General features: G+C 46.7%; 1 long non-coding RNA gene across 1 annotated transcript; it reads right to left on the bottom strand.

Moving 5' to 3' along the window:
- Positions 1 to 29,453: 29,453 nt before the first annotated feature.
- Positions 29,454 to 143,457, bottom strand: LOC142786300 (uncharacterized). The gene is made up of 3 exons (XR_012888993.1): positions 143,378 to 143,457; positions 71,049 to 71,124; positions 29,454 to 29,586 (listed from the first exon to the last, which is right to left on the bottom strand). It is a non-coding gene; the product is annotated as an uncharacterized LOC142786300 (long non-coding RNA).
- Positions 143,458 to 144,179: the final 722 nt, after the last annotated feature.

Below are 144,179 nucleotides of genomic sequence, written 5' to 3'. Positions count from 1 at the left end.
CTGATCTGTTTACCTCAGCTACCTTCTTCCTCAGTCTTCGGTTCAGGCGCTGACACTTTCAACGGTTCGGTAGAGCTTGCTTTGCCTCAAGAAGATGAACGAGCCGGCTATCTATTCTTTCAACCGGAAAATCTGTGGTGATGGTGGAGGGGATAGATTTGATGTCCTCTTTATTCTGTTCGACCCACTGCTCCAAGCCTGGTTTGTGGCCATCTTGTTCCCTTTCCATCCTTGACTTTCTGAATTATCCCAGCCTGTGAAATGAAAATCTCTCTGCTTTTTACGCTCCACGGAGAAAGTAGTGGAAAGAATTCAGTGGACACTCCCTAGGTTTACAGAAAGGTTCATCCACTGGGCCTTCTTGATGTTCCCTACAAGTGTAAGGTCCTGTGTGGAATGCCTGCAGCAAGATGTACCAAGCCTTGTTGGTAGGCTGGGGTCCGTGATTAGGGTGAGATCAAAAATCACTGGCACTTTGCCAAAGTCGATTTCCTTTTTCAATGTTGTACTTGTAACCTCATGTATGATGAGGGGCATTGAAATCACCTGCTATGACGAGTAGACATTCCCCGGCGATAGTAACAGCTTTCTTTAGAACCATCTTGATCCCTTGTTTTTGTTCCTTTGGACTGCTATATGTGTTTAGAATAAAAATGCTCTGACGGTTCCTGGTAGCTGGCATGATCTCTACCATGTCGTGTTCCATTCCGCCTGCTTCAATCTTGACGTTGTGGGTTACGTGCGTTAGTTTGTTGTATACGAAGCTGCGGACTCCCTTCCCTTCAGTATCCCCTAATACAGGCCCGAATCCAAGCAGCGTTGTTTGTGGTGAAAGGGTTTTTTGCCAAATTATAATGTGAGGCTTTTCTTGGTTGCTCCAGATATACTGCTGTAGGGTTGCCTTCTTTTTAAGGTGACCTCTACAGTTCCGTTTCCAGATACAGAATTCTTCACGTGGCGTTGCCATCATGGTTATTACATGGGTCACCAGAGTCTGATGCTGCACCTGTCGACAGGTTTGGTACCCCTAGTATTGGTGGCCGAAGAGGTGAGTTTGGTGCGTGAGGAGGCCTTGCTGTGTTGTGCAGATATGCTTCGACCTTTGTAATGCGCAAAGTCATATGCTCTTCCAATGCCGCCACGCTTGATTGTATCCTGCCCATCTGCTCCCTAAGATTGGCTACTACCTTGCTGAGTGTGTCAAAGACCTTTTTCATATCTGACATGGTCGTTTGGGGTCTTTGCACGTGTTCTGCCATGACTGCCCTCTTTTTCGTGGTTCTCGGGTTACCCACATTTTCAGCCACAGGGACATCAACTGACTGACGCGTTGGCTGTGAAGACTACGTGCTGGTTAGCTTAGTAAGGTTTTTTATTTCTTTTGATCACAGTCGTTTGGACAGGCCGGTTGAGCTCCCTGAATGTGTGCGCATGTGGTTTTTTCTAATTTATTTTATATCTGTCTATACCTGTCCTTTTTCCAACCATTTTTCCCACCCCCGTACAGGGTAGCAAACCAGTTCGTCTAGGTTAACCTCCCTGTCTCTTCCTTTTATTTATTTTTCTCTCTTTATTTCCTTCAACTTGGCTGATAGCATCTCATTCGATTTTGTAAGCCTGGCATTTTCTTGCTATAGCTGTGCAATTCTATCATGCTCTGGCAGCTTACCTGTCCTCACCTCTGCCGTGCTGCTGCGCACTTGCTCAGCCCAGCTGCCTTTCGGTGTAACTGCAGGCGTCCTCCTCGGGTCGGAAGCCATGATCTCGAACTGAACGCCAGGCAGCTGGTCATTCAGGTGCCATCCAGGCTGATCCCGACCTTGATAGTGACCTTGAGAACTCGAGTGCCCCCGTGATTGGGAGTTGGCCTTGGGTCTAGAACCTCTACTTGAACGCGACCGACCCCTGGAGTTGGGCTGCCATTCCCCTTGTTGTGTAGTCTGTATGCTCTGGCTCCCGTAGGCTGGAATAAGCTGCTTGTCGTTGGTGTCTGGACTCGATGTGATTGATGCGTCCCGGGCTTCTGCAGCTGCTCACGATAATTCCCAACGTCTGCGTCTGACGAGATATGGCACTAAGAACCTGTTCTTGCACTCCTTGTCTGCCGTGGGATGGTGAACGTCGCACAGCCTGCATCTTGGATTGCACTGGTGCAACTTATCTGGGTTCTTGATCTTGGAGCCTCTGCAAATGGTTTCAGCTGGGTTCGGACAGACGTCAGATCAATATCCCAGCTTTCCTCATACATAGCAAATGTCGATGTTTTTGCGGTAAAGGGAGCACTGCAAAAGTTAAGGTCCATATCTCACGAATCTCGGCACTTTGTGTTCTTCGATAGTTATGATGATTGTCCCAGTGTCCTCGATTCTCTTGGCCTGCAGCGTGAGCGGGTTGTTCGCGTTCACAATCTTTCCGGTCACAATGTCCTGAGTATCACTTACGGGTATCCCGCGAATCACTCCTTTACAAGTATCGTGGGGTGCCGTGGCGTACGCGGTAACCCCAAAAACTTTGCCTCCAATGTCAATTTGCTTGGCCTTGAGGTATCTTTAGGCTCTGTATTAGTACGAAGTGCTTGACACCATTATGTTTTGCTGCAAGTTGGAACAGATGATGTCCTGCATGGCCTCCGCCTCTTTGACACCGGCCGCCAGTACTCTCGCATCTGCCACGGCTCCAGCACCCATTCTCGAGATATCTAATCCTCCACGTGATCGTAGCACAATTTTGCTGAAGTCCTTAGGTAGTGGTGACATGCGTCCCGCTCGCACGATTTTAAGCTTGCTGTCATGCCTATTACGACTGGCTCGAGCGTCTCCCCCAATGCCAGCCTTGGTGAAGCCCTTGGCAGCGGAAACGCTAACCGCGGCTAGCTTATTTCTTGAGCGCCTCGTTTCGGCTTCCTCCAAACCCTTGTCTTCCTTGCAAACCTCTGGAGAGATGTCCTCTCCATCTACATGGTATTCCATTCTCATTTGCAGGTCCTGGAACACGCAGAGCGTTGAGTCAAGGTGGCACCGGGATGGCGCATCGGCGGCAATCGCCTCCTTGGTTAGGCTTAAATCCTCCAGTGACGTTGCCATGTAAAAGTGTTCCAAAAAGGGTTTAAAAGTCCACTCACCAGCACAAAGGTGGTATCTGCTGATATCTTGAGAACTTAGGCACACAATGTGACCAAAAACTCGGCGACGGATTTGTGGATACCACAGGAAAGCATTCTTGAAAGCAGGAGCCGAAGTTCGCGCGTCTGCACTGGTCGGCACTTATAGTGTCTCCCGACGGATCCTGATGAACGCCTGACATAGTCCGACTAGAGTGTACTAGAAGGGTTGAGTGGCGTGATCGCGCCTCGCCGCGTGATGCTTTCCGCGCTGCCTGCAGCTGCGGCGCTCCAGTCGAATAATACTGAAAGAGCCGCGCGCCACGCACAGGAACTGCTATGCGCTCCGACTTCTACAGTGCGCTTTTTTGATGCAGATATCTTTGTACCTGCCAATAATTCATGTCCCGTGCATGATGTAATATCCCTTAAAGTAGGACACGGAAGTCTACTGAATTTGAGCTCCATAAAAGTTCTTGTCAGAGATAGAAAATTGTTGAAAACGGGCGTATGTTATTCTGATTTTTCTGTCAACTCTTTCTTCTGTGGGCAGGTGCCTACAATATCAAAAAAATAACTGAGTCAATTTATTGGAAGTTAGCTGCGCTCAGAAACTGTGGGATGAAAAAAACATACCGTGTCAAACGCACGCAGAACTAGAAGGCAAAGGGTAGAGGGGCGAGGAAGAGAATCTGATATCCTACACCACGTGCAGTTTAACTTTTCAGGGTATACTAAAATATATACACGTACTCACAGCGACCACCAATTGCCAGAATGAGTCATTCTGATGCCCTTCTCTGCCCTCAAAAAAAAAAATCCTGGGTAGCCTTGCGCCAAACTTTTACAGATGGCCAAGCTGAATATAGTGTACCTCTGCACTAACGCACACCATAAATTCCCCTTTGCGTTAGTATGAGGTCTGAAAACTAGTTCAAGTCTAACGTAGTTGCACAAAAACTGCACGGCGTAAAATAGCGGCTGTTCTAAGGGGCGTTGCATGGATAGACTTGAATGCAGGTACTTACATATATATATATATATATATAGTGTTACCACATGTGTAATTTAGGTATGTGCACCTGTGTAGCAGGGAACATGGTGGTGGCAGAAGAAGAGGACGTTCAGTTGGTGGCAAGAGCTCGCTGCTTCGCGTTCACTGCGGTATACCGTCGAGTCGACCGTGACGTCTGCTTCGAATAAACCTCTCGTAGACGTAACAGAGTGGTGGAAGTGCGGGGTAAGACACGTCGACGTACCACGGAGTCACAGCTGTTCGGAGTTCGCCGGAGCCGTCGTCTTGCCGGTCTGCCGCCGACAACAGTCGTCATGGCCCAAAGCGAAGGTCAGGAATCAACCGCCTCGACTTCGCGCCAATCCACACTGGCTACACCTAAGCGTCACTACATAAAACCCTGCCCGTTTGCGGGAATGGCAGGAGAAGATGTGGACGCGTGGCTAACGCACTACAAAAGGGTGAGCCGGTACAACCACTGGAACTCTATCGATCAGCTAGAAAACTTCGCGCTGTTTCTCACGGACACTGCACTCATGTGGTAAGAAAACCACGAAGAGTCCTTGACTACATGGGCTCTTTTTGCTCAAGAACTCAAGAAGTGTTTTGGTGACTCCGGCTCAAAAAAGAAAAGCGCGGAGCGGACTCTTGCTGCAAGAGCCCAGACTTCTGATGAAATCTGCACTGCTTATAAAGAGGACGTCCTTAAGCTTTGCAAGATTATAAAGCCGCAGATGTCTGAAGAAGACAGGGTTTGAAACCCATTGAAAGGCATAGCGGAAGACGTTTACAATTTTCTGATAGGCAGGGATGACCTCACCTCTGCCTCCGACGTCCAACATCACTGCCGCACGTTTGAAAAATTGAAGACTCGTCGCATCGCCCCAAAATTTGGTAGGCTGGCAAATGTGACAACGGTTGCCAGCGTCGACGTGAGCCCGCCCACTGACCTTGCGGCTACTATTCGGGCAATATTGCGTGAAGTGCTGCAGCGACAAGGTGGTAGGGTTGACGAAACCATTCCTCATCCACCTACAAATCCACCCTACTACACGGCGGCACCATCAGCTCCTTTGCCCCCCGCAAGACGCCTGCGCAAGAAGGCGTTTGGTGTGTAGCGACACCACGGACCCGAGCTAACGGGGGAGTTTCTACTCCCTCCCACGCCTAGCCGTGCGTGGTTTTGCCGTGTCCGGAGAAAAGGGGATCCTGGGGGTTGAGCCGACGCTGGGTGATTGGACCTTTAAGGCCCCCCGGCAGAGGCAACACACCCCTTTGGCCCCGGCTTCACGTAGACGGCACCCCTGGGCGGACCCACGCAGGGGAAATCGGCAGTCGCCTTTTCCTATCTCTCTCTCCCTACATTTTCGTCTTTATCTCTCACTTTTTATCTGTCCTGTCTTCTCCTCTCTTCTGTTTACTTCCAAACTTCCTGGCGGCTAGGGTTAACCCTGTGCAAATAGCCTACCTTGGTCTAGACGCATTGGGTTATAGTAGCGTTGTACGGCTGGCGTCTGCAGGTTTTAGCACCCGCAAACTTGTAGCGTCCCCTTGTTGGGCTCCGTGGTGGGTGGCCGCCAACGCTTCTGAAGAAAATTAAACTGGCATGCATAGAGCATTTCCATTATTAGGTGATCGTACCGCCTTAAAGCGCGTACGCACCGAAGACTTAGGATTTTTCAACCGATCAAATGAGAACTTCCCCCATTTTCATGTTATACATAGTGAGATAAGCAGCAAGCAAGCCAGAACTGTATCCCCCTTTGTAGTAGCCAGATGTCTCACAGAAACTCTAGGAGCCGGGTACAAAGTTACCAAAATGGCCAGCGGAGACCTCCTCCTTGAATTTCGAGAAAACGAACAGTTTGAAAAGCTACAGAATCTTTCAACTTTTGGTGACACTCCCATCACTGTAACGCCACACTGATCCATGAACACAACCCGTGGAGTAGTATCTGATGCTGATTTGCTCGGCTTGACTGAAGACGAACTTCTCGAGGGGTGGAAGAGTCAGAATGTGACCAATGTACAAAGGATCACCATAGAAGAGACAACAAGGTAACACCAACAAAACACCTAATACTCACGTTCGCTTCCAGTAATCTGCCAGAAAGTATTCAAACAGGGTACACTAAGACGTCGATCAGACCATACATACCTAAGCCACGTCGTTGTTTCAAATGCCAGAAGTATGGCCACGGTTCACAAAGCTGTCGTGGTCACCAAACTTGTGCACAATGTGGAGTGTCAGGCCACAACTCTGACAATTGCGAAGAACCATCACACTGTGTGAACTGTGGCGGAAATCATGCCGCATACTCACGGTCTTGCTCATTTTGGAAAAAAGAAAAAGAAATTATCACATTGAAAATTAAAGAAAATATCACATTCAAGGAAGCAAGACGAAGAGTGTCGCCATTTTATGGCGCTACATATGCTGATGCGGCGCGTCAGGGGGCAACGCCTCACCAGCCCTCGTCACTCCTTCGGCCAGCGCAGAGCGAGCCGACGGCTGTGGCACCTGCCCCCAAGGCGGCAGTAGTTCAGTCTACTCCGCCGCCTAGCGAATTGAGGCCGGAGACTCCAGGGTCCTCTGGTCTCAAGGCCTCCCCTCACCAGGCGAGGCCTAAAATCCGAACCACCAGCTTGCATGTGCGGGCAACCAGTGCCTCTGGGGAGGCAATGGATACAAGGGTACCCTTGGTACCAAAAGAGCGGCGCGCCTCCTTGGAGCTTGTTAAGAAAAATAAGAAACCAATAACAGGGCCGGACGACCGTCCTGCCACCTGAATTGACGAGCTCACTCCAACACAGGATACTCTTTGTACACACAGCAGTATCTCTCTTGTTTAAATATGCAGACAGAAATATTACAGTGGAACATCCGAGGCCTTCTTCGAAACCTCGATGACTTACAAGAACTCCTCCATGAACAAAATCCAAGAGTGCTGTGTGTACAGGAGACACACTTAAAACGAACTAACACAAACTTTTTACGTAACTACATAATCTTCCGAAAGGATAGAGATGATGCCATGCTACCAACCGGTGGTGTAGCGGTTATAGTAAGTCAAGGTATAGCATGCACACAATTACTCCTTCAAACTTCCCTCGAGGCGGTGGCTGTCCGAGCAGTTATTCTAAACAAACTTGTCACTGTTTGCTCTTTGTGCATACCTCCGCACCACCGTCTCGAAAAACTTCAATTCCAGTTTTTAATCGACGAACTACCTCAACCTTATCTGGTCCTTGGGGACCTGAACGCACATAATGGTCTGTGGGGTGACTCTCGCTGTGATGCCCGAGGTCGTCTCAATGAACAATTCCTCATTTCATCGGGTGCTTGTCTGTTGAATAGGAAAGAGGCAACATACTATAACCTTGCCAACAAAACTTACTCTTTCATAGACCTCAGTATCGCATCTCCTTCACTTGTACCATTACTTCAGTGGAAAGTCATAAATAATCCATACGGAAGTGACCATTTCCCTTTAGTTTTGAGTACACCAATAATAAATGAATGTCCTCCACATGTTCTCAAATGGCTGGTAAACAAAGCCAACTGGGAACGATTTCAAAAGCTTACTCACCTAAATTGAACTGACATATGCGGGTTAGGCATAGATGAAGCTGTGCAGTACTTCACGGCTTTTCTTACTGACGCAGCAACCAAGTGCATTCCACAAACATCTGGACTGCCCAGTAAACGACACGTTCCGTGGTGGAACACTGAGTGCCAGAATGCGCGAAAGGAACAGAACAGAGCATGGAGGTTGCTGCGGAACTCGCCGACAGCGGAAAACCTTGAGAGCTTTAGGAAAATAAAATCTCGAGGCAGGAGAACGCGTCGGCAGGCCAGAAAAGAAAGCTGGAACAAGTTTTTATCAGGGATAAATTCATATACACAAGAGGCTAAAGTCTGGAACATGGTTCGTAGGGTAGCAGGAAGACAAGTACACTCACTCCCACTCGTAAACACACAGGGTGATAGCCTGGAAGATCAAGTGAACTTCCTCGGTGCACACTACGAGCAGGTGTCTAGCTCGTCACACTACACTGAAGCTTTCCAAAGACACAAAGCAAAGATAGAAAAGCAGAAACAAGAATCCAAGTGCACAAATTACGAGGAATACAACCAACATTTCAACTTAGCTGAGCTACAAACATCACTAAACTCTTTCAATAATTCCGCTCCAGGCTACGACCGTGTCACATATGAAATGTTGAAAAACTTGCCGCTCGAAACGCGAAAAACTTTACTCTCTCTATACAAAGCTATCTGGCTTTCAGGCACCATCCCTGCTTCCTGGAAAGAGGCTATTGTTATCCCTATTTTGAAACAGGGCAAGGACCCTTCCTCAGTTTCAAGTTATAGGCCCATTGCACTAACCAGCTGCGTTTGTAAACTTTTTGAAAAAATTATAAACTGCCGACTTTTACATTTCCTTGAAACACACAATCTGCTCGACCAATTTCAGTGTGGGTTTCGGGAGGGTAGATCCACCACCGACCATCTGGTGCGTATCGAGGCACAGATCCGAGACGCTTTTGTCCACAAACAATACTTCCTCTCAGTGCTTCTCGATATCGAGAAGGCTTACGACACAACATGGCGTTTTGGGATATTAAGAGACTTGTTTCACCTGCGTGTGCGCGGTAGAATGCTTTCCATAATCGAGAGTTACTTGTCCAATCGGAAATTCCGCGTCCGTGTGGGCAGCATTCTCTCCCAAATATTTGTGCAAGAAACGGGAGTACCGCAAGGTGGTGTACTTAGTTGTACACTTTTTATTATAAAAATGAATTCCTTGCACCTGTCCATCCCCCGCAACATGTTCTATTCCACATATGTCGATGACGTCCAGCTTGGCTTTAAGTCATGCAACCTAGCAATGTGTGAGCGACAGGTTCAGTTAGGTTTAAACAAGGTCTCCAAATGGGCAGAGGAAAACGGATTCCGGCTGAACCCAGGAAAAAGCACGTGTGTCTTGTTCTCCCGAAAGAGAGGCATGTACTCAGAACCCGACATTGAACTGAACGGCCAACGTCTGTCTGTGAATGCGGAGCATACATTCCTAGGCTTAATCTTGGACAACAAGTTGACCTTCGTACCACACATAAAGTATTTAAAAACAAAATGTTTAAAAGCCATGAATGTTATAAAAGTGTTGTCACGTACTACGTGGGGTAGTGATAGGCAATGCCTCATGAACCTCTATAGAAGCCTTATTCGTACCCGCTTAGATTATGGGGCCGTTGTCTATCAGTCTGCCACTCAAAGTGCCTTGAAAATGCTGGACCCCGTGCACCATTTGGGCATCCGCCTTTCTACGGGTGCTTTTCACACCAGCCCCGTAGAAAGCCTTTACGTTGAGTCAAATGAGTGGTCGCTTCATCTGCAAAGAACCTACATGTCCTTTGTATATTTCCTTAAGGTGAAAGCAGACAAGAGGCACCCCTCATACTCTACTATTAATGACCTGGCGAGCTCCATTCTTTTTCAAAACAGGCCTTCAATGAGGCAGCCCTTCTCAGTTCGCCTGAAGGGTCTGGCTGAGGACACTGGAGTGTCACTCGAACACAGTTTAATGGCTCCTGTAGCATACCCGCCACCGTGGCAGTGGCAGACTATAGACTGCGATGTGTGTTTCCTAGAGGTTACAAAACACGCATTTATTGCCCATATCCGAACACACTTTCTGGAACTTCAACACAAATACACACGTCCTGAGTTCTTCACAGATGCCTCCAAGACTAACTCCTCTGTGTCGTACGCTGCTGTCGGCCCATCCTTTTCGGATGCTGGCCCTCTGCATCCACGCACAAGTATCTTCACAGCGGTAGCTTACGCGATACTGGTGGCAGCTAAACACATCAAACAATTACAAATACAAAAAGCAGTAATTTATACAGACTCCCTCAGTGTGGTAACGGCTCTGCACAGTCTTAAAAAACAAAAAAACCCAGTCCTTGTCTCACTTTACTCCATTTTGTGCACACTCTACACACACAAACAACATGTTGAAGTGTGCTGGGTGCCAGGGCACCGTGAGATCCAAGACAACGTGAGGGCGGATCAGCTCGCTGCATCCGTCCATGAGAGCACCGCCATTACATCTATATCAATCCCGGCCCTTGATCTTAAGCCGTCTCTCAAACGAAACCTCAGGCACTACTGGCAGAGCAAGTGGGATACACACACACAAAACAAACTAGACGTTATCAAGCCACACCTTGGCCATTGGCCACCAGTATCAAAATCACGTCTAACAGAGGTAACACTAAGAAGACTCAGGATAGGACACACATACACGACACACACACATCTTTTATCCGGTGGTGATCCACCATTGTGTGATAAATGTGGTGAGACATTAACAGTTCTTCACGTTTTAATTCAATGTAAACATTTAGACACTCTAAGAAGACACCACTTCCCACTATCCTACCGACAACATATACCTTTACACACTGCAATGTTCGTCGGTAGGGAACCGCTTTTTAGTCACAAATCACTATTAGCGTTTTTTAAAGGAAATTCATAATTTTCATACGATATACCCGGGCATACCGTAGCACGACCTCTCTTGAGAGGTTTTTGCTGCGGTGGCTACACAGGAAAGCACTTGCCTCACGGCCCTTGGACGCAAGGGTATGAACGAGTGAGGCACTTGTGCTAATGCCATACATATCCACCATCGTCTTATTATCACCAACTTTTGTCATCATTCACACCACACACATCTTTCACGGCATGGTCATCATTTTATTACTTGTATGTTCTTACCCGCCTTATCGCGAGGAATTTTATGGCCCTTATACAGCCGCTTATCACAATCATTGTCCATATTTTTAGTAAGATGAAATGGCGATCTTTGGCCAGCAAATGGCCCTTGCGCCAAAAAACACTATATATCATCAGCTCCTTTGCCACCATCGGTATGTGTGGCAGACATCAGCGAAACTGGAAATCCAAGGCCACGTCGTGACTCATTCGCGGCCGACCAGCGATATGGCCAACGCCTTCGGCACGGCCCCGCCACACAGAGGTGGGCAGCTCCCACTCAGCAAGCTCGTCACCGACCCTTCACAGCTGAGCGGTCTCAGCATTGGTTCAGCGAGCGTCCTCTACCAGCCTGCTACAACTGTGGCTTCGAAGGACACATTGCCAGGTATTGCAACTACCGGCAGCCGCCAAGGTACGACCGATCACCGAGATTTAACCGTTCTGGCGTTACCCGAGCACCGACATTCCCATGAAGCGCGTCTTACGAGATCCCAGGACCGCTACGAAACCAATCTCCGGCCTCTGACCGCAGTCTGACACCACCACCTGCCCCTCGCGCCAACCGATCACCGTCTCCTCGGCACCGCCACTCCTCGCCTCCTACGGAAAACTAGCCGGCGCGGCCGTTGGAGGTGAGGTCGCCGGACAGTCTTCGATTTCAACAGATATACCTCCGTTAGCTTCCATGTTTAGAAATAAGGTTCGAGTGCTTATCGATGGTGTACCGACGATGGCGTTGGTGGACACAGGTGCAAGCGTGTCAGTGATGAGTTTAGTTTTCACCCGCCTTCTTGGACGAAAGGTTATGTTTCGTTGGGACCGTCCTGATACGTTTCGTGGAGTGAGCGGAGAGGTGTTACAACCTGTTGGTGTCTGCACTGTGACTGTTAGTTTGGCATGCCAGAACTTTGTCACAGAGTTTGCTGTTCTTCCTCATACTACGCATGACGTCATTCTGGGACTCGATTTCTCGAAGCTATGTGGTGCTACTGTTGATTGCCGCACAGGACAAATTACAGTAGATCCTGATATCCCAGTTTCGTTTATGGAAAACTCGCCCTCTCAAGAAAGTGCTCTTTGCGTGTCTGTGGACACAACTGTGCCGCCGTTGTCTGCAAAATGTGTCCCTGTTGCCTGTTCACCTGCAAGCGAGACAACATTTGACGCAACTGTGGAGCCCGTGCATCTCAGTTGCATAAAGAAGACAGTTTTAATAGCCTACTGTACATTATCGGTTGTGCAAGGACGTACTGGTTTATGGGCGATTAACTGCTCTAATGAACCTACAGTGCTGCTGAAGGGTTCGAAACTTGCAGAGATTCGTGAACACCAAGTCTTCTCGCTTGCCATTCTCGCAGAAAGCAATGATTCCCCGGATAAGACCCGTTGCGATAATCTGCACGCCAGGGACACCACCATTATGGCTATGATTGATAAGTCATTCAGCACCAAGGAACGTAATGAACTGGCGAGTATTCTGCGCAAACATGCCGGTATTTTTTATTTCGCTCAGCATGATTCACCGTCATTCCCTGCTTCTCGTATAAAGCACCGAATCGACACGACGTCTCACAGACCTCTTCGACAGAAACCATATCGTGTATCGCCTTCGGAACGCGCAGTGATCAACGAACAGGTTTGCGAGATGCTCAAGCAAAATGTAATTCAAGAATGAGGCGTCTCACAAGAAATTGCTTTTCGAGCTATAAACAAAAGCTCACTTGTTGCCCCATACTAACTCACTTCAATGAACACTGGTCCACCGAAGTGCACACTGATGCCAGCCAAGTCGGCCAAGAGCTGTGTTAGTGCAGCGTGATCCAGATGGCGTGGAACACGTGGTCGCTTATGCCAGCCGAAACTTTCAGACACCGAGCGCCACTATCACTTCAACGAGCTCGAATGTATTGCAGTCGTATTGAGCGTCGATGATAAGTTTCGACATTATTTTTTCGGGCGTGAATTCACTGTTGTGACTGATGATGCTGCTATAGAATGAATGTTCTCCAAGCAGAAACGTAAGCACAAATTCGCCCGGTGGATAATCACGCTGCAAGAATACGATTTTGACGTGCGCCACCGCGCCGGGGGGCTAAACAACGTCGCCGATGCACTCTCACGGAACCTCCTTGACTGCGCGCAACAAACCAGGCAAACCCACATTTTTTTCGCCCAGATGGATATATCCCGAGCCCAACAGGAGGATAAAGTTTTGGCATCCATTATTGCATCTCTCACTGAGAAGGAAAATCACAGTACTTTTGTGGTGCGCAATGCCGCATTGTACCGGCGTCACTGGCGAGCGGACCGATCCGAAGAACGTTACATCCTGGTGATTCCGAAATCCCACAGGTCAGAAATATTACGCGCCATTCATGACTCGCCAGAAGGTGGACACGCCGTCCAACAAGCATCGCTCCAGAAACTATAAGAACGTTTTTGGTGGCCGAAGATGCAAATTAGCGGCCGTTCTTATGTCGCCAGTTGCAAAATCTGCCAGCAGTTTAAGCGACTGCCTGGGTGTCAACCTGGATTACTAACACCAATCCAGATACCCGAAACAAATTTCCACACGATTGGCATTGATTTCATGGGACCTCTACCCACCACCACTGCGGGAAATCGTTACGTCATTGTAACAGTAGACTACCTGTCAAAATACGTGGAGGTGGAGGCCGTGCCATCTCTTTCATCCACTTACCTAACCGACTTCCTCAAGCACCGATTTGAATGGAGACATGGCTTACCGAAAAAGTTAATATCTGATCGGGCTACAATGTTTCGTAGCGGGGAACTGAACAAGTACCTTTGCACGGCAGGCGTGCAGCACCACTTCGCATCCGCGTTTCATCATCAAGCAAACGGCCTAACTGACAGAACCAACCACAGCATCCAGGCACGACTCGCTCCATTTACTAAGGCAGGGAAAAGAAAAGAGGCCGACTGGGACGTCCACCTTCCGTCAGCCGCTTTTGCGATTAACACGGCACTGGAGACGTTTACCGGGGAAACGCCCTACGAAATTGTTTATGGGAAACTACCACAGCTGAAAGCGGTCCTCAGTCTGGATGCTCCCATTATATTTCCACGTACCAACCATCGCAAAGCGGCCTGTTAGAAGATCTGAACTAAGGCGATCAAGAAAGCCACCCACGCACAAGAAAATCAAAAGCGCCACTATGACAGACGACGTAGACCCGCTCCTGCTTACAACATCGGTGACGAGGTCTGGGTGCAAAGGCGCACCAGCGGGCCCAGCAAGAAGCTACTCCATAAGTTCGGCGGGCCATTCATAATTACTCAGCGTGTAGGAGAGAAGACCTTGCGTGTGAACACCTCAGATGCGAACTTCACTCTCGATAACCGCAAAAAAAAAACAACTTTGCCGCTCATGTATCACGCTTGAAAAAAGCAGTCGGACCGCTGCAGTTGCAATAAACTGTAATTTCTTTTTTTTCTTTGTTGATTTATTGATTTGTGGGGTTTAACGTCCCAAAACCACTATTTGATTATGAGAGACGCCGTAGTGGAGGACTCTGGAAAGTTTGACCACCTGGGGTTCTTTAACGTGCACCCAAATTCTTTTTGTCTTTGTCAGGTCCACAATGTGGCCTAATATAACGAAGAGCTGCACCGCAGCTGTGGGCAATGGGCTTGAAAGCGGGGAGGGAGAGGCAGATCAGAACAGCTTGCTCGATGAACGGGTGTTGTGTCTGTCTCACTTATTACAATATATATATATATATATATATATATATATATATATATATATATATATATATATATATATATATATATATATATACATTCAATTTCCTTGCGAATAGCACTTTTGAAAGGGAAATTGCCTTTACTAACGTTTCGGCCGTGGCATGGCCTTCGTCATCGTAAGTAGGTATGATACAATGCAGCCGTTTTTTTGGGCTCACGTGAAGAACTCTCGGTACAGCAGCTAGGACAATCCAAGCGAAAAAAATAGGTAATAGTGAGAAAGCTTTTGTTAACATGATTGGCACGCGACGGATGCATGAATATACAAGTTTCAAATTTTCTTGCGCATCAACACGTCGGACACAGTGTGGTTTGCAGGTAACTTAAGAGAGCTATGAAGTAACGAAACCACTGATGACTAATATACATTTTAATATACATTGAAAGATTCTACTATTTTAAGAAGTCGTGTTGTTTTGAGCTTTTTGTGTTTTCATTGATACCTGAACGAATGGTGTTAAATTTGTGGATCAAGAAGAATTCCCTCACTTCCTTTTCGTGATTTGTCTTGAAATCGGACTGAATAATAGTGGCCCTAATTTTGTCAAAACCGTGACCAGGCAAACTGACGTGCTTCGGCAATGGTAGACTAGGGAGGCTTATGGCATTAGCACGGTCACTATTAAAACAAATTCTGAAACTTGTCTCTGTTTGACCTATGTATTGAACTTTGCAAGTTGAACACTCGAGAAGACAGACGACGTTTGTATTATCACATGTGTAGTCCCCAATTATTTTTAAATAAAAGCTGGTTGAGGTACTTGAAAATGTTTTATATGCCGTCACGCGCGCGCACACTTTGCAACGTGGTTTGTTGCAGGGATGACAGCCTTCATGACGTGACACGTGAATTTACATGAGGTTGGTGAATCACGAAGGTTCCGCGATCGTCGGTAGACCACACGTGGTTGTTTCGTAAAAATTCCTTTGAGCCACTCGCTCTGTATTAAAATGGTGAAATTTTTCTTTAAGATATGGTTGACAATTGGAGCTGAGGCCGCATGTGTCAAAATTAAGTTAGTCCGTGAACTATCTTTGGATCTTTTGTTAGTACTCAGCAGATCTGAACGGTTGAGCTTTTCTGCACGTTTGATGGCGTCTGTGACTATGCTGGACGAATAGCTCTATTTTTCAAGCGCACTCAGAAGTTGTTCGCAGTGGCGGAAAAATTAACTGCTATGAGAGCATATTCTTTTAAAACGGACTGCTTGGCTGTAGGAAATACTAGTTTTATTATGCTTCACGTGACTACTTTTAAAGTGAAGATATTGTTGCCTATCTGTGGGTTTTCTGTAAAGATTAGTTATCAGCATTCCATTACGTAGAGTGACCATGACATCAAGAAAGCTTATGTTCACAGGTGAATACGAGTAGAAAAAATAAATCGCCGGATGAGCGTGAGTAAGGTTCTGCTATGAAAGAAATAAGGTGCCATTCACTATGGTGCCAGATTATGAAAATGTCGTCGATGGACCGCTTATAGTAAATTGCTTATATTCACAGTTTGCAAGAAATTTGTTTTCAAGGAGCCCCATAAGTATGCTGGCGTAGTTTGGTCCGAATCTTGTGCCCATAGAGGTACCGCTAACTTGAACATAACGTGTCCTATCATATTCGAAACTGTTAAGTTCGAGAATGAGCTTAAGCGACGTAGCTAACGCAGATGCGGAAACTGCTTTGTCGGCGTCGCAATCGTTGTACGCACAGATAACTGCCTCGATGCCACACGAGTGAGGGATATTGGTGTATAGTGACGTGACATCTAACGTAACGAGAAGCGAATTTTGAGGAACCTGTAGGTCACGAATATTTGTCAGAAAATTATTCGTATCTTTAATGTAAGAAGAAAAGCTGGACGGAATGATGTTGGTGAGGCTTTCTACATAACGGGAAAGGTTCTCAGTCACTGTTTCGATTCCAGAAATTATTGGTCTACCGGGATTATCTTTGTTATGAATTTTGGGAAGAAGGTAAACAACAAGGGCTTCAAGGCAGTTCGCATTGATGAGGACACTGGAGTGGACAACAGGCTGTAGGAGTCACCCGCCACATCCTCAGCCACGGATGTCTTGTCTCTTCTCTTTTTCCTTGTTTCATACACTCTCCCCATTTCCATACCAATGCTGAGCCGTGCTCTCACCCATGACTGCAAAAGTTTTTTGCTCTACCGCGCCTCTTTTTTTCATCTGCCAATAAATTCGTTTGTCAGCGCTTGTGTGTCTGTGTCTTTTCTCTTGTGAGCCAGTTCCCGTGCTTTTCGCTCCCTTGCTGAGCAAATAACTCACTCACCGAAAAATAATTATTGGGAAAATATGATGCTTGCAAGAAAGAGCTTGATGCTACCTTTGCGAACGACACAAGTTCTGATTCTAGCGGCCCTTATCGCAATAAACACCCTTGGCTCGCCCCAGCTGGCTATCTGCATGCGCGTACACCACGTCAAGATGGCGTTCTCGGAGCCAGTGTTTCGAACTGTGATAAAGGTATGCAGAGAACTAAATCCCAATTCTTTTTCAAAATAAGCATTTCCCTCACCAGAAATGAGCGCTACGAAGTTGCTGGAACGCTATTGTTCACAACGTACTTCAGCATAATACTTGCATTCTGTGTCTTTTTATTCATCCCTGAAAATTCACAAGGGCAAGTTGGCTTCCACGGTTCTTAAAATGATAGCTTTAGACTTCATGAAGTAATATAGTGGCTTTGACCTACGCCACGTAGCCAACCTATTGAGCTCATGTGGTTGGACATCCGTCTCAAAATAACGGCACCAGCACTTGCAATTTTTTATTTTCCTCAAACTAATTTAAGGCCACAGTGGTCTTCAGTTGAACCTGCAAGTTTATCGAGGATGCTCAGAAATATAATTAAGAAGTAAACACGCTACGTTCGCGCAATTATCATTCCACAATGGCCAAATAGGTCTGGCAAAGTGCCAGGACATTATTCACGTTACTGTCGGCTTTCCTTGTTGCAGGTGTAGCAAAGACTATACTACCCCGAGTCTACAGAAGGCAGTAACATCTATGTAAACGAACTGAAAGAAAATAAATAACGGTTACGGCTGCGTCGAGCTAACCTAATCACAATAACGCGTTGATAGCCTTGTTCGGAAAAAGGCTGGTTTTGCTGCATAGTACACTCGATCAGGTCTTAGCCTGAGATGACGCGGATCGTTACGTAGCAGTCTCCTCGGCCGCACCCGTCATCAAAACCCAAAAATATTTTCTTCTTCACATAAAGAGATTATCTGAGAAAAATTTTGCGATAAGAAAATAACCAGGACTTGTATTTTCCCCGAAGCGGTGATCACTTGAGTGGGTCTTTGTGAAGCTTGTCATTGCCCTCAAGGCGGAGCCGGGGAACGAGATAAAGGCACCTTAACGAACTGTCCAGGGTGAAAGAGAAAGCTGGTTCATGTAACTGTTCCGCTGAAAAGAATAAGATCCCACGTGTGGGGAAGGAAGTTCCTTCTCAGTTAAAGCTACGATGAAGGCTTATTAATAGAGCTGCGTTAAGCGGTTCCTGCAAGTTCTACTGATTCGTCTTGTATCTTTGTTAGGATGCTTTTCTTGTACACTCGTTTTTTTTTCAAAGAACTGAACTCAGCCACATTGTGTGCAATGCATACCTAGAAAGTCTTGTTTCCCTTTGTGCAACTTGTTGCTGTGCTCCTGCAGTCGGATGTTTAGAAATCAACCCATCAGCCCCACATAGCACGTAGAAGCTGAAGCTATTGCTGAAGGTCACTCTGTTGGTAAGCCTTTAATAGGTCTATCTATGAAGGAACTTTTTTTTCTGAGCCCTCTTGTGCTTTACTGCGCTTTTGCTGCTTTTTTTTGTTTAGATTGCCTGCTCGTGTTAACCTATAGTGTTTCGGAAGCGGGAGTTTTCTGTCACATGCTGTGCTTTCTCTTCGCACGCTGTCGTTTTTCTTTAATTTCATGTTCTTCAGAATGACGTTTAGTAGGACGTCAGCGCTCGTATTCATTAACCTGGCTGTGCCGTGCCGTTTCTCGCACTGTAATCACTCTCGAAATGGAATGCAAACTAGCCCGTACCAATACTTGGCGTATTCAACATGTTTGCGCTCTCTTCTTAACGACATCTAGCCTCTCCTGCTTCATGCATCTTTGGAGGGACGAGTAAAGTATGAAGTTCTTGGGCGTATAGCAGTTCCATGCCATCCGCAGGCGTGTATAGCACTAGGTGCGCACAGTGTTCCTGTTCAGGGAGGGGGGCAAAGGTTTGTCACAACGCCTCCTCTCATGTTTTCTTTCAGTGTGTGGGACAAATTTAGCACACCCCCCTCTGAGGTAACTAAAAGAGCGCCCCACCCCATAGATGTATATGGAGCATAGTTCGCGCCGCCCTAGGTACATACGCCAGTGTTGACGACTCGCCTAATCCATCTCGCTGTCACTAACGTACTGGTATGTTTTCCGTTATATGCTTAAAAATTGACATCGATCCGCAAAACTGGCGTTATTTGCGTGATTGTGTACAGGTTGCACCATATCTTAAGTCTTCCTAGAAGCACGAATTGTGGCTCCTCGCTGTGTTGACAAACGTATTAGACACTATATAATGATCACGCCCGCTGTCCTTTGCTTAGCGACATGGCTGCGAGCATGCTATTATCACGAGCGGAAAAAGCACGCGCCGCACGCTTGAATATTTGAGATCTGAAATTTGCAAGTGTAAAATTTGGTATTGTTACCTTTTTTCATATTGCCTGTTCTATTTAATGCCCTGTTTTATGTCTTATTGTGTGCTACAATACAGCACTATATCTTCTTCAATGGTAAAAACGCAATGTAGCTTAGATTTGTTTATTTCCAAGTTTCTGTATATATATTTCGTGAACATAGAACTGACTATTCTGACTTATTCTGACGTATTCTGACTGCCCTCCTCCTGAGCATCTACCTAATGCACACATAGGTCTTTTAGGTATATGAATAAGTGAATGAATTATTGAGAGATAGAAAGCTGCTGTCGTCTGCCGAATTTTTGCAGGATTTTTTGTTTTTTTATTGTTGCTTTGTTCACGCGTCTGCTGAGTCACGTTTTGCGAGGAGCGTAATAGACGTGAAGGTGGCTGACTTGCCCAGGTCAATTTTGCCACTCTCATTCGAAGAAAGCCGAAGCTATGAGGATGTGGCTGCCGGCGTTTAGTCAACTAGGAGCGTCAGCTCGTTCTTTCAGTTTCGCATCTCGAGCTCTATAGCCTAATCTGGGTGAGAGTCATGGCGCCATGGATAATAAGATTATGATGATGATAAATGGCTATCAAGATCACAGCACATGCGTCAAACTTGGCGGCGCTTGATGTCTCCTCTCCAAAAGATTGAAAGGTGACTCCAGTCACTAATTTCCGTCACTCGCCTCGTGATCGCTTGTTGTCATCACCAGCAAATGACTTTGTTGTACCTACTTTCTTTATCTATCTCTCTTCTTGGCTTTCAATGGGCTATTCCTTTGCATATCAAGCTTCTGTGACATTTTCAAAGCCAATCTGACTTGGAAGTGCGTCACGGCTAGAAGCACTCAACAGTGAAAAGGTTAATTGGCTCATTTTGTATGGTGACAGCAGGACCTGTGTTGCAATTCTCGTCAAAGGGTTTCGCGGGCTTTTGTTTTTACGTGTCGTTCATTTAGCATCTGTCACTTCTCTCATTACATTATTTCCGCCTGTTTGCTTCTTTAGACATATATTTGAATGTTTTCTCCTAATTGTGGCATCCTCTCTCACTTTGATTACATTCTCTTACAAGTCAACGCGAGAGCTCAAAATATACAATGAGGCTGTCTCAATATCTCCTTCCTCCTTTTTCTGCCTTCATGAAGTACTGTGGTCGAAAGCATGAGCTTGCTACACTACGTATTGGCGTGGCGAACCAAATAAGGTTCACTTTCGTGCCTGGGCGAAGCGCTCTATATAGTCTCTGGAGCAGCACCCTTACGTAGCATATCAGCGGTCATAAAAAGTGGACACCAGAAAAATTGGAATAGGAAATATTGCCCAATATTTACGAAATTCTCTATTTGGGTGCCTCCGTTGAGTATTTGAGCTTTGTGGCTTCATGCAGGTAATATATGTTGAAGCCTCTTGATCAGTAACGCGAGGTATCGAAGCTATAAGAGCGGTTTATTACGCTGACAATTCAAGCCATGCGTGCGGGCAACTGAATCTTTCTATGGCATCCTGAAGAAGAGAGAGAAATAATTCAACTTTATTTGCAACCACGCTCACGTTCTCTTTGTGAAGAAGTGGGTGACTTCTTGGTTTCAGGTAGCCATGGCTAGTTGCCGACGCCCGAGCTCTTTCCTCCAGCCGGAGCAGGTCCTCAGGTAGACGAAGAAAGTGCTTAACAGCGCAAATGTCTCGAAGGGATAAAAGTGCCGAGAACAGAGCGCTGAACAGCGCTCGGTTCTCATCTCTTTTATCCCCTCCTGACATTTGTGCTGTTAAGCACTTTCTTCGAACAGCGCTTTGTCCTCGTCTCTTCAATCCCCTTCTTACGTTTGCGCTGTTAAGCCCTTTCTTCGTCTACCATGTAGCACCAACCTGCCCAAACAAGCTTCTTGTTAAGGTCCTCAGGGTTTACAAACGCCAGCAATACCTCCCACTGGTCTTCTGATTTTTTCTGTACGCTGTGTTCGATCATGAGCTGGACACTCGGATTGTTTCGATGGCTTCATACATTGTGGTACAGAGTGTTTGCAGAGTCTGGCCAGTACTGACAATTCCTGCTCTAGCTACCGTGGTAAATTGCGTGTAGTAGTGTACTGGGTGATGAGATGCCTGCCTGTAGCCTTCTCCTGGTCTAAGCTTGCTATCTACTTAGTCTTTCGTTAGCAGGTGGAATGATCTCACATTATGTGTGTTTCGTCAAAAAAAGCCCATGTGTTAACTTTTTTTTTCAGATGAATGAAATCTGTTTGGTGACCACACTGCAGCGCAAATATTGTGAACATCGCATTTCACAAGCACGCATCAATTAGGGCAGCGTTGATACGTGTGGCTCTTCTTTACTAGGCCGTCTTAATCAATCTGTTCACTTAAATTTTAGAACGTAATATTACTAAAGAAAAAACGCCAGGGGAAGACCTTGGTGAAGCTCTGCGAAAAAGATTTTTGCGTTAAGAATAGCAGTTAAGCAAACAGACTGTATATACTAGCAGTGGTGTGAAATATAGAAACAAATGTAGAATTTGTTTGAACGCGATAGCATTAATGAGGTCATTTTGCAGAAATTTCGCATCGGCGTTGGTGTCGCTGGCTGTCAACGAGAGATCATTGTCTTTTATGTTACCAAAAAATCGACACAGATGTAACTAAAATAAATATTTAAAAAACTCTGGATCTTTGCAGGGACTTGAACCGGGCTTTTTGCGTGGCAAGCGCATGTCCTACCACACAGCCACGCATTTTTTTCCTCTTGCAGGGTGTTTATTACAAATGTAGGCGTCTTTTTTCCCTCTTCAACAAATCTACAAGCAGCATTACAAAACAATACCACACACCAATGTGTCTAAAAGGGTATTTTGGTAGCGCTTCATGATTTCTTGATACCACCAGTCCAGTTGAAACTGTATTTGTTCATAACAGTATCTTTGTTTCAGAGTCATTTGTGGAAAAAATGACATCGTGAAGTCGCTATAGGTTCTGCTTGCGAAACTGCGAGCTTTCCATAAGCTACGGAAGCTCATTAGCAAGAGCATGTCAACTGGCATATCATTGCGTGTGGTAGGTACAAGATAGCATACTTTATGAGAACTTAAATTAAGCTGTTTTTAAAAGCCCTCTGCAAGACATCCGAAAAGATTGATTGATATGTGGTGTTTAACGTTCCAAAACAACCATATGATTATGAAAGATGCCGTAGTGGAAGGCTCCGGAAATTTTGACCACCCGGGGTTTTCCAACTGGCACCCGAATCTGAGCACACGGGCCTACATTTCCGCCTCCATCAGAAATGACGTCTCAAAAGAGGATGGCGTCCTTGCAACTAAGAAAACAATGTTATATCGTTTTTATAAATTATTAGAGGTGGCAGGTAATTTAGCATACAAATATACCTTTGGTGTTTAACCAAGCTTTGGAGGTATTGTTTCTGCATATAAGCACTTTTTGGAAAAAAACAACTTTTTCTGAATATGAATACAGGAAAAATAACTCCCTCTGCTTGTAAATAGAGTGAAAGTAACTTTCATCTTTTAGAAACACGCGTCTTGTGCACATGCTTGATAATGCATCATAAAAAATTCCATTATCACGTTCTGACAGTAAAGCGTTCTGACAGCGCACACTGTTTATCGAGATCCTGGTGTTATCACTAGGGGTGCGAATTGCCTGCCGATATGCAAAGCCTTCTGCTTGTGTAGCTTCTCGTTGTTCTAATGCCAGAAGATAGCACTCATGATAAAGGCGTTGAAGAAAAAAAATATATCAATAGAAAGAATTTTGCAGCAACCAGCTGAAGCGCTGAATAAGAATATTTTCAAGAATTGGGACCTTGAGTGCATCTGGTGTTAATTTTCAAAGAATATTACTCTGAGAGTGCTCTTCCTTTACCATGAACACAAATCGATGTCATCTACAGAATAGTGTGAAGCAGCGACCCGTAAATTACATAACGGTGAATGATGCAACTTTGCTGACCAGTGTGTAATAAATTTATATGCGCCGCAACCAACATTGACAACCTGGCTCAATTTCGCACGACCTTTTACTCAGAAGGCACTTAAATGAGTATTCAAGAAAACAAAGATTGAATGAAAAACATCGCCACCCGAGAACACCGTGCAAAATGGTTAACCATTGGAAGCCGAATTCTTGGCTAGGCTGAACATTGGACTTCACCCAACGTGCAACGCACTGAAGCCTTTCACTAATATTGGTTACATGTTCGTGCTCCTTAATCAGGTTAGAAGCACGTTAACCTCGAGTTTCGCCTCGCGGGATCACGGTCATGAAAAAGGGTAATGAGGGGTAAATTCGATCGCATTGCGTTAATCACAGTGGTTGTTCTCGAACCAGAGGCGGTCATCGATGTCCCAGCCGATGCTAAAGTGCCGCGGAAGAAAATCCCGCCGAAAGCGGATGTTCGCCCCTGCGAACTTGTTCTCGCAGTAATCACGTTGACACCACAACGCCACTTGGTCAGCGAGATGCCTTTTTTCTGTTTTCAAAAACGACGCATCCAATGTTTGGTGCAAGGTTGTTGCAAGCGTTTCACATTGCGAGATAACTCGGCGGCGTGGTTTGCAGGATCCGCCCGCCTCCGACGCTTGCATTCCATTTCGGAAGGTAGGCCTCGTTCACACTTGGCATCGCCAAGAACAAAAGCGACAAAACTTAGCGGACATTCTCTCACTTAGCCGCTTAAATGGTCGGAAAACTATGCCGAGAGACTGGAAGAGAAAAACAATGGCAGATTCCATGTACCGCGGTAATCGATAATATGCGAAGCACGAATCAGAAATGTTGATATGTCACTTAAAACCAGCACAACGTTACAAGGTGGAGGTAAGTGATGTGCCCAGCGAGCGCGCGCGTCAACGCCACATAGGAGTATATTGGAGCCTTCATATTGCGCTCGCGGCCATTTCGCTAGCTCCACATATATCAAGTTTAGCGTTATAGCGTTAAGTGACCTCAATGAGTCATGAAAATGTATGACTGCTGCAAACATGATAATCCTCACACGCATGTCATGTAAGATCATGACAACATACCACGCTCATAGCGTGCTTGCGGTCGTTTCGCTAGCTCGACATACACTAAATTTGGTATCACGTGACGTGAATATATGACGAACGTAATTGACACATCCAAACACAATAATCGTGACACGAAAGTCATGTATGCCATCATTTAACTCTATCTCGTAACGTTTTGCTGATTTTAAAACTACATTTCAACCTTGCTCATTCGTGCTTCGCATATCATTCAATTTTACCTTACGTGGAATCTGCTAATTTGTTTTTTTTTCTACTGTTGGCTTGTTCATAAGGGGGTGTCGCCAAAACTCGGAACTATCCCGAATTTGGAAAAACTCGGCCGATCCTGCATAGCACCCAGGAACTGTCAATGAATTTCTTACGGAGAAGACTATTATAGAAAACGCTCTTGCAATGCGAACAACGCATTATAACTACCACGCGTCAGTCAACGGCGCTGAAGCCTTCATTACCAACGAGCGGGCAAGACCATTGGAGTGATTTTGCGGGAGGAGCTGCGCAATCTGCCAACTTTCTTCCAGTCTCAAGCTAATCTGATCGCCGACATTGTCTGCGAAGAAGTTCACCAGTCGCTTGGAATTTCTCAAGCGCCGCAGCCTGAACTGCAAGCTGTGAGTTATGCCGCTGTAGTGCGCCGCAACGCTCCTCCATGCCCTCGTCAGGGCACTGCCCTGCCGGGTTCTACCGCCAGACACTACCTCCACCGCCACCGATACCATACCGCCCACCTAACGGCCCTGACCACCACCCGCTGTGCTACCACTGCGGTGAGGCCAGGCACACGTATCACTGCTGCCAGTACCGTCACATGGAATTACGTGGTTTCGCCATCGACAATAGGTTGCAAGACCACGTGAAATCGCTGAATATCTTGCCGGAGCTCAGCGGACAACCAGAGGATCTTCTCGTTCACAATCACCCGGCCACTACATACTACCACACTACCGGCCGTACACTGGCCCACACCGGGGCTGGTCGCCTAGCCCGTATCCAGAAAACTAAGGGCAGCAACCGAGTGGAGGTGCGGTTGCTGTATGACGAAATTTTGAATAACCTTCACTGCTGACGACGACGCCGCGACGCAGCCTCAAGAACTAGGCGTAACATTAACGTTGCCCTTACGTGAAAACTTTAGAACCAGAAGACAACTTCATGACATAAACTCGAATCAGCGGTACAAACCGTCGTAGCCGAGATCCAACGCCGTGATCCAACTGCAACGCGAGGAGACGAACTAGTGACCTTGACGTCCTCATCATAGTGCACAGCGTCGCAGCTCTCATCGACACCGGATCCGGCTATTCCGTCAGCATGATACATTTGCTGCGAAGTTGAAGAAAGTTAGGACCACTTGGGAAAGACCTGAAATCTCTTCAGCCAGAGGTCACCTAGTAAAACTAGCGGGATCTGTGCAGCCAGGGTGGCCATTAACAGCCGAAATTATCCCGCAAGTTTCATTGTACTGCAGCACTGTTCGAGAGAAGTCATTGTTGCAGTGGACATCTTAAGCATTCGTGGTGCGGTCATCAAACTGAGAACAAAGTCGATAACACTATCCCCAGAAAGATCGCCACTTCCACGCACGCCACCAGGAAGCTGCGCCTGAATGTGCTGGAAGAACAAGTCACTATTTCTTTTCCCTCAAGCGTCATTTTTTTCGGCTCTCCGAAACGAAGACTACAAAAGGGAGGTTGAAAGCAATCAGCACCTGTTTGTTAACCACGATGTTTCCGTTACAAGAAAAACCACCAAGCTGCGCGAAGGAAAAGCAACAGTTAGGCTCACGAATATCAGCGATGAGTACAAACACATGAACAAATGTACAACGGTCGCCTTCATTGACAAAAATTTGGAAGCCACCAATACTTTTGCTTTCGTCAATTCTATAGAACCTGCTCCTAGGATAGAAGCTTCCCACCCAGCTTTCAACGTCAATTTGGGCCTTTTAAAGAATAAGCAAGAACACCTCATGGCCATGCTTCTGCAACGCATGGTCTGTTTTTAGTCGCCGTCAGAAATTCACCAGACTCCGGTCGCGAAACAGCAGATCACAACTGAGGAAAGCACCAGACTACTACGGAAGTGCCGCTACAGATTTTTGGCGTTAGAACGCGGGGCCATGAAAATACAAGTCGGCGAACTGCAACGCGACGACATCATCCAACCGTTTAAGAGTCTGTGAGTGTAACCTGTGCTGTTATTGAAGAAGGACGATGAAACCCTACATTTCTGTGCTAAATATTGCCACCTCAACAAAAGGACAAAAGGCGATGTTTATCCTCTCCCAGTAATAGACAACGCCTTGGATCAATTCCAGAATACAAAGTACTTTTAATCAGTCGACCTCAATACTGGCTCTTGGTAATATGAAGTCGACGAGAGAGACCGAGGAATGACGGCGGTTATAACACCAGCCGATCTGTTTGAGTTCAAGGTGATGCCCTTCGGTCTTTGCTCGGCACCTGCGATGTTGGAAAGCGTTATGGACAAAGTGCCAGCAGGATTGAAATGGCAGACTAGTCTCGTTTACTTGGACGATGTCGTGCGTTCCTCGAGCTTCGACGAGCATTGTCCGCGCTTCGAAGCTGTACTTCAAGCCATCAAAAGTTCCAGACTCAAGCCAGAAAAGTGCCGAATTGCATACGAGAAACTTTTTTTCTTTCGCCACGTGATAAGAGAGTCCGCATGAAAGCCTAATCCGCAGAAGACAGCCGTCATCGCTGCATTTCCGCCACCCGCCGACAAGAAGACTGTGTGTCGATTTCTTTGCGTATACACCCATACAGGCGGTTCATCAAAAACTGTGCCCGCATTCCTGAGGCACTGACTAACACTACAAGGCTGACGTCAAGTTCTAGGGGGAAGCCCCACAGGAGGAGGCATTTAGAGAACTAAAATGACGCCTGCAGATGCCACCAATACTTGCGCATTTTGACGAAAATGCAGAAACAGACGTGCCAAAACAGAAAATCCCTAAACAGAAGTGTGCTGAGTTCTAACGCAAGTAGCGTTAGAACTCGGCGCCGTCCTTGTGCAAAGAACTGACGGACTGGAAAAGGTTATTAGTTGAGCTTGTCGGTCGCTATCCGAAGCAGAAAGCAATTATTCCACAACAGAAAAGGAGTGCCTTACCATCATCTGGGCGACGTAAAATATTTATCATTATCTATACGGCAGGCTCTTCAAATTTGTAATCGTCCACCATGCCTTGTGTTGGCTAGCTAACTTTGAGGACTATTCCGGTTGTCTTGCGCGATCGAGCCTGAGACTTCTATAATAACGACATTACCGTCACTTACAAGTTAGACAGAAAACACTCCAACACCGATTGCCTGTATCGAGCCCCCGTTGATCCACCGCCTCCCGACGGCTTGATTGATGACTGCTGCTTGTGAAAGATAAGTGCTGACAACTTCACTGAATGACAGCGGGGTAATCCGTAACTTACGGGCCTAATCAATTACCTCGAGGGAAGGTGCTCCGTTGTTTCGAAGGTATTATAATAGGCACTTGCGCTGTATTCGCTGCAAAATGGTCTTCTCCAAAAGAAGAACATCCCGCAACTTCGAGCCTAGTACCTTCTTCTGGGGCATTTAGCTCTGCGGCCCAGACCCTGCACGATGATACGACTGCCACAAACCTTAGCGTTTCCCGCGCTCGAGTGGATACAAGAAAGGTTCTAAACTGAACAATGGCCGACATGCTTGACATGTACGTCGACGTCGAACGCAATACGTGGGACGCCATCCTTCTATACGAGGCCTTCGCATACAAGAAGGCCGTGCAGGAGACTACGTAGGTGTCGCCGTAGAAGTCGGTCTACGGAAGGAATCCAGCAACGACGCTCGACGCAATGCAGCCCAACGTCACTGACGAATAAAACCTCGACGTCACCCTCTATTTTCTGCACGCTGAAGAAGCTCCTCAAATCGCCCGCCTGCGCATCACGAATCAGCAGACTACCGACTGCCACGGTTACAATCTTCAGCGATGCTTCGTGGAACACCAGCCCGCTGAACGTGTTTGTGTGTGGACGCCAATACGCCGACGTGGACAGTGAAAAACTTCTGAGACGGTCCTTCGGACCATACAGGGTAGTACGACGTGTTGGTCCACTCGACAACGAGGTTGTCCCCGATGGTATTATGATCTCTCAACGGCACTAATGGTAACCTGCAGAAGTGCGTGTCGTGAGCCTTAAGCCATTTCATGCATGTTAACGAACTGAAAGAGTGTATTTTGTTGGTATTGTTATTATTGCTGTACCGTACTTTTTTATTTGTACCTCTTTACATTGGTGTACTTCATCTTCATATCAGCATCGGGACGATGCCTTTTTTGGAGGGGGAAGCAATGCAACGTTTTTTGGTCAAGTTTTCCTATCACCCCATTACACTGTACACAATTCTCTGCTTAAACCATGGCTGCACCAATCGAGAAGCTTCGGGACAGCACCATATTATTTTGTTAAGATTACGCCCACTTTGTGAGCAATACAGATTATTTTGTAACCACGTCACCACTAGCGATAACACTGGACTGTTCGATGGCAAGTGTATAAATGCTCACACGCTTTGCCGCTTGTCAGTTTATCGACGGCCGACGCTCCGTTCGCTGCTCGGCTACTGTAACATGACTCTCCGTTTACCGGGCACACGTTCCCCCAAATAAACAGTTTGATTTGACTATCTAGTCTCCCGCCTTCAGCCACATCACGACACCATGACAATATTGCCTGCTACGCAATATAAGGTGAGTTGAATGTTTACGCAACGCCATGGGTTTTGTGCCCTTTTCAACTTCGCGTGCCACTCATTTTCCTTGCGCGTTCTTTGAAATTTGAGTGAATTGTATTTGTCCATTAGCAAGCGCAACTGACGTATTACCAATCATTGTAATTTTCGGAAAGAATTCGTGCATACATACGTAGTTCCTAATTGGTCTGGGCTGACCATCACATACCAACGCCAATGTACAATGTTTATAAGCAGCGAAATAACTTGTAGGACACAAATTTATGATTTGAGTGTTTATTTAACAAGTCATTTTCTAAGTACGTTTCCAGCGACGACGCGGGGTACACGCAGCGTTTGACTGGATAATACTTCTGGAGACCCGCCGGCAGTAGCAGTATTTCTTTGGGCAGGTCCCCCAGCCGCAGTGCTGAAAGACATGTAAAAAAACGCACCAACATCAATCATCCCTCCTTCCTCTCTCTCTCTCTGCTCTCTCTCTCTTTATATATATATATATATATATATATATATATATATATATATATATATATATATATATATATATATATATATATATATATATATATATATATATATATATATATATATATATTCCAACAAGTTTTTAACAACATTTAGGTAGGTCTAGCTGTTTTCAGGCTATCTGCCACGAAGACTAACAGATGAACGTACGGCGTCAGGTAGTTTCAATATAGTAAACTGTATCACGTGAGACTGCAATACTTTTTGTAGGGCTTGGACAACTTCCAAGGCAGGCAGACTGTTGATTAATAATGAAGAAATTTTGTCTCAGGACGTTTCCAATCCACGATTTTCACAATGCCAGCCCTGCGGTAGTGTTCTAGTGCTTAAAGTACTCGGCAGCTGACCCGCAGGTCAAGGGATCGAGTCCCGGCTACGGTGGCTGCATTTTTGATGGAGGCAAAAATGCTGTTGGCCCGTGTGCTTAGGTTTGAGTGCGAGTACACGTTAAAGAACCACACGTGGTCGAAATTTGCACAGCCCTCCACTACGGCGTTTTTAATATTCATATGGTGCTTTTAAAACACTGCAACCCACACATCAGTCATCATTATACTCTCACAATGCAATAAATGAGATCCTGTTTGAACCCTTGAAACATGAAGTTTCACCGCCTTGTGCGGCAGACAAGAACTACCTACAGAAGGCTTTTATTTCGATCTTTCTTTTTGTAGCTCGCGCTAAAGAACTTGGAGACATTCGCTCAGGGCTATTTTTAAAGCCATCTTAGTAAGAGAAAAAAAATCAAAGCAATTGTCTGTCTACAGTGTAAGCGAAAACATCTTTTCACAGAATCACGTAGCATGCAAACAACTACCGCAGTTTGGGAAGTCTGAAAAGCTAGCGTTGTGGTTCTCTTATGATTGACTTTACTGCAACACAAGACCTACATTGACTACCACTCAGCGCAGCAATACGTTGAAAGTAAATCCTAGCACCCCAATACACAGTTAAAAAAACGGAATAGGCCACACCAAACACCCCTGTCATTTTCATAGAGTAATATCTGTAGCTTCATACAAAACCATGACTTGCTTTACAGCATCATCTCTTATCGTCAAACAAAGCAGTTATCTTAACCGTAACATGGTTTAATTGATACATCTTCGATTCTTAGTTGTTTCAATGATTTCCTAATTTCAATATATTTCGCAACGACAGACCTGAGAGGCCCCGTGGCGGTCGAACTCTGATCACCACTTACCAAATACTGCATTGCACTGTAGTAAATGTGTTGTGTAATTTGAATAATTTATAGTTACGCCATGATGCCACCTTCCCACGTGTGCTATTGAGTGTGCGTTCTCAACGCTGTAACAGCGACAGCTCATTCAATGAGCACTTTTATGGCTGCTTACTAACCATAAAATACACCATGCTAACGCGCCTAAGATTTCAGCTTTCCTTTGATTCCAAATGCTAATCCAGCACCTTCCTTACCAAAAAATAACATCGATAGTAATATCCTCAGCAGACGTCTTACGTTCGGTTTATCCCAACTTGTCGTTGAGGCAGCACGCATTCGACTCATACTTACAACACTCTTGACCTACTTTTAACAAGAGACACCGACATTCCTTCTATATTGGCTTATCTTTCACCGATAAGTGACCATTCTATTTGCCGTATGATGTCTACTTTTATCAACAAACGATACAAACTTTCAAAACTCCGCCATTGTACAACAGAGACGACCAGGCTCCTATGACAGGTGAATTAAGTGTCTTTTACAACGAAATCATAATTCATTATTACTCACGCTACATTGAAGCTGTCTGGTCAGTGTTCAAAAATGAGATGCTTCATCCAATAGCAATATATTGCCATGCCATCTTTGTTAAAGAGCGAGCAAAGCATTCAACTATCTATAAGCAATCGTAATAGAAGAAAAAAGTTAATATCCTCCAAGCATCCCAAGTCTAACTCTGAATGAATGTTCTCCCTGCAGCAGTTAATTGTATACCGTCAATCATACAAGCAAAAAATTAATATTATGACGACACGTTACCTTCCTTGCTGCGCAGAAATCGTGAACAGTATTGGAACAACACACTCTATGAAAAAAATGGAGTATTTGGGGAATAGTTGCGCTACACAACAATAATTATCACATGACTTCCTCGTGCTTCTTTTCTTGAAAACCCTGCGCTGGCCACTTTTCTGTCAAGAATGCTATGTCGCACTGATAAAGCGCGCACTTTTCGCAACCGCGAACTACCGGAAACGTGGTGATAACGCGAGGAAAGTACTCGAAGTAAAGGACGATTATTGTTATGTGGCTAAAACACCCCGCAAATACTGAATTTTTAAAGTGAATCAGGCAGAAGGAATCTTACAGATTGATTCTAATGGTCCTCCTGCAGCCAAAGAAGTTGTTAATAATGAACTGAATACATTTTTGTTTCGCTTCCATTATAATGCCAGTCAGAATCTTCATTTTCGCACAGCCTATGAAAGGTATTACATTCAGCCCAAGCGGTATTGTACAGTCTGTATCGCACTTAGGGGAGATTTGTGAACGCATGAGTTGTGGTGCGGCCAGCGCTGCAGTCACGCACCAGCAGCAGCTCGTGCATGCGCAGACACTCAAATGGCCGTAGTAATGAACCAATTCACCTGCTACGGTGGCACGCGAGTGCAGCGCTGGCTGCACGACGTATCATGTGCTCCTTGATTTACCCTAGCTGTGAAACAGACTGTACAGCCACGGCCACGTCTGTGTAGGGCGCGCAAGCAGCCGGTAACTGCTCTGCAGGGTGACACCTTGAGGCAGTTTCGATTTCAGACATGGTTTGTCAGGAGCACGCGCGACTTAGCAGGCAGCCTGACCACGTCAGAGCCCGAAACTGCCTCAAAATGTTGCCTCGCAAAGAAACACAGGTCGCTCGCGTGCTCTACGCATATATGCCTGCGACTGTACTTGTGATCGAAAAATTAAAAAAAAATGTCAGCATGTCGAACGCAATGTATGAATACCAAGGTTCTGAGAAACACCAAATATGTAAACTTTCTTCTATTATTAACGTTTCAGAGGGCGTTAGATGGAATTTCACTTCCAGAGGACTGGTGGATCTGTAAGACTATCCCTGCTTTCATGATGACTAATCGGCCTCCTGCAATCAATGACCGTTCCATATCCAATGTCAGGGTCTGCTTAAGATAATATATCATATCGTGTATTCTGCTGTAGCACAAATTTTTGAATGTGAACAGTTTGTTTCATCCTAATCAGTATGGTTTTACACGTGTTCAATCTCGTTAGATCCAGCTAGCTCTCTTCCACCATTAAACTTTCTCGCAGCATTATACTAATACTCTAATTTATATCAAAATTCTATACTTCGAAAAATAACTCAATAAAGTTTCCCATTGTCACCCATGGCTTAAACGTTCATGCAGTAACTACACGCCTGCATGCTCAACTGCATTGGCAAATTCTTTACTGATCACTTGAAGTTAGGTGTCGTAAACTCCTGTATGTTTTTCCTCTCTCGTGTTGGTTTATTTTTTATTTATTTGGAGATACTGGCAACCCTCTATTGGGGGTCACAACAGGAAAAGTACGACACACTGCACAATCAAAGTAGGCACATAACTATGCAATTCACAACAATAAATCAGGTGTACATATATACAAATTCTTGAAAGCTCTGCGTTCCTAACAAAAAGCGAAACACAACCAAATACACACCACAATTCACAATGCAACAGATAAAAATCGCAATATTCATTACAATGAAGCATGTAAATGTAAATCAAATAAGTGCACAAATTCATTAACATCACCAGCATTGACTATGTTACTTGGTAACCCATTTCAATCGTCGATTGCATCAGGGAAAAAAGCATAACGAACGCCTTCTTTCGCGTATAATAAGGTTGCAGTACTCGTGTGTAGATTTATATATATATATATATATATATATATATATATATATATATATATATATATATATATATATATATATATATATATATATATTTATATATATATATATATATATATATATATATATATATATATATATATATTGTCGCAGTACAACGCGAACAAAGCACAAGTACGCCTTGAGGCAGCGACAGCAGCGTGTTTTCAACAGCTAAGCCGCAAGATTGTTTTCTTTGTTGTTAAGTCAAGCCAGAGGCCCACTACATGGTGTCTGTTAAATTCCCACATCATCGTTGTCGTTCACACGCAGTCTCGGGTCATTTGCCTCCCTCTCAAAGAGCATCGATCCGATGCGAAGTCAATAATGCAGTTTTTTTTTTAAAGAAAAGTCTCACGCAATCACTCGCTGACGTAAGGCTTCATGCGCACTACGTGAACGAGTTCAGGATGGGGCTGGCGACGATTGGTACTACACGAACCGTCGGGAACAACTTCGTAAGTAACCTCACTCAGTTGTCGCAGTACTCGGTAAGGCCCAAAGTATCTTCTTAAACGCTTTTCGGAAAGTCCTCGTTTCCGTACGGGTGTCCAAACCCATACTTTGTCGCCAGTTTGATAGACGACTGTTCTGCGGTGAGCATTGTAGCGGCCTGCATCGTGCTCTTGTTGCTGGCGGATCCGTAAACGTGCAAGTTGCCTAGCTTCTTCCGCGCGTTCCGTAAACGTGTTGGCGTATGGGTCAATGTCGTCACCTTCTTGCGGTAGCATCGCATCTAACATAGTTCGTACTTCTCGTCCATGAACGGGGCTGAACGGGGTCAGGCGCGTCGTTTCTTGCTTTGCCGTATTGTACGCAAACGTTATGTACCACGAGATTTCATCCCAATTTTTGTGTTCAACGTCTACGTACATCGAGAGCATGTCTTCAATGATTTTGTTTAGACGCTCTGCCAGGCCGTTCTTTTGCGGGTCGTATGCGGTGGTCTTACGATGCGTTGTTCCACTCAGCATCAAAACATGGTCCAAAAGAGCTGCTGTATATGCGGTTCCTCTGTCTGTGGTTACGACAGTTGGTGCACCATGCCTCAGTACAATATTCTCGATAAAAATCTTGCCACCTCCGCTGCTGTACCTCTCTGCATAGCCCTTGTCTCGGCATAACGGGAGAAATAATCCATCGCGATGATAACCCATCCGTTGCCTGCAGTAAAAGTAGGGAGTGGGCCCAAAATGACCATGCCGATCAGGTGGAATGGAGTCAATGGGACCTGTACGGGTTGCAGGAGGCAAGCTTGTTTAGTTGGCGGTGACTTGCGTCGCTGGCAGTCGAGACAGGTACGAACGTGGTGCTTCACGGCTGTGGTTAGTCTCGGCCAGTAATACTTTTGCTGTATTCTGGACAACGTTCTCGTGTAACCCAAACGGCCAGAGCTCACCTCGTTGTGGCATGCTTTGAGTACTTCGGTACGAAGGGTTGCTGGGATGACGAGCAGATAGGCGGATCCCGTCGGCGAAAAGTTTCTTTTGTAGAGTACTCCGTCCTGTAAACAAAATGATGACAACACTCTTGCGAAAACTTTTGGCGCCTTCTGAGATCTGCCATCCAAGTAGTTAATTAGGCCAAGCAACTCAGCGTCGTCACGTTGTTGCTGCGCAATGGCGGTCGTGTCGAGGACACCGAGAAATGCCATTTCCTCCTCTTCAGGTAGGGTTGCCGACTCGATGGGTGAAAGGGACAGACAGTCGGCGTCCATATGTCGCTTGCCTGACTTGTGTACGACTACAATATCGAATTCTTGCAGCCTGAGACTCAAACGCGCTAATCGCCCGGTAGGGTCTTTTAGACTTGTTAACCAGCACAATGAGTGGTGGTCGCTAATTACTTTGAAGGGGCGGCCATATAAATACGGGCGAAATTTTAAAGCCGCCCATACCATGGCGAGACATTCCTTCTCAGTTGTAGAGTAATTAGCGTCGGCACGTGTTAACGTTCTGCTTCGTAAGCGATTACCTTTTCTGTGCCCTCTTGCTGCAGAAGCACAGCTCCCAGACCAACATTGCTCGCGTCTGTGTGAAGCATCGTCGGGGCTTCTTCATCGAAGTGGGCAAGGACTGGGGGCGTTTGAAGACGTTTTCGCAGGTCATTAAAGGCAGCCTCCTGTTCTTCGTTCCACTCAAAGGCAACGTCGTCTCTTGTGAGACGAGTTAGTGGCGACGCGATGCGGGCAAAGTCTGCGATAAATCGGCGGTAATAGGCACAAAGGCCCAGGAAGCGTCTGAAAGCCTTCTTATTGGAGGGTACTGGGAACCGTGCGACAGCGGCAATTTTTCCAGGATCGGGTCGGATGCCTGCGTTACTGACGACGTGACCGAGAAACGGAAGTTCGTGGAAAAAGAAATGACACTTTTCCGGTTTCAATGTTAGGCTCGCAGACCGTAAGGCACGTAAAACAAATTCCAGCCTTTGGAGATGCTCGTCAAAAGTCGTTGAAAATACAACAACGTCGTCCAGACAGACTAGGCACGTCTTCCACTTCAATCCCGAAAGTACCGTGTCCATAAGCCTTTGAAATGTCGCGGGCGCGGAGCACAAACCGAAAGGCAAGACTTTAAATTTGTATAAACCATCTGGCGTCACAAAAGAGGTTTTCTCTCGGCCTCTTGGGTCTACCTCGATCTGCCAGTATCCACTCCTCAAGTCCATGAAAGAAAAGTAGCGAGCGTGCTGAAGTCTGTCAAGGGAGTCATCAATACGTGGGAGCGGGTACACATCTTTTTTGGTCACCCGATTCAGCTTCCTGCAGTCCACGCAAAAACGCAGCGTGCTGTCCTTTTTCTTTACTAGCACTACAGGCGATGCCCAGGGGCTCTGTGACAGTTGAATTACATCATCTTCAAGTACTTTCGCGACTTGTTGTTGTATGGCTTCGCGTTCCTTTAAAGCTACAGGATAAGGGTTCTGGTGAATAGGTCTCGCCGTGTCCTCGGTGATTATTCGATGCTTTGTCAAAGGTGTTCGACCAACTTGTGAGGTAGATGAAAAGCAGTCGTGGAATTCGGCTAGTAGCTGAAGAAGTCTCTGTCGGTCATCCTCTGACAGAGTGGGAATAACATCGAGAACGGGTTCTGGTTCTTGATTAGGCACTTCGTCTAATACCGATAAACATAAACTGCCTCGCATGTCTACGATATTGTCGTAAGAAGCGATAGCTGTGCCCTTCGGAAGGTGCCGGCGCTCAGTACTGAAGTTGGTCAAAAGTAAATTCGTGCGCCCACCAGTGAGACGGACGATACCTCGTGCGACCGAAATGCCATGGCTAAATATCAGCGAGCCAATTTGGTCGGCAATGCCTTCGCCATCAAACGCTTCGTGCCCTTTCACCGAAACAAGAGTGCATGACCGTGGCGGGACGACCACATCATCATCAATTATACGACTACATCATCATCAATTATACATAAAGTGTTACGTATTGCGTCTGAACAGTCAGCCAAACCAGGGCTGTTACGGAATGTAATTGAACGGTCCGGGATGTTGATGACGGCACCATATTCTATTAAAAAGTCTATCCCTATGATCATGTCTTTGCAACATGAGGTGAGGATGACAAACGTCGCCACGAAAGAAGAGCCGCCGATGCCGAGTCTCGCTGTGCACCTTCCGACAGGCATCAACAGCTGGCCGCCTGCTGTCCTCAGGTGAGGTCCCGTCCACGTAGTCTTCACTTTCTTTAGGCGCACGGCAAGGTTTTCACTTAAGATAGAAAAGTCGGCACCGGTGTCAACTAAGGCTGTTACTTGTTGTCCGTCTACAAAAACGGTAAGATCTGTGGTCACAGTTTCGTCAACGTTACAACTAGTCGGCTTTACGGCGTCCTGTGGTAAGAGTAACGGGGGCCTTTTTTCGTCGCCTTGGCGGCCTGCAACCTCACCCCCGGAGGTCGCCGCCTTCAGTTTCCCCGGCATGGACTTGGTTACCTCCTTCCGCTGGCGTCGGCTGTAGAGCCGTGGCGCGACGAAGGCGAATATGCCGGAGACGGAGAACGTGGTCGACGTCCCAAACCTGGCTGGTAATTAGGCTCACTGTCGTCAATGTTGGCACGGCGGTTGTCAAAATGGAACCGAGACAAGGAAGGTCGTTGAGAATCAGCGTGCCGGCGGGGTGGGTAGTCGTCGTTGGGGCGTCGATCGTCACCCATTGCCGAAGAGGTCGAAACATGTCGACGCGGTGCCAGCAATGACGAGAAATGTGGCCGACACCTCCGCAGGTAAAACAAAGTGGACGTCTATCCACGGTGCGCCAGACGTCTGTTTTACGAAGCTGTGGACGCCGCAACGGCTCATAATGTTGTAAATGCCGTGTCTCGTTGGGAGACGGCTCTTCGTACGGCAGCATTTTGTAGGGTGGCACGATGGAAGGGCGCCGCGGTGTCTGTTCTTGCGGTGGCGACCAAGGAACGGCTGTCGATGGCTGGCGGTACGACGTCGGAACGGGCGGCGGGTGGCGAAGCGCGGCTGCGTAGCTCATGGGTCGCTGATCGTGAGTAGGATCAGCTGCCGAAAACGCTTGGCGTATTTCTTCGCGGACGACTTCAGCGACAGACGCCGTGGGTTGTTCCGTGACCAGAGTCCGCAGCTTCAGCAGCTCTTCGCGAACAATCTCTCGTATTAAATCGCGTAACGAGCTGTGATTATCAGATGTCGTAGCGGCGAGTTGAATGTGGGTGCTGCTGGACAAGCGATCGTATTGTTGGCATCGTAGGTGAAGCGCCCGCTCGATAGCCGTAGCTTCTTTGATGAAGTCTGTCACGGTGCTTGGCGGGTTCCGCAAAAGTCCGGCGAACAATTGCTCTTTTTACGCCACGCATGAGGTAGCATAACTTTTTGTCGTTGGTCATGTGCGGGTCAGCTTTACGGAAGAGATGGGCCATGTCCTCAGCGAACATTGCGACCGTTTCATTGGGTTTCTGAACCCGTAGCTCGAGCATATGTCGCGCACGTTCGCGCCGGTCAACATCGGCAAATGTGTCAATCATTCCTCTTTTAAAGTCACTCCATGTTGACAAACTGCCTTCTCTGTTCTCGTACCAAGTACGAGCACTGTCGTCGAGATAGAAATAGGCGCGGGAAAGCCTTTGTTCAAGAGACCACTGGTTGGTGTTGGCGACACGTTCAAAGTGATCAAGCCAGTATTCGACGTCTTCATGTGCTCCACCACCAAAGCGATCAGGCACCAGCGGTGAAAAAAAGGTTACCTGAGATGGGGTTGGTGTACTGCTGTCTTGTACTAACTGTTGTGGACTGGCGGTTGCCATTGGTAGATGTGAGCGCTGCCTTGTAGAGTGTTCCTGTGAGGGGGTGAACTCTGGAGGGAGGCTTCGCAAGCGACGACTGAAGCGATGCACGGGAGTGTCGACAAGTGCTTCTGGACTGGATGAACGGCTCCCCGTGGGAGTGTAAAGCATCAGGTGGTGTCGCGGGCCAGCACCTCCACCAGTGTCGCAGTACAATGCGAACAAAGCACAAGTACGCCTTGAGGCAGCGAAAGCAGCGTGTTTTCAACAGCTAAGCCGCAAGATTGTCTTCTTTGTTGTTGAGTCAAGCCAGAGGCCCACTACATGGTGTCTGTTAAATCCCCACATCATCGTTGTCGTTCACCCGCAGTCTCGGGTCATTTGCCTCCCTCTCAATATATATTGAATGAACTTGCAGATAGCACATTTGAAAAGGAAATCGTATTTACTAACGTTTCGGCCATGGCACGGCCTTCGTCAGAGTAAGTAGGTATGATACAATGCAGCCGCTTTTATAGGTTCACGTGATGAACTCTCGGTATAGCAGCTAGGACAATCAAAGTAAAAAAATGGGAAAAAATGGGACTGACATGCGGCGGGTGCATGAATATACAAGTTTCAAATTTCCTTGAGCATCGACACGCGGGGCACAGTATACTTGGCAGGACATGTAAAAGAGCTCTGAAGTAAAGAAACCACGGTTGACTAATATACATTTTAATATACACCAACATATTTTAGTAATCTAAGAAGTCGTGTTGTTATAGTGTGAGGCAGGTGAGCTTTCCTACGTTTTTATTGATACCTGAACGAATGGTGTTAAATTTGTGGATCAAGAAGGATTTCCTCACTTCCCTATCGTGATTTGACTTGAAACCGGACTGAACAATAGTGGGCCTAATTTTGTCAAAACCATGGCCAGGCATACTGACGTGCTTCGACAGCGGTAGATTAGGGAGGCTTACGGCATGTGCACGGTGATTATTAAAACGAATTCTGAAACTTGTCTCTGTTTGACCTATGTACTGAGCTCCGCATGTAGAACACTCGAGAATATAGATGACGTTGATACTATCACACGTGTAGTTCCCATTTATCTTTAAAGAAAAACTGGACGATGTACTTAAAACTGTTTTAGATGTCGTCATGTACGCGCAAACTTTGCAACGTGGTTTGTTGCAGGGATGACAGCCTTCATGATGTGAACACGTGGTTTTAGATGAGGTTAGTAAATCACGAAGGTTCCGCGATCGTCGGTAGACCACGCGTGGTTGTTCTGTAAAGATTCCTTTGAGCCGCTCGCTCTGTATTAAAATGTTGAAATGTTTCTTTAAGATATGTTTCACATTTGAAGCTGAGGCCGCATGTGTCAAAATTAGATTAGTCCGCGAACAATCTTTGGGTCTTACTCTTTGGGTTAGTACTCATCTTTGTACTTAATCTTTGGGTTAGTACTCAGCAGGTCTGAACGGTCGAGCTCTTCTGCACGTTTGATGGCGTCTGTGATTATGCTGGCCGGATAGCTCTGTTTTTCGAGCGCGCTCCAAAGTTGTTCGCAGTGGCGGGAAAATTTGCTGCTATCCGAGCATATTCTTTTAAAACGGACTGCTTGGCTGTAAGGAATACTAGTTTTATTGTGTTTCACGTGACTACTACTAAAATGAAGATATTGCTGCCTATCCGTGGGTTTCCTGTAAAGATTAGTTATCAGCTTCCCGTTACGTAGAGTGACCATGACATCAAGAAAGCTTATGTTCACAGGTGAATACGAGTGCGAAAAAGAAATCGCCGGATGAGCGTTGTTAAGATCTGCTATTAAAGAAAGAAGTTGCGAATCACTATGGTGCCAGATTAGGAAAATGTCGTCGATGAACCGCTTATAGTAAAATGGCTTGTATTCACAATTTGCGAGAAATTTGTTTTCAAGGAGCCCCATAAATATGTTTGGGTAGTTTGGTCCGATTCTTGTGCCCATAGATGTACCGCTAACTTGAACATAATGTCCCATCAAATTCGAGATTGTTAAGTTCAAGAATGAGCTTAAAAAACGTAGCTAACATAGATGCGAAAACTGGTTTGTTGGCGTCGCAATCGTTGTACGCACAGATAACTGCCTCGATGCCATCTGAGTCAGGGATATTAGTATATAGTGACGTGACATCTAACGTAACGAGAAACGAATTTTGAGGAACCTGTAGGTCAACAATATCTGATAGAAAGTGATTGGTATCTTTAATGTAAGAAGAAAAGCTGGATGGAATGGTGTTGATGAGGCTATCTACATAACGGGAAAGGTTCTCAGTCACTGTTCCAATTCCAGAAATTATCGGTCTACCGGGATTATCTCTCTTATGAATTTTGGAAAAAGGTAAAACCTGCCAGCTACTGGGCTCAACGGTATGAGGGATTTCAGAGTGCCATAGCTCATTTCTTTATCATTAAAAAGCGCAGTCACAGTATCACGAACAATATCTTTGAACTCGTTTGCTGGGTCATGATCTTGCCGCTTGTAAGATGATGCATCACTGAGCTGCCTATGGCCTTCGCGGATATATTTGCTTCTGTACATTACAATAATGGCGCCTACTTTATCTGCAGGTTTTATAATTATGTCATTACGACTAGCGAGGGATTCAATTGCTTGTTGCTCTGTGGCAGTAAGGTTGCGATGCCATGGTGTACGTTCTTTATATGCCTGCATGACATCGCGTTGTACAGCTCTGATATAAAGGTCCAGACATTTGTCTCTTTGGGAGGGAGGTGTCCAATGCTTGTAAGATGGCAATGATGAGCTATCGGTATTGTGAGCCGAGGACCGATCATAAAAGTACTCACGGAGGCGCATGTTACGTTCAAAATTGTGAAGATCCTTTTCCAACTGAAATTCACTATAGCCTCCTGTTGCAGAGCAAAACTTAAGTCCTCGAGAAAACACACTACGTTCCTCAATTGATAGATCGTAACATGACACATTTATAATGTTATCCTTTCCAGAAGATTTACTTTCCAGCTCGGGCTGGCGCATTTCAGCTGTAGTTAGAATGCTTCCTCGTCGGGAGCATTCCTTTTCTCTTAAGTTGTCACGCGCGACCTTCTTTGACTTTTTAGCATCCAGCTCGGCTAACTTCTGTGACCGATATAATTCGAGAGTTTTTAATTCTTCAGTCGTAAACTGAGAGGATTGCACAAGCTGTTTTTCCTGATTCCGCAGACCTTTTTGTGATGATTCCTAATGGCTAATAAGTATGCTGGTTAGTTCAACAGACGCCCTATTTAAGGTGTTGTTCCACCTTGACAGGTTTTTCTTTGACATCTCTGATGTGGCCGGCTGCAGTTTTAGTTGTAAACCTTTAGGAGCACTTGTGGCCGCGGCATACATTCTAAGCATAGAAATGTGCGATCCACAACGAGTCCGTTTTTCTGTAACCTTTCTGGTCCTTAAAAAGTTCATTGAGCCAACAGACAAAGTACTCTAATCCAGCTGGCGTTGTGTTAGTCAGTTCGTTCCTCTTGTGGTTGTGCCCCTGTTCCGGAGTCCGTAGCGTGGTTGAGACGGCGAAAGTGATGCAACGACCGCAGGCGGCGGTAGGCAAAACGTAGGCTGTGTAGATTGCGACTTGTTCATGTGGGCGCGCGATGCTTTCGAGGTGACGTTCTTGCTACGGAAAGCTTGCTCGTCATGGTGAAGGTTGCTGTCGGCGCGGTGTTGTTTCTTGAGTTCAGCTGTCCTGTAGGATGACTGGGTGCTGAAGGTCGCCCAGCTCGACCCACTCGATACGGAGAGTCGTCATTCGTTGATGAATCGCACCAGGCAGCTGATGTCGCATCCACCGGTCTCCTGAAGCACAGGTGGCGGATGTGGCTTGCAAGCAACGACACACCCTCGTAGCTCATATGAAGAATGTCTGCTGCGAGGACGCGTGTGGGTGGTAACCATTCGATTTCATGATCGAGGTAGCAAACTAGCCGGGAATAGCGGCAAAAATTCCGAAGCATGTTGTTGAACACTGATGCTTCTCTGTTGCAGCGTCGGACGAATGTCAGGTTACAGTTCCTTTGTCGACGGTTTCCACTTCTAGGCAGTATCAGCGTGGCGTAAATTCGCCGAATTTCTGGGCGGTCTTTCGCAATGCTTTCAAGTCGATCGCGGTATTTTGCAAACGCTTCCTGTCCCGAACTCCAAGCCACATCGACCGTTATAACATGAAGACTAAGACAGGATGCTGAGCGGGGCCATAGTTCCAGTAAGTCACGCACATCACTGATTGTAGCACCACACTGCGAAATGAAGGCTGGTGCGCCAATGCAGAGGGGGTCGAAGTATTGATGTATATACTTTGTTTGTGAATCTCCCACAACTGCTTGTGGGAGATTCATTTTAATCATGCGTTTTATTAATCACCGTGCACATGCCATAAGCCTCCCTTATCTACCGCTGTCGAAGCACGTCAGTATGCCTGACCATGGTTTCGACAAAACTAGGGCCACAATTATTCAGTCCGGTTTCAAGTCAAATCATGATAGGGAAAAGAGGGAATCATTCTTGATCCACTAATTTAACACCATTCGTTCAGGTATCAATGAAAACGTAGGAAAGATCACCTGCCTCACACTATAACAACACGACTTCTTAGATTAGTAAAATATTTTAGTGTACATTGAAATGTATATTAGTCAACCGTGGTTCCTTTACTTCAGAGCTCTTTTACATGTCCTGCCAACCATACTGTGCCCCGCGTGTCGATGCGCAAGGAAATTTGAAACTTGTATATTCATGCACCCGTCACATGTCAGTCATGTCAACACAAGGTTCTGACAGATTACCATTTTTTTACTTTGATTGTCCTAGCTGCTATACCAAGTTCATCACGTGAACCTATAAAAGCGGCTGCATTGTATTAACCTACTTACTCTGACGAAGGATGTGCCACGGCCGGAACGTTAGTAAATACGATTTCCTTTTCAAATGTGCTATCTGCAATTTCATGATATATATATATATATATATATATATATATATATATATATATATATATATATATATATATATATATATATATATATATATATATATATATATATATATATATATATATATATATATATATATATATATATATGCTACCACCACTCCTACGCAGCTTGAAAGTTTCCTGGGCCTCGTGCCATATTTAAAACACTTTGTTCGCTGGAAATAGGGCCCCGATAAAGCAGCGGCCTTTCTTGCCCTCAAGGCTGCTATTCAAGCACCTCCGACGCTTGCGCACTATGACGAGAATGCCCCGACGATTCTACACGCCGATGCCAGTGGCCTGGGCCTCGGAGCTGTTTTCTTTGAAGTTAACGAGGATGGGCAGGAGGGACTTGCAGCCGGTCAGTAAAAAACAGAGCCGATACTTAGCCTTTGAAATTGAGTGCTTGATTGGGAGACGTCGAAAAATTTCGACCGTACGTTTATGGTAAAAGCTTCACGGTCGTTACCGGCAGCGTCGCCCTTCACTGGCTCTAAACGATAAACGTCTTCAATGCTAAGTTCACCAAGTGGTCTCTCAAACTGCTAGATCACAAATTTTTTATTGTCCATCACAGCGGCACTCACCATCAAGACACTGACTACCTTTCCGCCACCCGACAGCTCTCAGTGACATCTCGCCAGTCACTGCAGTCCTTGATTTACGAACCATACAGCTACAATATGCAGGAATCCTCGATATAACCCTGGAACTATTCAGTGAAGTACGCACTCCCAAGCGTCGTCGTGAAAGTCTTTCTGCGTCGCATGTCGTCCAAGAAAGAATCTTTTATAAGCGAAATAATCGGAATGGGTTATTCATGCCTGTTTTGCTGGTTGCAATGCGGCGATCGGTGCCCTTCATGTGCCGCGACGCTCAGACTACCAATCATCTCGTGCTATAAAAAACACTTGCGCGCATCAAAGAGATGTTTTTGTGGTGGGGCATGCACAGGGGCATTTTTGGCTACGTTTTGTTGGGCACGTTCTGTGAAGCACTACAGGCCCCAAAACCTATTGAATGGTCATGCGATTCGACATGCAACAGCCACTCCTCAGCACCCACAAAAACAGTACAAAAGGTACCACAAAGGACATTCTGTCGTTATACATGAGTCCCAGTCAGAACATCTGGGACGTATACATCGTCGCAATTGCCTTCGCCTTAAATACGTCACAGCAGGCAACCACGCGGGAGTCACCATTCAAGATGGTCTAACGGAAGGACGCCAAGGGGTCTGCAAGAAAACTTCTTTGGTTCCAAAACCACTGCCCAAAATTGTATGAATGATACCAGTGCTTCAATGATTATTCAGAGAACTCGCTTTAGAGCACACCTAGCCATAGCGCATCATCAGGCGAAATTCCTCTCGTATTCCAACGAGAACCCCACCCCTTTCGAACAAGGAGACCTCTAGTGCTGGTTCGACGCAGCCAGCGCGTTGCCGAGGTTTCTTCCCCGGTTCGCCAGCCCTTTCAGGGTGGTGAAATCCCTAGGCCTTGTTACGTTCCGGCTAGAAGTCATTTCCAACCTATGTATCAAAAGCAGAAACTGCGTGTTTCCAGCACATGCATGCCGGCTGAAACTCTAGGTGCCGCGTGAGTTCTGTATTCACGCCTCTGCGTCTTCTGGCGCAAATTCCAGTGTGGAGGGGGCCGCGAATGTAGTGGCTCATACTGACGTGACGGAATAACTTGCACTTGATGTGTAGAAAAACAAATATATATTATAAATAAATATATATATATATGCATACGTCAAGTAAATTCTTTGTGAGAATGGTAACCACGAAAGCATTTATTTGGACGGTTTCCCCCACAGTCTGGCGTTTGTCAGGACGAAGGCCAGATTCTTTCTGAAACTTCCAATATATATATATATATATATATATATATATATACATATATATGTATATATATATATATAGTCAAGTAGATCCTCCATCAGCAGTCACAATGTGGTTTATTTTGATGTTTCAGCCCTGTCGCGGTGGTCTAGTGGCTAAGGTACTCGGCTGCCGACCCGCAGGTGGCGAATCGAATGCCGGCTGCAGTGGCTACATTCCGATGGAGGCGGAATTGTAGGCACGTGTGCTCAGATTTGGGTGCACGTTAAAGAACCCCAGGTGGTGAAAATTACCGGAGCCCTCCCCTACGGCGTCTCTCATAATCATATGGTGGTTTTGGGACGTTAAACCCCCCATATCAATCAATCGACGTTTCAGCTCAAGTTTGGCCTTGATCACGATGAGGGCGACTCTGGCTGAAACGTCGAAATAAACCACGTTGTGACTGCTCACGGAGGATTTACTTTACTGCTTGCAACGCTACGGTCACAGAACCACGATGCCTGTCCCTATATAAAAATATATAAATATATATATATGTATATATATATATATATATATATATATATATATATATATATATATATATATATATATATATATATATACACGGTAAACGTGCGAAAAAACACTAGTTTTACTAACGTTTTGGCAGGTGGAAACGTTAGTAAAACTAGTGTTTTTTCGTACGTTTGTCGACCTCTTTTTCTACCGCACTTTCCACCGGATCCATTGAATTTTCACCCCACCATATATATATATATATTCGCAGGTAATAAATTCTCGGACACCGGTTTATAGTATGAATAACAGGATGAAATAATATATATATATATATATATATATATATATATATATATATATATATATATATATATATATATATATATATATATATTGTAATGAGCGAGACAGACACAACACCCGTACGTCGCGCAAGCTGTTCTATTCGGCCTCTTCTTCCTCGCCATTCAGCCCATGGCCCACAGCATCCGCACCGCTCTGCGTTACATTCGGCCACACTGCGCACCTGACAAAGCAAAAAAATAAATTACAGTTCTTGGCACCTGCAGTGGTCCGACTGCTTTTTTCAAGCGCAACACATGCACGGCAAAGTGGTTTCTTTTGCGGTTATCGAGAGTGAAGTTCGCATCTGCGGTGTTCACACGCCAGGTATTTTCTCCTACACGCTGAGTAAATATAAATGGCCCGCCGAACTTATGGAGTAGCTTCTTGCTGGGCCCGCTGGTGCCCCGTTGCACCCACACCTCGTCACCGATGTTGTAAGAAGGAGCGCGCCTACGGCGTCTGTCATAGTGGCGCTTTCAATTTTCTTTTGTGTGGCGGCTTTCTTGATCGCCTTAGTTCGGATCTTCTGACGGGTCGCTTTGCGATTGTTGGCCCGTGGAACTATAAAGGGAGCATTCAAACTGAGGACCGCTTTCAGCTGTGGTAGTTTTTCATAAACAATTTTGTAGGGCGTTTCCCTGGTAGACGTCTGGAGTGCTGTGTTAACAGCAAAAGTGGCTGACGGAAGGTAGACGTCCCAGTCGGCCTCTCCTCTTTTCTCTGCCTTCGTATATGGAGCGAGTTGTGCCTGGATGCTCTGGTAAGTTGTCTCACTAAGACCGTTTGCTTGAGGATGAAACGCGGATGCGAAGTGGTGCTGCACGCCTGCCGTGCAAAGGTACTTTTCAGTTCCCCGCTACGAAACGTTGTAGCCCGATCAGATATAAACGTTTTGGTAAGCCATGTCTCCATTCAAATCAGTGCTTGAGGAAGTCGATTAGGTAAGTGGATGCAAAAGATGGTACGGCCTACACTTCCACGTATTTTGGCAGGTAGTCTACAGCTGCAATGGCTTAACAATTTTCCGCAGTGGTGGTGGGTAAAGGTTTCATGTAATGAATGGCAATCATGTGGAAAATTGTTTTGGGTATCTGTATTGGTGTTAGTAATCCAAGTTGACACCCAGGCAGTCGCTTAAACTGCTGACAGATTTTGCAACTGGCGACATAAGAATGGACGCTACTTTGCATCTTCGGCCACCAAAAACGATCCTGTAGTTTCTGGAGCGTGACTTGTTGGCCGCGTGTTCGCCTTCTGGGGAGTCGTGAATGGCTATTAAAATGTCTGACCTGTGGGATTGCACGATCACCAGGTGGTAACGTTCTTCGGATCGGTCCGCTCGCCAGTGACGCCGTTACAATGCGACATTGCGCATCACAAAAGTACTGTGATTTTCCTTGTCAGTGAGAGTAGCAATAATGGATGCCAAAACTTTATCCTGCTGTTGGGCTTGAGATATACCCATCTGGGCGAAAAAAATGTGGGTTTTCGTGGTTTGTTGCGCGCAGTCAAGGGGGTTCTGTGAGAGTGCATCGGCGACGTTGTTTAGCCCCACCCCCCGGCACGGTGGCGCACGTCAAAATTGAACTCTTACAGTGTGATTATCCACTGGGCGAATTTGTGCTTAACTTGCTGCTTGGAGAACATTCGTGCTATAGCAGCATTATCAGTCACAAAAGCGAATTTACGCCTGAAAAGATATTGTCGAAACTTATAATCGACGCTCCATACTACTGCAAAACATTCAAGCACGTTTGAGTGATAGTGGCGCTCGGTGTATGAAAGTTTTCGGCTGGCATAAGCGACCACGTGTTCCACGCCATCTGGATCACGCTGCTCTAACACAGCTCCTTGGCCGACTCGGCTGGCATCAGTGTGCACTTCGGTGGACCAGTCTTTATTGAAGTGACTTAGTATGGGGCAACTAGTGAGCTTTTGTTTATAGCTCGAAAAGCATTTTCTTGTGAGACGCCCCATTCAAACCGTGCGTTCTTTTTAAAAAACTGCTCAAGGGAGCTGTGATCGAAGCGAAGCGGGGAATAAACCTTCGCAAATACGAGGCCATACCCAGAAATGACTGAACCTGCTTCAAGCAGGTTAGTGTGGGATACTGCGACACGGCAGCTATTCGCTCCGGGAGTGCCTGAATGCCGAAAGGAGATATATTATGTCCCAGGTACGAAATCTTGGACACCCCAAACCAGCATTTCTCTTGGTTCAAATGCAATCCCTCTGCATGGAGTCTGTGTAGTACTTCGTCCGAATTGCGTAGGTGTTCATCGTCTGTTCTGCCAACGACCAGGATGTCGGCTTAGTACACCACACAGGCTCATTGGTCCGAGCACTGAGATATTCGCACGCTGAAAAGTGCTAGGAGCCATTCTTAGTTCAAACGGCATGCGGTTGAATTCATACAAACCAAAATGCGTTCGAAAGGTCGTTTTACAGCTATCTTTCTCCGCGACGTTGATCTGCCAGTAACCTGCGCGTAAATCAAGTGACGAAAAGAACTTACAGTGACGTATTGTATCAACAGCATAATCAATGAGGGGTAAAGGGTAGGAGTCAGGCGTTTTCTGTTATTGAGCTGCCTGTAGTCCACGCAAAAACGTAGTGATTCGTTTTTTTTTGCAAACAAGGACGACTGACGCTGCCCACGGACTCGATGACAGCCTAAAAATGCCCGCGGCAAGCATTTCATCTACTTGTTCTGCGATCACTGCCCGTTCTAGTTCAGCGTATCGTCGCAGTGGTACAAATATTGGCGGGTGATCTCCCGTTCGTATGCGACGGAGCAGCAAATTAGTGATTGGCAGTTCTGCTGTATCTTGTCTGTGGTGGCAGGGTTGTGGCGGTAGTCACAGCTGTCGAAGACCAAAGCTCGAAGTGACCGCTATGTATGGTCATCAGATAGCAAGAAGTCAGCACCAAGGATCATGTCGGCAGGGAGGTCTTCAAAGACGGGAATGGCTGGAAGAACTTTAGTGCCCGCAGCCGTGCGGACTGAAATATCGAGCATTCCGACTGGCATAGCACTTCCTCCAAGTCCGCAGAGGGGAGGTTGCGTCCAGGGTCGGATAGTGTCCGGAGCATGACGTCGCCGTTCGTGTAGCGCCGTCCGTTCCGCACCGGTATCCACCAGAGAAGATAGGTCACCTATTCCCTCAACATGAAAGAATATCCGAGGAATTTGATCAAGCGACGAAAAGAACTTACGAGGAATTTGATTTGAAGTGTATTCGGGTCTGGAATGGTTGGTTACACTCCTTGCGTTGTGGCCAATGTGACCGCACTTGAAGCATCCGTGTCGTGTGGAGGCCAACGCAATCGCATGCGCATGAAATGTTCGTGGTATGCGAATGAAAGTTGTTTGAAGGCCGTGACTAAGGCTTTAGTCTAGTCACTCCAGGAGTTGTACTTGCAGCCATCGTATTGATGCCACGCTTTGGCGGACTCGCGCAGTCAGCTTACGGCTAGCGATAGCGTCACGTCATCAGTCCATGCATGTCGACGGGCCAACGAATGAATTTCATCCAGCCAGATGGTTGGGTCTTGTTCAATGCCAGTAAAGTCAGGAATTTCAGCAATGAACGGTGAAGGCAACGTGGTGCGTGCAAGGGCTGCTGAGAAGGTGACGGTGGCATCTGCAAGACAGTGGCTCGAAGTAGTGATGGCCTGCAGAACCGTGCATAGTTCGCTGGTGGCTACAGGCGAGGAATTACGCCTGTCTTCTGGTGACAGTAGTGACGTTTCTCGAGGGATGGTACCTGAGGCGAAGACCAAGGGAGCGTGTATGGCGTCCCTGTGCAAGGAGGCGGTTTGCGAAGCCAAGTCAGGGGAGTCACTTTGTGGTTTGGCAAGGACGCCTACAGGCAGCGCGCTGGCTTCGATACCCGCGGTGGCCAGGTTGGATGCCACGGCCACGGAAGTAGGAGTTGCGGGCCGCTGGAGAGTGCGTCCGCTCTGTAGGACGGTTTTTTCATGCAGGTCGTCGTGCACGGGTTCGTTGAACGGTCGCGCCATTGTAATGAGCGAGACAGACACAACACCCGTTCGTCGGGCAAGCTGTTCTATTCTGCTTCTTCTTCTTGGCTGTCCAGCCTAAGGCTCACAGCTGCCGCGCTGCTCTTCCTTACAATATATATATATATATATATATATATATATATATATATATATATATATATATATATATATATATATATATATATATATATATATATATATATATATATATTTATATATATTGGTAGTAAGGGTTGAGCGTTGAGTCGTCCGTGGCGCGTCTATAAAAAACGAACACAGATCAAGCGCTCAGCGATGCGAATCGGAGCTATCACGAGCACGAACCACGGTCCTCCTACTCGTCTTTTGCAAGCACTGCCAATTGCACCCTATCCATTCTACAAATCACTCCCCCGCGGAAAAGGAGCCATCCTGGCGACCTAAAGCACAGGTACGACTGGTGGGTCATAGTGCGGCCTCGGTCGACGTGAACGTTCTCACGGCCGCGACGGCGGCGGTCTGTGGATGACTGTACGGGCTTGACATTATAGTTTACCGGGGATGCTTGACGCAGGATGCCGTAGGGGCCTTCATATACTTAGGTAGCAGCTTTGAAGAAAGGCCTGGAGCTGAGGAGGCAACGCGAAGCCAAACCAGTGTTCCAGGCGAATATGACTGGGATTGCAGGTTGGCGTCATGGTGGTCCTTTTGGTATGCTTGGTCTTTTGTAGTTAACGAACGCGCTAGCGGACTGCATTCTTCCACATAGGTGGCGACTTCTCAGAGAGTTGCAGTCTCGCAGTCTCTGAAATATCCAGGCGATACAACAGAATTGTATCCATAAATGAGGAGGGTTCACGGCCATGTATAAGAAAGAAGGGAGAAAACTTAGTCGTGGACTGAGTGGCGCTGTTGTAGGCATAGGTGACAAATGGTAGTATGCGGTCCCAGTTGTTGTGGTCAGCAGATACATACATGAACAGCATGTCGCCTATTGTGCGGTTGAAGCGTTCAGTCATGCCATTGGTTGAGAGGTGGTACGCACTGGTCGTTCCATGAACAACATTGCCTTCACGCAGGAGGTCTTGCACGGCTTCTGTGAGGAACGTGCGTTCGCGGTCGCTGAGTAACTCGCGAGGAGCGCCATGGCGAAGAACAAGTTTGTGAAGAATAAATAAGCCGACTTCATGTGATGTAGCCTCTGGCAGCGCGGCACTCTCAGCATACCGTGTCAAATGATCAATAGCGGCAACCACCCAGCGATTCCCGTCAGGTGTGTACAGACGTGGGCCGTATAAGTCAATTCCGATGCGATCGAAAGGTCGGGATGGGCAGGGCAACAGCTGAAGCGGTCCAGTGACGGCATGTGGTGAACTCTTCCGGCGTTGACATTTTGATCATGAACACGCGTATTGGAGGACAAATTGGTACATTCTACGCCTGTAGTGCCGTAGCCAGAGGCGTGAATACGTCTTTATTTCACAAGCGTGGCCGCATTGGGGGTCCACGTAGAACGAGACGCAAATATCAGCACGTAGATGGCGAGGAATCACCAACAACCACTTGTGACTTTCACTGAGGTAATTGCGGTGGTAAAGTAGCCCATCGCGCATGGTGAAATGGCGAGCTGTGCACCACAGCGAGCGACTGGCGGTACTCGGTGATGACTTCGATAGGAACTCCATTAAGGACAGTATTCAAGGGTCTTGACACTGCTCGGATGGCATGTCAGCGTGTGTGAGGGAGGAAGAATTGTAGGTAGAAACAGGCGCATTTGCACCGTCATGGCGAAGCGGAGATCGAGAGAGAGCGTCGGCGTCTGAATGTCTGCGCCCTGACCTGTAGACGACACGGATGTCGTAGTCTTGGAGTGGTAATGCCCAATGGGATAGGCAACCAGATGGGTTTTTGGACACGACAACCAGCAGAGGGCGTGATGGTCAGTCACGACATCAAATGTCCGACCATATATGTAAGGTATAAATTTAGCGATTGCCCAAAGGATCGCTAGGCATTCTTTCTCCGTGATGGAATAATTTTCTTGGGCTCTGGTCTGAGTGCGACTCGCGTAAGAAATGACGTACTCATCGAAGCCAGACTTTCACTGCGCAAAGATAGCGCCAAGGCCGACTCCACTAGCGTCCATGTGGATTTCGGTAGGGGCGTCTGGGTGAAAGTGACAAAGATTCGGCGGCGATGTCAGGAGATGACGTAATTTCGCAAATGCGTCGTCACAGGTTGACGACCATGCCGAGATACCTTGGCTGTCAGCAAGTAGACGCGGTAATGGGATAATTATAGATGCTAAATTACGATTAAATCGTCGAAAATACGAACATATTCCTATCAAGCTCAGGAGTTCTTCGAGTGTTGACGGCTCAGGAAACTCGGTGACAGCGCGGAGGGTGTCTGGGTCTGGTAGAACACCATCCTTGCTGACAACGTGCCCTAATATTGCGAGCTTCCGTGGGATGAAGTGACATTTTTTCAAGTTTAGTTGTAGTCCAGCCTGTGTGAGGCATTCCAGCACACTTGCGAGGCGCTGGAGATGGGTATTGAAGTATTTTGAAAAAACCACGACGTCGTCCAGATAGCAAAGGCACGTATGCCACTTGACACCTCGGAGTATGTTGTCCATAGGACGCTAGAATGTGTCCGGGGCATTGCAAAGCCCGAACGGCATCACGTTGAGCTCGTACAAGCCGTCAAGAGTTAAGAACGCAGTTTTGGGGCAGTCGGCTTTATCCATACCCGACCGAAGATCCAGCGAAGAGAAGTACTCCGCTCCTTGCGAACAGTCAAGCGCGTCATCAATTCTGAGGAGCGCATAGACATCTTTGCGCGCGATCTTGTTAAGGCGCCTATAATAAACACAGAAGCGGATGCTACCATCCTTCTTTTCCACGAGCACCACCGGAGTTGCCCAGGAACTGTGGGACGGCTGTATGACTCCTCGACTAAGCATGTCAGTCACCTGGTCTTCAATCGCGCGACGTTCAGCTTGAGAGACGCGGTATGGATGCTGGCGCAGGGGTGCATGGTTGCCGGTGTCTATATGATGAGCGATCGAAGTTGTTCTGCTCAAACTGGGTTGCTTGCAATCGAAACAGATCCGAAAGCGGTCGAGATGCTTCAAGAGTTGCGTCCTCTGAATGCTGGGAAGGTCCGAAGCAATTGATGGAAGGAAGGCATCTGGGGTAGATGTTTTGGCCATGGTATCGAGATTCACGCTCGCGACAGGCTTGCTGTGCGACCAGGTAGTGAGTAAGGACAGACTGAATCAATGTCTTCGAGTTGCCATATATATCCTCCGTGGCACAGTGGTTGGGGCCCAAAGCAGGTTCGTGACGTAAATGGTTGCGGATGAGTTTTCGATCGTGATAAGAGCGGATGGGAGAAGTGCTCACGGGAAGTGAATTTCGCTGACGGCACAAACAAAGCGGAAGAGAAAGCATAGTCGCAGGAGATTGGCACAATAGCAGATGACATAGGTGGGATGTCCGTGTCCTCGGTAATGACGACACGAGAAAAACATGACTTGGCAGGAGCGATGTCCGACATTGCTGATAAATCAATCTCGGCACGGGCACAATCGACAATGGCATGATGCATGGAAAGTCCCAGCCCAATAAACGTCATGCGAGCAGTGCGGAAAGACGACGAAATCAGCCACATAAAAAACGTCCTGAATGAGTAGACATGCTGTGCACGTGACGGAAGGTTGTATGTTATGCGCGGTCGCCGTACGGGGAGAAGCACCAGAAAGCGGAGTCGTAATCTTTTTCAACATGCGGCACATTGCTTCGCTCAACACAGACACAGCAGCTCCAGTATCGACTAAGGTGGACATGGCAACACCTTCAATGAAGATTGGGATTTCGTTTCGTTTGCAGGTCGGGAACAATGCCTCATAGATTTTGACAGTGGCGAATTTCTTGCCTCGGGAACTGTGGTGGTCAGTTTTTCATGTGGACGGGCGCGGTGCGTCGAAGCATTGGCGATAGCGAGCGCCGGCGCGGGGAGGGTGATCGAGACGAGTGGGAGGTACGGCGGTTCGACGACGAGGTGTTGGAAGGAGCGTGGGAGGGCATTGGCTGTTGCGGCTCTGTATGGTCGTAGCATTAATTGGCTTCAACGGCAGTTGGAGGAAGAACGCGGCGGCAGCAGAAACGCTCGACAAGCCCGGGTAGATCACAGTAATAGCATATTGGTCGGTTGTCCAGTGTGTGCCAAAAATAATTGGGAAGGGTGGCATGATGCCGATAAAGCGGAATTTGTGGGCTTGTCGGTGCCCGCTGTGCGTAGAAGAAACGAGGGCGTTGAGGAGGGCCTGTGCTGTATGGCACTGCATGTGAAGACCTTCTCGCGACTTCGGAATAGGTCAACGGTGCTGATACAGGCAGTGGCTGGTGCGTAGGCGGAAGAGCTCCGGATACTTGCTCCTCAATGGTTTGGCACAGTGACGACGGGAGTCAATGACTATTACTAGGGAGAAAAGGAGCAATAGATAATTGGTGGGCAACCTCCTCGCGGATGAACTGTTGTATTTGGTGTGTCAATACCACCGGATCTGGAGAGATCGTGCCAACGCTCAGTGCTGACGTGCTGGTCGTGTCGAAACTGTGACGTCGCGTGGATATTCGCTGCTTTCGTAACTCGTCGTAGCTCTGTCAGTGCTGAATGATGTCTGTGACGGTTCGAGGACTTTTCTCCACAAGTAGGTGGAACGCATCGTCCTCGATACCCTTCATGATATGCTTGACTTTGTCGACTTCGGACATGGCCGATTGAAGCGCCGGCTGAGGCCTACTACGTCCTCAATATAAGACGTGAAACTTTCTTCTGCCAACTGAGCACGATCACGCAAATGCTGCTCCGCGCGGAGCTTGCGCACTGCCGGTCGGCCTAATACGTCTGCGAAGGTCGTTTTGAAAGAGTCCCAGGTGGTAATCTCAGCCTCATGGTTGTTCAACCAAAGCTCCACGACACCCCTCAGGCAGAAGTGGACGCGACAAAGTTTGTCGTTATCATACCACCAGTTGTTGACACCCACTTTTTCAAACGAAGCGAGCCGGTCCTCGACGTCCTGTTCATCAGTGCCGTTGAATAGAACTAGGTAGCGCTCCCTCGGAATACCGGGGCAGCGGAGAGCGGGGTGTGTGGCAGCATTTGGCTGTGCTGCAATGTTAGGCATGATGGACAGTGAAGGTAGAGTCCGGTTACGGAGTTCCAGGGTGAAGAAGAGAACCAGCACTCTCCACCAGTTGGTAGTACGCGATGAGCGTTGAGTACGCGACGTCTTTATTAAATAAACGAACACAGGTCAAGCGCTCAGCGATCCGAATCGGAGCTATCACGAGCATAAACCACGGTCCTCTTCCTCATCTTTTGCAGGCACTGCTAATTGCACCCTATCCATTCTATAATATATTTAAATTTCTCCCACCGTCGCTTCGTAGTCTACAGAGGAGCATAGAACACCTCGAGGCGTCTGAGCTTAGCCTATCATGCTAATAAAGCAAAGAATGCCACTTTTATCCTAAATATTCATATAAAATTATTTCTTTATGGTTCCATCAAATAAAACACGGACTATAATTCAATTCCTTTTCATCGTTCTTAGCGTTTTGAATTTACAAAACTTTCGTCACCACATTTATTCACAGTCTGCTAGATTAGGCTAGGTTAAGATGTAGGTAGCCGCGCATCTTGACTTGCAAAACTACAGTGTAATAGGTGCAACTATGCAAAGTATAGCGAAATGATGCGAGACTGTTTGTCTTTGCGAATTTCTACTTTTGCGGCGCAGTTATAAGCACATGTGTGCCTCGGCACACCGTCCTTGTTATCATGCTTGAGGTTATTGTCAATATTTCATTGTACACCATTTTTCAACGAAAGTAGAGCGGCTTAAGCGACACTGTTTAAAAGCTTTACGTAGGAAGATAGCGCTGCCTGAGCTCGTTGGTCAAACTTAGCGAGGGAGCTCAAGCCAACTACTTCGATGAGCACAAGAAGACACATGACACATTGTTGGAGTAGCATCTGAACATTCAATGAAACTTTCCCTGTATATTCTTAGCAGTTCATGGCAAATGCAATGCTCACTGATTTTTTATATTGCTTCTTTGTGCACCAAATTTTTTTATTTTTCGTTAGTGGTATAGAAGGTGCACTTGTGCAGGATTGCCCACTTTCGTCGATAGATTCTGGAACTTTGGTCACTGGCTTGCCATGAATAGTGTTCTTCAAAAAAAATAATGAGTAAATGAGAGAACTGTTTTGTTGCTGGCTTTTATTAGGATTTATAAAGATACTGTATAACTTGTTTGCGCGTCAAAGAATTGGAAAAAAAGCATTTTCTCTTTCAAACTTACTGAACAATATTGGTAGGCTAGGAAGAGCGACTACTTGAGAATATTTGTGCGCATGAATGATACGTACCACCTGATTTGGCTGTGATTATGCAAGCCACTTTTTCATCATGTCATGAATACATTGTAATTAACACGTTGTAAATACCATTACGTGAAGTTCCCGGCAGACTAAGGAATCAGTGAAAATGACCGCAGGTAAAACAGCATTTAAAAATAGCGGTTATCCTATCAGATAGGCCAGCGATATGCGGAACATTTCACCAACGCACTCTATAGGCTCCCGTAAACACCTGTTCCACGAAGAGCCGCCAATTTACTTCTCGTGTTGTATACAACAAATATAGATAGTTCTAACAAATTCATGCTTGTTCAGCGCAAGTGAAATTGGCTGAAATAATTGAACGCGGAGCCAATCAGGCGGTAAAAAACCTTTGCCTGTTTGCGGCTCTCCGGCCTTTTCTAGCAAGTACTGCAATGAGTGACTTGAGAAGGTGGTGGTGCTGTTGTTTCAGAAAAAAAAAACATCGCGGCAGAAGTGCGTCATCGGTTCCTCCAAAAACCCTCCTCACCCATTTCTTACACGTACTAACAAATTAATAAAGAAAGCTGAATAACTTTCATTTCCAGCGCAAATGTTTGAACCCTGCTGCCACCACTTTGAAAGTGAATATCTTGACCCCTGGACATCGCATTCATAATTTTCCAATATGAACTGCATTCAAGTATACTAAGTTGTTCTACCAAAATATCTAGAAATGACTTCGACGCAGTAAACTTGCTGCGTGGTTCACTGAAGTATTTTGTGTAGGAACACGGAAAGCAATCTGCTAGCCAACGCGTAATCGATTGAGGCGAAAAAGCTGTAGGCCCGTGTGCTAAGATACGGGTTCAAGTTAAAGATTTCCAAGTAATTAAATTACCGAAGTCCTGCACTACAGCGCCTTTCAAAGTTATATGGTGGTTTTGGGACGCTACCCCACATATCAATCAATTAGGAGCAGTGCGTGCTTGAAAGAGACCCCATCTTTCAGAAAACTTGAGTCTTATCTTACACGTAAGACTTAGCCGAGCTAGTCAGTGCGTATTCATTTTTAAAAAGACAGGGTGTGCAAGCATGGACCCATGAACAAATACAGTCACCGCAAACGACTACTAACAACTGAGGGGGCGCGAAACGACGGGAACGGAATGAGAAACAAAATATTATCTGTGCATGAGCATGCAAAATAGGAGCCTAATAATCTGGCCTGCGGGGGCGTCTCTGTGAAAGATAATTTTTCAGGTGCTTTGCTCTATTTCGATGCACGGCAGTCGATAGTGGGCTCACAATTATACTGCCGCTATTATCGATATGCCAAGCCTCAATTATCAGACGCGTTTGCTCATTAAGATGCCGGTAAAAAACTGCGCAGTCATCAAACATAGGCACGCACTTACAATCAAGATAAGGCAAAAAAGATTAGTTGAGCCTCTAATTAGTGATCTGTTGTGTTCCAATAATCTCTGGTCTGTCCAACGTAAGTGCGGCTGCCGCTTAGAGACCTTACATGCAACACACAATGGCAATCAGTGAATTAGCTGATGTGTTTTACGAAACAAATAACGGTCCTCTTCTTGTCTTGTACTCGCCCAATTTTTCTTTTTAGTGCATTTTTTCTCTTCAGGCTTATTTACAGCCGAAAAAAAATCGCAGACGCAACGTTCTTTAGCACTCAATATTATGTAAAGCATGTGAATAGAAGGGGACTGTATTGTAATTATTTTATGAAGTAAATGGTTAAAAAGTGGCACTAAAGATTGTACAATTGCTCGCAATGAGAACAGTTAAACAGCCGCATATGTTTTATATAACGCGTCATTTAGAGATGCGCAACGATGGCAATAGCAACATATATATTAGCAACACTGGAATCGGTAAGCTGTTAGGAAGCGCTTCTGCTCGTGAGGATGGTAGCTCTGGACACTGCTACATGGATCAAGTTCAGCGAGTGGTGGCCAACTGCAGCGGACGTTCACCGAATGGATTGGCTGTATCATTTCAGTACTTATGTAATGTTTATACAATTGGTTTACCAGCACTGCAACTGTAATTACCGTTTCACGAACGGTAAGGCCTGTTTAAAAAGTTGTTACAGAACATGGTGTGGCTTTGTGGGAGAATACTTTAGTGCCAATAAAAATGCTGAGGGGAGATTCCTGCTCAGACCCTGAGATTAGGCATTGTTAGCTCGCAAGTACTCTTTTTAGCGTAGCCCGGTTACCGGAGTACCAGATGGCAATTACAGGGTTACCGGTACATGTGTTTGTTTTTTGAGTTCTAGCACCCAGTAAAAGTTTGTGTACTAATGTAAGCGTATTCCTTTACTTCTGTGCAAATCATACATGGTGAGGATAACTGCTGTTACACTAGATTTCACTTAGGTATACTGAATCACTACTCTAGAAAAAATGAAGAGATCATTTTTTTCTTGTAGAGTATCTAGGTACGCGCTTAAGAGTGAAGAAATGCAAGGTTAGTGCAACGACGGTGTCAACATCTCGTGACACTTCGAGCAACGAATGTCATGAACACGTTAGTGTTTTGGGGTTAAAATCATTGAATGGTAGCTTATTTGTAGTAATGCCACTGTAAACACTTTTACACAAGATCGGGAATAATGCATGATGTTTCTGCAATAAAACCTTTGTAGATTTGATTGATTGTTATGTAGGGTTTTGCGTCCCAAAACCACCATTAAATTATGAGAGACGCCGTAGTAGAGGGCACCGGAAATTTCGACCACCTCGGTTTTTTTTTAACATGCGCCCAACTCTGAGCACACGGGCCTACAACGTTTACGCCTCCATCGGAAAATAAAACTTTTGTGGTTGCCTGGTTCATTTTGGATGAGTGGATGGACGAATCAGGCTGTTCCCTTTAAGTCAGGTGGTGGCTGACGCCACCTAGGCATAAAGTTAAGTACTATAACTGAGTGTTTAACAATTGAAGTTCACTTGCGCCTAGATTATAGCCACGAATCAGTTAGCCTCCTCCTGGTTATTTCTACCCGTTTAAAAACTATTTTGCGTCCACTCGCCCTAAATATCAATGCTTCGAAAAATTTGGCGCCATTATCTCGGACTTTAGGGTGGAGCCCTTTACAGAACGTTATCTAATATACAGCCGTTTCCTCCTCCTCTCCACACGCACAACATACTGTGTCAGTGCCTTCGTATTTTGCTCAGTACGTCTTGGTCCGCAATATTCCCGTTCTTGCCTCGAAGAGAAGAGAACTACCCCGACCGTTATAGTAGATCATTCTCCTAGCATTTTCCTGCTCAAAAGATTGGTAGGTCTCGAGTGATGATTTCGTAGGCGTTCCCATCTTACACATGTCCCTCTCTGTTTCCTTCACCTTTTCCTTAACCGATCTTTCCTTTTGGCTTGGTATTCTGCTTCTGTCTACGTACTAGCCTGACAGTTTTCCAGTTCGCTTCCTTAATTTAGTACCAATAGTCTTCATGTGCAAGTAGATCAAAAATTTCCTAGCCCAACGCTCCGCTCCCATTTTTCTCACTCACTCCTCAAGTTCTACCTTGCTGCTAGCTTCCCTGCACTCAAATAAGGTCCAGGCCATGTCACCCTGTACCCCCTTCTTTGTGGCAATCCCATGTGCTCACAAAGCCAGTCTGCCTATGCCACGTTATTTGATTTCCTGTCTTGCTAGAACCTCTGATTTCGAGCACGAGACCGCATTGCCGAACGTCAAAACCGCGACCATGACACCTTTCCAAATCCCTCTCATTACGTCATACCTATTGTAGTTCCACAGTGTCCTATTTTTAATTACAGCTGCATTCCTGTTACCCTTAGTCATTACGTATCTTTCGTGCTCCCTTAGCTACTCAGCCTGTGATGTATACATACGCCCAAGTATTTGTATATATCCACTATTTCTAGCGTGAGTTCTTGTATCTTATGCTGACTGCCTTCGTTATCATTAAAATCATGATTGCCGATTTTTCCGTGCTTAACTTCAAATTTAACCTATCTACCTTCTTACCACAGATGTCTCTCAATGCCTGCAGATCTTCCTTGTTTTCCGCTTTTATTACTATACCGTCTGCACACATCAATGCTGGTAATGACTGTTCATAGTGTTTTCCTCTCTTGGCAAAAGAGAGGCCGAAGCCTAGTCGACTCCCCTATAACTTGTCTCCTAGTCCCTGGAGATAAAGCAGAAATAACAAAGATGACAAGAGACATCCCTGTCGAATCTCGTGTTGTATCTCTATAGGTTCAGATATCTGTTATTTCCATTTGATAACTACCTTGTTACTTTCATAGATATCCTTTAGAATATTAGTGATCCCATCTTCCACATCTCATGTATCCAGTCTTCCTCACAAGTCTTTTTGAAACACACTATCGTAACCTCTTTTGATATCTAGAAATCCCAGCCACAGAGGCCTGTGTTTTTTTTCCGCTATTTCAGTACACTGCATCAAGGCTAACAGATAGTCCTTGAACTTTCTTCGTTTACGGAACCGATTTCGTTGTTCTCTCAGCACCCCCTCATTCTCCACCCATGTCTGCAATTTTTACTATGTGATCGCCAGCCTGTAAACTACTGATGTCACTATTAAAATACGGTAGTTGCTTATATATGCTTTGTCCCGCTTTTCTTTTTAGATCATGCTTGCCCTATTAGTTTCCACCCATTAGGCGCTTCACCATTGATTATTTATTGCTTTGCTCGCTGTCTATCTTAATGTTTGCTTAGATTTTGGTCATAGTTTCTTTATTAAAATAATTGAGATGCTTTCAGGGCCAGTTGAAGTGCTACTGGGAACCCTTTTTTATGTCCTTTCCCTCTCTCATTATTCCAGAGGAGCCACTGAGCTAATTGTCCATCCTCGTCTGGTATACGGTGCAGGCAGCATTTTCTTGGTGTTGAAATGTGTCTGTCATCATCGCTTTTATATATTCCATTGTCTCATATCCTTCTAGTCTGACCCCTTGAACTATAGTTCTAGGATTCTGTTTTATGCTTGTCTTATTACTCAGAGAATTCAGATGGTTCTAAAACTTTGTCGCTGCCTTTCTATCCTGTTTGTTAACTTCTGCCATCCATTGGGCCCCCTTTCTTCTAATCTTGTCTCTGATAAATCGGACGCTGCCCTTGTGCAGCTCAAAACGTTATTGCATTTTCTTTTGACATCATCTTCCTGTCAAACTCTGTGTTTGGTATATGTGTGTTCCCTGGAGGCTTCCTGACGTCTTACTATGGCTCTCTTAAATTCCTCAACCCACCACCTTTTAGGTTTGGGTCTGCTTTTCTTGGTTGATTTGACTTGTACCTTAGCAAGCTCTAATTCAAACAATCGAGTTAGATTTGTGTACGTCAACTCTATTTTAGTATCCTCGGTTATTATTTGCTCAATCTCATTAGTTGCTTTTTCTATTTGCCTTTATTTGCCTTTTTGAATAAACATTACAAACTGGTTGCTCGTAATGCCACTTTTCTAATTTGATTTCTCTTTTGAAGTTCCGCTTGATACGATTGTGATCACTACCCAAGCGTCTTGACCCCCTATTCTTCTATGTACATCACCCTTAGCCTATCATACATCCTATGTCACATTATTGCGTAATGTATCACCGACTGCAGCCTTCCCAGCTCCTATGTATCTGCCCTTGGCATTTTTAGGTGCTGTTACAAATGAATAAATCATGCCTTTCACACATATCAAATAAAATCTGCCTGTTGGGTCAATATATCAAAGCATTACTTCTATGTGCACATTCATATCTCCTATGTAATTCCCTCGCACTCTTTTTCTAGTTTGTAATGTCATTTTTTATGCACTGCACCATTTTTTGGTTTTTCTCTCTGGCTTTTTCTCCTGTCCGCAAGTATACAAAACTCAGGAGCGTAATTTGCCCAGCCATATTTCCTTTTAGCCATAAATGTTCTTAGCACTCCTGCTTGACTCTTTGCCAGGCTGTGTTTTTACGAACGAATGCTACAAAACCACCCCAATTTCTGCTGCCGTCTGTTCGATTACAATATTTTGATGCGTAGTCTACATTGCTAGATAGTTGTTCCATGTCCCTAAGACGTGATTATAGAAAACTATATACCATCGGCCTCTCCTCCCTTAGCCGTTGTTCTACCTGTTCGCACTTCAGCAATTTCGGCCACCCTGCATGTTAATATGCCCTACATCTGACCTGGCTAGGCCCTCGTGCCTACGATGATTTCTGCGCCAGGGTGCCAATTGCACAGATGGTTGCCATTTTCCCCACAAGCACTTCCAAAGTTCTTCATAAATATATCTGTTTTACTCAACTATTTTCATAAAAATTCACTTACCGGTTTGCAACCACTCATAGCCCTAAATAGATGGTAATATATTGTTACGGGGAAGATTTATTCACCGAGAGCTGGTCTTGCCAACGGCTTAGAGAGCGCATAGTCAAGGAGGCCAACGGGGAGAAGCTCGAGAGTGCAACCCACAACAGCCACGTTGTCGTCTTCTTCGTTTGGGTGCCAATTCAGCTGTGTCGGGGTGACAGTTCCATACACGTATCATCACCCCGGCCCGTAAGGCGCCGTCTCGGTGCCTGTTAAATGAGCGAGTCGGCGTTGTAGGGCTTGAGACGAGAAACGTGGACTACTTCCGTTCTGGGTGCAGCAGCTGATGAGTTTTTGGTAGCGGCAATCTCGTAGGTCACAGGTGTGACCTGACGAATGACTCGGCAGGACCCAGCGTATCGCGATAGTAGTTTCTCGCAGAGGCCAACACGTCGAGATGGGAGCCACAGGAGAACAAGAGATCCCGCAAAAAAAACGGCATCTCTATGTCGACGGTCATAAAGGGACTTCTGTGCTGTCTGTGACGACGATAACCGAGCGCGTGCTACCGCGCGTGCCGTGAGGGCCCGGGTGATCGCATCCTGAGCGTACGAAGTGGAGAATGGGTGGTCTGATGAAAGCAGTGTGTCGAAGGGCAGTAAGAGATGACGTCCGAAGAGTAGATAAAAAGGGGAGTAGCCCGCTGTTTCATGACGCGACGAGTTATAGGCGAAGGTTACAAATGGAAAAGCTATGTCCCAATCAGTGTGGTCGGTAGATACGTACATGGCAAACATGTCTGTGAATGTGCGGTTTAGGCGCTCCGTAAGACCATTAGTCTGAGGGTGGTAAGATGTGGTGAAGTTGTGACGGGTAGCACAAGATCAGAGTAGATCATCAACCACACGAGATAGAAAGTAGCGACCAAGGTCTGTGAGCAGGTAAGACGGAGCGCCATGCTGGAGAATAATGTCGTACAGCAGGAAATCGGCAACGTCGGTTGCGCAGCTGGTTGGTAGCGCTCGAGTGATTGAATACCGAGTGGCATAGTCTGTGGCCACTGCAATCCATTTATTTCCAGTTGTAGAAGTAGGAAAGGGACCTAGCAAGTCCAACCCCACTTGATAAAATGGCTTGGCTGGAACTTCAATAGGTTGAAGAAGACTGGCAGGGGGAGTCATAGGCTTCTTTCGGCGCTGGCAGAGGTCGCATGATGCGACGTAACGGCGAACAGAGCGGTAGAGGCCCTTCTAGAATACTCGTCGTCGAATGCGGTCGAAAGTTCTGGAGTCTCCTAGATGTCCAGAAGTTGGAGCGTCGTGGAATTGTCGCGGAACATCCTTTCGCAGGTGATGTGGTACGACGTGTGAAAGTTCTGCGCCGTCGGGGTGTAAGCTGCGGTGGTACGAAACGTTGTCTTGAAGTAGGTATCTGCTAAGAGAAGGGTCAGCATTACGCGATTGAAGGTGGTCAATGATGGTGAGCAGCGTAGGATCCCGGCGCTGTTCGTCGGCCACGTTCAGAAAGTCAGTGATGGCTAAAACGCAGGCATCGGATTCCAAATCATTGGATCAAGGTGGATCAACGGGGTGCCGCGATAAGCAGTCAGCATCGCTGTGCAACTTTCCAGATTTGTAAACAACCGAGAACGTGTACTCCTGTAATCGAAGTGCCCATCGGCCGAGTCTTCTTGTAGGGTCCTTAAGCGTGGACAGCCAGCAAAGCGCATGATGGTCCGTGATGACTGCGAACGGACGTTCGTATAAGTACGGACAGAATTTCGCAATAGCCCAAACGAGGGCTAAGCATTCCCGCTCAGTGATGAAATAATTTTTTTCCGCTTGCGACAAAAGGCGGCTAGCATAGGCTATCACGCGATTGGTGCCATTCTGTATCTGAGCAAGTACAGCACCAATGCCATGGCCGCTTGCATTGGTGCGAAGCTCTGTTCGAGCCGCTAGGTCAAAATGAGCCAACACAGGTGGTGATGTGAGAGCGGTAATTAGCGACGCAAAGGAATGTTCTTGGTCCCTTCCCCAAGAAAAGGGCACATTCTTTTTGAGGAGATCCATGAGGGGCCTAGCAACATTCGCGAAATGTAAGACAAATCGGCGGAAGTATGAGCAGAGCCCAATAAAACTGCGAACTTCTTGTGTGGAACGCGGAACCGGAATTCTCGAACTGCACGGACTTTGTCAGGGTCGGGTTGAACACCAGTGGCGTCAACAAGGTGGCTGAGTAGTTTAATCTGCCGGCGTCCAAATGAGCATTTCGACGAATTCAGTTGGAGACCAGCGCAACGAAAAACGTCGAAAATTGCCGAGAGACGAGACAGGTGGCATTCGAAGGAGGGCGAGAAAATGATTACATTATCCAGATAGCAAAGGCAGGTCCACCATTTGAAACCAGGAAGAAGAGAGTCCATCATACGCTCAAAAGTAACCGGGGCATTGCACAACCCAAAAGGCATGACCTTAAATTGGTGAAGGCCATCGGGTGTGATGAATGCTGTTTTCTCGCGGTCGCGGTCATCCACCGAAATTTGCCAGTATCCACATCGAAGGTCGAGGGACGAGAAATAGTTGGTGCCGTGGAGGCAGTCAAGCGCATCATCGATTCGGGGTAAACGTTAAACGTCCTTCTTGGTGATCCGATTCAGGGGGCGATAGTTGACGCAAAAGCGCCAGGTGTTGTCCTTCTTTTTAACTAAGACCACAGGGGATGCCCAAGGACTCGATGAATGCTCAATGACGTCTTTACTCAGCATTTTCTCGACCTCCATCTGTATAACTTGGCGCTCAGCATGTGACACGCGATAAGGGCGTTTGTGGAGTGGACTGGCGTTGCCGGTGTCAATGCGGTGGGTTACGGCACTTGTGCGGCCCAGGGGACGGTCGTCGACGTCAAAGATATCCAGGTAAGAAAATAGAACACCCCGCAGTGCTGCGACTTGGGAAGGTAAGAGGTCACTGAATATCATTTTATCAAGGAACGCCTTATATTGCGACGTGATGACAGGTTTCGCCATGGTCTTAGTGTCAGGGGTAAAAGAACAAATTGAACATTCATCAAGGGTGGAAAGATCGGCTAAAGTGATGCCTTGGGAAGATCATGGGTCGACGTTGAGAAGTTCAGAACTGGAAATAGGACCGTGTTGTTAGCAACAACCACCATAGTATGTGGTAGTGCGACGCGGTGCGTAAGGGTCAAATCAATAAGGGAGCCACCAGATAGTCTCCATCAGGAACAGACGGGAAGGGTGACAAAGGAATGTGCATAGCAGCCTGGGGTGGTAGCCGTAGAAACTCCACGGATCGTAGCCGAGTGCGACTTCAAGGAGTGAAGTCAGAGCACAAAGGCAATTCGAGCCGTAAGATACCGGTAGAACAATCGATGAGGGCTGAGTGGGCGGTTAGGAAGTCAATTCCAAGGATGACGTCTTGTGGGCAAGCATCGAGGACTGCGAAAAGAACGGAAGTGTGGTGGCCAGCAACAGTAACGCGGGCACTGCACATACCAAGCACCGATGTTCGACTTCCGTTGGCAACTCGAACAGTAGAGAACATAGCCGGTGTGAGAACCTTTTTCAGGCGAGATCGAAATGTAGAACTCATAACATATACATGGGCACCAGTGTCAATTGAGCAGTAATGCCGTGGCCATCAACGAACACCCGAAGTAAATTGCGTCTTGAATTTGTAGCCGGTTGAGGGTTTTCGTTCTAAGTCGTCCACGCAGCGCCACCTCCAGGCGCTGCACTCGTCAGTTTTCTGGGGAATGGCCAGAATAAGCCGGTGACGGAGAGCGGCGGCGTTGAGGGGAGCATGACGGCCGACCCTGAGGTGACGGCAAGCGGCCAGACCAGTTTCTTTGGGCGACGACGTCAGCGTAGGGCGGTTCGGAGCGTGGAGATGAACGGCGAGCTGAAGGGTCCTGAATATTGTCATCCGGAAAACTGGGTTGCGAATAGCGTCCACGGTCCTGACGGATGTCGATATTAGGAAAACTTGGCCGGAAATACCACTTGTTGCGGCGATGGCGGGAGATGTGCCCAACTCGAGAGCAAGAAAAGCAGATGGGTCGATCATCGTGCGAGCGCCACTTAGATGGATTTCGGTAGCGTGATGGAAACCGAGAAGTCGCAGCTGCCGCAGCGACAAGGGGAGCAGAGTGGTGGTCAGCGTTGTGGACGGGAGTGCTCATAGGTTGCGGCATAGGTCTGGCGGGCCGGGGAACCTGGACGCTCAGGTTAGCCAACTTTTGACGTACGACGGCTTGAATAAGCGAGACTGTTGCCCAGTTGTCTTGCGCAGGGGGCTGATAGGAAGCGGGTGCCATGGCTTCCAGCTCCTGGCGAACAATCCTTGCAATATTGGCAGGAGGCGCAAGTGAACGGGGCACTGTAGAATCCTCGCAAGACGAAGTCGCAGCAGTGTTTGGTAGTCTCGTGATGTTGTCGGTTATTCGCCTGCTCTTAGCTTGTTCAAATTGTCGGCATTTAGATATGATGGAGTCGACAGTGGCGCAATTCTTGCACATTAGTATGTTGAAAGCATCATCAGCAATGCCTTTCGACACGTTGCTGATCTTGTCCGCCTCAGACATATTTTTGTCAGTCTTCCGACACAGTGCCAGTACGTCTTGAATGTACGTGACGTACGACTCCGTCGATGATTGAACACGCGACGCGAGTTCCTGCCTGGCTGACATCTGACGAGAAACTGACCGACCGAACAAATCACGAAGCTTTTGCTTGCATGTGTCCCAGCTGGTTAGTTATTCTTCATGCGTCTCATACCAGGCGCATGCCGTACCCCGTAGTTAGAATAAAATATTTGCCAGCATAAGCGTTTCGTCCCACCTGTAGTGCTTGCTGACGCGCTCAAATAATGCAAGCCATTCTTCGACATCCGTGCTGTCCGTCCCGGAAAACGTGCCAGGGTCGAGAAGATGGGGGGGAATCAGAGGTTATGGAGCCGGCGCGGATGGCGAGGCCTGAGTGCCGGTTTCAGGCATCGCGGCTGGACAAAGCTGGCGTCCACTGCGGAGTTACAGAGCCGGGTTGTTTGAAGACCCCGCACCTTCCACCAAAAGATGTTACGGGGAAGATTTATTCACCGAGAGCTTGTCTTGCCAACGGCTTAGAAAGCGCACAGTCAAGCAGGCCAACGGGGAGAAGCTCGAGAGTGCAACCAACAACAACCACGTTGTCATCTTCTTCGTTTGGGTGCCAGTTCAGCAGTGTCGGGGCGACAGTTCTGTACACGTATCAATATCAAGAAGCGCCGAGAAAAGCACCGATCTCGCGAGATGTTATGAACATTGAAAAAATTGCCCGAAAAGCTTATTCCGTGCTTAGATTTCATGAGTCTATTCAATTGGACTCATTCATATCAGATCAAGCCATGAGTCGGAATCTTAGTGACTCGGGTAAGTCATATTTTGGACCGATCAAGCCCCAGTGAGTCTGTCGGAGCGAACTTTTAGTGATTCCGCGTTCGAGGCAATATGGCTCAGGAAAAATTGGTGTGTCCGAGTGAGCCCAAAGAGCAAGATATATTAAATGCAAGGAATTCATTAGCGTACGATCGACACATAGAACGTCTATCTATCTATCTATCTATCTATCTATCTATCTATCTATCTATCTATCTATCTATCTATCTATCTATCTATCTATCTATCTATCCATCTATCTATTTATCTATCTATATATCTATCTATCTATCTATCTATCTATCTATCTATCTATCTATTTATCTATCTATCTATCTATCTATCTTTCTATCTATCTATCTATCTATCGATCTATCTATCTATCTATTAACTTGGCGTGAACCAAAATTAGCATGGGAGGGTAAGATCGTTTGACGAATGTGACGCGCTGCTCAAGACATGAATAATGTAACAATGCCGTCGCTTACGTTGTCAAACACTTCCCACCAGACAGTGACACATACCAGCGGGTGGCTATGTGGAGCTGTTATGCCGGAATGTGTCACAGGTGATTGACACTTAGTATCTACCCAGGAACGACGAGAACACAACTGGGCAATTTCGTCGGTCGAGCACCAAGAAATATACGACATCGGCAACATCGGCTCGACGAATGCAAATAATAAATGTCAGGGTCCCAGCTGGAACGAACCCATGCATTCTGCGTGGTTCGTTGTGGTTCTTTGCCATGCACTGAAGTTGAATTATGGAGCAGTGTCCAGGGTCAGCATCCTCGCGAGCATCAGCACTTCATAGCAGCTTCTGGTCTTGCTAAAACGCATATTTATTTAGGCATCGTTGCGCCAGTGCAAACAACTGGTTGTATGAACACCTCCAACTCTTTAACATTTGTCTGTGCAAGTTACATTTGTACATATATTTAGCGTCATTCCATCACGTGTCGCTCAATGAAAAATTGATACAATGTCATCTTCTCTCCGCTTGCTTCACATAACGTTGATTTCAAGGTACATGCCATCTGCTGAACTTTCTTAGGCCAAAACGCGAGGACACGTACGGAGCAAGTGACGTCTGGTGCGACAAATAAACAAATGTTTCCTTCGAGGGGAGGCGCAAATGCAGGCCTCCAAGTTTACCTGCCGGCATGTGGCCTACAACAAGTAAATCTAAGAGCCACCAGTTTTGATTTCGGTGATCTCAACTGGAGGTGGTGTTCGTGTTAGGAAGCATTAAACTTGTACTTCTCCTGGCTGCGACAGCTGCATTTTCGATAGAGGTGGAAGTGCTATAGGCACGTGTGCTCAAATTCTAGTGAAGGAAAAGTACTCCAGGTGGTCGAAATTCCTGGAGCCCTGTTACACCGGCGTCTCTCATAATTATGTGATGGTTTTGGGACGTTAAATTTCACACATCAATCAATAATGCTTTTTAGTGCTATAATAAAGCTATCACGTGGCCTTAACGTCACCTGTAATTCGGCGCTATGTACTGAATATGATTTGCTGTAATAATGCTGAGAGCTACCTTCCTGTTCATCACCAGCACCTTATATCTACTCACCACTTCAGATGTTGATAATTTACATGTTTCTTTTGGCAACGTCACGCAACTGTAGACAATTTGTATTATAACATATACACCTGCCTAACGTAAATATATTCATGCATTTGTACTATATTTAGCACCACTTTGTAAAGTTTTGATTGATAAAAATCACATGGCAGTCACCTCCTTTCTTCAGGCTTCGCATGGGATTGATTCGAGAGTTACGTAGCTTATGAGTAATTTTTTGCCGACATACGCATGCGTTTCTTTATGGACTCTTTTCGAGTAGTTGATGCTTACTCAATCATGGACTTCTCATTGATCGGCAATTTCTTCTGGAGATTTTCATTTTTCATGAAGGTAAAACGTCATATCTCGATCCCACGTGAAAAGTATACTTTCATTGTTACAATTCACCGTTTTACACAAGGCCTTCATTGTTGGTTCTAGCAATAGCTGTAATATTTCGCTAAGCACGTATTAGAAGTCCAATTTCTGACAAGGAAGAGAGAAGTGAGAAAGGAGCATTGCGCAACTTTATAGGAAGAAAGAATGCAGAAAGATAAGGTGCACACACGCCAAACATTACTGCCTTCATTGGTTTGATTCGGGTGGAAAAGCTCCGAATCATTTTGTACCAAATCCAAGCAATTTCACTATTTCATTATTTTCACATCGAGGCTAGAAACGTAATTGCGATGAAGGTAATAATGAATTATTAGCGAAACACTCACAAATTGACCACAGAAATCAGGATGTCTTGGCTTTCTTATTTTAAGTTGTCCTTGAGTAGCGCTGCCGCAGTCGCACCTGCAATTGTGCGAAACTGTTTTTGAACTAGTTGTGGCAAAAATGGCGCTACGTGCATTTCGCGGGAGTTTTGTTTCTTATGCCACCTTCTGTATAGATTGACCGCAGGTCAAGCTTTACAGAGGCGAAAAAAAATTGATGTCGTCTAATAAAGACGATAGTCATTCTTGGGGCTTTCGACGCAAAAATTTTGGTCTGTCCGTCTGTCTGTCTGCACACTTGTCTGTTTGTCCACTCTTACCGCATCGGGTACTTCAAACGGCCGATCCCATCTGCAGCGACCACCAATGTTGCTCAAGGTTGGGCGTTTATGATTGTGCAAGTGTCAGTTGAAAAGAAATTATTGCGCATGCCTGGGGCACCATAACAACATGCATATATTTTGCATGCATATCTTTTACTGGAAAAGCCATACATAAGTAATTTTAAGGACCGTAGCGCTTACCGCGCTGCGCTGACCATGCAACGCTTGCACGAAAAGGAGAGCGCTTCAAACGCTTTGCTAAGACGTGATGGTGGTGGCACCTACCCGTCGCCTCGCGTTCTACAGCTTCTCACCTCTGAGACGAGTGCCCAAGGCCACGCGCTTTGTTTTTCAAAGAAACTGCCAGATGGCACTCATGTCTCAAGTGTGAGACATGAGCGCCATCTCAAATTTCAACAAAGAGGTGCGAAATTTCAACAAAAAAGTGCTATGCACCACAATAGACAAGGATTAATCAAGTGGCGCAATGGCTTCATTTTCCCAACAAGATTGGGAAAGGGCTGAGAAAAGGGTTCATAGTAGTACATCGACAGGCCGAGATGGCATTCCAACTACGCTAATAAAGACAGTAGGTCCGAAGTCTAAGCAGGCTTTAAAAGAGGCAGTGAGCAAAATAATAATTGATGGAGAAGTTCCCATTGGATGGAAATTTAGCAGGATGAGCATGATCTATAAAGGAAAGGGGGACAAAGCTGATATAAACAACTACCATCTTATAACAGTGACATCTGTGGTCTACAGGCTGGTGCCCCGCCTCGGTGGTCTAGTGGCTAAGGTACTCGGCTGCTGACCCGAAGGTCGCGGGTTCAAATCCCGGTGGCGGTGGCTGCATTTCTGATGGAGGCGGAAATGTTGCAGGCCCGGTGCTCAGATTTGGGTGCACGTTAAAAAACCCCAGGTGGTCGAAATTTCCGGAGCCCTCCACTACGGCGTCTTTCATAATCATATGGTGGTTTCGGGACGTTAAACCCCACATATTAATCAATCCACAGGCTGGCGATGCAGATTATAAAGGAAGGAGTGCAGGCATGAATAGAGGATGAGAGGCTCCTGGGGGAACTACAGAATAGGTTTCGGAAACACAGGACATTGGAAGACAATCTGTTCCTACTGACGCAGTGCATCGAAACAGCAGAAAAGGAACGCAGGCCCCAGTGGCTAGCATTTTTGGATATCAAAAGATCGTATGATAGCGTGGTTCAAGAAGAATTGTGGGGAATACTGGAGAGAAGGCGTGGAGGATGTGGTCACTAATATTTAGAGGATATCTACGAACGTAACAACGTAGTTATAAAGTCGAAAAAACAGGTATCCAAGCTTGCAGATGTAAAACGGGGGCTTAGGCAGGGGTGTCCCCTGTCACCCTTATTATTCATGATGTACCTACAAGGATTAGAGGCCAAATCAGAGGGACCAGTTTCAACCTCTGTTTCGTCAAACAAGGAAAACTCATTGAACAGGCACTGCCAGCATTGATGTACGCAGATAATAATATGGTAATGGCCGACAACAAACGATATTTGCAGGGATTAATGGACGTCTGCGGTAATGAGAGAAATACCTTAGATTTTTGATTCCGCAAAAATTCAGCTCTTGACTTTTAATAATAATGAAGGTAGTGAGCTGAGATTAAAGGAGGCCGCGCTAGAGATAACAGATAAAGAAAAATATCTGGACGTATGGATAAGCAATTGGACCGAGAACGTAACAGAACACGTCATATACGTTACAACTAAAGGTAACAGGAATACAGAGGTGATGAAAGGTAGAGAACTGTGGAATCACAATTGGTATGATGTTGTGAGAGGAATTCGGAAAGGAGTCATGATTCCTGGTCTGACGTTCGGCAATGCGGCCTTGTGCGTGAGATCAGAAGTTCAAGCAGGATCAGAAATTAAACAACGGGAATAGGCAGGCTTGTTTTAGGAGCTCACGGGAATACTCCAAATCAAGGAGAACAAGTTGATATGGGATGGACATCATTTGAGGGCAGGGAAGCTAGCTCCAAGATAAAATTTGAGAAGCGATTGAGAGAAATGGGGGAGGAGCGTTGGGCTAGGAAGGTATTCAGCTACTTGTACATGAAAAATGTCGATACAAAATGGAGGAACCGAACCAGAAAATGGACTGGTAAATACTTGGAAAACAGCAGGGGGCCAGACCAAAAAGATTTATCGGTTGAGAAGAAGGTGAAAGAAGCTGACACTGATATGTGGAGAATCGGCATGATTAAGAATTCCGTACTAGAGGTCTATCGAACCTTTAAGCAAGAAACTGCCAAGAAAAAGATCTATGATATTACTAGGGGTAGTTCTCTGCTGTTTGAGGCCCGGACGGGAGTATTGCGAACCAAGACATATTGGCCCAAATACGAAGGGGTAGATACTGTATGCAGTGCGTGTGGTGAGGAAGACACCTGATAATGTTCTGTGAAGGGCTTCACCGTATAGTTCAGGACGGAGAAGCAGAGTTTTTCAAAGCACTGGGGTTTAGGGAGAGGAAGGGCAAAATAGACATTAAGTGGGTAGAATTAACTAGAAGGAGGTTATCTGATTGGTGGCTAAAGTCAAGGCACTAATGAAAATTAAACCTTTCACTCCAAAGTACAAATCCTTAAACTCACTATTTAAGGGGGAAAATAAATCTAGTTTTTGGTTCATTAGGTAATACGGCTTGGTGGCGCTAGCTACCACCCAATTTAAAGGGTACAGCCATATCCATCCTTCCATCCATGACGTGACTTGATGCGCTCGTTCACCTCCGCTGCACACTCGAGGCAATCTAACGCAGCACCTCCGGAATACCATTCACCAATTTGCTTGCGCAGAACACCTAATAAATGTTTTGTTCACTCTCCAGACGCAAGGCTATCGTCTTTCGATGACTGTTGCAGATTACATGCAGATACGGGGCCAATTTTTTAACGGGTGGCCTCCCACAGTATATTATTATAGCGTGGTCAAAAATGCTGTCAGCACACTAGAACATTTATCCTTGGAACGCAGGTATAAAAGTAAAACACACACGTACACACCCGCATTTATAATATATATATATATATATATATATATATATATATATATATGTATATATATGTGTGTGTGTGTGTGTGTGTGTGTGTGGGTGTGTGGTTGTGTGTTTGTAACGTAAGAAGGTAGCGATGGTTAGGAGTTAGTAGTAGAGGCAGAAAAGAAGTGCTTTAGAATAAACATGGCATATGAGCCAGGCCACGTCACCAATTCATCATAGCGTCACACGAGTCGACAGGATGAAGACCTCCCAGCCACTTCATCAGTGTCTCATCATCGACGCAGTTCTCCACAAGACGGCCTGACCATACATCGCCTACGGAATCATCTCCTGGCCACACACAGCGACCAGCACCATGCCAGAATCATCGACTGCCCTTCCCATCCCCAAGTACACCGGAGCAGTGGACGATGGACCTGTACAGGACTGCTGCGACCTGTTCGAGCTCCACGCAACCGCTGCATCATGGTCGGAACGAGAGATGATCACCAACTTTACCGACTACGTCTCCAGTGGGTCCTTCGAATTCTATCTCACCCACATATTTCAAAACGATGAGTCACGAGAAAAGATAAAACAAGAAATGATCATTTGGTTTAAAGAAGACAATGACGACTACGATGAAAATTCGCTTATAACTGACCATCCAGAGACAACCGCGCTCGGTCGCCGCAGTCAAAAGCACTGCTCACGCATTAGGACACCAAAAATGAATCCGCCTTTGAAACAAGAGCAATTAAAGCACACTCTCAATGAAAGGCAGCCAGATCTCTTTGCAGAAAGAGTGTACCCTCCACCGCACCGCGTTTCGCAACTGCCCGATCGAAAACCAACCTTTAAGTCATCACTGCACTGTATCACTCACACTAAGGAGCCACCCTGTGCACAGTACTTTCCGTCTCGCGCACTTAGACCACCTCCTACTTTTCTGTCGCTTGGCCCTTCGGTCGCTCACAACACCCACCTCGCGTCTCATGTGTTCACTATGGTCGAAATAGAGCGGAGAAGCTCCGAGCATGCTCAGCCAAGCCCAGGAACTACCGTCCATATTCATGCATCAGAACAGTCAACCTACAAAGTTGTTCAGACAGAGAAACAATCCCAAGCAAAATCCGTCCAAATCAAGCGTTTTCCAGTGTCGCCGTCGAGTTCTCAGTCACCTAGGAGTCCAACAAACACAGTAGGCTCGGAAGAATCAACTCTCAAGCACTGTCCTGTACCAGAAGCGTCTACTAAGAACGGCGTTGCAAGAGCCTCCAAAGACCTCCCTTTCGATTCTAGTGCACAACCTTGATTTTCTTTCGAGAATCACGACAACCCAACCACTACCAACCATCTACTAATCACATCTACTATGAAGAAAAAGCAGGCTCGTGTTACTAAAGGAATACCACCTCCTCAGATTTCGCAACATCAGCAGTGCCATCAAGAAGTCAAAGAACACCGGAAACTGCGGCAGTTACATCAAGCACAGCGAGTAACTAAAACGAGATCACAACCAGATTTCATTTATTTATTTATTTATTGATACTGTTAGCATACATGCCAAAACAGGAGTTGCTCGTCTGGGCATACAAATTTCAAAAGTCAATGCAAAAATAAAACATCTCATAATTTGACCCAAAGAAAGCAAAAGCAATGCAAAAAATAAATAAACAATCCAATATTCAATGCGCACACTGCAGCATAACTCGGCAGAACACAGGTGAGGAATTGAGTGCCTTATCACCGCTCAGTTCAACATTTCAAACGCATATTTGAAATCTTTAACATTGTTACACAGTAAAACATCATTCCGTAACTTATTCCATGTGTCAATAGCGGATACAATAAACGAATTCTTGAACAATTTTGTGGTATGCTTCATAGGTTTAATGTGTTTGGTGTGCTTTGTCCGCGAATGCGACGTGTCTAGAGTGAAAAGTGTTGTTATCTCTGTTTTGTAGAGATAACAAAACAGATTTATGGCTTAAGGCTGGTCGTCAAAAATGACACCAACTAAAGGAAAGACCAAGTCAACATCTGAGCCATATTCGTAGAAGGAAGCGTCAAGGAAGTCTTCTGTACGAGCAATCAACGCTTCACGTAAAATCCTACCGATGGAGATACACCACAGAAAACCACAAAAGAGACTGAACGTTACGATTTGCAAATTGCAGGTACGCAGACATCGTATCATCAACTTGGGTTTTCGTGAACGCAAGCTTAAGGCAATGCTTCTGTCTCAGCCACGACAAAGAATATAACACCCACGACAGAAAACTTGGCGCCTATGACGTCCGACCTTCAAATTCTACAGAACGTTCAGCCTCGTTGGTGCTTCGAAGCTGCTGAAGCCGTGTCATGGTCAGAGCAGTTGTGCAGGACGCGGTTATCTTCTCTAGAACGCCACAGCCAGCCGCGTCCACCTGAGTTCTCTTAGATATGGCCGGACTGCCTCCCTCTGCTGTAGATGTTTTGTGCGAGTTAAGGAACTCCCCTCTGAAATGGAACTATGGTGCATTTCGACATTTTTCACTCGCTTTACCACCCGCTTTTGGTGTTTTGTTAAGTGTCTGACGCGACTTCTTCCGGGGGGGGGGGGGGAATCCGGGAATCCTGTAACGTTAAAAGGTAGCGATGGTTAGGAGTTAGTTGTAGAGGCAGAGAAGGAAGTAGTGCTTTGGAATAAACATGGCGTATGAGCCAGGCCACGTCACCCATTCTTCATAGCGTCACACACACACACACACACACACACACACACACACACACACACACACACATATATATATATATATATATATATATATATATATATATATATATATATATATATATATATACAGTAGAAAATAGGTCAACAAACGTGCAAAAACACAAGTGTTACTAACGTTTCTGCAGGTGGGCCTGCCTTAGTCAGAGATCTTTCACTCCGACAAAGGCAGGCCCACCTGCCCAAACGTTAGTGAAACTTGTGTTTTCGCACGTTTGTCGACCTATTTTTCTACCGCATTTTCCACAGGATCCATTAAATTTCACCCAACCATATATTCTATATATATATATATATATATATATATATATATATATATATATATATATATATATATATATATATATATATATATATATAGCCACTAGTACAAGTGCTGAAAGTAATATTTCAATAGATGCTGGCAGGCTTGTATGTGCCGCTGTTCAGAAGAGGACGAAGATGCGCGTGCAGAAAGAAAAACAATAAAGTCGTATTGCCGTCGTTCGAATAAGTTTGACGTCCTTGTGTGCCATTATATACAGGTTACAGTTACGTTGTAACGTGACAACTTGTGGAGGTGCTGGGTATTGGTCTATGCACTGTTACTACGAGGAAGATCTCGGCCCCAACATCGACGCCTTGGTAGAAACAGCCAACCTTCGACGCAGTCGGCGGCAACTAGGCCTACCACCTCAATTCAGCCCTCTTCCGGAACGCTCCAGAACCATGGAATATGCGACAACTGCAAGCCAGACTAAACAGACCGCGACTCCGCCAGCTCCATGGCTACCAGCCTCTCGTACGCAAAAGCCTTTCTATGGGGAAGCCTACGAAGACCTTGAAGACTGGCTAGACCAGTACGATCGAGTTGCCGTTGCCAACGAGTGGGACGAGCACCAGAAACTGCGGTATGTCTGTTTCTACCTGGAGCATTCGGTGCGTATTTGGTTCGAGAACCACGAGGCCGCCTTGCAACCAGGCCGGTGTTTTGCACTCAGCTGCGGAACACGTATGGTAGGGCCGACCGGAAATACCAAGCGGAACGTCTCCTCAATTCTCGCAATCAAAGACCCAATGACAGTGTGACCATCTTCGTTGAGGAGATGTCTGGTCTGTTTCGTCGAGCGGACTCTGCAATGACGGAAGACAAAAATAACGTATTCTGATGCGCAGTGTCAAGGAGCAGCTGTTTGTAGGGCTTGTACAAAACCCACCAGCTACCGTGGCAAAATTCTTCCGTGAAGTGACGACAATAGGAGCGAATGTCAAGACACCGGTCGTCGAAGTGTGAGCGGCCCGACAACCTGGCATGTTTGTCAGCTCCCTTGGTAACACCCGATGTCACGAGCATGAGCGACCTTGCTGAGCTAGTCGGTAGCATTGTACGCGACGAGTTGCAAAAGCTTTACGCAGTGCCTTCACAGCCTCAAGTGGCTGCTCTGACAGACGTCGTCCGTGAAGAGGTGCGGCGGCTGGTATGACCATTAGCGCCACCTCCAACCGAAGCTCCTCTGCTAACGTACGGGGAAGCTGTACGCACTCCTGCACCAGCAGTCAGTTATTTCCCCAGACCGACTAGCATGCAGACGCCGCAGCACTTTTCGAGCCTGCCACGCTTTGAAAACCAAAGATAGACTTGTCTGCAGATGCCACTGTACTTCTCGGGCCCGCCACACCATGAGAATGCGCGACCTAATTTGCGGAAATCTAGCGTGTGGCGCGCTTAATTCCGACAATCGGCCACTGTGCTACTACTGTGGTGAGCCAGGTCACTTGTACCGGGAGTGCTCGTAGAGACAAATGGGCCTACCTGGACTTCGGCCAGACGCTCGTCGGCCCTGGGACGGCGAACGACCCCGCGCCGTCGCAGAATACTTAACAAGTCTACCGTATTCGAATCTTCAGCGACGCCAATCATGCTCTCCGTCTCCTCGACGCCCTAAGTCCGCGAATCAATACTCTACTTTCGCCGATGTTGTTTCGACATGATCCGCTAGGTCCCCAAGTCCACGCCGGAGAAACTAGAATCAGCGGCCTCCGGGGGTGGGACCACTGTTAAGCTATCATAAAAACAGCCTCCTCCGACCCATCCGCCGACCTTCGACGATTCCTTTCAGCCGACACCTCACATCGCGGACGAACCCGTTTCTGCTGAAATTGCCGTCCTTGTCGACAACCGTCCAGTGACTGCTCTGTTCAACACCGGCACCGACTACTCAGTTATCAGCGGTGAACTTGTGGCTGAACTCAGGAAAGTCATGACTCCTTGGGGGCATGGACCAAACCTTCGGACAGCAGGTGGTCATCTCTTGACACCAATCGGGAGATGCACCGCAAGGCTGCGAATCTGTGAGTCGACGTTCCATGCTTCTTTCGTTGTGCTTCCCGAATACACCCGGAAAGTTATCCTTGGCTTAGATTTCCTTCGCGAGCACGGCGCTGTTATAAATCTTCGAGACTGCCTCGTAACTTTAGCTGACGACTATGGCCCGAAGCCTAGAGATACCGATCTGCAGAAAACTGCGCTTCGCATTGTCGACCACACCGTCAAAACTTCCGCCACGCACCAGTATGTTCATTACGGTACAGGGTGACATACACCATGACGGTAGTGGTATCGCTGAAGCCAACCTTTCGGTGCTCTTGTCTCAGCAGATCTGCGTTGCCCGCGACATAATTCAATTTAAACGTGGGACGACTGAGTTGTTGGTCACCAATTTTAGGGGAGCATACTATCTGTCTATCTATCTATCTATCTATCTATCTATCTATCTATCTATCTATCTATCTATCTATCTATCCGGCGAACGCCGGTGAGCACGCGCACTGCGTCATGTCGAAAAGTATTGGCACCTCGACTGGGGCATGTAGTCATGTTTTCGCACTAGACGCATCTCATGATTATCATGTTTGCACCAGTCACATACCTTCGCCATCGATTAGCGTGACGTAATACCAAGTTTGGCATATGTAAAGCCAGCGAAACGGCCGTGAGTGCATCATCAGTGCGGCATGTAGTCATGTTGTTACATCACACGCATCTCATGTTTATTATATTTGCACCACTATTATGCCTTCTTCATTCATTCACGTCCCGTATAACCAAATTTGGTATAGGTGAAGCTACCGAAACAATCGCCAGCGCATCATGAGCGTGGCATGTAGTCATGTTGTTACATCAGATGCATCTCATGATTATCATGTTTGTAAAAGTCGCATACCTTCGTCATTCATCCACGTACTGTAATACCAATTTTGGCAAATGTGACGCTAGCAAAACGGCCGCGAGTGCATCATGAGAGTGGCATGTAGTCATGTTGTAACATGACATGCATGTCATGATTTTGATGTTAGGGTCTGTCGCGTGTGTTCGCCATGCACTCTTGCCATACCATACTAGTTTCGTGACATGCCATGTCAACGAAACTACCCCAAAAGCTGCAGGACCAGGTAATGCAAATCATGACATTCGTGAGATACTTGTCTAGATTTTTATGTTACCGCTAGTCAAATATGCTTTTCACACAGTAATGTTTGCCATACCAAAGTTGGTATCGATACCATTATCGAAACGGCCAGGAGGGCTAAACGTTGTAGGCGGCTAGATAGATAGATAGATAGATAGATAGATAGATAGATAGATAGATAGATAGATAGATACATAGATAGATACATACATAGATAGATAGATAGATAGATAGATAGATAGATAGATAGATAGATAGATAGATAGATAGATAGATAGATAGATAGATACGCTGAACGTCGCCGTAGTTCCCTAGGAAATACTTCGCATTTAAAAAAAGTCATGCGCTGTGTTAAAATATGTTCAAGCACTCAAAATACAAGTCGAGCAATGCAACTTTGGAGAACAGCGAGATTGCTTTATCAGAGAACAAATTGTGTTTTACACGAATGAATCGACGCTGCGAAAAAATGTTTCGATGGAAATCATCAAGTTTGATAGAAAAGAAACAACTATGCCAGACGCCGGAATCGCTGTAACAGAATGAGGGCGTCGGGAATATTGCGCAAAACAGCGTCTATGCTGTTTCAAAGTATACAATGAAGACGCAATTGTGGTGAAAATGGTTGCAAACTGTACTGTTTAAAAACGTGCTATCGACGACACGTGCCTAGAAAATCAAGCCTAAAGTAAAAATCCAATGAATGTCATAAGCTTCCCCCTAGTTTCTTGTCAAGAAAAGTGTAGAATTAGCCAGGTGAGCAAGAACAGCACTGACGACGACATTTGCGTCTAGGAATTGGAACTGACAAAGCAGACCTCGGGAAGGGATGCCGGAGGAGAGAGAGGATGCGAGTGTAAACTAGCAGACGCTGATCAGTATTGAAAAGTAGGCAAGTTGGTGACGAATCGCTTTCTAATTTAAACAGTGCAAAAAACAAAGACAGAGAAGTAGGAAGCCATAACAATACGAACGCTGCATGCGTCGGTATCGTGACGCGAGAGATGGGAGAGCGTAGGAAAGGAGGGGCAGACTGCACACAACCACAATTGTCCTGAAAGAGCAGTGGGCAGAAATGCCCAGAGGAGTAAGAGGGTAGAGCGAGCGTTAGGTTAGCTCTCAGATGCTTAAACCGTTGGCGTATTTAGGTGAGAGAGGGGGAAGCGTGGGAAAAGAGAAAGAGGGTAGAGTATGGGCTTGCGCAGTAAGGGTGAACACGCCGCGCTTTGGATTTAGCTCGACCTTAAGAACCTTCGAATTTAAAATATCTAATCACTATTTTGAATTTTAAAAACCATTCCTAGATTCCGTAAGCGTGAAAATCTGAAACTTGTGTGGAGCGGCGTTTCGATTATAATTATGCTCGAGCAAACAAACTTAAACCTTGCATTGAACATGTATTTTAGGTCTTCAGGTTTTATCAATGTAATCAATAGAATAACATCTTTACCAATTCGTATTTCTCCTCTTGACCCTCTAAATGTCCATAGTAATAATACTAGAGAATGCAGTACACGCTCATTGGTGTGTAACCTAAGCAACCGCTGCTCTATGTATTTAATATCTACTGATTACTCGAAAAGCGTAGTCCAAGCATCTTATCAATGCATCACTCAAGCGAACCAAAAGTGATTGAAGATTGACGTCATTATCGACAATTTGCTACGTGTTTTCAGAAAAACAGATGCAAATGAATTATACAACAATTTATTGGAACATTAAGCTATATATGCGCCAGAAGTTTTTATAGAAACAGCCAAGCATTCGAAAATAATTTTAAAGCTTTGGGTTGCATTTGAGCTTGCATAAATGATATAAACAAAAAAATCTCTACCAATTATTGCTACATACGCGACCCGACTTGACATTACAGACATATAAAGAATTTAGAAGCAGACAGAATGCTGAAATAAGGCCAGCAAAGGCAATGCCCTACTAGGGATTATTCATAAATGTTTCCAGGCAACGCCCAGAGAATGCATGGCAAAGGACTAATTCTGTTCTAGGTTTCCTTAAGGAGACTGCTCTTAACATTGATAAAGCTACACTCACTTGAGATAGCAGGCGCGGCCCCTGCCGATTACTACTAGCGGCAATGGCAGCGTGGAGGAAACGGCCCGCTGCAAAACTCTTTGCGAAAGAGCATTCTTTGCTTCTGGCGATGAGGGTGAAATATACAGATTGTAAGTACATGGGATTGCAGAAGACTAGGAATTGAGAATAAAAAAATTGCATATTAAGCCTATAAAATATGTTTTGATATTTATTGTTCTTCAGTTGGAGCACACTTAAAACTTAATTTGAGAGACTGCGATTTACCCAAGCGCCATAAAATACGCTAAGGTTTCAGTTATTCATAAGGATTGTGATCGGAACTCTGCGTCAAACTATCAGCTGATATCTGTACTCCATGTTTTTTCAAAGGGTATAGAAAAGCTCGTATTTATTCGAATGACAGACTTTTTGTATAAAAAGACCGTTCTTACTGTTACAGTATGGCTTCCGATGAAAAATAGGTTGATAGAAATGACACACGTATCACTGAAGAATTACGTGTTAAAGAGCTTTGAACCTAACTTCTATACAACTGGTATATTCTTACATTTGATGAAGCTTTCCACAGTCTTGATCACGAGATCCTTATTTACAAAGTTTCCTTAGATGTGTCTCGTGGAAGCCCGCTAGATTTATTTCAGTCGTATTCTAAAGAACGAAAACAATGCGTCTCAATCAATATCCTCAAGTCATTCTATTTACCCGTTGTATGTGGTGTTCCCCAAGGCAGTATTTTTAGACCACTTTCAATGAGATATTGTTAGAAAGCTCGTGTCGTAGAAATTCCACCGTCGTTGTCGGCACCGTTCATTGTGAGCGGAAAATCGTCCGTGAACAAAAAACCGAGAAAGAAGCAAATAAAATAAAAAATGAAATTCTCGGTCTCATTGAGGATTGAACCCGAGTAGTTCGCGTGGCATGCAAGTGTCGTACTACAAAGCTACGACGTTACTTACAGCTGCTGCGGCACAAAACGCTAGATAAACGCCATGTAGTGAGAGGTGTAACCTTAATGCATTTTGTTCAACAGGTGTCACAATGAAAACGAGCCCATTCGGCGATTTGTAGGCAATTTGGAAGGCCATCAAACTACGTCAAAAAAGGTGGCAAATGTGCAGCCATCGCCTATAAAAACCCACAAGAACTTTCAAACAGCTCCACAAACGGACAGCTTTGTCCATCCAGCGGAAAGCATATCATGCTTTTTCAGAGGTGTTGATCAAGTAAATAGCAAACGCTAGATAATATGCTGCTATCTGCGAAGCATTCTGAAACATCTTTATGGCCTGCAAGATGGCGAGCGCGTGACGTGTATTTTGGAGGCCATGCAACTCTTGCTTCAGATCGAAAACCTGTATGTACTGTCAGCGTCAAAGAAACCCGAATAGCGGCAAAGCTTCAAGATAGTATAGTTCCCACCGTCCACATATCACTACAAACAGGCACGCATATATGCGCAAAGCTGCCGAACAGGATGCGCGTGCCTGTCAATGGTGAAAACTGGATGGCAAGCACTACACTATCGCGTAGGCTTGCCGCTGTTCGGGTTTGAACTAACGCTGATAGTACTATTCACGCGCGCACGCATGTGTGTATGTGTGTATGTGTGTGCGTGTGTGTGTGTGTGTGTGTGTGTGTGCGTGTGGGGTGTGTGTGTTTGCCATCTGTGAGACATTGTGAGAAAATGTGTCTGGACTACAGCAGAGCGCAGTTCTAGCAGAGAGAAGTGGCCACACTGCACAGACACTGCATTACTATCGATACGTTGCGCTTGCATGGCGTGAGTTCGTTTGTGTGCGTGTGTGTGTGTGTGTGTGTGTGTGTGTGTGTGTTTGTGTGTAACAAAACATATCAATAGGTATGCACTTAGCGGTTGAAGGACGGCACTATAGGCGCCGGATTTCGCTATCGCTTTCAGCACTTAAAAACAATGCTTAAGGGTCCCCTAATTTTTGTTCATTGTATTTTATATTTGCATTGTAAGTATAGCCATTGATGCGAAGTCTGTATGAAATTTGATTTAAACAACCCCTCACTTCCAAAGTGACTTGGTTCCTTCCTCAGGGGGGACTGTGGCTACGTTGCAGCAGCGTCTTTAAGGCGCAAGTGCGCGGTTGATGACCCTTCCCCCCTCCCCTAGTAACGCAGAATGCTATCCCAACGTTGAATGAAAGTGCCCAGATGTCAGTCAGCAACGTTGCCTAAAAGCGCTGCATGTCCTCTTTGACTGATAACATGATACTGTTTCTTGTAACATTCAGGGCGAGATCGCAACATCCAGGATCACATTTTCAACGTCATGGCAATGTTTTCACTACATACCAATAACGTGGTGTTAACATTGCTGTGTGACGTGTTGATGTTCACGCGACGTGCGCAGAAAATATATACTACTGTGTGTTTGTTAATTAAAGGCGTCTTGACTTGTTACAGTAACCACCCCGAAGCTTTTGGCCAGGAAAAAAGGCTCTGGTATGGTGTGAAATACTGCATATTTATTGTTCAAGGGAAAAATGTTTCCTAACAGCTCTTTATCACCGCATTTGTACATGCATAATCAAGTGGTGTTAGACTAGCCAAGCTATAAAAATGTTACAGCGCACTTATGCGACTAGCCAAGCTATAAAAATGTTACAGCGCACTTATGCATGTCCGTAAGACCAAGAAGAGACTTTTCAAGTCTTAAGCTTCCAACGCATGTATTATACATACTGCACTTTTGTTAGAGCATTAAAAATGTGGTTTTTTAGGAAGACCACTTAATAATACGGTGGAATTTTCACAAGGAGCACTTCACAGAAAGTGTATAAATTATTTCAATTCTCTAGGAAAGAATTCATTATCAATTCTGAAGACTGGTTGAAAAGAAGCTCCAGTTTTTTTATCTTAAGGTAGAACTTTTGACAAATTAAGTTTGTTGAACCTGTTTGTCTAGGGCTCAGAAACAGCTCATGAACATTGCTTCAAACCATTCAAAGCTCTCAAGATTGAAAGATGTCAAGCTGTCAAGGTCAATATAGGTGTAATCACAAATGATTATCCGTCTGCATTGTTAGCATGTTGCATTCATATTGCTCGCAGGTAGTTTCATTAACAGGCTTCTCGGCTCCGGGACGCAGGGTACCCGTTGGCTGGACGCTGGCTGTAGGTATTAGGCCATTAAAAAGCCTAAACATGGGACAGAACTGAATTTAAAAACGGGTGGGCAGATTATTCCAAGCTGAAAGGTGGTAGCGAACTCTCATGTATGTTGAGGAAGGGTCAAGCAGCCGTCCCCGTGATGAAGCCCACCGTCGACCTCCTCTATCTCAGCTTCCAAATTTTCAACGTCAGCTGCAGCCTCTACGTCGTTGTCAATTCTTCTGAACTCATCATACTGGTCAATAAAAACTGCGTGAATATTTCAAAACTCACAGATTCGTAGGCGATCCAGTTGCCGAAGGCGTTCGATTTCTTCGATGACTTGCGTGACGGCCTTTTGTACTTGATTCCGCCTTTCGTAGAGAGCCTCCATGATTCGCCTCAGTGTCAAAAACCTGAGAACTCACTGGTCGGCCGTGTCACGAGTCGAAGCCGGAGTCAAACGGCAGCCGTCACAGAAGGCTCGCACAGCGAATATCCGTCAGTTCTTGGGCTGTCATTGTTCATGATCTTGTGAATAGCGCGCCATCGTTGTGAAGGGCGAGTCGGGACGGAATTGAAGTAAACGGGAGAGCCCCCATCTCGTGAACCGCCAGATGATGCTTGCACTCACAGGGCTGCACCGTCCAGATGTACATCGTTCACATCGATGGAATGCGTTGACTTGCGAATATCACGCCGTCGTCGTGAAGGGCGAGTCACGATGCAGCTGTAGCACATTTGAGGGCTCCCGTCTCGCGTACCTCCAGACGATGCCTGCACTCAGGTCCGTTCACGAATGATGCTAGCATTTTTTAGTTCCAGCCGCAGTCGTGCTCCCGGGTCTTGGCTGGGGTTAGGCCTCATTAACAAGCTTCACGTAACACCGGCTTTATTAAATCCTCTAGGCTGCACACGCGGTCAAAAAGTCGTTAAATCTGCTCTGTATCACCACTGAAGGACCTTTCTCCCGGGTTTCACGGCACCAAAGTGATGTCGCGTAATAACAAACCCAAGCTCTACAGCAAAAATTCCACGTCATTCCACTCTTCGAACCTACCTTCTTTTTTTTTCTCCTCTATGCTCTTGTTCCATGTTGCCGCCCGCACGCAATTATTGGCGACTATGTGCACGCGCTATCACAGAATAAAAATAAGGTAACTGGAAGTGACGACGCTAGGTACTACAATAAGACGCTAGTTATGATGAGACAGGTGGTGCGTCTGTTCATGCGTTCGTCCCTGTGTTCGTCCATGCATCCGCGCCTGCGTCCGTTCATGCATTCATCCATGCATCTGTCTGTGTGTCCGTTCGTCCATCTATTCAGCACTCCAAGTACCACCTTCTCCCATCTTTTCATCATATATTCTCCATACAGAAGCACCGCCAAACCGCCCCGCCGTGGTGGTCTAGTGGCTAAGGTACTCGGCTGCTGACCCGCAGGTCGCGGGTTCGAATCCCGGCTGCGGTGGCTGCATTTCCGATGGAGGCGGAAACGTTGTAGGCCGGTGTGCTCAGATTTGGGTGCACGTTTTAAAGAACCCCAGGTGGTCAAAATTTCCGGAGCCAGCCCTCCACTACGGCGTCTCTCATAATCATATGGTGGTTTTGGGACGTTAAACCCCACATATCAATCAAGCGCCGCCATCCAGCGGACATTTCATGGACGAAACGGGAGGTGGCACTTGCACACTTTCTTACGGCTTGCGCTTCATGTTTACTTCCCACCTATAACCTCCTCGAGTTCATGGTATATACTAGTTCACTCTGTTCATGGCTATGCGGCCCAATGCTCGCTAAACCTTTCTAAAACCAAGGAGGTTACACCCAGCGAGTATAACATAGCAACCCTTTCTTGTCAGATCGTGCTCAATGTACATGCCAATAGCTGCTAATGGGGATCGCAGCGGGCGCGTTACATAAAGGCCGAATGCTCCTGTCTCTTATTCCCCCTTAGCAGCCGTTAACATGTGCATTGAGCACTATCTTTTATTGTTCAACAACGCACAGAAGAAATCTCTCAGCGGAACCACCTTGGAGGTCAAAATCGTAAGGACCGCTATTTCAGGTATGTGCCACTGGTGGTTACGTACTACGAGGGACTCACAAGCCACGCCATAAAGAGCTTCGCCCCTAAAAGTGCTTAAGGTCACGAGCTGCGTTAGTTCCTCTGCCACTGTCAACCCCTCCCTGCTTAGCTTCCAGCGCTTTCGTCGGGACGCGAGAAGATATAGTGCAATTGCAGCTTGCGACTAACCTTTGTAACTCCACTCGCACTGGACGGATTCTTGAAATTTTTGCGGCATGCAATTCGCTAGGCAATAAGCTCTTGTAGTTATCTCATCGAATGGTTACCTAAATAGTGTTTCAGATCCTCTTTAACGCATTTCGTTCGAGAGGTGTCACGACGAAAACGAGCCCATTTGGCGATTTGTAGGCGCATTTGGGAAGCCTCAAACTACGTCGAAAAAGGCAGGGATAGTGCTGCCATTGCCACTAAAACACACAGAAACTTTCAAGCAGCTTTGAAAATGGACAACTATGTCCATGTATCGGAAAACACATCATGCCTTTTCAGAGGCGTTGATCAAGCAAACAGCAAACGCTAGATAATGTGCTGCTATCTTTGAGGCATGGTGAGACTCTTTATGGCCTTCGAGATGGCGAGTGCGCGGCGTGTATCTTGGAGGCCAATCGACTGTTGCTCTAGGTGAAAAACCTGTATGTACCATTCGTGCTAACAAAACATAATAAATATGCACTTAGCGGTCAAAGGGTGCACTACGGGCCAGACTTCACGATCGCGTTCAACCTTTGAAGGCGAAGCTTAAGGGTGGCCAATTTTTTTTCATTTATTTACCACAAGGGCCCAACATGGCCATCACATCATCATCATCAGCCTAACTACGTCCACTGCAGGACAAAGGCCTCTCCCATGTTCCACCAGTTAACCCGGTCCTGTGCTTGCTGCTGCCAATTTATACCCGCAAACTTCTAAATCTCGTCGGCCCACTTTCCCTTCTGTCTCCCCTTAACCCGCTTCCCTTCTCTGGGAATCCAGTTAGTTATTCTTAATGACCAGCGGTTATCCTGTCCACGCCCTACATGCCCGGCCCATTTCCATTTCCTCTTCTTTATTTCAACTATGATATCCTTAACTCCCGTTTGTCCCCTAATCCACTCTGCTCTCTTCTTGTCTCTTAAGGTTACACCTACCATTTTTTTCTTTCCATTGCTCGCTGCGTCCTGTATCTTGCCGGTACTTAGCTACGGAGCAGAAACCTGGAGACTTACAAAGAGGACGATCACATAGGGTGGATCAAAACATTTAATGTGAAGTGCCATAGAAAGAAACTTGGGTAAGAAAAAAATGAAACAATGAAGCAAAAATAGGAATTTCTAGCAGTACACTTCTTATCAATCGACATCAACATACTGCATTTCTTTTGTTATAACAAAACTATACGCATATTGTTTGTCTCTTGCATATACAGGTATCACGACAACAAGATTAGTATACACATTTTTTTGTGGTAAGAGAGAGAGAGGAACGAGAAAAAAGGAAGGCAGGGAGGTTAACTGGATGCTAGTATCCGGTATGCTACCTTAAACTGGGGTTGGGGAATAGGGGGTTGAAAGAGAAAGGGAGAGTTAAAAAATAAATACGAGAAAACACCGACACACACGCACACACAAAATCAGCCCACTCAGCGGCGTTCCGACAGGCCAGTAGTTCGCAAGAAGCCCAGTAGCGCTTGCACGACTTTCTTCTGTGACGTTGAGTCATGACGATGGCGCAGTATGCTTTCTTCTGACAGCGGCTGGTCTTCTAACCTATTTTGTTAATTCGAAAGCTGTTGTCTTTCCAGGATATATTTTGGGCAGTCACACAGGATATGTCGAATGGTTTCTTCACCTCCGCAGTGTGCACAGTCGTCGGTGTTGGCCATACCTATGCGGAACGCGTACGCACGGGTAAACGCGACTCCCAACCATAGTCTGCACAGAGCAGTAGCGTCGCATCGTCGAATTTTTGTTGAAAGCTGTATGCTTAACGTTGGATTAAGGGATCGTAATCTTGCATGCGTAAAAAGAGGCTCGTTCCAAAAAGCCTTGGAGTGTTGGCCAGCGAGCATGCGGAGCCTCCTTGCAGCTTCCGTCCTTGAGAGAGGTATTGACTGGTTGTTGTCTTCTGTATGGGCTGAATGGGCAGCTTGATCAGCTCGTTCGTTACCGATAATTCCACAGTGGCTTGGCAACCCCTGAAATATAACCTGGTGCCCTCTCTTCATTATAAGGTGTAGCATTTCGGCTGTTTCAAATACCAACTGCTCGTGTGGACCACGGCGTAGATTTGACAGAAGTGACTGCAGCGCCGCCTTGCAGTCGCAGAAAATCGTCCACCGTTGCGTGCTTTGGTCGTTAATGAAACGCAGCGCAGCGCGAAGTGCTGCAAGCTCTGCTGCCGTTGTTGTGGTTGCATGAGCTGTCCGGAATTTAATGGTTGTGGCGTACGTTGGAACAACGACCGCCGCAGTTGAGCTGTTTGGAAGGACGGGGCCGTCGGTGTAGACGAGGGTGCAGTCTTGGTACTTCTCGCACAGCAGAAGTATGGCGAGCTGCTTGGGAGCTGGTATTGAGAAATCTCGTTTTTTTCTGGATGCCTGGTATTGTCAGGTTGATGACTGGCTGTTTGACGCACCATGGAGGAACTGAAGGTCTCGCCGCAGGCGTAAAACCAGTTGGTAGAGAGTCACCATGTGCAGTTATTGTTCGCAAAAAAAAGTATGAGCTCTATCCGCTGGTAGAGAGGCTAGATGGTGAAGGGGAGTCTGGCCCACATGCCTTATGTGTGTCCTCAAAGCTTCAATTTCAATATGGGTCTACGCGAGGTGGTCCTAGGCTATAGCTATAGTCGCCATTGTTGAGGCACCCTGAGGCAGAACTAGACATATTCGAAGCGCCTGTGCCTGAACGCTTTGTATCATGCGTTGACTTGTTTTGCTGGCGTTTGATAATGCAGGTAAACTGTATCGTAAAAAGCCAAGAAAAAGCACCCTGTACAGTCGTAAGATAGCATTAGGCTGCATTCCCCAAGTCTTTCCAGCGAGAAACTTGAAAAGATGCCATATGCCTGTCAATCGCTTTTTTCAAATACGAAACATGAGGGCTCCATGATATGTCTCTGTCGACTATGACACCCAGAAATTTGTGAGATTGACGATATGGTATATTTTGACCGTTAACTGACACTGTAATTTGACATAGGTTTGCGCGTAAATGCCAGAAGAGCGCACTTTCCGGAGGAAATTTCCAGGCCTCGATTTCGTAGATACAAAGCAGTTGCAATAGCAGCTCTCTGTATTCTCGCTCGTAACTGCAGGCGAGTTACCGCAGGTGTCCAGATGCAGATGTCATCAGCGTATGTTGAAGGATAAATATTGTTTGGTAGGTGCGTTTGGAGAGCGATTAGTGTTATATTGAATAGCACGGGGCTCAGTACACCACCCTTAGGGACGCCAGGACTACTGAAATGTGCAGACATGTTACCGGTTTCTGTGCTCACAAAATGGGATCGCATTTGGAGATTACTGCGTATCCACCTAAACATTCGGCCTTCCACTCCAATCTCTTCTAGTGCGGTAAGGACGGCTTCATGCGTAACGTTTTCATAGGCTCCTTTGACGTCAAGGAACAGAGAGGCACAAAGACGGTTATGACCTTTCCCGTGTTCAACGTACGTGATTAGGTCGACGACGCTATCGATCGATGATCGACCACGTCGAAAGCCAGCCACGGCATTTGCGTAGATCTCATGATATTCGAAGTACCACTCCAGTCGGCTGAGAATCATTCTCTCCATCACTTTACCCACGCAACTAGCCAAAGCGATCGGGCGATAGGAGGAGAGTTGCAATGGTGATTTGCCAGGTTTTAGCAGTGGTACTAGATGACTAGTTTTCCAACTTAAGGGAACAGCGCCCTCTAGCCAACAATCATTATATAGCTGAAGTAGAGCAATTCTCGCGCGCTCACCCAGATGACACAGGGCTCTGTAGGAGATTTCGTCAGGACCTGGTGCGGAGGTACGTTTGCATAAGCGAGTGCTGCCTGGAGCTCCTGAATTGTGAACGGGAAGCCAATACAGGAATCACGTGGTGGTGGACAACTGCTCGAAAGTGGTGAGCTGCTAAGTGCTGTAGTTTGCCCTGATAATCTGGCACAGAAATCTTCAGCTAAGTGTTAAGAGTAATCGCTAATACTTATAGGCTAAAATGCATCTTCATACAGACACCTCATTTAGAGCGTTTTTAAATACTGCGTGATCAGTTATTTCAGCAATGTTACTGGGGAGACGATTCCATTCTTAAATAGCTAGGTGTAAGCATGAAAACTGCAATAGGTTATTGCGTGAAAAAGGTTGCTCATCCTTGCATTTTTTATTGATACGTGGAAAAATACTTTTGGCGGTTACAATGTACGCTTGAGAGAATGTATTTGGTTGATGAAAAAGCTGGTGAAAAAAGGCCAACAGGCATAATTTTCCTAGTCTGTAGAGAGTTAGACCAAGTTCATACGTTATTTTCTGATGCTTTATTGCTGTGAATAATTTCCATAAATAAAACACGCTGCCTTATTTTGCAAAGATTCCAGTTTGTTGATAAGTTACCTGTAGTGCAGGTTCCATATAAAAGAGGCGTACTCAAGTTTTGAACGGAGTATGGTCTATGCAAGAAGTTTATTGCTACTGTCAGCTTGACGAAGCAGACGACGGAAGAAGCCAAGTGTTTTTTATGCCGCAGAAACAACAAAATCCACATGATTTTGTCAGGATAAACTAGAGGAGAGATAAATTCTTAGATATTTAAATGATTCTGTGCTTTTTAAGGCATCCCCTTAGGAATATAAGTTTCCTCTAAAATTTGGCTGGAAGTGTTACATCTCATAGGCTTAGCTTTAGTAGTATTCGCACCCGTTTGCTATTGTGAACACCATCTTCCAATCGTATACAAGTCATACTTGTGTCTTGGCACAGTCATCCTTACATCATAATGGTCAGTAGAAACACGGTCAAGTGCATATAGCCGGATTTGTAAATACATACCTTGCTGAATATCACTTATATTGTCACGGGGTCACGACAATGGCCAAAAACAGGAGACTGTACAGTTTGCGGAGCGGACGTGATCTTATCGGAATGATCTACTACAGTCCTGAAGCTTCTCGAAAACTGCAGGCGCAGTTTGCGCTGAGAATTGAGTAGTGTGTTAGGGCGATAGAAATGTTGACGAATGGAACGTGGCTATATAAATAAGAAATACAGTCCGTTCTAAAACGAAATGCTGTAGCACTCCTGAGATTACAAGTTGAATGATTGATTTATATGTGGGGTTTAACGTCCCAAAACCACCATATGTTTATGAGAGACGCCGTAGTGGAGGGCTCCAGAAGTTTCGACCACCTGGGTTTCTTTAACGTGCACCCAAATCTGAGCACACGGGCCCACAACATTCCCGCCTCTATCGGAAATGCAGCCGCCACAGCCTGGAGTCGATCCCGCGACCTGCGGGTCTGTAGGCGAGTACCTTAGCCACTAGTCCACCGCGGCGGGGCGAGATAACAGGTTGAAATGATGAAAGAAAAATTGTTACTGAGAACGGCTTGCCGTTGGTTTTTGTTTGTTATTAAATGCGAAGTATTTCTTAGCGAACTTAGGCAACTTCAAGAGATCTATCTATCTATCTATCTATCTATCTATCTATCTATCTATCTATCTATCTATCTATCTATCTATCTATCTATCTATCTATCGATCGATCGATTGATCTATCTATCTATCTTTCTATCTATCTATCTATCTATCTATCTATCTATCTATCTATCTATCTATCTATCTATCTATCTAGCCGCCTACAATTTTCGGTTCACCTGGCCGTTTCTTTATGCTATGAATACCAAATTTGGTAGGGCATAACATGACTGTATGACGAGCATATTGATGACGAGCATATATGACGTGATATCACGACGAGCATATATGACGTGAATATCATGACAGGTTTGTCATGAAGTCATGATTTACATTTCATGGGCTTGGTGCTGTTGCGGTGGTCTAGTTCACAAGAGATGTAGCAAAACTGGTATGGCATGACATGATTGCATGGCGAACAAACACGACATACCATAACGTGGAAAATATGATATGCATGCCATGTAAGTCATGAGTCATGACTACGTGCACGCTCATGATGCGCTCGTGGCCGTCTCGCTAGCTTCACATGTACCAAATTCAGTAGTACGTGATGCGAACAGACGACATATGTAAATGACATGTCCAAACATGATAATCATGACATGCGTTTCATGTAACAAGATGACTACATGCCGCACTCATGATGCACTCGGGACCGTTTCTCTAGATTCATATAAGCCAAATTTGGTATTAGGTCACGTGAATGAATGACGAAGGTTTGTGAATGGTGCAAAAAAGATAATTATGAGATGTGTGTCACGTAAGAGCATGACTACATGCCACACTCAAGGCGCGAATACACTTAGACGTGACCCGATGCGCGTGTGCTCCAGCGTGCGTTTCGTCCCGGCATGCCGGCAATGCAGCGCCAGGCGCCGATCTGGTGGTATATACCCGCAGGCCCAGCGTCCCTTCGTCACGAAGCTAGGCAGACGCGGTGCATTCTTGGTAACGTGGTTGCTGCGAAATGCAGCAGCTTGATGCATTTTGCACCAGTTGGCGCCTGGCTGCACAGACAGATGCTGGTCGCATCTGGCGTCAGACTATTTTTTAAAGTGTTCGCGTTTTGCTAGCGTAGCGTCGCGTCGCCCAACGTTACGTCGCAGTATATTGGGCCCTTCATGATGCTCTCCCCGCCGTTTGGCTAGCTTTACGTATTCCAAGCTTGGTAATACGGGACGTAAATGGATGGCGAATGTATGTGACTGGTGCAAACATGATAATCATCAGATGCGTGTCATGTAAAAACACGACCACATGCCACGCTCGTCAAGTGCTCGCGGTCGTTTCCCTAGCCTCACGTATACAGAGTTAGTATTGCATGACTTCAATAGACAGCGAAGGTAAATGACACGTCCAAACATGATAAACCTGATATGCGTGTCATGTAAACCATGACAACAAGCTATGCTCCTAGCATGCTGGTGGCCGTTTCGCTCGCTCCACCTATACGAAATTAGGTATCAGGTGGCGTGAATGGATGATGAAGGTAAATGACGCGTCCAAGCAAAATAATTATGAATGAAAGTTGTGTGCGGCATATTTCACCTCCGACTCGCAACATTGTTCTGATTTAAAACTGACATGTAAACCTTCCTCATTTGTGCTGCGCATATCATGGATTCCCACTGCATGTGGGATCTACCAATTTTTTGTTTTAAATGCAAAGTATTTCTTAGCGAACTTCGGCGACATTGAGCGTATCTATCTATCTATCTATATATATATATATATATATATATATATATATATATATATATATATATATATATATATATATATACCAAAAACAAAAGTGATGCTTGGTCCGGGAAATATTATTCGTATAGGAAAGAAGACGCACGCACAAAGTTATTTTATTTGACGTTTCGGCCGTGGGTCCGGCCTTCATCAGAATACAGTTTATGGCACGAGTGCTGTTTATATACATGTGCATATCAGTAAGATACAAATGTCAAAACCGACATGAAAGGCTATATATGGGCATATATATATATATATATATGCAAGTCACACAATATAAAGAGTACCTAATCTACGAGTAAAAAGAATGCTTCCATGCGCGAGCACGTTGTTTACAAATAAAAGATGAAACGCATAAAAGATAAAGCACATAACATGAAGAGTAGTCCGACCGGTAAAAGCAAGAGAAGAAAAAAACTATAAACTACTAATCAAAATGACAAAGACGTTACAAAGCTGCTACGTAATCAACGGATACAGACAATGTAGTGCGACTTGCTGAGCAAGGTTGAAAAAAGTTTGACAGGGTGATACAAGTTACGCAGATAAGCAACTAAGTTTTCCTACGTTTTCATTCAGACCAGATGCGACGGCGTTGAACTTATAGATGAGGAATGATTCACGGGCTTCTCTATCATAATTTGTGCGGAAACCAGATTCTAGTAATGTGACTTGTAGGTTTTCAAAAGAGTGGCCAGGGAGGTGCACGTGTCTAGAAATGGGCAAGTGGGGCAAGGTGTTAGCATGAGATTTATGGTTGTTAAAACGCAGTCTAAAAGGCCCTTCTGTTTGACCAATGTACTGTATTTCACATAGCGCACATTCTATCATGTATATCACGTTCTTAGAATCGCAGTCAAGATTGCCTTTGATTTTTAAGGAAAAGTTGGAACCAGTACTGGTGACCTGTTGGCATGTGCGCATGTAAGGGCATACTTTGCATCGCGGTTTTTGGCAAGGATGGCACCCGATCGTGTCAGGACTGTTTGCTTTCGATGATGATGACGATGAGAGTATGTCTCGAATAGTTTTAGCTTTCCGATACACTGCTTTAGGTGGTTCGGTGAAAATGTTTCTTAAGCGTTCACTTTGCATTGGAATATTGTGGTGCTTTCTCAGCACATTCGAAACACGCGGAACTGACGCAGAATGGGTAAGGACTAAGTTTGTCTGCGGTGAGGGAGTCGAGTTTTTAGCAGCGCGCAACAGCGTTTATGCATGTCGGCACGTTTATTGCGTCATCAATTAATTGCGGCGGATATTTTTGTTTGACTAGAGCATCCTTTAGTGTTCTGCAATTTTTTTGAAACTCTGATTGCTCTGAGCAGATTCTTTTAAAGCGTAAGGCCTGACTGTAAGGGATGCTAGTTTTGCAATGTTTCACGTGGCTACTGTCAAAGTGCAAATACTGTTGCCGGTCTGTAGGCTTCCTGTATAGAGCAGTAGATAGCTTATCATTTACAATTGAAATGCTTACATCAAGAAAACTAAGAGTTGATGTGGAATAGGTATGAGAAAATGATATTGATGGATGGGCATCATTAAAGTCAGATATGAAGGAAAGCAACTCCTGTTCACTATGCGGCCAAATAAGGAAAATGTCATCAATGTAACGTTTATAATAAAAAGGTTTCAGCGCGCGGGTTTGCAAAAATTGCCTAAAATACACAAGATAAACAACCCCGGCCGTCCCATTATTTCAGGTATAGGTACTATCACAGAAAAATTGTCCAGCTATGTCGATTCTCTGATCAGCAGTATCCCAGCATCGCTTCCATCTTACGTAAGGGACACTACCGACTTTGTTTCTGGTATAATTGATCTGATTGTTCCTCAAGGTTCCTTTTTGGTCACGCTAGACGTAGCGTCTTTATACACCAACATTCCGCATGTAGACGGAATAGCAGCAGTCGCCAGGTCCTATGAAGCAGCATCACCGGGTAAATTTATCGACAGCAACACATTAGCAGTATTGCTCAGGCTCATTTTAGAGCTAAATAACTTTCAATTTGAAGGGCAACACTATGTTCAAGTTAGCGGCACGTCAATGGGTACGCGTATTGGACCCAACTACCCCAATATATTCATGGGCCAGCTTGAAAGTGAATTTTTGCAAACCCGCGCGCTGAAACCTTTTTATTATAAACGTTACATTGATGACATTTTCCTTATTTGGCCGCATATTGAACAGGAGTTGCTTTCCTTCATATCTGACTTTAATGATGCCCATCCATCAATATCATTTTCTCATACCTATTCCACATCAACTCTTAGTTTTCTTGATGTAAGCATTTCAATTGTAAATGATAAGCTATCTACTGCTCTATACAGGAAGCCTACAGACCGGCAACAGTATTTGCACTTTGACAGTAGCCACGTGAAACATTGCAAAACTAGCATCCCTTACAGTCAGGCCTTACGCTTTAAAAGAATCTGCTCAGAGCAATCAGAGTTTCAAAAAAATTGCAGAACACTAAAGGATGCTCTAGTCAAACAAAAATATCCGCCGCAATTAATTGATGACGCAATAAAACGTGCCGACATGCATAATCGTAGAACGCTGTTGCGCGCTGCTAAAAACTCGACTCCCTCACCGCAGACAAACTTAGTCCTTACCCATTCTGCGTCAGTTCCGCGTGTTTCGAATGTGCTGAGAAAGCACCACAATATTCCAATGCAAAGTGAACGCTTAAGAAACATTTTCACCGAACCACCTAAAGCAGTGTATCGGAAAGCTAAAACTATTCGAGACATACTCTCATCGTCATCATCATCGAAAGCAAACAGTCCTGACACGATCGGGTGCCACCCTTGCCAAAAACCGCGATGCAAAGTATGCCCTTACATGCGCACATGCCAACAGGTCACCAGTACTGGTTCCAACTTTTCCTTAAAAATCAAAGGCAATCTAGACTGCGATTCTAAGAACGTGATATACATGATAGAATGTGCGCTATGTGAAATACAGTACATTGGTCAAACAGAAGGGCCTTTTAGACTGCGTTTTAACAACCATAAATCTCATGCTAACACATTGCCCCACTTGCCCATTTCAAGACACGTGCACCTCCCTGGCCACTCTTTTGAAAACCTACAAGTCACATTACTAGAATCTGGTTTCCGCACAAATTATGATAGAGAAGCCCGTGAATCATTCCTCATCTATAAGTTCAACGCCGTCGCATCTGGTCTGAATGAAAACGTAGGAAAACTTAGTTGCTTATCTGCGTAACTTGTATCACCCTGTCCAACTTTTTTCAACCTTGCTCAGCAAGTCGCACTACATTGTCTGTATCCGTTGATTACGTAGCAGCTTTGTAACGTCTTTGTCATTTTAATTAGTAATTTATAGTTTTTTTCTTCTCTTGCTTTTACCGGTCGGACTACTCTTCATGTTATGTGCTTTATCTTTTATGCGTTTCATCTTTTATTTGTAAACAACGTGCTCGCGCATGGAAGCATTCTTTTTACTCGTAGATTAGGTACTCTTTATATTGTGTGACTTGCATATATATATATATATATGCCCATATATAGCCTTTCATGTCGGTTTTGACATTTGTATCTTACTGATATGCACATGTATATAAACAGCACTCGTGCCATAAACTGTATTCTGATGAAGGCCGGACCCACGGCCGAAACGTCAAATAAAATAACTTCGTACGTGCGTCTTCTTTCCTATACGAATATATATATATATATATATATATATATATATATATATATATATATATATATATATATATATATATTTATATATATATATATATATATATATATTGCCACGTTCAATTTTCCAAGTTTTGTAATCGTCCCAAAACACTACACAATTCTCTGCGCAAAACGCGCCTGCAGTTTTCGAGAAGCTTCCAGACTGTAGTAAATCATTTCGATAAGATCACGCCTACTTTGCGAACTGTACAGATTATTCTTGAACCTACGCCGCCGCAAGCAATAACGCTAGAACATTCAACGGTAAGAGTATAAATGCCGACGCGCTTCGCCGCTTGTGGGTAGTTAATCGACGGCCGACGCTCTGTTCACTGCTATCTGTGCAAGACTGCTGCTGTAATCGAACTTTCCGTTTACCGGGCACAGGTTCGCCTAAATAAACAGTCAAATCCTAACATAAAGTCTCCTGTCTTCGGCCACGTCACGACCCCATGACATCTGGTGGAGGTGCTGCTTTGTTCATGTACCGGACACCCCCGTCAAGCCGTGAACACTGCCCACGTCACGAAGAAGACACCGACGCCAACCAGGAGCAGCGAACAAGCTGCCGACAGCAAGGGCTACCAACGGAGTACGGGCTTCTACAAGACAAGGCGCGGAAGACCAAGGCCATGACCGCGACTGCAGCGACAAAGAAAACCGCAGCGTCCCAGCCCACGATGGTCATGCATCAACCCAGGGGACCACCAATTTTTCAAGGGGCATTGTTCGAAAACCCATAGTCCTGGCTAAAAACATACGACCGTGTAGCCGCCCTCAACCACTGGGGCCATGAAGAAAAGCTCCGTCGTGTGTGTGTTCTTCTATTTGGACGACACCGCAAAGACCTGGCTCGAAAGTCGGGAGTCCACGCTCCGAACGTGAGAAGTTTTCTGCGGCGCATTCCTGCAAACGTTCGCGAGTGTCGCTCGCGAAGAGAGGGTGGCTGCTTTAGTAGAGACCCGGGTTCAGCTACCAAATCAAAACGTCGGCATTTTCACTGAAGAAATGACCCGACCATTCCGTCACGCTGACCCAGACATGCCTGAGGAGAAAAAAGTTCGTTTCCTCATGCGAGGGGTCTAACAGGAGCTCTTCGAGGGACTTGTGAGAAATCCACCGAACACTGTCCAAGAATTTGTAGCAGAAGGTGACCTGACAACGCAACCTGGAAGCAGCGGAACAAGCCGACGCAGCAGTGACCCAACGCCACGCCCTAACTGTAGTGCGAGACGGCGAACTAGCGACCTTGACGTTCTTATCGACGGCCACAGTGTGACCGCTCTCGTCGATACTGGAGCCGACTATTCCGTCATCAGTGGGCCGTTCGCCGTAAAATTGAAGAAAGTAAGGACAGCTTGGGAAGGCCCCAAAGTCCGCACAGCCGGAGGTCATCTCGTAACGCCTGCAGGAATCTGCGCAGCGAGAGTCACCATTAATGGCCGTATTTATCCTACAGACTTCGTATTCCTACAGCGTTGTTCGAGAGATGTCATCCTTGGCATGGACTTCTTATGCCTCCAAGGTGCTGTCATCAACCTAAAAAATTGTCCACAGACGAAGCACTACCGCCGCGCACGCCGTCAGGAAACCATGCCTTGAATGTGCTGGAAGAACAAGTCACAATTCTCCCTTGCTCAAGCGTCATTATTTCAGTCGGCGCTCCTAAATCACCTGACTTGAAAGGCGTCGTTGAAGGCAGTCAGCATCTGTTGGTCACCCAAAATATTTGCGTCGCAAGAGGAATTGCAGAGCTGCGGGGAGGCAAAGCAACGGTTATGCTCACGAATTTCAGCAATGAGTACAAACATGTGAACAAACGAACAACAGTCGCATACATCGAAGAAATTGTCGAAGCCGCCAGTGCTTTCGCCCTCACCGATTCTGGGGAACCTGCTCAGAGGAACCAAGCCCCTCCCATAGTTTTCGATGTCAATCCCAGACTTCTGAATCATAAGCAAAAGCAGCTCAAGGCCCTGTTCCTGCAATTCAAAGATTGCTTTTCGTTGTCATCAAAAATTCGGCCGACCCCAATCACGAAACATCGCATCATAACCAAAGAAAATGCCAGACCAGTCCGTCAGAGTCTGCACAAGGTTTCGACGCGAGAACGTGAGGCCATGAAGAGACAAGTTGATGAAATGGTGCGGGATGACATTATCCAGCCGTCCAAGAGTCCATGGGCATTCCCCGTGGTGTTAGTGAAAACAAAGGGTGGGACCCTACGTTTCTGCGTCGATTATCGCCACCTGAACAAAGTCACAAGAAAGGACGTGTATTCTCTCCCACGAATAGACGACGCACTTGATCGGCTTCATAACGCCAAGTACTTTTCGTCAATGAACCTAAAGACTGGCAATATGCAAATCGAAGTCGACGAAAGAAACCGAGAGAAGACGGCGTTTATAATACCGAACGGCCTCTTCGAGTTTAAGGTGATGCCCTTCGGTCTTCGCTCCTCACCTGCAACTTTTCGACGCGTTATGGATACAGCACTGGCAGGATTGAAGTGGAAGACTTGCCTTGTGTACTTAGACGACGTCTTCGTGTTTTCCTCGAGTTTCTACGAGCATCTTCGGCGCCTTGAAGCTGTACTTCAAGCCATCAAGACGCCCGGGCTCACACTGAAGCCAGAAAAGTGCAGATTTGCGTACGAGGAGCTCTTGTTTCTAGGGCATGTTATTAGCAAGTCTGGAGTTTGTTCAAATCCACGGAAAACAGCCGCCATCGCCGACTTCCCGCCGTTCACTGACAAGAAGGTGGTGCGCCTATTTCTGGGCCTGTGTGCCTATTATATGCGGTTTGTGAAAAACTTCGCCCGCATCGCCGATCCTCTCACTAACCTTACGAAGGCCAACGTGGAGTTCAAGTGGGAAACGCCACAGGAACACGCCTTCCAGGAGCTTAAACATCACCTTCAGACGCCTTCGTTAATTGCCCATTTCGATGAATTCGCCGAGACAGAAATACACACTGACGCAAGCAGCGTAGATCTTGGCGCCGTTCTTGTGCAGATGGCTGACGGACTTGCAAGGGTTATTAGTTACGCCAGCCGATCGCTATCCAAAGCAGAAGCCAATTATTCCACAACATAAAAGGAGTGCCTTGCCATCATCTGGGCTACGTCGAAATTTCGCCCCTACCTCTACGGAAGGCCCTTCAAAGTTGTGAGCAACCACCACGCCTTGTGTTGGCTAGCCACTTTGAAGGACCCTTCGGGTCGCCTCGCGCAATGGAGCCTGAGCCTTCAAGAGTATGACATTACTGTCATTTACAAGTCCGGCAAAAAAACACTCCGACGCCGACTGTCTCTCTCGTGCACCTGTCGACCAACCGCTACCTGACGACCCGGATGACGACTACTTCTTGGGGACGATAACTACCGACGACTTCGCCGAACGACAGCGGGCTGACCCGGAACTCAAGGCCCTAATAGAATACCTCGAATGCAGAACCGCCGAAGCCCCGAAGGTATTCAAGCGCACACTTGCGTCGTTCTTCCTGCGAAACGGTCTTCTCCAAAAGAAAATCTTTTCACCGCTTCGAGCCAAGTACATCCTTGTGGTGCCTTCAGCTCTGCGACCAGAACTCCTGCAGGTCCTGCACGACGATCCGACAGCAGGGCACCTCGGTGTTTCTCGCACGCTTGCGAGGATACAAGAACGGTACTATTGGCCACGTCTTACCACCGACGTCACTCGTTTTCTGAGGAGATGCCGGGACTGTCAACGACGCAAGACACCACCGACAAGGCCGGCGGGACTTCTGCAGCCAATTGAACCACCTCGCCGACCTTCCCAGCAGATTGGTATGGACCTACTGGGGCCGTTCTCGATGTTGGCTTTTGGAAACAAATGAAAAGTGGTAGCTACAGACTACCTCACCCGCTACGCCGAGACAAAAGCCCTGCCAAAAGGCAGTGCATCCGTGGTAGCTAAGTTTTTCGTCGAAAATATCGTCCTACGTCACGGCGCCCCGAAAGTCCTTATCACCGACAGAGGAGCGGCATTTACTGCTGACCTAATTCAAGCGATCTTGGCATACAGGCAGACAAACCACCGCCGGACGACAGCGTACCACCCACAGACCAACGGCCTCACCGAGCGGCTAAACAAGACAATCACCGACATACTGGCAATGCACGTCGATGTCGAACGCAAGACGTGGGACGCCATTCTTCCGTACGTGACCTTCGCATACAACACGGCAGTGCGGGAGACGACGCATATATCTCCATACAAAGTGGTCTACGGAAGAAGCCCGGCAACGACGCTCGAAGCCATGTTACCTAACGTGACCGATGAAGAAAACCACGATGTGAGTGAGTACCTTCAAGGCGCCGAAGAAGCCCGACAACTCGCGCGTCTCCGTATGAAGAATCAACAGACGACCGACAGCCGCCATTACAATCTTCGACGACGCTTCGTGGAATACCAGCCCGGTGAACGTGTTTGGGTGTGGACGCCGATACGCCTACGTGGACTAAGTGAAAATCTTCTGCGACTTACTTCGGACCGTACAGGGTGGTTAGACGTCTCGGCCCACTTGATTACGAGGTTGTCCCCTGACGGCATCACGAACTCTCAACGACGCCGATCGCGACCTGAAGTCGTCCACGTCACGCGCCTCAAGCCGTTTCATGCGCGTTGACAAACTGAAACAGTGTTTTTTGTATTATTGTATTGTATTTATTCATTGTACTTCATTGCCTTATTGTTGCACCTTCGTGTTTAGTTACAGCATCGGGACGATGTCTTTTTCAGAGGGAGGCAATGCCACTTTCCATTTCCCAAGTTTTGTAATTGTCCCAAAACACTACACAATTCTCAGCGCGAACCGCGTCTGCAGTTTTCGAGAAGCTTCCGGACTGTAGTAGATCATTTCAATAAGATCACGCCTACTCTGCGAACTGTACAGATTATTCTGGAACCTACGCCACGACCAGCGATAACGCTAGAACATTTGACGGCAAGAGCATAAATGCCGACGCGCCTGATACGGAGGGACTTGATACGGCCCAGCCGGTATCAAGTCCCTCCAGCACATGGGAGGTAGAAATTTCGGCGCCGCAGCCGCAAACGTCCATGCAGCCACCAAGCCGAAGAGCCGTGGTGCCATTCTCTTGAACGGCGAATCAGTTCCACAAGTCAGCGTGGGTCCTGAAGTAGTCCACGTCACAGTCTTCCAGGTACCGCTGTGGGTAGGCAACGCAGCCCTAGCGACTGCAATCTCCGCCTACGGCAACGTGCAACGTATCCACGAGCCAGTGTGCAAGGGCCGCCCTGGGGTTGGCACAGGTGTCCGTGTGGCGCCAGTGGAAATGAAAAGCCTGTAGCGGCGAGAGAAGAGAGACGTGAGATGACGTCGAAGGCGGCCGATGGGGCCATGCCGATCTCGCTACTTTATTCCAGGCCTGAAGCGGAGCCACGTCGGCTACCAGCGTCCGCCACGCCAGGCGTGTCAGCTTGTTCTAATGCTCGCGCAGCATGAGCTAGCATCAGCTGCGCGAGAGGCGCGGCGCGGTGATTGAGAAATAATGATGGTGATGATGGCACTACAGGGCTCCCTCCCTAGCGCTTTGCGCGATTTGAAGGCGTATGAAAAAGAGAGCGACAAGTGCTATACACATGAACGGCAATCCATAAAGTATTCATTTGGCAAGTCCAGGTTGTCAACGTTTATGGGCCATCAGTAGGCAGTGTGTCTCCGGTGGGCGACTCTGGGAGAAGTGCAAGGGACGAAGAAGGAAGTGCCGGGTCGCTGTGTTCATAGACACGTCCATCCCACAATTACGCGGCGGGACCATTCGAATGCGCACCCGCCGTTTCGAGTAGACGCGGCTGACAAACGTGCCCATAGCTGGAACTGTGGACAGGCGCTGAAGAGCTCGCGCCGGCAATGTGGGCGAAATAGTGTGAAGGATCGAAACGCACCTATGATGACCAAGCAATGAAGTTTCACAGCCACAGCAGGGCCTCGGACAGCGCACAGGGTGCCGAGCATGCTGTCGACAAGGAGCAGCGTCGCGGTCGTGCTGGTGCGGACGTTTCTGTCGATGAAACACCGGCCTCCGCGTAGCACTGCGACCGGCATGCCGGGGCGTGTGGCCGAGTCGACGGATGCGGAAACGCCGTGCATTGCGGCTAGTCATGTGCACGGCAAGTGGTTGGCCCTTGCGTCGGGAAAACCTCGTAGGTGTTTGCGCCGTCTTGAAGGCCAAGGCTGCAACACATGACTGTTTAGCAAGAGGCTTGAAAAAGGGCCTCTTTGTACTATGCCGAACGTGACGATTTCGTTTGCATACTATAAAGGGCGGCGGATATGCATTTGGACCGCACGTCGTCGCTGTTGTTACCAACGAGCCTGTGTGGCGGACTGCATCCGGCGCCAAATGCTCTGGGGAATAGTTGTGAAGCTCAGAAGACGTGAGCTTTGATGGAGGATCGGGTGGCACACCTGAAAGACCATCGGTTCTCCGCGCATGAGGGTTGGTGTGCAGGTCTGCATGATCGATGACAACCTTTACAGCATGTGTGGCATATGTAGTCCGTGGTGCCATAGGCACGCCAGGTACGTCGTCCTCAGCTGCGTCAGCCATAGTCGCAGCCTCTCGGAAGTTTGTCTGTGGTTGACGGCTTATGACTTTAACTTCGGCTGCGGGAGACTGCGGGGCGGAAGATGGTCGCTGCTGGCAGGACGCAGAGAGCATCGAGGTGGGTGGGGAGGCGCCTTCGGACATCGTCGACGCTGAAGTCTCTGCGACCAAGGGGCGAATAGTGAGCGTGAGGATATCCGTAGTCTTGGCAGACTCCGGGGCATGCGGCGATGAAGCCGTCGTGGAGTCTGACATGTCTGAGAAATCGTGGTCTGTGTAGGCCGGAGAAGACATGCGGGTGGCGAAAGTGCCCGAGGGACAATCGGCCGAGGACTGCGAAAAAATGCACCTCGTGGCGATCCGGTCGTTGGCTACAGGAACGTATTGAAGAAGCTCATCGGATTTCGTGGCTGACTGGTCGCGTGCAGCACGAATGTTCTGAACCTCGTCGGATGGGCATTCGTACGCGGGACTCGCGTTGATAGTGGCCGGACAAGATGTTGTAGGAGACGTAGTCGACGCAGACGAAACCTGTAAGTCGCGAGTGAACGGCAGCGGGTGGTAGGTGAGGCCATAGCTGGAAAGCACCGCCGAGCAGAGGTCATCATAAGGCTGCTGGCTGGAGGTTGAAGTGCCAGAGAGATGACGCAACTCTACCGGAAGGGCGTCTTGAAGAATGGCGTGCATCAGCGGCTGGTCCGTGACGCCATTCAACGCCAGAACGGCATCGAGCTGCATGAACCATACCTTGAGGTAGGTCGATTGGAACGGCGGCACTGGCGGGCAGAGTTGCGGGAACAAGGCAGCGGGCCGCTCGGCGAAGGGCGTGTTCTCCGGGTCACCAATGTAGCGGCGAGAGAAGAGAGATGTGAGATGACGTCGAAGGTGGCCGTGGGCCGTGCCGATCTCGCCACTTTATTCCAGGCCTGAAGCGGAGCCACGTCGGCTACCAGCGTCCGCCACGCCAGGCGTGTCGGCTCGTTCTAATGCTCGCGCAGCTCGAGCTAGCATCAGCTGCGCGAGAGGCGTGGCGCGGTAATTGAGAAATTATGATGTTGATGATGGCACTACAAGCCAAGTACCGAACTTTCTGACAGTTCGAGGCTACAATGTCATGTGTGACTACCGGGGAGTCAAGAAAGTGTGCTCTAAGTGCAGGAATACTGGCCACTTCACCAAAGATTGTTCCCCGTCCCGTTGCATGCGCGGCAACGTGTTTGAACATGCCACAGAATGATGCGCAGAACCGTGCCGCAAGTGCTCGGGGAGCCATGCAACAGCTGACTGTGTACGTCCAAAGACCTTCGTAGCGGCTGCAGCAGCGGCAACCGAAGGACAAGCGTGCACCGACCTCACGCCCGCATTGCAAGATGATTATCCGGCACTCGAGCCTGCGAGCGACACTGACACAAGCGACACTGACGCATATGCTGAACCACAAGACGCAGGAGACCTGCCTCCCCTGTCTGAGAAAGCCTCGTCAACCCTTCACGCCCCGTCCGAGACCAGCGACTTCTCACCGGACGCCTATGAAGAACACAGCTCATCCAAAGCCGAAGCCCAAGTGCCCGTACTTAGCAGAAATTACGAGAGCTACAGCTCTGACACAGTTGGCACCACCAGTAGCTCCGAGGTGCTGAGAGCTTCGATGGGACGTGGCACCAGAACAACGGGACGTGCAGACGCTCCGGTCATCAGCCCAGACAAGATCACATCGGTGATTATGCCACCGACAACGACGAGCGCCCTTGTCAGCAAGTACTCGGCTCAGACCCGCAAACTGAGCCTGTCAAACCCCATTTACCAGACTACAGGTGCGGCCGCCGGTGCGAGTTTCGGTGCCAGCGCCATGGAAATAGACCGTCCAGTCACCAAACGAGCCCACCCACCGACCACGGACTCTGAGGGCTCTACGGACAGTAGTAAGCCCCAAAAGTTTGCTAATGCTCTGACGACGTCAGAGCATTTCTCTTTTTAGTCATGTTCACTCGTTGAGCGCTCGCCCCACCCTCTGCAAGGGGTTTCTTTTAAGTTTGCGCGCACTCTCCCTTTTTCAAAATGGCTACCTTGCATTTTCTTTCCTTAAACGTCAGGGGTTTCAGACGCCAAGATAAGCAGAAAAAAGTCATGCACTTTGCAAGGTCACGTCATGTCGACATCCTCTTCCTACAGGAATGTAATTTTAAAACTCATTTTGATGTGCAATTCTTTTGTTCACATTTTGGAGCCGAAGCCTTTTTTTCGCTGACTGATTCAAAGATATGTGGAGGCGGAGTTGTTTCCTTGACACCAGCGTTACGTCGAAGAGCACACTGTGTTTATGGTTTTGACGGCCGCACACTAGCAGTAGACTTTGACCTCCATCGCAGACGAGTAAGGGCACTCGTAGTATATGCCCCAGCTCAACGTGGGGGCACGGTCAATTTTTGCAATTCACTCGGCTCATTTATGTTTGACAGCTACCCTACTTTCTTAGTAAGGGATTTTAACTGTGTTGAGGACATTAACAGAGATGCGCGTGGACGCAGAGAAAGCAGACAATATGGCGGAGTTAGCGCATTGCGACAGCTCATCCGCGATTTCAAGCTCAGGGATGCGTGGGTCGACACTCATAGAAATGGCTTCGTTGCAACAAGGCAACGGCGTCTCAACATGACCCGGCTAGACCGCTTTTATTTTACAGAAGTGCTAGCCACACATGTCCTTAGTTGCGAGGTCCTACATTTCCCACCGGACGTTCCATGCATTACAGACCACTTTCCAGTGTCTATAAATCTTTTCTTTGAACAATCAACTACATTTAGAATCCATTGAAAAATGGACTCATGCACAACCCGGAAAGCGTAGCATTACTGAGCAATGCACTAGAGCAAGCATACAAAAGGCCACCTGAACCGCGTAACTGGGACGCATTGAAACACAGTTGGCGCGCCGAGCTTATCAAAGCGGGGCGCGAAAGGAAAGCGCGCCTGATGACAGAGATAAACGACACGCTACGAAATGCGCGCATTGTACGCAGAGGCGAGACACTGACGTTCGCAATACACGACTATATCGATCAGTTAAAGGCGCGGTACAAACTTTTGCTACGTTTTAGTTCGCGCACGGCTGCGCAGTCTTTTATCAACGGACGACCAGTTTCAGTTCCAGCTGTTCTTCGAAGTGTTCGCAACGGCTCCTTGGGTGAACAAATGCATGTTTCTTTCGTTCAGTTGCCGAACGGCGAACAGTCCACACGAGCAGAAGACATAATGAGGGTCTTTGAAAGACATTTTTTGAATCTAGACATAGAAAGAAATCCAACACAAAGTGGCCAGACGCATTGAAGTCACCAGAACGTTTCAAATACCTTTTACTGAAAGAGCTTACCTAATTAAATCCAGCATAACAGCGCCACTGGTTTATGTAGCCAGAATTGCCCGACCACCTCCAAGGGTTTCGCAGAGTGTGGCTACTGCGTGGGGATCCTTTTTCTGGGATGGCCACGCTGAAGCTGTTGCCAGAGCCTTGGTTCGCCTACCAGTAAAATAGGGAGGGCTCAGTGTACCCAACCTTGATGTAATGTGCCGCATGTTGGCTCTCAAAAACACCTGGGCACTCTTGGAGTACCCATCGTATTCAGTCAAGCAACTTGTAGTATATCTGCTAGGAACCTATAGAAGACTTGGTTTAGCAAACGATACGGGACCAGCTGCTGAGCAGCCACCAGCGTATTATACACATGTTATAAAATCTTTGCAACAATGGCGAAACGATTTTCCAGTTCAAGAACTTATGGAAATGTCCCCGACCAACATGCGCGAATTAATAGCATATAAAAGCGTATCTGAAGAACAACGCCGGAAATGCCGGGCGCAAAGTCGCTGGATTGATTTGTGGGGCTTAACGTCCCAAAACTACTATATGATTATGAGAGACTCCGTAGTGGAGGGCTCCGGAAATTTTGACCACCTGGGGTTCTTTAACGTGCACCCAAATCTGAGTACACGGGCCTACCACATTTCCGCCTCCATCGGAAATGCAGCCACCCCAGCCGGTATTTGATCCCGCGACCTGCGGGTCAGCAGCCGAGTACCTTAGCCACTAGACCACCGTGGCGGGGCGAAAAGACGCTGGACTCTTACAAAAACATATCTCTCCTCCGAGGTACGGGGCCTAAACTGGCTCAGGGAATGGGGGGCTTTACCAACGGCCGACCGCCTGGCGGCGTGGGGCGTGGCGCCCTCCGCCACATGCCCGCAATGCGGTCACGTCGAAACACTAAACCATGTCGTCCATGAATGTATAGTAGCGCGCACCTTTTGGCGCATGGTTACCAGGATGTTCAAAACATATATGCAGTGGAAGTCTAGCCACAGGGATAACTTAGTCATACTCTTAATGCCTATCGAAGCCTTCGTCTTACGGAAACGAAGGGGACTGGCCTGCCTGAGGGGACGCCCCCAGGGAGCCATGTTTCCCCTATTATACATCGGCTAAGAAACATAATGCTTATGCATCTTAACGCAGAACTAGTCGTGCTGGGAGAGGAGGCTTTCCTCCGACGGTGGTCTACGCGATTTATTATCCTTAAAAACGAAAGAGTGTCCATGCCTTTCCCCCCCTTTCGAGGAGGTGGGCTATAGCTTGTACCACTGTGACATTACAGTATGTATTTTTCTTTTCTTCTTTAGAAACTTGTCTTTTGTGCAATATTGTGCTTGAGCACGAGAGCAAATTGTCCTCACTGGTGAATGCAAAATATCACGCTACACTGTGAGTGACCTCCCCTTGTTTGTTCATTTACCCTTACTGTTTATTTAAGTTCAATCAGCTCGATGTCATGAATGCCCTGTCTTTGTTGTACAATTTTTGCATTGTACGTCACTTCATACGCTATGAGTTCTTTCGCTGTATATAACAGCTTGCATTGTACATACGCATTGTTCATCATTGTCCATTTTTATGTGTGCACATAAGCTGTGTAAGATATATCCGGAAATAAAATTCTCTTAAACGCTATCTGTGCAAGACTGCTACTGTAATCGAACTTTCCGTTTACCGGGCACAGGTTCGCCCAAATAAACAGTTATATCCCAACATAAAGTCTCCTGTCTTCGGCCACGTCACGACCCCGTGACAATATCTATCTATCTAGCCGCCTACGACTTTTAGCTCTCCGAGCCGTTTCGATAATGGTATCAATACCACACTTAGTATGGCATACCACAACTGTATGAAAAACATATTTGACTAATCATAACGTGAAAATCATGGCATTTATGTCATCCATGTTATGATTTACATTTCATAGTCCTGCGACTCTAGCGGTGGTTTTGTTCACATGACATGCAGCAAACCTGGTATGGTATGGCATGATTACATGGCAAACACAAGCGACATACCCTAACATGAAAATCATGAAATTCGTGTCATGTAACAACATGACTACATGCTACGCTCATAATGCGCTCGCGGCTGTTTCGCTAGTGTCCCATACACCAAATTTGGTATCACAGTACGCGAATAGAAGACGAAGGTGTGTGACTGGTTCTAACAAGATAATCATGAGATGTGTGTCATGCGAGAACATAGCTACATGCCACAGTCAAGGCGCAAATACGATTCGAAGAGACGCGTTGCGCGTTCTCACCAGCGTCACATCACGCCGGCGTTGCCGCGCCAGGCGCCGGTCCTGCCATATACTCGCAGGCGCGTGCTGCACTGCGTTGCTTTGACGCATGCGCGTTTCATTGCGGCCGGCGTCTCGCCTTCACGAAAAGAGGGAGACGCAGTGTTGTCAGGATACGCATCGGCGCGAAATGAAGCGTGTTGCATTCAGCACCGGTTGCCTTCGAGCCGCACCGACGGATGCTGGTCGCACCGATCATGCATGGCGTCAGACTACAGAGTTCTCGCGTTTTGCTAACGTAGTATCGCTGTGCCCAGCGTGCGCGCGCATCAACGCTACATTAGAGTATAATGAGCCCTTCATGAAGCGCTCTCGGCCGTTTTTCTAGCTCCCAGTATACCAAATTTGGTGTTACGTGACGTCAATGGATGACGAAATATATGACTGGTGCAAACTTGATAATCCTGACACGCGTGCCATTTAAGAACGTTACAACATACCACTCTCATAGCGCGCTCATGGTCGTTTCGCTAGCTCCACATATACTAAATTTGGTATGACGTGGCGTGAATAGATGACGAAGATAAACTACACATCCAAACATAATAATCATAACACTGAACTTATGTACGGCATCATTTATTCTACCTCGTAACGTTGTGAGGATTTTAAAGTCACATATCAAACTTTCTCATTCGTGCTTCGCATATCATCAATTTCCACTGTACGTGGGATCTGCCAATTTTATGACAACTAAGCTGCGCGAAACAAGAGGCTATTTCTTGACGTGACCACCATGCTCTGTAGCACTCTCTTCAAGTTAGTCAATTGTTCGGGATGGTAACTTTTGAGATGGGATAATTGACGCAAAGTATACTGGCAACTATGGTGGCGAGTTTTTCAAAGGAGGACACCAAAGTATTTCGTTGTGCGCGTGCTCTGGTATGCCAAAAAATTCTTTACAAACTTCGGCGACATTGAGCATATCTGTCTATCTATCTTACTAGCCGTCTATGACTTTTGGTGCTACTGACCTTTTTGATAAGACACATGCCTAAATTTTACGGAATAACATGAGTGTATGGCGAGCCTAAGTGACTAGCCATTACGCAAAAACCATGACATGTGTTATGAATGTCATGATCTACGTGTCATGGTCTTGCTGCTCTTGCGGCGATTTCATTCACATGAGATATTGCAGAACTGATATGGTAAGACTTGACTACATGGCTAACATAGTTCGCAAGCCCTAACGTGGAAATGATGACATGCTTTTCATGGAAGTCATGATTACACGCCATGCGCTCGTTGTGCACCTATGGTCGCTTGGCTAGCTTCACACGTATCAAATTTCGTATTACGGTACGTGAACGGACGACGAAAGAAATGAAAAGTCCATAATAATAATCATCACATGCGTGTAATGTAAAGCATGAGTACATTCTCCGCTGCTATTGCTCTCGCAGCCACATTGCTTCATGAACATATACCAGATTTGGTATAGCGTCACGCCATTGCACGACAAAACAAAGACAAGCCCTAACATCATCATAATCACACGCATTTCATGTAAAAGATGAAAACATGCTACGCTCCAAGTGCGCTTGCAGCCGTTTCACTAGCTTCAAATAAAAAAAAAATTGGTAATACGTGACGTGAATGGACGACATAGGTAAGTGAAACATCAGAAAATGATAAACTAGATAAGTGTGTCATGTAAAGCATGACGACATGTTACGCTTATATTTCCCTTGCGGCCTTTTCGCTAGCCTCACGTTAACTAAATTTGGAAATACGTGTTGTGAATGAACGACGAACAAGTCGGCAGGCCCAAACATGGTGATCACGATAGTAATGTACGGCAGATTTTAAATTCCTACCACTGCCGCGGCAGGTGTTGCAAATGCAAGTGGTGCCATGGTTACGCGACCATATACATACTTGCATATTGTACAGATACCTCAGTGCGCATAAAAATTTACTTCTGCTAACTGTGTACTATATCTATGTGGCTCCTAACGTAGTTATGATTTTAAAGTGACAATTCAATCTTTGTAATTCTTGATTTGCATGTGATCAAAAATTTCATGACTATATATGTCTTGGTTTTGTGTATGCCTTGTTTTAATGACCTGTGATTGTTTATTAAATTATGTGGTGGCATGTTTGAGTTATAGATAACCGCTTTGTTTTGAAAATTTCTGTTTGGTACCTTTGTAGGTTTCTTCTTCTGTACATAAGCGTGCCCAGTCATATCGTTTTTTTGTGAATGTTAATTATACATGTGTGCATTTCTCTCGCAAATGCGACGAGAAACAATTTCTGTCTGCTTTTTTTAATTGCGAAGAATTTCTTAACGAACTTTGGTGACTTGAGGGGTATCTATCTCTCTCTCTATCTATCTATCTATCTATCTATCTATCTATCTATCTATCTATCTATCTATCTGTCTATCTATCTATCTATCTATCTATCTATCTATCTATCTATCTATCTATCTATCTATCTAGCCGCCTAAGACTTTTAGATCTCCTGGCCGTTTGGATAAAGATATCGATACCAAACTAGGTATGATATACGATAGCCGTATGACGAACATAACTAACTAGTCATAACATTAAAATCATGATATGTACGTTATAATTGTCATTACTAACATGCCGTGGGCTTGCTGCTTTTGTGGCGGTTTCATTCACATGATATGTTGTAAAACTGGTATAGTACGACATGACTGCATGGCGAACATAAGCGACCGACCCTAACATCAGATTCATGACATGTGTGTCTTAGTAGTAGTAATAGACTTTTATTCAGCCAAAATTTACAGGCCGAGCATTTCGACCGCCTGTGTGACCAGTCGACGCTGTTCTTCTTCCTCTTCGGCGCCAATCCAGTCAAGCCAGGAGGTGATGAAAAGGAATGGGAGAGGGTAATAGCTAGATTGCTGAGCAGTTGGGCAGTAAAACAGGCAGTGTGACAGGTCAGCGTATGGGGCGGGGCAATCAGGACAACAGGGGTTAGACCTATATTTTTAAAGGAAAAGGTGAGAGGGGGTTATCAGGCAGTTCATTTCGATGTGCCGTAGAGTTCGAGCTTCGAGCGCAGTGAGTGATGGATGAGGGGGAGGGTAAAGATGCTTGTCGAGCCGGAGCTGGAGATATACCTCCTTGATAGTGTGACGCAAGGAGATCTGCCCCTCTTTATTCGCCGAGCTTTCACTGTCTTCCGAAGGTGTGGGCCAGGGAATGAACGGCGCCCGGTGCAATATATCGCGGGCAAGCTGATGAGATAGCTTATTGCCGTTAATACCCGAATGCCCAGGAACCCAGCGGAGGAAGACAGTGGAGCGTTGAAGAGCAGAGGCCGCTCGCTCGACCTCCTGTTGAAGACCAGGGGGCAACGTAATGTTCTGTATGTGACGGATGGCGGCGTGAGAGTCGGAGTAAATCGTGTACTCGGGGAGAGAAGGGAGGGAGGAAAATGACTGCATGTCGTGGACCATGGAAAGGACCTCGAGCTAAAGTACATTTGGCGGGTGTAATTATGGCCCGCTGGTGTGCGTGTCAGGTGCCGAAAGGTGTGGATGGTAAATAACGTAGCCACACGAGCCCCGAGGAGCCATGTGTGAGGCATCCGTGTAGACAACTGCCTGTGTAGAAAGAAGAGGAGAATGATGCTGTGCTGCCGCATCATGCCGGCCGGCGAGAAGAACGGGAGATATATTGGATGGGAGGGTAAGGATGCGAAGGTCAGAAGCAGCGGTGCTAGCGGCAGAAGGCAAGGTGTGAACGGAAACGGGAATGTGAGGGATACCGGCTTGGGCTAATAGCCATTGACCTTGACGAGTAAGAAAAAGACGGGCAATCTGAGAGTCGTGGTGCAGAGAAATAAAAGAACGTAATGGACAGAAGAGGCCTGTGGCAAAGAGCTTAGTGGTAGAGGTAGTGACGGGGAGGTTTAGAGCTGCCTTGTAGAGGCCTAATATTGCTCTTTCGAGTGTGTTGAGTTGCGTTTGGGTGAAATGAACGTAGGGTATAAAGTACAAGAACTTGTTAAGGGCAAGCGCTTGTGCAACCCGGCCCGCATGAGCCCCGTACTGCCGAGCGACAACGCGTCGCAGGAGGTGGGTCACCGAGTGGCAAGTCCTCACAGCGTGACGTAGGGCCTGCGCGTTCTTTGTCGCATGCAACGGGAAGCCGAGAACTTTGCACTGCTGAACAAAGGAGATGAGAGAGCTAGAAAGATGTAGGGAGATGAGGGTATGGTGGGAGCGCTAGTATGCCGACCGGTTTAGCAAAAGTAGTTCACATTTCTCCGGTGCAGGGTACAGGCCAGCAGTAGCGAGAAAGGAAGCGATAAGGTCCAGGCCACGTTGCAATGTTTCCTGCACGTGGCCGGGATATCCAGACATACACCAAAGAGTGATGTCGTCTGCATAAAAACTATGGTGGAGGTCAGGTATTTGGGACAGTTGGGAGGCAAGGGGGGCCATAGCCATATTAAATAGAGTAGGAAATAGTACGGCACCTTGAGGAGTGCCGCGGGTGAGGGAGTGTGGTTTAGACAAATGAGTATCGACTCTAAAGCGAGCAACTCGATTGGAAAGAAATGATCGGATGTAAGAATACATGCGGGAGCCACATGACAGGAAGGAGAGCTGAGCGAGTATGTGGTCATGACTCACGCCGTCGAGAGCCTTCCATACATCGACGGTTACAAGCGCATGGATCTGACTACGAGAAGGTGAAAGAAAAGTATGCTGAAGAACAAGCAACATGTCCTGCGCACGAACGTGGCGTCGGAAGCCAATAAGAGAAGGAGGAAAAAACTCTTTCGCATCAGTAAAGTAAGACAGTCGGGTCAAGGCCATTCGCTCAAGAGTATTGTCAACGCATGACGCCAAAGAGATAGGTCCAAGGTTATAGAGAGAGATGGAGGTTTGCCCGGCTTCGGAATCATGCAAATTAGAGGGGATGTCTAAGAGCTTGGAAGACAGCCGCTGTTCCATGCTTCTTTGAGTGTGTGTAAAAGAAATTCCTTGGCGTTGTCGGGGAGATTACGTAGTGTAGTATATGTTATCTCATCCTCACTGGGTGCCGAGCGGGTAGATTGAGTGGCTAAGGCAGCTTCCAGCTCCCTGAACGTGAATCGGCGGTCTAGGTCTGAGTTAGCTTTGACAGAGTAATCTAGGTAGAAAGGTTTGAGGGGGTGGGAGATACAGAGATTTTAAATTTTCAAACACATCAGATGGAGTCAACGGCAGGCTTGGTACCTAAGAGAGACCTAAACAAAGACCATGTAGAGCGCGAGTGCATTGCGGAGCCATGGCCGTCACACAGCGTGTTCTAACGAGAGTGCTCGAGAGAAGTGCCGTAAGCGATAATTTCAGCCCGCAGAGCATCAATTCGGAAGGAAAGTTGGACGTTGTGTGGTTGGGAGCGGAGAGCGCGTTTCAAACATTGATGACGTCGCCATTGGCGGAGGAAGTGAGGATCAGGGTCAGGAAGGGTAAGTTGAAAACGAGTGCGGTGACTACAGGATGTCATTGCTGCGGAGATCCACGACGTCCAGTCGTCGTAAGTTTTAAATGAGTCAGACAAAAGGTTATTACGGAATGCTTCTCAGTCAGTGTGAGCGACACGTTGTTTCCGCCTGTTGTGGGAAAGAGGGGTGGTGATGTGTATGAGAAAGTGATCACTGAAAAGATTTTCAGCGGACACCTGCCAGTGAAAAGGAAGGGAACTCCGAGAGAACGTCAGATCGGGTGTAGTGGAGCACTGTGAAACAGTGCCCGCTCGAGTAGGGGTGTCAGGAGCATTGAGAAGGTTGAGATGGCGTTCCTGGGTGAGGCAGTGTAGAAAGCGACCTGGTTTGAGTGTTTGGGGGTAACCCCAGAGCCTATGAGGAGAATTAAAGTAACCCCCAAAGGAGAATATGGGTGGTCAATGGAAGGGAGTGCAGGAATTTGCCAAGAGCACTAAACAAAGAGGACGGCACAGGGGGGGTTGTAAAAGGACATGAGAGCGAGAAAAATACAGGTGGATGGTTGGTAATAGACCACACCAACTAAATGATTCAGGAGGGGGGAGGGTACGTCTAGTGGTTCAACGAGAACGTCATTGCGTACATAAATGGACGCAAGTGGCGTTCTTGTCGTAGCGTGATATGCACGGTAGCCTGGGACGGAAAGGGCCACCCGAGTCTCCTGTATAAGGAAAAAAGGAGGCAATGTTTGGCGGGTGAGAAGATATTGTGGAGAGGGGTCCTATAATGACGAAAGTTGCGGCAGCTCCACTGCAAAATATCGAGGTCCTTTTGACGCGCCATCTAGGTCTTTAAAGTAGAGGAATCGCCTACGTGTGCGCGTTCCTTCTTTTTTGCCGGGGGAAGCGACTCTTGCAAGGAGTTAAGCATATAGGTAAAAGATTCCAGTTGCTTGGATTGGGTTTCGAGGGTTGTAGGAATCCGGACAATTGAATTTTCCAGCTGGACCAAACGAGTGTGATGCGCAGTGGTGGTGGTTTCGACCATATCGGCTAATTTGCTTACATGGGAGCTGGAGGTCGGGGCGGTGAGTGTGGTGAGTTGCTTATTTAGCTCCGTGAGTGGAGAGGTAAGAGATGATGTGTTAGTTGCGAGTGTCTGCGTCAGTGCGAGTATTTACTGTTGTAGCTCATCTGCGACGCGTTGTTGTTCGCGCTGGTTCCGCTCCAACATAGCCAGTCGCAGATCGAAGGAGCGGCCCTCGTTACTTAAATTTGGTGAAGGTGTGTTTGATGAAGAAGTGCACATGGGAGGTGTTCCCTTAACCTTAGCGGCGTATGAGACCGGGCGGGGATGTTGCTTGAGGTGATAGGAACTCATGCGCTCAAGAGGAGGGCGGCGAAAGCTGAGTGGCTCGGCGCATGGCTGTGCGACGGAGAAAAGCTGCTTTGGCGCAGTCACGTTGCTTAGCTAGAAGGTAGGGGCAGGTGGAGCCGAGAGATGAGTGGGTGTTGACTTGGCAATGGATGCACCAGGGTTGGGCGCAAACGTTGGCATCGGGATCTGCTAGTAGAGGGGACGCACAGCGGTGGCACTTGGCCGGAACGCTGTGTTGAGGCATTGATGAGCACGGTGCCCTATAGCAAGGCACCGAGTGCAAGGAGGGGGCTTAGTTTTATGTGGAAGGCATCGGAAAGAGACGCGTTTGAAGTACACAAAGCGAGGGATGATGGTTCCAGCAAATGTTATGAAAACAGATTCAGTGGAGCCCATCATACGTGCGGCGAGTATGTCTGAAGTAAAGGATTCGAGGTCATGCAAGAGCTGAGATGATGTGAAGTGATCACCGACGTTGTGTATAAAGCCGAGACATGATATTGGAGGACTGGGGGCGTAGGGCTTAATGGTGATCGGCTTACCATTGTGTTCCACACTTGTGAGGGAGAGTAGGAGGTGGGCAGTGAGAGGTGAGTGCGTTTTCAGAAACAAAGGGCTCTGGGCAGGTTTGGCCTGAAGGGTGACCTCCGCACTGGTCTTGGGAGAGAGATTTGCGGCGGCTATGATGGTAAAAGCAGGTCATAGAGAGGCAGTTTCGGGGTGAGTGTTCCGGGCGGAAGTTGGATTCCGACGGTGATGAGCTCGAAGCGGGGACGGGTGGTCGATGCAGGTTTTCGATTGGCACTAACGGTGTTCCAGCTGCCTTCAGGAGATGGCGTATTGTCTTCGTTGGCCTGCCAATCCATGAAGTCCATTTCCGTCGATTAGTCGTCAGCTGAAGAGATGGAAGGCAAAACTTCGGCGATGGAAGGATTGATGCTCGTCAAAACGTGCTTGTCGACAGACTCGGAATTTCCAATTAGTAGACCAGACGCAGATAAGGTGGGGAGAGCAGCAGGCATGGTTCATTGCAATGCCAACGCTACATTACGGCTCTCGGGCTCCGGCGATTGCGTGGCTATCAAGCTGGGAGTAGCAGGGATGCCACCAGCGTTGCACGTTGCTGGACTGTGCGTGCTGTTGAGAAACGCTGCCGGTTGCTGTATTGTTGTCAGCGCGGATCTGTTGACATTGCCAGATGTTGACAGCGGAGGCACGGCTGTATCAGCGGTATGACCGGAGGAGGCTGGGCTTACCACAGGGCGTCAGTTGTCGTCGGTGTCGAGTGCTGGGCGGGACGCTGCATCGTAGAGGTACGGGCGCGGCGCGTTAGGGTTAGTGCGGCACTGCGCCGTTTAGTACTTTTGAAGGGAGGGGCCCGGAGGGCCAGCCTAGGGTCGGACCGAAAACCGGATTGTGTCGGCGTGTCCCGGAATTCTTCTAGGAGAAATCCAGACAAGGGCAGGGCCCGGTATCGGGCCAAGAACACGTGAAAGCGGAGCACTGTATGTGGCCAGCCAAACAAAATGGCGCCACCTGGTGGTCTCCTCCGTGTCATATAACAAGATGACTATATGCCGCACTCATGATGTGCTCGCGGCTATTTCGCTAGCTTTGCATATACCGAATTTGGCATTACGGGAAGTGAATTGATGACGAAAATATCTGCCTGGTGCAAACATGATAATCATGAGATGCGTGTCCTGAAACAACGTGACTACATGGCATGCTCATGATGCGCTCGCGGCCATTTTGCTAGCTTCTCTTGAAGCAAATTTGCTATTATGGGACGTGAATGGATAATGAAGGTATGTGACTGGTACAAACATGATAATCTTGAGATGTGCGTCATGGGAGAACATGACTTCATGCCACAGTCAAGGCGCCAATACATTTCGACGGGACGCTGTGCGTGTGCTCGCAGGCATTGCCTTACCAGGCACCAGTCCTCCTATATGCTCGCAGGCACGCGCTGCGCTGCGTTGCTATGACCCATGTGTGTTTCAGCGTATCCGGCGTCCCGCCGTCACGAAACGAGAGAGACGCAGTGTTGTCTGGGTAGCGCATTGGCGTGAGCTTCGCGCCGGTTGCCGTCGGGCCGGGCCGACAGACGCTGGTCACGCCGGTCGCGCCTGGTGTCGCACTGTAGAGTGCTCCCGTTTTGCTAGCGTGGCGTCGCTGCACCCAGCTTGCGCATGCGTCAACGTTGCGTCGGAGTATATTCGACTCTTCATGACGCGCTTTCTGCCGTTGCGCCAGCTTCACATGTACCACATTTGGTATCACAGGAAGTGTATAGACGACGAAGGTAAATGACACGTGCAAACCTGATAATAATAAAATGTGTTTTATGTAAAACATGGCTACATGCTATTTTTATAGCGTTCGGGGCCGTTTCAATTGTTCCACATATACCTAATTCGGTATTACGTGACGTCACTTGATGATGAATGTAAATGACACGTCCACATATGATAATTTTGATATGGATTTTATGTAAAACATTACAACATGCTACGCTTATAGCACACTCGTGGCCGTTTTGCCAGCTCTATATATACCAAAGTCGGTATCAGGGGACGTTAATAAATGACGAAGGTAAATGAAATGTTCAAACATGATAATCATGATACCGAAGTCATTTACGGCATAATTTATTTTCGCCTCTTAACGTTCTGCTGATTTTAAAGCGACCTACCACCTTTTCTCATTCGTGCTTCGCATATATCATCGATTCCCACTGTACTTGAGATCTGCCAATTTTTTTTGTTTGAGGCTCATTATGAGTACATGTTCGTTGTATCGATACCACTTTAATACAGATGTGTTTGTATCTTTGTACACTTATAATTGTCTTTCCCTGTAGACATTCTGGACGATTATATACCAGAGTATTCTATACGATGAATGCTTGTTGGTGCGTCTATGAGTTTGCTGCCAGGGTGGCAAGACCTAGCCAGGCATTTATTCAGCCTTTAGTCGTGTCCCCTAATGCAAAGTGTAACAATTTTGCCTTAAATAAAATGAAGCTAAATTAAATTCCCACTGTACGCTCGCTCTGCTAATTTTTTGTGCTTGTGCACAGAGTAGACGCCCCCCTGCTTTGTACCCATGACCCTGTGTCCCTCTGACAATATTCAAAACATAGGCTATTCTTCGGCCACAGTTTTCTTTTACAAATGAGGCGAAAATAAGTGATGCAATGTATCAGCATTTCTCTTTCATTTTACAGAATGAGAGTCAGTTTCGTCAGTCCCGAAGGCCGTCAACTTATTGAGCACCATCATATTTTCTTTGATGTGACGTATCCAAGGTAGGCTTTGAGGCTCTCTACGAGTTACAATAATTGCGTGGCCACTGCAAAAACTAAGCTTTGATTGCATCTAGCGTCAGCAAATTACCGTCACGCTATTTCACAGCGCTTCTAAATGATAAAAAAACTGCCCAACATCCAATCGTTTTAGTGGCCTGCCATAGATAGTTGCTCAAGCAGAGCAAACTATGCGCCTGTTTTTGCTGAAAGAAGGACCAAGAAGGGGCATAAGTATTGAAGAGGGTGACGGGGTTGCGTCGCTCGGGGAGATACGATGAAGTTCGATCATAAGCGCGTGGTGGCGAGATCAGGCACGCGCTATCGCGTTAGACATTACTGAACGGCTCGCATACGTACGCGTTGATTGATTGATTGATATGTGGCGTTTAACGTCCCAAAATCACCATATTATTATGAGAGACGCTTTAGTGGAGGACTCCGGAAATTTCGACCATCTGGGGTTCTTTAACGTGCACCCAAATCTGAGCACATGGGCCTACAACCTTTCCGCCTCCATCGGAAATGCAGCCACCGCAGCCGGGACTCGAACCCACGACCTGCGAGTCAGCAGCCGAGTACCTTAGCCACTAGACCACCGCGGCGGGGCCGCATACGCGTTGTGCTGTCCCTGCTTACTTGTATTTGAGATGACACTCAGCATGAAAACGAATTGACTTCATAAAATGGCCGTTTTAGCTTAAACCAGTGTGTCATACAGGTACGCCCAATTGCATACAGGAGAGCTGCTAGCCTTACTTCGTGTGAGTGTAAAAATAGAGTGCCAGCGTTACGCATTCCTGCACGCCGAACACTACTCGCGAGATGTTGCTTATGACTCTTTCACTTTTGCAACGTAAACGTTAACTTCTTACAATATTGTACTTTAAAGGTCCCTGCGCACTAGCAGAAATTCAGAAGTGCTGGCGTGCCAACCGTAAGATCTTTCTCTGAGCAAAAGGAGGCACGCTGTCTTTCTTGCCAGCACGCGAGGTATGTAGTAAGAGTGGAAATTTACGCAAGCGCCCAGCATGACCAGACAAATGGAACCTGGTGGCACAGGTAGTTTGTAGTATGCATGGTAGCTATGACGACAGCGGTGTAAACAAAAAGGGAAAGAGCGGCGGATATTGGTGATGGCGTGGCAGCCCACGGCAGTGACACAAAAAATCAAGTGGTGATTGCGTCGCCAAGAGGAAAATCTTTCTTTATTAGCATTATTGTAGTTTTTAGTCTCACGTCTGGGTATACTTAAAAAACTTAGACAAATAAAAAATACAGCAACCTTTTGTTGCAGAAGTATCTGATCGAATTATTTTGGGGCCCTCCACAACTGCGTTTCAGCGAATTTCAGACGCTAAACTCTACAAACATGCACATTTTAAATGGAAGCACTACAAGTCCGAAATTCAGTATTGATATGAGAAAGTGTGTTCTCACGCGACAAAGTCCGCCGAAGCGAAGAAGAGGAGAAAGAAGCGCGCACAAGGAGCGAGTCGTTTTGCGGCTGACTGTTCTGTCTCTTGCGCTGCGCTTCGCATCTCTCACTTTTGACCACGTAAATAAACATATTCCATGATTGCAGTAATGATGGACGTGCTGGGTACGTCAGCCTAGACAACAGATCTCTACAACCCCGTCGACGCAGTCGAAGGTTGGCTGCGCTACCGATGGGAGACGTTGCCTTGAACGACGTCGACAGTTCTGAGGTCGCAAAGGAGTCAGGCAAGAGACTGCTGGCCAAAGACAGTCGGGCTGCACACTTTTTCGAGAGCCGTGCCCACTCTCAGGAAGAGAGGATAAGGACGTCGACGACTGGCTGAAGCAGAGGTTGAGCCTTCCTAATTAATGGAATGCATCTGCGCACTCACCACTGTTCTGTACATTGCTGGAACGGCACTTTCGTGGTTTGACAACAATGAGACTGTGGTGACAACGTTGGAGAATTTCATCACTGAGATCAAGAAGTGTTTTGGTGATTCGCTCTCAAAAATGAATAAGACCAAGCAGTCACTTTGTCGGCACGCACAGTTACCGGGGAAGACATTTTCAAGCAACTTGGAAGAGATTCTGATGCTCTGCGAAATTGTGAAGGCAAATATGAAAGACAAAGACAAAGTAGGATATCTGCTCAAAGAAATTTTCAAAGACGTTTACAATTTTTTTATCTCTGAGGAAGATAGCACTACGCCATCCATCTCGAGACGTCCCTGTCGTCAATTTGAAGCTCTGAAAACATGGCTGATATCTTCCAAAGTTCGGCCGACTGGATAACGTCACGAGCGTAGCAAGCGTATCTTTTCTTCTGAAAATCTCGCCGCTATGATACGGCGAGACGAAGTGGCTCACTTTCAAGGTAGAGATGGCAACCATGTTTGTCACCAGTGCGCACCGAATGAGCTCTATCTAGACGTGCCGGTCGCTTGGTCAAAAGCTGTGTGCACCAACCGCTCAGTTTGTGAGAACGCCCATATGGAGAGCACTATGACACAGCCGCCCTAAGTTACGTGCTTCGTGCATCTAAAGTAAACTCCGCCTTGGAGAGTGTAGTCCGATTAAGCGTTACTGCGGAGAGCGGAGCACTACAACAATGACAAACAGCGCAACCCACACAACGTTTCCAGAACTAGGTAAGTTGAAAAACTGAGTGTTGTTGAGCGGCGCTGCAGCTGCCAGCGGCCAATGTGGCACTTCTGTCGCATCCAGATTCCCTCACTGCATGCTCACTCGTGTAACTCCTGTAACCTTCCCGGCTGTGGTGGCTGCATTTCCGATGGAGGCGGAAATGTTGTAGGCCCGTGTACTCAGATTTGGGTGCACGTTAAAGAACCCCAGGTGGTCAAAATTTCCGGAGCCCTCCACTACGGCGTCTCTCATAATCAAATGGTGGTTTTGGGACGTTAAACCTCACAAATCAATCAACTCCTGTAACCTTCGTCGGCTGTGCATGTTGCAGTGCGTCGCTATCCATGGATGCTTCTTTCTGCGTGAACATTTTTGTGCTTCAGTGAGCCCTATTCTGCTTTGTATGTGTTGCGTGATGTCATCATGGCCACATGTTGCGTTTCCGGCTGTACGAGTAGCTACAGGAAATTAGAGACACGACGACATTTCTTTTGTGCCCCGCGTGTGCTTGAGCAGTGAGAGACACGATACCCGGCTATTCCTCGTGCGGGTAAGAATCTTCCCAGCACATCCCGTGTGTGTGATATGCACTTTCACGAGGAAGACATTCTGAAAACTTGCACTGACGTCATCAACAGAAAAAGGTACAAATCGCCAAAGAAATGTGGGACCTCATCGAAGGATGCGTTCCATTGGTATTTTCGAATGTGCCCACTTACGTTTCAAAAGCCGCAACAAAGAAGCGAAAGCTGCCTGATAGGAGTGGGGTACTTTCCAGAATATCATCGGCGAAAAAGAATATGCACTCTCCGAGCACTGAGCTCAAATACGATATAAGAAGTTCCGACATGGTGTCAACGAATGGCGCCAAAATTTCGCTTCAATACACAGAAAACGTTTCTTTGCCTGTTGCATGCTGGCGGAAAGTTGTTGAGAATGGCGAAACAAGAGTGTTGTGGCGTTTCTAGTGCTCAAAGAAAAAAGAGCACCACTTGTGAAGAAATGCGTAGTCGTCACCGAGGACATGACAGTCACCATTATCAGCCGTCACCATCGCTTAGCCAAGTCGCCTGGCCATGCAGATACCATCATTCTATCGGCCAAACTTCTGGAGGACATAGAAAATCTGAAAATGTGTTCATGTTGTCCTAATGCGTCAGCAGGCAGCCTCGTGAGTAATGACTACAAAGTGCTCACTGATACCCCAAAGCGCAGTCCATGCTGCAAGCTTTTGCTTCAGCTGTGTTTAGAGGTTCCATCAGAGAAGCTCAAGAAGAAGCAGAGGAAAGACATGCTTAAGAAAAGCGTCACACGCGCAGCTATTTGACGGTCTAAGTTGCTGAAGAATGTGACTGACATAAAAAAAGCTGACTACAGAACCAGGTAAACGCCTTGGTAATGCGCCACATCATTGTAATATTTTTCAAGGCACGAAAAACAGTCACAAGAGAAGATACAATACATTATATTTGAGTTTTTCACGTCTAAAAATTAATGGCGAACGTACACAAACTAGCAACTAATGGACAGGTTCTTATGTTATGCTATCAAGCATGGTTTATCGTGGGCAGTTCAGAAAGTTATATATATACTGTATTTGCTTTACACTGCCAAATACAACGCAGTATTAGGTTTCTGCGGCCGCACAACAAAAAATCCCGATAATAGAGTGCTTGCAAAGCTTTTTCAGAACGGCCGCAACGGCGTCTTGCCAAGACGACTGCGTGTTTTCGTCAGCTATGGGAAGCTTGTTGCTCCGCCAGCGCCATCAAACCGGAAGTTGTCTTGGCGCCATGTGATGGGTCATTTGACGCGGGGAGATATACAACTCACTTAGTCCTGGAAACGTTGAACCCACCCCTCTGCTTCGATTGTGGTCTTCAAGGACACATCGCGAAGTACTCCAGTCGTCGTCCGCAACGCACAGCGTGAGATCGTGCCTACCATCATCATACGCAGCGCGCCGCATTCTGGCAACCGACTGCCCAATCTGCCCTTTACCATTCCCCACGTGTGAAGTACATGCCTATCAACACGTCTCCGGCGTTCTACCACAGCTTGACTCCTCCATCAACTCGGACGCGTCGACCGCCAACACCCCGCTGCCCGCCTACGCCGCCCCAGCTGGAAACTATAGCTGGTGCGACTGATGAAGTTGAGGTCGTAGGACGGTCATCTTTCCAAATTTCTCCACCTGTCGCTATGCTAAAGAACCAACTGTGTGTTTGTAATGAGGGCGTTAGTAGAGCAGCCTTAGTAGATATTTGTGCTTCGGTGTCTGTGATGTCCCTCCCATTCAAGAGTCGCCATGGCAGAAAGTTATGCTTGCCTGGAACGGAAAGTCCACATTCGGTGGAGTTCACGGTAAAAAAATTCGATCTCTTGGAATGTGTTTAGTTCTAGTTATCACAGGCGTGCAAGCGTTTCGAACTGAATTCTTCTTGCTTGTACATTCTACTCATGATGTATCCCTCGGCACTGAGTTTTTTGCAAGACTGTGGAGCGTCATTCGACCGTAGAGTGCGTGAAAGTTTTCTTAGAAATAATTTCCTACCGTATGCTTTTGGGAAAAAATGTTATCTGATAAACGTGACGTGTTTTTCATGCGCAGTGATGTGCTTTGCTCTCGTGAACAGCAAAGTGTGTTCCAGTCACTTTATCTCGCCCCCGTGAAAATGTTCGCTGTGGTTTGATTAAGCCGGACTATTATAACACGCTGCGGAAAAACGTTCTTATCCCTCATTCACTTGTCGACTTAGTGGCCGGCTCTACTTGCGTCTGGACAGTCAATGCGTCGTCCGGGATAGTTCTACCTGCTGGGTGGAAGTTTGCGTACTTCGCGGAGGATACCACTGTGAGTATCCGTGCAGTTGTTGCCACTACCGACCGAACTGTACCACTTTATGACCACTCATACAAGTTCAAGAGCATGATACAGAACTCACTCGCCACATCTTATCAACGCATGCTCCACGAGTTTCTTGTGTGCCATGCACCCGTCTTCAACTTAAAGCAAAAGAAACTTCATCCTTGGTCACTTCAGTGGCGCGTGAAACACTGCATCGATACTGGGGCCGTGTCTCCCATTCTACAGAAGCCATGTCAAAGTTACCAGGTGCTGTCAGTTATAAATTTGCGCATGGGAGTGACGCGAAAATGTGACCCTCTACCGTGCCCTCTCGGAAGGTGGCGCTGCCACGTCGATCGGCCTGATAATACTCGGGGCAGTTGTCTACTGTTTGAGGCCAGGACGCGAATATTGCGAACCAAGATATATCGGGCCAAATACGAAGTGGTAGACACGGCATGCAGTGCGTATGGAGAGGAAAAACAAACTGCCGAACACTTCATAATGTTCTGTAAAGGGCTACACCCTCTAGTTCAGGTTGATGGCGCAGAGTATTTCAAGGCACTAGGTTTAGGAACAGGGAGGGCTAAATAGACTTTAAGCGGGTAGAATCAACTAGAAGGAGGTTATCTGACTGGTGGCTAAAATCAAGGCACGAGTGAAAATTAAACCCTTAACTGCAAAGTACGAATCCTCAGCCTCACTATATAAAGAGAAAAAAATCTAGTTCTTGGTTCATTAGGTATTACGGCTTGGTGGCTCTAGCCACCGCCCGATCTAAAGGGTACAGCCATATCCATCCATCCATCCATCCATCCATCCATCCATCCATCCATCCATCCATCCATCCATCCATCCGTCTATCCATTCATCCATCCATCCATCCATCCATCCATCCATCCATCCATCCATCCATCCATCCATCCATCCATCCATCCATCCATCCATCCATCCATCCATCCATCCATCCATCCACCCAATCCATTCATCCATCCATCCATCTATCCATCCGTCCATCCATCCATTCATCCATCCATCCATCCATCCATCCATCCATCCATCCATCCATTCATCCATCCATCTATCCATCCATCCAGCCTAGAACCCTTTGGTCTTGGGAAAATAACGACTCTCCTCCGCGCACGCGTTTCCTTCTCGATTTTTCTCGCCCAGCGGCGCACGGCGCCATTTTTTTCCGACGCTCTCGGGGGCGGGTAACAGAATTCAATGATAGCGGTTTATTTGCGGCAGCTTGCGTGCCGCAGTAGAGCTGAATGTTTTAATGGTGATAATAAAGTTTGGAACACTGAAGCAACCATTTAATAAAGCATTAGCTTTTTGCGAAGGTCGTATAAGTGGGACGTGATATTTAATGAAAAGTTTTAATGGGGACCCTATTGCAAAAACAGCGTAATGCCAGCACGTTTTTTGCCCTGGTACATGCTGGAGACACTGGTACACGCTTGTAATCACTGGAACTTCGCTGGGCGAATTGCGAAAAAGCTGTGTCGCACTGGAAGGGGCGCTGGCTCAACCGCTGTGATGCTGGTGCGTACTGCGAAGCGCTGGAAGCACTGGAATTGTCACTGGAAAGCGCTGTTGAATAGTAGAGCACGCACTGTTTCTACCAGCGCAGCTGCAGCGTGCATGTTATTGTAGGGTGTGCCGTGGTTTGTTTCGGTGTCGTTGAATATAAAACGCTTGATTGGACAGCAGGGAGAGATGCTACCCTAACAGATACAGAGCATACGTAATTTTTGCGGTGCATGTACACATCGCAACAACTATAAAGCCCCTTTTTCGCATATGCCCCCGCGTAAGCCGACCATATTCGGATCATCCTAGTATTTCTGTAACGATTCCAAGTTGCAGTGTTTGTAAGCTTGGAGGTTCACGCCACTTCTAACAGAAGTAGGAAATTATTTTTGCCGCAAAGTTGAGGAAACGCAAATGCGCTCTCTCGATCGCTTCGCAAGGTTTTCCAGTGGAGGCGACAAAAAAAGCGGTCGTTCGATTCACCCACACCGCATAAATGTATGTCTGGTCATGCTTATCCTTCTACTTCTTGCTTCAGGTAAGAGTTAGAAATGTTCCAAAGCTGAAATGCAGAACCTTCAAACATGCCATCTCAACGCGTCGAGAGCGCGCTTAGCCAGTGCCCGGCCCAGCGAGCATTAAACCTGTCGTTCCAGCCGCGTTGGTAAATATGTTATCGGCACTTTTCGCTTCGTGTACACACAGCTTTAAAGTGTGAGAATAACTGTAAAGTATAGTTTAGACATCCATGAACCTAAATCAACTATTTTGTCTTGTGTCGATGTCCACACAATGAGCGCAGACGATCGAACTTCGCGCTATCAGATGCGCAGGCTGCAACCGAAAGCTGCCAGTCGCACTTAGCCGGTACATCTCCGACTGATATGTAGCAACACGCAATTTTCAATTGGTAATTTGGTACGCCTTCGTGAACTTACTCCCTGGCATACGTTTTCAGTGGATTGCATTGGTATTTCTATGGGTGTTTTTTTTAATTGTTGGTATCGATATAACTGCATATATCTGTACAATGGCATGCCCGCTGTATACTGGCAGCGGAGGCCAGAAAAGCGGCTGTTGCTCGCCATCGCCACTACGTAAATGCATTTCTGGCAATGATTGACCTGCCACTTACTTCAAGCACATTTTAGGTAACAGTTCGAAATATTGCGAAGCTCAAATGCAGAAAGTTCAAGCATCGCAACTCAGCCGCTTCAAAAGCAGCCTTACCCAGTGCCCCGTCCCAGCGAGGCCTGCCATGCCATCCGCGTCGGTGTGCCTGCTATCGGTGCCCTTTACTTTAGGTAGGCGCAACTCTAAAGTGTAAGAATGGCTGTAAAGCACAATTTAGACATCCCTGAGCCTAAATCGACCAGTTATTCACGTGTGCGGTGCCCGCACATAGAGCGGCGACGATCAATATGTCGTGCTTTCAGCAACGTATACGCTGTCACCGAAAGCTTCCTTCTGAGTGCAGGAGCTGGTACTTCTCTGACTCGTACGTAAGAACACGCAATTTTGATTTAGTAATTTAGTACGCGTTAGTGAACAAACATACTGGCACACTTTTTTTTCAGTGGATTGCATTAGTTATTTCTTCGGCAGTTTCGTGGTTGGAGGTATCAATATGACTGCAAATATGTAATCTGGCACGCTGGATGTGTGCTGCTACATTGTCGCTTGCGTGAAAAAAAATACTCAATATTCACTCATGTGCGTGGATATCTACCAAACAAAACATGCAAATCATCTGTTCTTGCTGACCAGTAGCAAGTGCTGTAAATGACTATCAAAGGAAAGAGAACTATCAGCAGCAACAGCTGACAATCTGTGGCTGCTCTTCCAGTCAATTTGAGATTTTTCAGAGTTAAGATGTAGATGCCTAAAAAAAACTTTGAGCTCTTGCTAATATCTGCACGTCATTCGGTTCCCGTAAGCCGGTCATCACTGTCGAATCAAGACGCAATTGTTATTTGGAAAGGAATATTGTGTCGATTTTCAATGTGCGACTTCTACAAATGAAGTTGAACGGCGCGTTCTTTGGATAAATTATCATTTTACAACGACGTAAGCACGTTCTGGTGTAGCGTTGTGAATAGCGTACTCGGTTAGAGATCCGGAGGTAGCGAGTTCAAATCTCGTTAAGCAACGTTTATTTGTTTGAATTTTATATTTTTTTATTGTGAATTCGCGTTATTTTACTTATATAATTATATGTTTATGGCGAATGGGCACTCCTGTTTTATCCCTGGGAAGCCATTTTGCGCAGAGTACTGGTACGCTGGAGCGGCAGCGTCCAAGTACCTGCGCTGAGAGGCGCTTGTACCAGCGTAATACTGGGCCCATAATCAGGCATGGCGCTGGACGCTGGTACCCAGTGGCGCTGGTTTTTGCAAAAGAGGAGTTCTATAACGCCGATGTATTTCTGCCGCATGATAACATGCTGTACGTTCGATTCTCATGTAGTTAGGACTGTGGCATGTCCGTCTGTGTTCGGATTTTTTTTTTTCGTGCTTGTGTGCCAGTGTCACTTACAGCGTCACATATTGCAAGGACCTAGTGGAGGGTGGGTCGTATGTCCATCTTCTCGGCGTGAAAGTAGCTTTGCGCAGTGGTCTCCAAACTCAAGAAAGCCTTTGAGCAATGTCAATACGATTAGGTGTCACCAACAGTGACTCATCCATCCCAATAACAGAAGCATAAAAAAATGAATAATTAGAACTGTGTTTTCACGTTTTTGTCAAAGAATTTAGCAATCGCGGTACTTTCGAGAAGAAAATCTCTGCACTAGGAACTTTATCATAATCTACGCGTCGATAGCGACCATAAAATTCTGACCGGATGACTGATTTCGGTTAGAAGTACCCATGTGACACTGCTCTAATAGATAATATAATTTATTATTGAGGAATGAAAGACGTGCTAATGCAGGCGTGACCAAAACGATTGCGGCCACGGCCTCTTAAAATGGCTCACTCGCTATCACTGTGCTGAACTTTTTTTCTTGTGCCTCTGTACTTCTTTATTTCTTTTCAGGGACCGCATCTCTTCCATAACTCTTGTGTGTTAATTCCCCCTCCAAAAAACAAATAACAAAATAAACATCCTTATAGAAATTAGTGCCGATTCGTGTCATTCTTTTTTTATTCATTCATTTGTTTTCTCCAACAAGCATTTTTGTAAATGAATTCTAACAGTCACAAAAAGCGCGATTGAAAATCTGTGTCATCCCACTTAATTGTTCGCAGCGAAAGCAGACTTCAGTTGTGCGTTTTCGACGATTGCCAATGTGTGTGTGAGGTGAAGTATGAGTATATGTTTTTATTATTTGATTTATTTATTTGCATAGACTACAGACCAGCGTTTTTGTCCCGGCACGAGGGGCATAACAAAACATCAAGTGATTCATAACAGCAAAACAATTATGAATTTATACACTAATAGAGGTCACATGTCTGTGAAACAGCAACAAAACCTGTAACAACTTTGAACACACTAGTTACCAAGCAAATAACGTTCCAGCGAAATAGCAAAATTGTCAGCCGAAAAAAATCTCATGAGGAAGTGAATTGCATTCATCAACTGTTCTGAAAAAAATAACTATATATGTAAGCATTAGTTCGTACAAATATGGGTGCCGAGGTTTGATCATATTTATGGTAGGTATTGCTAGCAGTGGCTGGCTGAACGCAACAAGTTACAATTAAGGCATCTTTGCCTATCATATTTTTGTATAAAAACGTTAAGCGATTAACCTTTCTTTTTGTTTCTAACAAAGGAATTCAGCAAATTGACTACAACTCCACTTTAAAGAAACGCACGAAGAGCCGAGAAAAAATTCCCAGCATACCCGCGAGGTAAATGAAGATGAGTGGCGCAAAGCGTGCGAACGGACGGACGCATGGATCGACGAACAGATGCAGACAGGGACGCTCGGAAGTATGGACGGATTGGCAGACGCTTCATCCCACTCATCAACTCTCACTTTGTGGATATATTGTGACACCTTTTCTATTGACATCCAATGCTTTGCAATTGGCTACTACGACGACTACGATGACACGAGACATACGACCTATGGCGTGAAGAGCTTGGCCTCTAAAAAACACCCATTTTGAAGAGCAGCCCGAAACAATACCTCAAATGCAGCATTCGGTGATGCTTTCATAGGAGCAATAAGAGAGGCTCCTTACCTCGCAAAGTACTTGTTCTTTGTGCGAACAGTTTTTTCAAAGGCCGATGTTGGGCAGCCACAGAGGCTTGCGCAAGCCATCGCGTTTATCTTGGGGTATCATAAAAAGTGCGTAACCGTTTTCATTGTGGTTTTTGGAGTCATAGGCGCAACATCAGGGCTTAGCGTCCGCACAAAGAACAAAAACAAAGTGCACGCTATGTTTGTTACACAGAGCGTCGGCGAAAAATAGCGCGAGCGATAAAGAAAAACACAAGCAAGGCGCAAGACCCACGCGTCTCCAAGGACAACCACGAAGGAGACCAATCATCGTGCAGAAAAAGTGTGGAAGACCGGTAGGACATGAAGAGGGCCGAGAAGGTAGAGAGGAGGTCGAGTTCGTGGTGGCAAGTACAGTGAGTGGCGGTATAGTTTTCAAAGATCAAGGAGCTTTAGATCGGCCCAGTTGCTACGGAAGCATCGCAAGGCGGCAGCGCCCCACCGACCAAATGTCGCTTCTCTTTATCTCATTCCCTCCTTGCGGTCTTCCCCTTAGTACCAAGTATTTTGGAAATAACATTTTTTTACTTAGTGCACTCTGTAAGAAATAGCTAATAGGCTAAAGAATAGGGCACTGAGGCTTTTCGTGCGAGGTATATTATGTATGCGTATAACAAGCCTGTGACATAAATATACAATTCGCGTTTGGAAATGTTCACAAAACACGTGCTTTCTTGATTGCTACAGCTACCTTGTGACTGTTTTCTAGTTGGCAATTTGTTGCCTTCGTGTAAAATGCATCCGCGTAACAATAAAAAATTCGCTTCGTCCATCAATGCGAACATATAGTCTGCGTAGCCAAGAAGAAAGTGCGAGAAGCACCTCTATAGATAATCTAAAATCGTCCAGCATGCGTGTCCGCAGTCTTTCTGTTTCGAACTTTTCGCTCGCTCTAGCGATGGCCGAAAGCTCGTCGATGAGCAATGCAATGTCTTTGATCACAGTCGCTCACCATGATTAGAATCAATGCGCAGTACGTTTTTTTTCTTTCATTTTTTGTAGTATCTAACGTCAAGAGCTCGCCACGCTTAGGGATGCTTGCACGTTTTTGAGGATCTAGATAACTTTTTCGGGCAATTGAGAAAGAGACATAATATTTCGTCTTTTCTTACCACTGGTCGCCATACCACTTATCACGTGGTATGGCGACCACTTCACCATTTACATCGTTGATAAAGTTCTGAACGAGGTATTCTTAATGCAAGTGAAGCTCACTCACGACACAAGAGTAGTAGGTTCTTTGTCGAGCTTCGGAATGGCGCGCTGTCATTCGGAAAAACTTCAAGCACCCTTTGGCGGCCTGAAAAACTACCTCTTCTCGCTCAAAAATTTCACTGAGTCGTCGTCGCTATGGCATGATTCATATGGGGGGTTTAATGTCCCCAAAACACCATATGAATATGAGCGACGCCGTAATGGAGGGCTTCACAGATTTCGATGACCTTGGGTCCTTTACCATGCACCAAAATCTTAGCACATGGGCCTACAGCATTATCGCCACCGTCAAAAATTCAGCTGCCGCAGTCTGGTTTCGATCCCATGACCAGTGGGTCAGAAGCCGATTACCTTAGCCACTTGACCACAGTGGTGGGGCAGCCGCTCCTGCAGCTGGCCACACAATACGGATGCATAACATATTCGAAGCGTCTTTGAAGAGGGTTCAATCAGTTGTTTTTCGTGACTCCCCTTACTGTGCATGCGTCACAGCTAGCCGAATCACTGCCAGAACACGCTAGCGCCATAGAGCATGTCGCCCTGAGTAGTGGTGGTAGTGGTTAGAAAAAGAAGAAGGTGACAAATTTTTTCAGCCCGGTAGGAAGCGTGGCGGAGCACCTCTGCCTTGTGTAAGAAGCTAAAAAAGACACTGTGCCTTCACCAGCTTGACACTCTCTCAGCAAACATATGATGGCGTCGGGGTATGAAATACTGCAGACGTGCTATGAAAGAACCCGTTGTATCATTGTAGAAGCGTGCTGGAACTTGCTAGACCGTTTGGGTTCGCGTAAGTGGCTGTGTAACAGGCAGTTGCCACTTCCCGTTACAATTTCTCAGCATTATTGCCTGGCAAGATTGGAGGGCAGCGAAAGGCTCGACAAGCCGAAGCGCAACGTAAACGTGGGCAAGCGGACTCCGAGCCGTGGTCTAAGGAAGCCCAGCGCTAGCGGCAACGTTGGCGGGAAACTGCGACGAATGAAAAGCGGCCTCGACATGCCAAAACTCAAAATCAGCATCAGCTAGCCAACCCCGTGGCATGCATTGCCGACGTTGAAGCCATTGAGCATCCAACCTACTCGTCGGCTGCGGACAGACTGCGCGATTGCAATGCCCGTGCAGAATGCCTCGCTAGAAAACTTTAACGCCCCGGCTTCGACGGCGCCGACGCCACTAAAGAACGCAAAGTACGGCAATAACAATAAATGCGCAGCAATAGGAGAAATTATCAACGGAATTACTTATAATCATACTAATTCCAACGCGGTGTGGACCCCCAGGCTGCGTCGCATCACCTTATGGTGCCTTCCTTTAGAGGGAGACGGCATATTGTTTGCTCAAAAGGCATGCGAAATTATCCTGGTGCATACGTAACCAACAGGAGCAAAAAAAAACAGTCACAGCTTTGCCGCAAAGGCGAAGCAATGAACGCGGTAGCAACAAATTGCAAGATCCTATGCAGACTAGCAAGCAGATCGAAACGTTCCCCGTGTTTTTTACGCAGAAATGACGCACTAAACGTACTCACAGGTACAGATGAATGTGAATAAATATCTCAGTTGTTACTCCGCCTTGTCTGAAAGCGTGCCCTTTTCGCAAACGACGGATGTGCAACGTTTGCAGTGACCTTTGTGCGCCCAGTAACTACAACAGAATACGTACAAGGCGTATGGTCCTCCCCACCGCAAGATAAGTGCGCGCGATCTAGCGTACACCCCATTATACTCTACGTGGGCCAAAGCACGCGTGATAGATGACAGCCACCGTGGGCTCACTGCGCCATCTTGCTAATAATTTTGAGAACACAATCCCCCCCCCCCTCCCCAATATGCCCACCAACAGCGGTAAGTAGTAGCTATTGATAGCTTGTAGTTTCAAGCTTCCTGGATGTATCCCACGGTGGCTCAGTGGTTAACGCCTCGCAGGCCCAAAGTTCGACTCCACGCGCCGTTGTCTTTTTTCTAGACTGTTTTCTCGCGTTTTAATCAGATAGTGTTGCAGCGCTCCGGAGTGTTCTATTTTCTTACCTTATTTTCTTACCTTACCTATTTTCTTGACGTCGACAACCGTCCTCTGGGCCGCACAAGTGCCGTAACCCACCGCATCGACACCGGCGACGCCAGTCCACTCCACAAACGCCCTTATTGCGTGTCACATGCTGAGCGCCAAGTTATACAGATGGAGGTCGAGAAAATGCTGAGTAAAGACGTCATTGAGCCTTCATCGAAACCTTGGGCATCCCCTGTGGTCTTAGTTAAAGGGAAGGACAACACCTGGCGCTTTTGCGTCGACTATCGCCACCTGAATCGGATCAACAAGAAGGACATTTATCCTTTACCCCGAATCGATGATGCGCTCCACTGCTTCCACGGCGCCATTTCTCGTCCCTCGACCTCCGATGCGGATACTGGCAAATTTCGATCGACGACCGCGACCGCGAGAAGACAGCATTCATCACACCCGACGGCCTTTACCAATTTAAGGTCATGCCTTTTGGGTTGTGAAATGCCCCGGCTACTTTTGAGCGTATGATGAACTCTCTTCTTCGCGGTTTCAAATGATCGACCTGCCTTTGCTATCTGGATGATGTAATCATTTTCTCGCCCTCCTTCGAAAGCCACCTGTGTCGTCTTTCGGCAATTTTTGACGTTTTTCGTTGCGCTTGTCTACAACTGAATTCGTCGAAATGCTCATTTGGACGCCGGCAGAATAAACTACTCGGCCACCTTGTTGACGCCACTAGTGTTCCACCCGACCCTGACAAAGTCCGTCCAGTCCGGGAATTCTCGGTTCTGCGTTCCACACAAGAAGTTCGCAGTTTTATTGGGCTCTGCTCATACTTCCGCCGCTTTGTCTTCAACTTCGCGGATATTGCCAGGCCCCTCACGGATCTCCTTAAAAAGAATGTGGTCTTTTCTTGGGGAAGGGACCAAGAACATTCCTTCGCGTCGCTTATTACTGCCCTCACATCACCACCTGTGTTGGCTCATTTTGATCCAGCGGCTCGAACAGAGCTTCGCACCGATGCAAGCGGCCATGGCAGTGGTGCTGTACTTCTTCAGATACAGAATGGCGCCAACCGTGTGATAGCCTACGCTAGCCGCCTTTTGTCGCAAGCGTAGGCTTGACTGTGCGCTTGACTGCTTGACTGTGCGCTCTCTAAGCCGTTAGCAAGACCAGCTCTTGGTGAATAAATCTTCCCTGTAACAATTTTGATACACATACATATACGATGCATGGTATCGACGTCGATTCCGGCAGTGAAATCTAGCCCAGAAAGTCCGTATATTTGCTATCGCAATGAAAACGCGCGCTTGACGCCACTGCCCGTTGCCTCTACCAGCGCTGCTCGCACCGCTCGCCCTTGGGCCGACAGCGCTGCGCGCACCGCTTCGCGGACGTAGCAGAAAGGGGTCAGGTGCCTGTGCAGAGTTTGACAACTGCAAGTATCGAATAACCTTGAGCCATACCGCGTCTCCCACCGAGAGAAAAGTCATCGATGATTAAGTTACGCAGATGCTACACAAACGCGTAATTCAAGAGTCTTTCAGTCTTTAAGCAGCTCCAGTTACACTCGTCAAGAAGAAAGATCTTTCATGGTGAGCCTTCACCGACATATCACGCCTCAAAGCAGTAACTAATAAGGGTATATTTTAGCTTCAATGTATAGATGACGCCGTTTACTGTCTACATTTTGCTTCGCATTTCCATCTGTCGATGTGCAGTCAGGCTACTGGCGAATATCTATGAACCTCTTAGACAAAGAGAAGACAGCTTTGATTACTCCGGATGGTCTCTTTGAGTTTATTGTAATGCCCATTGGTTTGTGCCATGCTCCTTTGAGCAATTCATAGACATGATTCTTCGTGGTCTTCGATGGGAATAATTTACGTGCTATCTTAAGGACGTGAGCATTTCCGGCAAGATATTCGACGAGCAGAACCAACAGGTTGAAGTTAATCTCGACTGCATTCGTCAGGCGGGACGTATTCCCAACAATAAGAAGTGTCGCATTAGTGAGCGTCATACGCTTGTCCCGGGTTTTGTTGTAGACAGGTAAGGCATCCGTTCAGACCCTCAGAAACTAGCCACCATCCGTGACTTCGAGCAACCGAAGACGGTGAAAGACATCCGCACCTTCTTGGGGTCGTGCTCATATTTCCGCCTTTTCATCAAGGACCTGACACGTGTGGCTCATCCACTGACATCGCTGCTTCACCAGGGCGAACGTTTCACGTGGACTGCTGAGTTGCAGTCTGCGTTCAGAAAGCTCCCGCTCGCGCTTCGCACTCAGCGATGGTCCCACTAGTCATTGCCTTGCGAATTCCCCACTACAGTATTTACGTATGTCTGCTCCATTTTTACACCATTTTGGTCCAGAGACACCTACTGAGCTACACACCAATGCTAGCGATATGGGCATTGGTGCGGTACTTGCATGACTGCATAGTGGACGCCAACAATTCATCTCTATGCAAGCTGTACACTGACCAAGGCAAAACTAAATTCTAAAGTAGCCGAAATGAAATGCATCGAGGTAGTGTTTGCCATTCAGTAGCTTGGAACATACCTGTACGGCGCACCTTCAAGATAGTCACTGATCACCTTTCGCTTTGCTGGTTGGTTGGACTACGAGCCCCCACAAGCCCGTTAGTTCACTGGGCAATACAGCTCCAAGAATACGACTTCTTCGCCAGGTACAAGAGTGGTCGCTGTCATGCAGATGCTGACTGTTTATGAAGACTTCCATCAGCAAGCCCCAGAGATGAGGAAGATCAACGAATAACTTTTTGCGATATCAAAGGAGCTTCCTGGTGCCCCGGCCTTCAAAAGTGAACAGACACTAGACTCTTCCTTAAAGACTCTTCTTGATTCCGCTCGGTCAGCAACACGGAGCTCACTTTTCACAGTATCTGCGGCTTCACTCTTCAAGAAGACCTCTACCGCTTAAGGTGCCTCAAATCTCCTCGTCATGCCCAGAACCTCAGAGAAAAGATCATTCGCGTTATGCACAATGACATGGCATCAGGTCAGGTAGTCTTTGCTCAGATACTTCACTGAGTGCGCCAGCCTTTCTATTGGCCCAAGCTCTGGAAAATGACTAAACAATACTTTGGTAGCTGTGTCAGTTTCCAGCGTCAGACCGCAAAATTTTCCAATTGAAAAGATTGGCATTCACCTGCTTGGCCCCTTCCATAAGTCATCTAAAGCTTTCCGCTGGTTAATAGAGTGTGTGGACTACCTGACGCCATACATGGAGAGGGCAGTGCTTGTTTCTGCCAACGCAGCAGACGCCTCCTTTTACATGCGGAGCATGTTATACTAGGGGCTAATCATGCGCCGTCGCCGTTCGCAGCCTTCGCTCCTCCTCTGCCAGCCATCTGTGCATCCCTTCCTCCTCTCAACAGAGCGCGCGCTGCGCTTGCTTCTCCCCTCCGCGCGCCGCGCGACCTTAAGTTTTACGGGTGCCTGCTGTATGCTAACGCGCGCATACGCAGGCCAAGGCCGGCGCTCGCTATAAATAACCGAGTGTCGGGACGCGCCGCCCTTCGTCGGTTGGTTTGTGCGGTCGCTCCACGTCCGATGTCGCTGGTGATCCGTATGCTAATGAAACCGCAAACACACTTACTGACGTCCCTTCCGATAGCGTCAGCCAATGTGTTGGCGGAACCGCCGGCAATTCCCAAGACACTTCGTCCGTGGACAAGGCCGCGCTGAGAAAAACTTGCGATGCGGAACGCAAACGTCGGCGTCGAGCGGAAGATCCCCAGCTCCGAAAACGTGAAGCAGCTGCGAGACGTCAGCGTCGAGTCGAGGATTCCCAGCTTCGAGAACGCAAAGTCGCTGCAAGGCGTAAGCATGGGCTCCGAGTCCGAGTTGACTCCGAGTCCCACTTCACCCTGGCACTCCTCAACACCAGGTCGCTGGGCGTTCAGGCAGGTGACGTCGTGCGAGACCCCGTACTTCGCAGAGTGGACGTGCTTTGCTTCACCAAGACGTGGAACGCCACTGATGACGTCGACATTGCGGGATACGCTCCGGCCGCGTGCACGCACGGGTTCCAACGACCTGCGGGGGGCGTGGGAATTTACGTCAAGCGTGACGACGTCGACTCCGTCGAAGACCTCGAACTGCGGCCCGGCGCTCAACAACGCGCGAACGGCGAGCACTGCGTCGCTAGCGTCTGTAGAGTCGACGTCATGACGATGTATCTCGCGCCCAACCTATCGCGTGCCGCCGTGGACAAGTACGTCGACGAAGACGACGAAGAATACCTGAAACAATGGCCGCAACAACGACCCTTCGTGATATTTGGCGACGTCAACGTCGACGTCATCAAGGACGCTTGGGTGGTCGACTACATGGAGTCGTGGCACTCACTGAAACGAGCAACGCACGATGGCAAACATCATGCGACCACAATTCGCGGGACATGCATCGACCGCCTCTTTGCTAATTTCCACCTTCGACGGCTGCAACCAGACCCACTCACCCTTCACTCTACTGACGAGAAACCATCTTGCTCAAAATACCCAAAGCGTCTCATCAATAAACACCGCCTTTCGCAGCATACGTGTGTGCGTGTTCACTCGTGTTCACTCATAGTACACACACAAGTTGCAAATAACAAACCACATTTATCGCAGTGCCACATATATGCCTCGCATGCTAACCACTGTTCCCACTCGGGAAACTGCAGTCATTTTTTCCTGCCGCACTCTATAACTTTAAATCCGAAGCATTTCTTCGCGAACTTCGGCGTCATTGAGCGTATCTATCTATCTATCTATCTATCTATCTATCTATCTATCTATCTATCTATCTATCTATCTATCTATCTATCTATCTATCTATCTATCTATCTACGTTTCTATCTATCTATCTATCTATCTATCTATCTATATATCTATCTATCTATCTATCTATCTATCTATCTATCTATCTATTTAGCGGCCTGCGACTTCAAACTCTCCTGGCCGTCTGATAATGTTAACGATAGCAAACTTGGTATGACATAACATGACTGCATGAAGAACATATTTGACTAGTCCTAACATGAAAATCATGACAAGTCATATATGTCGCATTCATGACATAAATGTCATGAATGTTATGATTTACAATTCATCGTGCTGCGGCTCTTTCAGTGGTTTCGTTCATATGGCATGTTTGTTGCAAAACAGGTGTGGCATGGCATGATTGCAAGCGGACACAAGTGACAGACCCCAACATAAAAATGATGACATGCGTGTTATGTAACAGCATGACTACATGCCACACTGGTAATGAGCTCACGGCCGTTTCGCTAGCGTCACATATACTAAATTTGGTATTACAGTACGTGAATGGATGAGAAAGGTATGTGACCGATGCAAATATGATAACCATAAGGTGCGCGTCATGTAACAACACGACTACAAGTCCCGCTCATCATGCGTTGGCGGCCGTTTCGCTAGCTTCACTTATGTCCCATTCGGTATTATGGAACGTGAATGAATGACGAAGGTATGATACTGGCACAAACGTGATAAACACAAGATATGTGTCATGTAACAACATGACTACATTCTACGCTCATGATACGCTCTCGGCTGTTTCCCTAGCTTCCCATGTACGAAACTCGGTAATATGTAACGCCAACGCACGACATAGGCTAATGACACATCCAAGCATGATAATCACGACATGCGTGTCATGTAACCACATCACAACACGCCACACTGATTATGCGTTCGCGGCCGTTCCGCTATCTTCACATATGCCAAATTTGGTATTACGTGACGCCAATGGATGATGAAGGTACGTGACTAGTGCAATCATGATAATCACGATATGCGTGTCATGAGAGAACATCACTTAAGTCGCAATCAAGGCGCCAATACATTTTGACGTGACGCGGTGCACTTGCTCGTCGGCGTTCATTTCTTCGCCTCATGCCGGCGTTGCCACGCAGGCGCCGGTCCTACCACATACTCGCACGCGCGCGCCGCGCTGCGTGGCTTTCACGCATGCGCGTTCCTGCCAAAAGAGGGAGATGCAGTGCTGTCTGGGTAACGCAGTGGCGTGAAATGCAGCATTTGTCGCTGTTAGCGCCGGTTGCCGTCGGGCCGCGCTGGCAGACGCTGGTCGCACCTGGTGCTCGCGTTTTGTTAACGTTGCGTTGCTCTGCCCTGCGTGCGCGCGCGTCAACGCTACATAGGAAGATATCCGGCCCTTCATGATGTTCTCGCGGCTGTTTTGATAGCTCCACATATACAAAATTCGGTGTTACGTGACCTCAATGTATGACGAAATATATGACTGGTGCAAACATGAAAATCCTAACACGCGTGTCATGTAAGAACAAGACAATATACCACGCTCATGGCGTGCTCATGGCTGTTTCGCTAGAACCTTATATACTAAATTTGATATCAAGTGGCGTGAACAGATGACGAAGGTAAACGACACATCCAAACATGATAACCATGACACAGAAGTAATGTACGGCATCATTTATCTCCAGTTCGTAACGTTATGTTGATGTTAAAGTGACATATCAACATTTCTCATTCGTGCTTCGCATATTATAGATTTTCACTGCACGTGGAATCAGCAATTTTTTTCCGTCTTTGTGCCCAGCGCGTCAGGATTAGTGCCAGTGGGTGGCAGTTTACAGCAGAACTTGTTCAGGAACTATTGCGTCTCTATGGGTGTGGCTACCGACCCTCGTAGCCATCCCATCCTCAAATGAATTGCCTGACTGAGCACGCGAATGAAAGCTTGACCAATATGCTTGCCATGTACGTGTCCAACGACCACAAAATCGATACTCTAATTTATATTTACTATGTACGCATACAACACGTCAAAATACAAAGTCACTGGTTACACTTCTTTCTTCTTAGTCTACGCTCGCCATTCCCAAGAAATCGTTGACACAATACTTCCCTTGTCTCTGCACGAAGACTACTCAGTCGCTCGCAATTTATCTCGTGTCAACGGAGCTCGCCGACTGGCTCTCCTCAGAACTATCTCTTATCAAGACCGAGTGACAACCCCCTATGTTTTTAGAAACAGGTCTCTCATGATTGAACCTGGAGACTTGTGTTTGCTTTGTACACTTTTGAGAAAGAAAATATTATGACAAAATTTTTTTTCCAGGTATAGCGGCGCACATGGCCTAGTTTGAGGTTTGAGTGACGTGGCTCTCGTCATCGCCAAAATTACCTTTGACAACCAACAATCACGTCGAACCCAAACATTACACATTGCCCGGCTGAAGCATTGTCATAATCGGACTACGTAACTCGCACAGAGAGCTTCGTCTGGACCCAGAAAAAATGTCACGTGTCAGGAACACCCCGAAGCGAAAAGGATGAGGTGGAGGCGCATGCGATCAGTGAACCATTTGGGGGCTAACTGTGATGTCCCTTGCGCTGCGCTACGCAGTTCTGACTTTTCACCACGCAAATAAATCCATTAAATTGTTACAATATTATGCATGAACTTCTGCAATAAGCTAAAACTTGAAAAAAAAGAGGTAAATATTTCACTTACCCAGCAAAGCAGAGCATGCAAACCACCAACATAATTGTAATTCTCCTCATTGATGGATGTCTCATTAAGCCAAGCTGTGGTTCTGCCGATTACTCAGCTGATTGTTCCGTCATTTATAATAATCTTTACATCGCATAAAAAAAGATAAATTGAGAAGCCGTGCATTTCGCTGAGATCTGCCAGCTGAGTTGCCAATTTTATTGACGGACGACTTCTATTATGCTCCTTAGGTCGGTCTGCGCGAATTCCTATGTGGTACGCGCCACGACAGTCATCTACGTTCTTTCAGGCACAAAAAAAACACAGCAATACAGCATATCCATCCATGGAGTGAATGATGACGAATAAGTTAAAGCGTTCGTCCATCGATCGAGCCAGATGGACGGAAGCACGAACAAATTTACTGACAGGAAAACGAATCGATGAAAGCCGGATGGACAGAAGCACTGATGGATGGACGCACGGACGGGCAGAATCACGAACGCACGGATGAACGAATGGAACCATGAACGGACAGATGGAAGCATGGGCGAAGGAACGGATGGGCGAACAAATAAACGAACGATTCACCCCTCTCATTACTTCCACTACATGGATGTGCTGTGAAAGCACATCCATGTAGTCTAGAACTATTATTCCTAAGGCCATATACGCACAACGCCATCTATTAAGCAACCCAAAAACTAGAGGTAGCTACATGCTACTACTACAACTACAGCAGAAAGAACGACCCATGGCCTAAGTGGTTTCGCCCCTACTACACGAAGCGACCACCGACCACACCACTATAATTTTGATGGCG

Source organism: Rhipicephalus microplus, unplaced genomic scaffold (genome assembly GCF_043290135.1).
Source record: "Rhipicephalus microplus isolate Deutch F79 unplaced genomic scaffold, USDA_Rmic scaffold_22, whole genome shotgun sequence".
NCBI classification, from domain to species: domain Eukaryota; kingdom Metazoa; phylum Arthropoda; class Arachnida; order Ixodida; family Ixodidae; genus Rhipicephalus; species Rhipicephalus microplus.
Note: the sequence above shows the minus strand (reverse complement) of the source record. Positions and strands in the feature narration are given on the sequence as shown.